Source organism: Musca vetustissima, unplaced genomic scaffold (genome assembly GCF_032173495.1).
Source record: "Musca vetustissima isolate MV318-11 ecotype Yass unplaced genomic scaffold, APGP_CSIRO_Mvet_v1 utg6369, whole genome shotgun sequence".
In the NCBI taxonomy this organism is placed as follows: domain Eukaryota; kingdom Metazoa; phylum Arthropoda; class Insecta; order Diptera; family Muscidae; genus Musca; species Musca vetustissima.
The window spans coordinates 176,927-298,822 of NW_026889093.1; the positions used below are offsets into that span (position 1 = coordinate 176,927).

The following is a 121,896-nucleotide window of genomic DNA, read 5'->3' on the forward strand; positions in this document are numbered from 1 at the left end:
TAAATCGCCTGAAATGAAGATAAAGACCACTCTCTATCTGCCAATTAAGGGGACCCCCCCATTCTCGGTGTCAAAAATTTTTTTGATTTAATTCGAATCTACTCTAATTCTAGAATGTTCCTACAAAATTTCAAGTGAAAATCTCAAGAACTCTTGAAGATATAGCCGATTTATTGTGCAGCATCAAGTGACGGCTAAAGGGCTTCTCAAACTTTAAACGCGTTTTTCTCAAAACGAATGGCGGGCACGATAACTCAAAAACTAATAACACAGTGACACATTTTTCAACTTTAAAATCTTGAACCAATCGAGACCCCCAAAATCTTGAAGCTTGTGATGGTGGAAGAATATCCCTAGCTGGGTTTTGCATTATTAGCTAAGGTTTTTTTTAAATTCATTTTTAAAATATTCGACTGGGGCGGATTTTAGCACAATTTTTGAATAATACGTACATATTATTGAGTCTATATCTCGTGAACTATTCGAAATATTGCTTTTCTCTCTTAAGCAATATTTTTCCTCTTAATTAGATCTAAAAATATTCTCTTGAGATAAAACCAATAAAACAACACCATCATACTGAAAATAGCACAACTGCAAAAAATTAAAATTTAGACATACTTTTTCCATGTTTTTCACACTTTTTTCAGAAACTGCTACTGACTCGGCCAAACAGTATATGACAAGAAGATAGTCAATAGCAAATCAAACAACTTTTCTTAAAACCCCGATTTCATTGGTTGACTCCTTCACATAGTTATAGCCTCACAAATTCATCAAGATGAACCAAAGAAATTCACTCCCAATTGTATGTTTATAGAAATAAAAATTGCTATGCTTTTTTCAATAAATAGGTACAAAATTGAAGTAAAAATTAAACATGGAAAAAGTATGTCGAAATTTTAATTTTTTTGCAGTTGTGCTATTTTCAGTATGATGGTGTTGTTTCATTGATTTTATATCAAGAGAACATTTTTAGATCTAATTAAGAGGAAAAATATTGCTTAAGAGAGAAAAGCAATATTTCAAATAGTTCACGAGATATAGACTCAATAATACGTACGTATTATTTGAAAATTGTGCTAATTTTAAAAATTAATTTAAAAAAAAAGCCTTAGCTAATAATGCTAAACCCAGCTAGGGATTTTCTTCCACCATCACAAGCTTCAAGATTTTGGGGGTCTCGATTGGTTCAAGATTTTAGTGCTGCACAGTGTAATCCAATCGGTTTCAAATTTTGGCACGTTTCTCTGGGAGTGTGTAGCTCTCGTATGAACTAGGATCAAGCCAATCGGTGAAGATCTTCCTTATTTTTTAACTTAGTTTGTGGTAAAAAATAGGCGATTTTCCATAAAAAAATTTTCAAAGTTCCGCCATTTTGTTAATTGTTGTGCGAAGTCAATCCTAGTTCATACGAGAGCCAGACATGTCATCTTTCTAACACAGTTGGAATTTTCGGATTCCGATGTTCCAGTGAGGAGTTATCATGCCCGCCATCGAAAATATGGACTTTTCTTTGAACCCCAAAAATATCTTCAAATATATATGTGCCAAGTTACAAACCTTAACAAGCATTGGTATTCATTTACCAGCCCATTTAAAATCTTAAAAATAAAAAATCGAGAATGGGGGGGTTCCCTTAAACAGCAATTTCTTACATTCTGATCTGATATGGTTGATATGTTTACCACCACCGGCCCCCTTTCCGATTTTATTGCAGTTTATCGTTTGCCGATAGACGAATGTTGTAAAATCATAATGAGTATTCTTAAAAATTAAACGGAAATAATAGTCGTGTTTTTTCTTTCTTTTAATTGAACAAAGTTTTATAAAGTTCTCTGTGTTTGAAGAACATATATCGCTCGGTATGGCCATTTTTTGTCGGTCTATTTGAGAGCCCATTTCTAAGGTCCTCTTTTCGTATGTCACCTACATAACAGCTTAATTCGATTGTATCTTTTCAACGGTATATCCGCATTACTCTTTCTCAGTAGGTTGACGCCCAGAGGCTTTTTAATCCTCTTTGCCGAAAATTTGAATCGTTGAAGGTATATAAGCAAGCCTTTCAGTTAAAAAATGCGGGTGCCACCTTCAGAATACCGAATAATGTGCGGCGATTTTCGCCATCCATGATCCCGGAATAGCAAAATACAGCCTCATTCATTGTAAATGCAAAATGCGACTGAAACCCGTTAAAGGTTTACCACAGTCTGGCGGATCATGAACCCCATTTTTTATACCCTCATTCTTATTTGTAATGAACCTCATCGAAATATTGGTTTTAGACCCCATTTTTCTCTGGACCAAATTCGTTTCCGACAATTTGGAATCGATAACTCTCGAAGGTAGTAACCGATTTCATCCATTCTTAACAAATCGTAATATTTCTTCCAAACTTGGTTCAAGTTCGAAGATGAGGAATATCGGTCCACTCCTTCTGGTACCTCCCCCACATAATGGTCAACATTGTGCAAAAACGGACTATCCTAACGGACTATCCGATTTGAACCAAACTTTCCACAGCCTATTATCTTCATGAAGACTGCATCAAGTCCGAAGATGGGACCCATTGGTCCACTCCTTCTGGTACATTCCCCACATATTTGAATCTAATAACCGATTTAACCAGCATTAAATCAGAAATCTCTTTAATAAAAACATATATCTTATATAAAGTGAATAATAAAACCTGTGTGTAATTCCTCCGTAAACCATGGGCTAAGGCTATACAATAGTGACCAAAACTAACGCAACTGAATAAATAACCTGTAACTTTTTCAAAATAAAGTTAAAGTGAACGTATTTTCATTTAAAAAAATATATATAAACGCCAAATATTCTTTTGAAATAAAAAATATTATATGCAAAACAAAATTGACCCAAAGTTTACATGGTCAAAATTAAAGCAACTTTTAGATATTTTCTTACGTAAGTTTTGCTAGTAATCAACAGCGTAGCCATTATTTTTCATTACGGAGGACACCTACCAGGCATTGACTCAATAAAATGCTCTATTTGATCATTGTGTATACTTTTCCTTGCATCCTGAACCTTTAGGAAAAGGTTATGTCTGTTTATTAGTGGAACTCTTTTTTTGATTTTGCTATCTGATGATTGTTTTGGACATTATATAAACCCTGATTTTTGACTACCGCAACAGATCTTTGCAATGTTTTTATGTATGTTTTGAAACAACCAAACAAACGGTATATTTTCTTCAGCGAAGAGAAACATAGCGTTTCCAACACATTTGTATAAACAATCCGATCCTTTACTTCATAAATATCGTAAATATATCAATCTCCATAAAAAACAGCCAATATCATTACCGACTCTCCTTAATACTTCCCAGTACCTTCAATGCTGTGGCATGATTCCTTCATTTTTGAACTTTCTCACGATTTTTTTCATACCTGAGACTTTAATATTTAACTTTAATTCTTCCGAGAGCATAATATTTTTCCACTGAGTCGAATTCCAATTGATATGAGCTTTTGCGAAAGGCAATCTGGCTTTCCGATTCTTTTCAGAAATAATAGAACTTTCTTGGTAGTTTCCGGGCATTTATACCTGCTATCATAGCTCGTCCACGCTCTATTCTGTCTGTCTGTCCATGATTAGAAGAAATTTGGCACAGCTCATTCATTTGGCCCAAGGACGAACCCTATTGAAATTGGGAAAAATCGGTTCAGATTTAGATATAACTCCCATATATATTTTAGTCCGATATAGGGTAAATGGTTCACCAAAGTCCCTATATATCTCTCGATTTGCACGAAATTTGACACAGCATATTCACTTGAGTCTAGAATGATGTGTGCTAAGTTTCGTAAAATTCGGTTCAGATTTAGATATAGCTCCCATATATATTTTCGTCCGATTTAGGGTAAATGGTGCACCGAAGACCCTATATATCTTTCGATCTGCACCAAATTTGCCATAGCGTACTGAATCAAATCTAGAATGATGTGTGCTAAATTTCGTGGAAATCGGTTCAGTCTTATGTATTGCTCACATATATATTTTTGTCCGATTTCACAAAAATTGAACACCAAACTCCTAATGTTTGTCCGATTAACACGAAATTTTGCACAACGTATCAAATTGAGACTTGAATGACGTTACTGGGTTTTGTTGAAATTGGTGCAGATGCAGCCATAGCTTCCATATGTATTTCGAACGTTTTCCATAAATTTGTCCAATGGTACGTAGACGACACTAAATCTTCCCGAATGAAATAAAATTTATCATAGTTTGCAGAAAGACATGAGTATGTTCCTTCGAGGGAACATTGACATACAATTGTAAGGATATATATGTACAATATACCCATAGTGGTGAAGGGTATCATATAGTTGGCCCAGTCCGACTTTACTACTTTCCTTACTGGTTCTATATATGAAAGAATATTAAAGCAGGCTTCACTTTGTGTTTAAATAAAGCGGGTCCCACGTTAGGCGCCAATAAAGCAACTCTTGAGCGGAGCTGGCATGCCCACTTTCAGCTTATGATCTGAGTCCATCAACTTGGGCAAGCGTGTGGTTAATGATCTTAACTTTCAGTGTTCGCTAAACCAATTAGAGTCGGATTCGGAGAGTGTCTTTATTGAAATTAGATTCAGCTTAGGTACTACTTACGAGAAGCGAGATTCTTATCTAGTATGAGTTGTGTAATAATGTAGTAATATCAGTGTAGTTTTTTGGTACTATTTACAAAATATTTACATAGTTAACCGTTAATTTCAAATATTGAAATATGTGTTGCATTTTAGTATTCAGATGATTAATAAAACTATATAAAAAATAAAATTTGAAAAAAATAGAGTTGATCCGTTTCAATACTTTTGTTTTGAAAATAAAAATGTTATTATTGCGTATAATATGTTTAAAATCACAAAATTTAGGTTAAACGCCATAAAAATAAAATTTAAATAGATACTAAGGTTTGTGTTGCATTTTTTCAACTTAATATCTCGCTTGGCACAAACAGTTGATTTGAAGTAAGGCCAAAGAAGATAGGGCTACCAAATGTTCCTCTTACATATAGGGGAGACTTTGGCACCTTCGGCAATCGCGTTTTCGATATGAAGCTCTCACCGTACATCACTAGTACGGTGAATATCGAATATCGAAATAAATAACCGACACAAAGTTTGAAATTTCTAGCTAATAAGCTTGTTTAGATACATGGGTTTTTTGTATTTTTATAGATGTTTCTGTAATATTTCAATTCTACTTCGTAAGAATATAATGTTTTTACAAAACTGATCGAAAAAAAAAACTATAAAAAGTACAATCGGGGTACATTCGGCATTTTAAAGTGGGCACATTCGGCCATATACAGATTGTGCAACATTATTTCTTTAAAATGTTTTTGAGTTTGTCTTTAAAACTAATCCTTTAACATGGTTCGAAATTGCATATATAAGATCAAACGTGCTTGTATTGACGAATATGCGATAGAAACCCCCTATTTCTGATGGTGTGTGCGACCTTGAGATGTAAACGTCCGCCGCTAGAAAATAAAGTCATATAATTCAAACATTGTGTGACGTATTAAAACCAAATAGAGCCTTTAGAGGATCGGAATTTCAACTAGAATAATAGCGATAACTATTACTTGGCTATGACTATGGTGCCGAATGTGCCCCATCAAATGCCGAACCTACCCCGGGTTGGGGCACATTCGGCGAATTTGACTTTTTTTAAAAAACTGTAAAATTTTTTAACTAATAATATTTTTTATATCTTTTTGGTACTATTTTTTATAATTAAGTGTCAGAGGACAATAATCAGCCATAAATTTGTTATATATGTTGAATAAGTACTGAGATATAGAGCTCTAAAAAAGTGCCGAAGGTGCCCCAGTCTCCCCTACTTTATGTTGCGAATAATAAAATATAAAAAAAATAATACTGAAATCAATCAACAAATTAATGATAGTACAAAGTGTTTCTTACATAAACTTTATGTTGCGAATAATAAAATATTTAAATATTAAAAAATAATACTGAAATTATCGTTAGAATTAACGAAATTACTAAAAAAAATGCCAGAAACAATGTTAAAAACAAATACAATTTATATTGTAGAATTTGTATTTGTAAGTCTCTTATGAGGCAAACGGAATATCCAATCGTTCCACATTGTAATATTTTTAAAATTGGGACTCATCAGGTATCTTCTGCTACCTTCCCCACAACGTGTCAAACTGTTGCATATTTTTAATTCGAGTATAAAGGGAATATAATGTCCAATTTGATCCAAACTCTGTACAGCGTAATAATTTTTACCAAACCTACTTTAAATCTCAAGGTGGAATCTTTACGACAATTTCTTTTACATATAGCATATCGTTAGCTAAAATGCAAAAAGGCGTAACTAACAAAAAAATGCACGTTTTTACTTAATTGTTATGACTGCCATAAAACTAAATAACTAAATTTGTTATTCGTCATATGCAATACACCCTGCCGGGCATACTTTTTCATTTCACTTGACTACACAATTATGATTTTGTTAGTTACGCCTTTTTGCATTTTAGCTAACGATATGCTGATACCTACTCACCCCTTTTTTACTTGTTTGTTAACATTTTTGGATGTTTACAACACATTGCATTTATTTGTGCATTTCATTTTGATGTATTCTCTTATATAATCTCCTAGTATTTGTTAAAAATTCAACGACTTCATATGTTTTTATAGGTCGTGCTATTTTAATGCCACCGCCAACAATTTTATTTGCAATAAATGTCTACCGGTGTTTACAGCCCGTTTTAACTTGGATTATATTTAAAATGTGTTAAACAAGTAGGAGGTCATAACTTTTGATTTAAATCAGAGTGACAACAAATGTAAGGTCAAATATATTTTGAGTATAATGGATATATTTAAAACGAATGTAAGGGATATTTTCGACATTCTCCAATACAACGTGATCTTTTTAAATATATATGTCAATAATTCATACTTTTGAAAATGAAGTTCTTACAATTTTGTTACCTGCATATATATTTAGTATCTACATGACATATGTACGCGTGGACAAATAATATACCAACAGAAAATTTCGACTGGACAATGCTGCATGTTCGGCGATGGTTTGTATGGAATGGATGATTTTAGGAAAATCAAATTTTGATTTGAAATATAAGACTATGTAACTAGAGACTATCCCAAAAATTACTTACAGCGTTCAGCTTTTGGTGCCTGGCGATCAAGCTGATCTTTGTGCTAGCATTTAATTTCACAGCTTTTAATGAATCAATCCATTCCTGTCTGATAGGCTTGTGGATCTATAGGTTCACCCTTGTGCCTTTGTACCTCTCTTCCCAGATCATGAAGATCTTTTCTGACTGACCATAAGGTTATTGATGGTGTGTTCCCGACAATATCATTTATCATACTGCATTATTGGGTTGCGTCGATGAATCGGTATTATTTTTTCCAACTCATAAATATGGTTCACTGTTGTCATGATGAGACAAACTTTTCAGTTCTTGGGGTAGGTCTGAATATTCTTCCACTGTGTATCACATATATTTGCGAACAAATCTGACGCAACAAAGCTATGACCAGTCTAATGCCTTTAAAAATATCAACAAGGTTAATTTGTCAGAGCCCCAAATGCATGCATCGAACTTTGCACCCCACATATTTTATGGTCGTAATCCATGTTCTCCATCGACCGTTATGTTTTCAGAGTTCTTTTTCTGTTTTTTAAAGGAAAGGTAAAAATGAGCCCCAGTTTTGACGATCACATTTTCATTCAATGGAAATGTCATCCTTTGCGATCTGAAAACAGGAACTAGTCGCTAAGGGCCAAATTTGGGTTATAAACGATGGGTGGGAAATTATATTAAAGCCCAATTCATGTTCTTGTGAAACACCTTGAAATTTTCGTCAAAGATCCTAACAAAATTAATATATATGTAGACCCAAATCTTATTTTGAAGGGCATTTGGCATTCCGGGATTTTTATATCCTCAGCCTTATGGCTCATGAGGGTATATACACTTTGCCACGTCAAAAATGTTCCTCATCGAAATGTTGGTTTTAGAATTAATGCTTCATTCTCTGGCCACAACCGTTTTAGAAAATTTGGAGTCGATTTACAAATTACCGTCTGTCTGGCTGGTCTGTTCTCGAAAGGTGCAACATGCTTTTCTTAATCCAAACTTTACACATACTAATATTTCTCTCAAAGTTAATATAACATCGAAGATGGGGAATATCGAACGTATACACACAAAATGATCAAAACATTGCTGAAATTTAGTTTTATAATATAAATCGATTTGAACTAAATTTTTATCTATCAATCGTCAATCAAATATCAATTTTTAAAATTGTCCCACACATTCTCATAACTCCTCCACAAAGTGTCATCAATTTCAAGATTTATAAATCCAATATTGTGCACATAGTAAACTTTGTATGAAACTTATATTATGGGGAAAATCGGGGAAAATAGTGTAGGCAGTTCCTATTCGAGTTTTTCCAGGTCCTATCTGAGTTTTCCCCATAGTCAGACAGAAAATCTTATTCTGCTACTAATTGATATAAAATATATATTTTTATTAATATTTGTTTTTTTCTAATTTGTTCAACTAATTTGTTTAAATACAATATATTTAATAAAAATCTTACAAACTACACAAATACGCTACATAAGTACAACAATCATTTTGTAAAAAAATAAATAACATAATTTCTTAGAAATAATCACATAGTACATATTTTTCTTGTTCATTATCACAATTTTCCTCCTTGCTATGCTATTTTCGTCCAACTTTCTGTTGATGTTCACCCTTTTCCATGATCGCTTCAACTTCGATTATTTTAGCTTCTTTGGTTGGCGCCTCTTCCACCTCTTCGATACTGGTACGGCAAAAGATTTTCCTTATCAAATAGATGAGGATCAGTGGTAAGGGTGTCATCATTGAATTGGCCACCGGCACTGCACTTGTCATATCCGCCTGGGGTTGTGGCAGAGTGAAATTCAACATGAAGATGGCAATACCGGTATTTTGTATACCCGTCTCAATGGCAATGGTCAAAGCATCACGTGGCGATTGACGGCAAACAATGGCCATTAAATAACCGATTAAATAGCCAATCCAGGGTAGGGCACTACTGGCCACAAGAATCTGAAATGAGAAACAAGAAGGGTGTATTAAATATGGAGAGTATTAAATAAGTGATTTGTTTTGTAGTAATAAAAACCCTTAATTAATTATTGAAATTTAATGGGCTTCATAAGAAATATTTTGGGAAATATATCAGAATCTTAAAATGATTCATATCTATGCTGTGGATTAGAGTGTATGTCCAGTCTAGAATACAAATACATATCATAAATAAAAAATATGATTGTGGTGGTAATGAAAGCACCTATTTATCATAAAATAATTGGAAATTGTCATTGGTAAAAACATTAAATTCGTGGCATTTTCTTTGAACACTTTTTATATAAAAACCAGTGAGCGGAGCACAACTTCCACGAAAGTCTTATTTTCTGTGGTTCTATGTTCTGAGCTTGGGCAATATTTCGCGATATTTGCACCCTCTTGACCGATTAGAGGTCAACAAATATTAATAATATTCAGTACAGCCCTTCTAATTGCTTGTCCAAATTCCCTTCACCGTGGGTTGTGTTGTTCGGCTTTCAATTGTGGCCTATAGATCAGCTCGAAAAAAACACAAAAAATACGTTTTCATTTCACTTCATCCCAATATTATAATCTGACCATCACCGAAAATTATAGGCGTTGTCCTTGACCATCACATCATGAAAAATTTTAAGTCGATCCGCGCTATATTTCCTCCCTCTGGTGTTGTAATGGGTTACTAAATAGTATATGAATACTTAAGCACCTGTAAATATTTACGTGTAACTCCCACATCCGCGAACATACGACGATATAATTAGTATTAATTTAAAGGCCAACCACTCCTCTTGGATATACTTTCAACTTCTCGGGTCTATGTCCTTCAGGAGTAAATATATTCCCTATAGAACATACATTTTGTCATTTTTCACACAAAAGTCAAGTTTCATTTGACCCGCTAAATATTGACCGATCTTTATCAAAACAGTCATGCTTATTCTTAGGCCCAATCCCCTTCTCCATGTAAAAATCCGCGATGATTGGATCATAATTGCGGCCTTTGAAGCGACCAGAAAAACCGACAACATTTAAGTATTTGGTCCATTTCATCCTCTAAATCTTAACCGATCTTTTCCAAAAACAATAGGAGTCTTCATTGGGCAGAACCCATCCTACATGCAAAATTGGTCCATAACTGTGGCCTGTTTCGTGTTTACAAATTATAATGGACAGACGGACGGACGGACACACATGTCTAGATCGATTCTGCTAGTCGAGATATGACGATCGGTATACTTAAAGGTGGGTCTAGGACCAATATTTCGCGGCGTTACAAACTCATGGGGCTGAACAAAGCTATAATACCCTGACAACCTAGTTGTGTAGGGTATAAAAATAAAAACATTTCTGTGTACCAGAGGGGTTTCCTCCTTTAATCTTAGTTCCGATAAATCCATGTACACTTTTTGTTGTATTATTACATTTTTTTTTATAGTTAGACATTAATCCGCAATGGGCGTTGACGATAATATGAACGTTTTATGGTACCACCTTTGAATTAAATCACTTAAATTTTGTTATTAGTTTTTTTAACAGATAGTTTTTTGATAAGCCTAAAATAAAATTAAATTATTTCGCCTTCAAAAGAGATTAGTTCGAGTGCCGAAATTACACTAGACTACATGGCAAAGAGAAAATTATTTACGTATGGAATAAACAAGTTTTGGGGGAGTATTTATGAAAAAAATCTATATAACAACATAAGTACCCATCGAAGCAATTATAGGAGATACTTCGATAAAATAATAAAAGTACGAAGCCTAATAAAAAATGATCGAGGTCCGAGCAATATTTGTCATTTGTTTCGTCTGATATCGGATTTATAAATATTGGAAATATTAACCCTTTATAGGGGAGGTACCAAAAGGAATAAACCAATTAGTTCAGACTTGATCTAGGCTTAGAAAAGACAATAGGTTGTACAAATTTTGGTTAAAATCGGACATTCCATTGGCATAATATTGAATTTATAAATATTGAACATGTTAACCATTTGTGTTGGAGGTACCAAAACGAGTGGACCAACGGGTCCCGTATTCGTGGATTGGTAAATATAATATGTTGTGCAAAGATTGATTATAATCGAATAATCTTTTCGCATAATATTATAAAATTAATTTTTAGCACTTTGTGGAGGAGATACCAGAAGGACTGCACTGATATTCCTCATCTTTGAACTTGAACTAAGTTTGGAAGTAATATTACGATGTGCAAAAGTTTGGATGAAATCGTTTACTCCCTTCGAGAGTTGTCGTATGCACCTGCTGGCCAGACCGCAGACACATTGGTAAATCGACTCCAGATTTTCGGAAACGGATTTGGTCTAAAGAAACATGGGGTTTAAAACCAATATTTCTGAGAGTATAATAACTGAGAGTATAATAACTACATGGTTATTAGGTTAAAAAGAGGGGGTGGATGATACCACCGCATGTCCAACATGAGAAGGACACACACATAAGCCATATGAGGCCTGTTGTGCGCTCCAGAATTGCGGAGAAAGTTCAAATAATAAGTACATTGTCCCCTTCAAAATAATACCCCTCAGATCCTCGAAAGATAGGAATTTTCCTATTGTGGAAAATTCCTACTGGGTATGAAAGAACTTGGGGTATATATAAAAGCCTCAAAAGGAAAAAAATCGCCACAGGTGAAAGTTCGGAGATATAGCGTCATTTTTTTATGCTGACCCTATTACCCATGTAGAGATGTTTTCTGTTTGTAACTCATCGAAATAACCATTTCCGACCCTATAAAGTATATATATTATTGATCAGCGTAAAATTCTATGACGATATAACCATGTCCGTCTGTCTGTTGTAGAACGCCAAAATTTTGCATGGAGTCGTCTTTTGTGTGCAGGCAGGTCAAGTTCGAATATGCTCTTATCGGTCCACGTTTAGGCATAGCTCCCATATAAGGGTTCCCCCTAAATGTCGGTATTTTGGGGTTCTTGAGCGGGTTTTTCAACCGAATTCGCTGAAATTTGGTATATTGGGTTCTTATTGGATAACAAATATCTCCACTAAAAATTATAAATATAAATCCATTTTTTCTGGTAGCGCCTATATAAGGGTAACCCCAAATTTTTCAACCGAATTCACTGAAATTTGGTATTTTGTAGTCGTATATGGTAACAAATCTACCTACCAAAAAATATTATTATGCACCCCCTTTTAGGGGTAGTCCCCATATAACCCCCTTTTTTATATTGAAATAGTTATCTGATTTGTTCCGCGATTTGGGTTTGGTTCTAAGACTCTGTTGTAATTATTTCTCCTGTAGAGGATATTGAGAACGTCGAGTACGTAGCGTAAAGAAATGTATTCTGATGCAAAAATTTTAGTTTCGAAATAGAGCTATATCTGTTAGGGCGAAATAAAACCTGTGTATATTGGTGATGGCCTTATATAACTGTGACCACTTAATGGCATTATTTTGGGGATGTTCCACCATACCGTGCGTCGTCAATTTCGGACCACTTTCTGGGGGTTTTAGGAAAAATATCCATTAAAAATTGCTGAAATGTGTATTTGGTATACATTGAATTTTCGGTGCTAGTATCTGTTAGTATACCTATGGTAGAGGGTATCCAAAGTTCGGTCCGGTCGAACTTAACGCTTTTTCACTTGTTGTTGATTGAAACGATCTCTAAATATCCCAAGATGCAATTTTTTAAAGTCACTACTTTCGGAAAATTGACATTTTCGGCTATGCCGCTTTATAGAGAGCCGTTCCTTACAAACTCCCATTCCTTACAAATCATTCACATGTTTCGTTTTCGAACACACTACTTATCTACAATATAATTTAATATAACCTCACATTTGCGACTACCTACCTTCCACGAGAACAGCTTGAACATAAAAGAATTTGTGGTAAATGCAAATCCCGTAATGACAATAATAAACATAATTGCAAAGGGTTTTGTTATTTTGGACATTTTCTTAGCCACCGTCGGTGCATATTTCTGCAATGCCAAACCAATAGCCAATGGTAGGACCAACGAAAATGACATTGCTGCAATCGTTTTATAGGGTACCGCCAAATGACCATCCTTAAATATCAAAGCACCCAATGTGAATATCCATATTGGCATCATACCAAATGCGGCCAAATTACTAATAGCTGTCATGGTTATGGACAAATTCAGATTTCCATTCAGTATCACAGTGAAAATATTCGATGCTCCGCCACCAGGTGTTGAACCGGTAAAAAACAGTCCCAATCGCAGTTCAATCATATCGTGAAACAAATAGTAGCCAATTAGGAAACTTAAAATTGGCATAACCATAAATTGGCCAACAAATCCGATGGCAGGTCCAATGGGTTTCACCAGGATACGCTTAAGGGCATCTAATTCCAGGACAGCGCCAAAATTCACATATAACACCATAACAAAACAGCCAACCAGCACTTGAAAGACAATGTCCATGGTACCAATGCTGCGTAAGACCATTACATCAAGTGATTCCAGGGAGGTTTCTATCTCATCCACGCTGCCTGATGGGCGATGTAATTCCACATAGATTTCACTACGACCCAGAAGTATGGCTTCCACAGTGAAATTCCCACGCCACGATGTTTGTCCTGCTGCAATCTTTATAATATTATTTGAAACCCTTAGCAGATGATGATCCATATTAACAACATGGAATTCGTAATCCTCTCCCCACAAAGGATCTATATTTGTAATTTCGTACTCCACGGTTCGTATATCACCCATTGACATATTTAATAATTTCTCTTCGAATTTCACCGTCCATAATGGCACCTTTGTAAAATTCATATTATCTTCAGTATCTTCACTGTAGTTTATTGTCGGATTTTCGGTTACAATTGCACTTAATCCCATTGCCAGAGATTGTAGGAGCACGATTCCAAAAACAAAATATTTCATTGACCACATTTTTTTCTCTTCTGTTTATTTACCGTCGAAGCATTTAATTTAACAGATATTTTTTTTTAAAATAAATTTTTGTAAAATATATTTTGGTTCCGTTTATCGATGTTGTCGCCTAGACATCCCACGCACTTTAAACGTTTTTCGATTGTGCAGTTTGTTTTATTTTTTCGAAGAGTATCCACTCGTGTCTATTCGTGTGTGTGTGTTTTTTTGTTTTTCCTGCCGCGATTATCAAACTTCTTCGGAATACTTAAAATTGTTATTATTTTCTTCACTGATAATGATAATACGCCGTCGCGCTCGCTCTCATAATAATAAGGTGGTGGTAGCACGTTTTTTATGGGCAATGTGTGGTTCGGTTGTTTCAACAGTTTATCGATATGTCCCGATATGATACGACCGATCGACCAAGTGTTGTAAAGTCTTATTGGTCTCAATAATCTCACCCTCCTACTTCACCAACACCATCACATTTCTCTCTATATTCGATTGATTATCAATAAACAAAATGCAGAATGAAATGAGAATGGTTTTTTTTTATTATTTTCAAATTTTATTTTTGCATTGTCATTATAGTCTGGCGTCGAATTATAAATCAAGGGTGAAAATATTTTTATTTAAAGGCTGTTTATTGCGAAAATTCCTGGAATTCACTAAAACCTTATTTTACTATGGAATGAGAAAATATCGTTGTTTATATACTACATAAATTATTCACAGACCCCATTTAATTAATCGAAGTCTTCGATTTACAAAAAGACCCATGCGAAAAGAATAAATAAATTGTCTCTAATTTCATTTCACAAAAGACAACAAATTTGCTGGCGGACAATTTATTTAATTCTATATTCGCCACTGATTTTAGATATTTTGAATGTCCTCCTCATGGTAGAAAGTATAAAAATTCAGACCGGACGAATTTAACGACGTTTTTACATATATGTTGTAGTCGCATATACCTACTTTATTTGGCATAAAGGTCAATATCATTTTGATGCGTGATGGGCGGTATGGAATTACCCTTTTTAATTATTTATTCAAAACTAGAATATGCTCGCTACTTCGTTAGTGAATGTGGGACATATTTAAACATGTCATAAGATATTATGTTGTTTTCTCAGAAGACTGGACATGCCGGAAGATTTAATCATAATACACACCAATATAGATTATAATTAAAACTTGAGTACCATTAAGTACCTTTGCGCTCTTTCTAAGATCTGTGGGTCTTCTTGTAAAGGCCACTTGTAAAGACCGGTTAATCTTCTTATATTAGCCCATTGGATATTCTTAGCATTCTGGAAGAAACAATGGTTCTCCGCATAGTAGTTTAATGTATTTTGAAGCTCTTCCTGTCCACTAGGCCTTGAAGTAAAAGACCAAGAAGTCTTTTTATATAAGGGCAAAAAGTCTTCTGATTAAAGACCTCAGAAGGTCTACTCATATATGGATCGAGATTTTTATATTAAAATGACTTAATTATTTAGAATAAGAATATTAACTTATAGAAGTCTTGGATGTTTTCTTATGGAATTGTCTTTTTATTGAAGCCCGGAAGCTCTTCATTGTTGAAGACAAAAAGTCTTGATATAAAACAACATTCGTTATAGAAGATCAGGTGGCATTCGTTATAGAAGACCAGGTAGTATTGATTTTAGAAAACCTGGAGGTCTTCATTATAGAAAGAAAGAAGATATTTTTATAGAAGAAAGACTTCTTGTAGAATACCCTTCTTATAGAAGACTAGTGGTTATTTTAATAGAGTCTTCCTATAGATGACCAGTGAGTGTTCCGGTAGAAGTATGAAATGCCATATTATGGAATATTAGAAGTTCTTCACATAAAATATCAGAAAGCATTTTCCTCGGATGGTCTACTTATAGCAGACCCGAATATTATCTTATAGAAGAACAGAATGTCTTCTTATAGAAGACCAAATGATCTTCGTTATAGACGACCAGAAGGTTCTCTTGTATAAGAGCAAATAATCTTCGTTATAGAAGACCAGAAAGTCTTCATTGTATAAAATGCCAGGAGATTCTATAGAAGAACAAAATTTCTTGTTATATATGTTCAGAAGGTCTTCTCATGGAAGTTCGAATGATATTCTCATATAAGAAAAGTGGGTGTTCTCAATTCTGACCGCAACATAGATCTAGCTCAATATTAAATTTGGTACCATTTATTACTTTTTGTACTCGTGTAGTAATTATTTCCAAATTTCGAAGGATTAAAGCTCGATTGGATCACATAAATCCAAATTATATACCACTTAGTAAACATAAGTACGAATTTCTATACATACATATATCATACTACTAATAAAAATATTATTTCCCTATTTCAGGATTCCAGCCCTATCGGTTCACCCAAATCCAAATAGTTTCAAATTTAGAACCATTTAGTACATTTCCAAAACTTCTAAACTATTACATCGATCCTAACTCCAAATATGAGAATTCTAACTATCGGTTTACCCAAAATTCAAATTGTACCAAATTTAGTATCATTTAGGACACATAAGTACGAATTAAAAAAAAAAACTACCTATATGATACTACCAACAGAAATCGTATTTCGAATAGAAATTTTATTTTAACTAATAAAAATCTTATTTCATGGTTCCAAACATTTCGATTCACCCAAATTAAATTTGTGACAAATTTAGCAAAATTTAGTACACACTTGTACGAATTTCGAATAGTTCGAAATTTCCAAAACTTTCTACATATTCCAATCCTACACAACAGCGATCCCAACTGCATATTTCAGGATTCTAGATTCACTCAAAGTTCAATTGTTGAATTGAATTTCCAATACTAGCTTCCTCAATTTTACAATGCAGTAGTAATCTTATTTCCAGATTTCAGCGTTCCAGCTATATCGGTTCACACAAAACTCAAATTTACCAAATGTTGTGCCATTAAGGGGACCCCCCGCCCCCATTCTCGGTGTCAAAACTTTTTTTGATTTAATTCGAATCTACTCTAATCTCAAGAACGCTTGAAGATATAGCGATATATAAAGATATTGTGTCAGCATCAAGTGACGGCAAGAGTGATTCTCAAACTTTAAACGTATTTTTTTTTTCAAGATTTTCAATGGGCTGGTAAATCAATACCAATGCTTGTTAAGGTTTGTAACTTTACACATATACAATTGAAGATTTAAAAGAGAAGAAAAATAATTTACAACAAAATTTTGTTATTGTTTTGTTGTTGTTTTTTGTAATTAAAGAAAAGTCCTTATTTTTGATGGCGGGCATGATAACTCCTCACTGGAACATCGGAATCCGAAAATTCCAACGGTGTTATAAAGAGTACATGTCTGGCTCTCGTATGAACTAGTATTATTGACTTCGCTCTAAAATTAACAAAATGGTGGACCTTTGAAAAAATATTTTTGGAAAATCACCGATTTTTGACCAAAAACCAAGTTAAAAAATAAGGAAGATCATCACCGATTGGCTTTATCCTAGTTCATGTTGAGAGCTATACACTTCCAGAGAAACGTTGCAAAATTTGGAACCGATTGGATTATTAGTTTTTGAGTTATCGTGCCCGCCATTCGCAAAAAAATGTTTAGAGAAAAACGCGTTTAAAGTTTGAGAAGCCCTTCAGCCGTCACTTGATGCGGACACAATAACCCGGATATATCTTCAAGAGTTCTTGAGATTTTCACTTGAAATTTTGTAGAGACATTCCTTAATCAGTGTAGATTCGAATTATGTCAACAAAAATTTTGACCCCGAGAAATGGGGGGGGTCCAAACTTTAAACGTATTTTTTCTCGAAGCAGTGTATTACGAATGGCGGGCACGGTAACTCAAAAACTAATAATCCAATCCGTTCCAAATTTTGACACGTTTCTCTGGGAGTGTATAGCTCTCGTATGAACTAGGATAAAGCCAATCGGTAAAGATCTTCCTTATTTTTTACTTAGTTTGCGGTTAAAAATAGGTTTTTTCCAATGTTCCAGTGAGGAGTTATCATGCCCTCCATCAAAAATAAGGATTTTTCTTTGATCACAAAAAACAACAACAAACATTTTTTTGTAAATTATTTTTCTTCTCTTTTAAATCTTCAAATATATATGAGCAAAGTTACAAATCTTAACAAGCATTGGTATTCATTTACGAGCTCATTCAAAATCTTAAAAATAAAAAATCGGGAATGGGGGTGGGGGTTCCCTTAGGTACTTTTTTCGTACTCGTAGGTACACATATGTTCAAATATCCAAAACTACCTACCAATCTGAATTCTACACTCCAACTATAATTTTAATTTGAAGTTTCGAGATTCCGGCTTCAAATTTAAATTGTACCAAATTTAGTACTGTTTAGTACTTTTCGTATACATGATTACCCACTTCCAAAGCCACCTCCTTATATCGACCCTATTTCTTAGCCTTATTTCGCATTCCAAATTTCAAGTTTTTAAATCTATCCACACACATGCCTCGAAATTGTACCAAATATAGCGCATTTTAAGTTCTTTTCGGACGTTTATAGTTTGAATTTCCAAAAAATCCCTTTGGTACATCTAGTCTAAAATAATACATTGTTTCCATTATTTATTGGGTAAACAATTTTCGAAATATTAGTACAAATTATGCAGTAACAATTCGAATATCCCCAGATATATTTTGTCTTATTCAAAATCATTTCAACCATGTGTACATATTCTAGTTTTGCCAAAAGTCACATAAAACCTTTTTTATGATCTCGTCCAGGTTCCTTATGTTTTTGGAAACAACGAAGCTCACAGGAACCACGTCAGGGAAATGTGCCATGTTCCATACCAGAAAAACAGATCTGGTCGTGACAGACTGAGTTGAACACCTCGTGGGCTTTGTCGACATAACAGTGTTTTTGATTGAAATTGACAATATTAACTCAAAATCAGAACCAAATCGAAATTCGAAATCAATGACCCGATACATTCAATATAAAACATGCCGTTTATGTTGTTTTATATTATTCAGTAAAATAAATCTGACACAAAGATTTTTGGTAATTTGAACTCACAGATGACTTTACTCGATTTATGAACTGATCATATCATGGGCTTGTTTGAGGTCAAATTTCACATTTAAACATTCCATAAATGTTGTTTGTTTGATAAATATTAGAAATATCCTTTTTGTCTACGATAAGCTAGAGCCATAAATATTGATGTATATCCTTGATAAGAGAGGGTTCAATGGACACCAAATAACGGTACTTAATAGTAATATGTGATCATGTTCATGTACTAATTCCCCAAACCCAAACAGAAGGGCAACCAGGGGATGACAACAAGTATATTTAAGGGGATCCCCCCCCCATTCTCGGGGTCAACATTTTTTTGATTTAATTCGAATCCACACTAATTCAAGAATGTTCCTACAAAATTTCAAGTGGAAATCTCAAGAACTCTTGAAGATATAGCCGATTTATTGTGTCAGCATCAAGTGACGGCTGAAGGGCTTCTCAAACTTAAAACGCGTTTTTCTTAAACATTTTTTTGTAAATGGCGGGCACGATAAATCAAAAACTAATAACCCAATCGATTTCAAATTTTTACACGTTTCTCTGTGAGTGTATAGCTATCGCATGAACTAGGATAAAGCCAATCGGTGAAGATCTTCCTTATTTTTAAACTAGGTTTTTGGTCAAAAATCGGCGATTTTCCAAAAATATTTTTTCAAATCCGCCATTTTGTTAATTTTAGAGCGAAGTCAATAATCCTAGTTCATACGAGAGCCAGACATGTACTCTTTCTAACAGCGTTAGAATTTTCGGATTCCGATGTTCCAGTGAGGAGTTGTCATGCCCGCCATCAAAAATAAGGACTTTTCTTTAATTACAAAAAACACAACAAAGCAATAACAAAAATTTTTTGTAAATTATTTTTCTTTTAAATCTTCAATTATATATGTGCAAAGCTACAAACCTTAACAAGCATTGGTATTGATTTACCAGCCCATTGAAAATCTTGAAAAATTAAAATCGTGAAGGGGGGGGGGGGGGGGGGGGGGGGGGTTCCCTTAAATGACTAAAATGTATATTCTTCTTCCCCCCTCTACAGCCACTTTTATCAATCACCTTAACTATTACAAAAAATTTAGATGTATATAAATTTTCGTGATAAGAAAATTAGTTGGTGGTCATTGTTTTCTCACTCTCTCTGTCTCTATTGTATATAACGCAGTTTTCATTCCATTATCAGGCCATTATCGGCAATTTATTGAAGCACATTTAATAAAAATTAAAACCTTTGCCAATACCCCGGTACGTTCTTGCGATTAAAGTTTTTTTTTCTTTTTGACAAGTCATGACTTCCTCATACCACCAAACAAAATTCACAACACCTTGAGAATAAAAAAAAAATAAAATTCGCATATCCTTATCAAATGTTTGTAATTAAAAACAAGAAAAATTCAATTGAATATAGAACTGTGATAATAACCGTTATCTGGTCTCTCATCGCAACTACGATCTAGAATCGTTCACGAATTTTGTCACTTCAAACACCCGTTCGCCTTCGCCTACAATTTTCACCGTTGATCATATCGACTTGTAAACGCTTTAAGAAATCTCGACAAACTAAATCGTGTTTTGTTGATGTTGATAATATGCAATAAATTATTTAACAAAAAAACACAAACATACCCACACAAATCAAAATCAACGAAATGGACAACGACGACAACGATTGTTAGAGTAATTGATAATTTTTTTTTAAATTGAAAATATGACTACGATTAATTGAGTTTTTTGTTTGAAAAACGTAAAGCGTTAAGCGTTCTGCTTTGTCCATTTAATGGTCATCATTTTTGTGTTGATTCGTATATACCCTACACATGCCAGTAGATCGAGTAACTAACTGGTTACGAACTAGAAATTTTACTAATTAACTGTAACTAACACTAATTACCACATCATGTCCTAGACTGGTGAATTTAACATGGGTACTCGTATGTCATTGGGGAAGTCAATTGTCCTCTGCCGGCGTTACCAATAACCAGTCATTTCAGTAATGATAAATCAAATGATTCTTTGAGTAGTTAATTCAGGTATTCTAATTCGGTAGATACCATTGTTTAGTACTATCCCCAGTTAAATATGTATAGCAAATTAGATATTACTACAACAGTTTGAAAAATTGAAAATATACAAGTTATTCGGAAAAAGTTAATTTTTTTCATAATTTTTGATGTACCATACATATTATCTGCTTTTTACATCGTCACATTGCTATTTGCGTTTCTTTTGCCTCTTGATCAGTCCTTTACGAAATATTGAAGCATCTGAAATAGAAAAAAACTTAAAAAAAAATCTAAAATTCAAAACTTTCAAACGAACTAATATAGAATTGTGCAAGTTTTGGAAAATCTTAATTACGTCTACGAAAAGTAATAAATGGTACTAAATAATTGGAACGGGTAGAACTGGAATCCTGAATGTTGCAACTAAGATTACTGTCGGAGTGTAGGATTGAGATAGTTTTGAAATATGGGTATGAAGAGTACAGAATGGTTCCAAATCTGGTACAATTTGAATTTTGGTAAACAGTACACCTGGAATTCTTAAATCTGGACTAGATTTAGAAATTCTTACTTATGAGTAAGAAAAGTACAAAGTGGCACTAAATTTGCTACAATATGCATTTGGGCGAATGGATAGAGGGGGAATCCTAAGTTTTGGAATTTTTATTACCGTTGATGTCAAGAATTGAGCTATGAAGAAAGCTTTGAAAATTCGAATTTATGTGTACGAATAAACTAAATGAACTAAATTTAGAACAATTTGGATTTGGATAACTGTGAGAACTGGAAACCTAAAATTTGTCACAAACGGAGAGTTAAAGAAATTTCAGCACTAAATTTAGTGAAATTAGAAGTACCATTGATGTATGGAAGTAGTCTTGAAAATGTGTACTTATGTGTTCGAAAATTGTTGAATGAAACTAAATGTGGAACCTGTAGGTATTTGCCTAAAATATATAATTGGAATTCTGACCACTTTTGAATCTACACAATGGAAATAAGAAAAAAATAAGTGCTCATGTGTATTAGGGGTACTAAATTGTAATAAAATTGATACTAGATATAGGAATAGAGATGCTGGAATTATAGTACAACATATTATACAGTATTTACGATTTCCATATAAAATGTTATACATTTGTTTTGTATTCCCTGTCCGCATAAGAACTATCAGGCACTTCGCTAGTCTGTAAAATAATTGTGTATATTTTAGGTTGGGGAAAAATAAATCCATTTATTTATTTATTTTTGCAGAATAGTCAGGCTGAATCCCAGTTTGTTGTTTTTATAAAAAAACAACTATTTATTAGTGAGGAATGTCTGGCATTGTCCGCCGAGGGATAAGGCATGGAAGACTATAGTTTCGGATCTCACCACTGATCCTCATCAGAATAGATTTTTGTAAATGGTTTAAAACAATTTTATGGTCAATTTTTAGCTTCTGAACGATGTTACGACTGCTAACATGCCGGTCAACTTCGATCATTTCTCGGATTTTATCTACATTTTTGACGACCGGCTTACCAGTTCGAGGTGCATCTTTAACATCAAAAATTCCTGAACGGAATCTACCAGACCAAAATTTCAATTTTTAACACCCTGTAACAGAATAAGTATGACCGTTTTAATGAAGATCGGCCAAATGGATTTGTATGTGAAAAATTTCGAACTTTGTACTATATGGTGTAAATGTATACTCCTGAAGCACATATAAAAGAGAAGTTGGCTGTATATACAAGAGGGGTGGTTGACCTTTAACTTGATATTGATGTAGGTATGTATTCGGATAGTGGAGTTATACGTAAATATTTAAAGTTCCGATTATGGTCAAGGAAGACGCCTATAATTTTAGATGATATTTTGGGGATGAAATGGACTGAAAACTTTATTTTTGTCGGGTTTTCTAGCCGCTCTAGACGCCAAACCATATTTTTATCAATTATTTGTAAAGAAAAAATAGTAGTGTGCCTCGCAATCTACTCGATTTCCAATGTGTCAAATAAAACGTAGCTTTGTGTGTGCTTTTTTATAGTTTAACAATTGTAAGCTCAATACGATTAAAGCTATGACTTTGCTTGTGCTGTTTATTTGTTGTTTCTGTGTTCGAAAAATTAAATAAATCGCGTATAAAAGAAAAAATGCACATTTATAAGCGTCCGTTCAAATGTTTTTCAAACACAACTCAAATGTGTACATTCCATGTAGCGTCAATTAATTCGAAGTTCAAGAACAGATTAGTCAACAAATTGAAAATGACAGTGAATTGTATGGCTAATACTGGACTTTGATTTTAGTTCTATATCGTTAGCTAAAATACAAAAAGGCGTAACTAACAAAAGCATAATTGTGTAGGAGAAGCAAAGAACTGTTTTGAATGAAAACTATAAGTATGTCATGTGAAAAAGTATGCCCGGCAGGGTGATATTGCATATGACAAATAATAGACTATAATTTGTTAACAAATTTAGTTATTTAGTTTAATGGCAGTCATAATAATTAAGTAAAAATTTGAATTTGTTGTTATTTACGCCTTTTTGCATTTATCAAATAAACCCACTTATAGTTACGTCTTTTTGTTTTTTGACCGCAGACGTGTAAAACTTTGTCAACACATGTAGTTTATTGACATTCACAATATTCATTCAAAAAGTCAATTTTCAATTTTTTGTTAGTTACGCCTTTTTGCATTTTAGCTAACGATATAAACTATTTAATATGACTTGATTTGGTTCAATATGAAAATTGGTTCCCACTTTTTTTTATCAAAACTGACCACTTGTAATAAAGTTTCTCCAGTAATTGCTTAGAAGTTATCGTCTAAGAATAGTAATTATAATTGATAACGTGTATACCTGACCCAGACAAAGGCAAAATAATAAATTTCATTAGATTTGCACGTCTTTATCTAAAATTTTATTATTTTTTAATCGTATGATTTGAAGGCTAAGAATTGTTTATTTATTATAGATATTTACAATTTGTGAAGGTGTAGGTACTTATCGGTCACATTTCGTTTCTAAACAAAAGCAACAATGGCCACTTAAGTGGAGTAGAGTTATACGACATAAATATATATGAAAACGTGTCAATAAAGATTATAGTTTAATGCTATGTAAGCTCTACAATACCCTATACACTTTAGACTTTTATAGACTTTATCATAATTATGGAAAATGCAGTTCCAATTCCACGTTTTAGCTGGTTGAGAAGGTGATTGTTTGATCCGATATGTGAGATCTCGCATTGTCGCATTATGACTCTGTCATTGTTCTTCGAATTTTTCAAAAGACTTCAGGACAACAAATTGTCAGAATTGGCCGTCCTACATTGCTTAAGCAGAAAAGTCGCCACAACTTTCCTAGAATTTAAAATGGATAACCAGTGATGATTTATTACGCACTGGATTAGAAATATTCAACGGATACCCCATTAATTATTTATGTTCTTGATCGTCTATTGTGCCCAAAAATTCGCTCGCGAACGATTTAAAATACAATCATTTCTTTAGTGCTCATTTTGCGATTGAATTTATCGCTATATATTTTTACTAATCGAGCATTCTCCAAACGAATGTTCGCAGGCACATTACAAACGAATGCGAGCACACAACAGCGATCGTTCCTAGCGTTGGTTAATCGCTCATTTCTGCTTTTCGCTCGCCAATGACAACGAACATTCGCGAATGCTCAAAATTAAGTAGTTGTTGGGCATGTGTTTTTTTATTCCACACATGCCCAACACTTTCTTTTGCGCACATATTCATTCGCTGTATATATTTACTTTTTTATGATATTTTTGTTTGTTTTTTGAGTTTTTCAAATGGACGCTCTTCAGCAATGAATGCTCGCGAAATATCGAACATTCGTGAGAGATTGCCAATGCTAGTTCACTCATTGTAACTTTATCACTCGCGATAAATTGAAAACATTCGAATTCTTGCCGTTAGTATTCGTGAGAAGGAGCGTATTTTAATCCTTCGCCGCATCCTGTGTTATAGCATCTTTCTATATATTTGGTTCCGGTTTTGACTTCTCTGTTCCCAATACTGAATAAGATTGAAATCATGGATCGGCTGCATTCAAATAGATTCCGGACACAGATGAGTGGGGTTTGCTGGGCAGTTGAAAAATACAGCGTATCGTGAGGTTGAAATCTAAACGCAGATCATGTTTCTGGTATCGTGCTGTCAATTCGAATTGAAGCGGCTGGGCCATTATTAACCCTATGACTGGGCCATCCTTAACCCTATGACTATAGAACTATTTTCTGTGCACAGATTTAATGTAATTCTCCTAAATAGGGTATGAACAAAATTTGACATTGCTACATCCTCTCATTCGGGAGATGCAGTACCTTCTTTCTGAAAAATAAAAGTCCAATGTCAAGAAAAGCAAATGCGATATCGACGAAAAAATCACTTTAAATTATTCTTTTGGTTCTTTTTTACAAGACTCAACAATAATTTGGAGGTAGCAATTCGTTAATTTCGAATACGAAGCGATTTAAATAATTTGTACTGTATACGCTAATTGGTACTGTACACGATTTTGCACTTATCCATATATTGAAAAGCGTATAACTTGACCAAAAATTTAATTTTTTTAGATTTTTCTTTTGATATGTGTCGTCCATAAACAAGGCTTGACATATGTAAGCCAAAGAATATAAATTTTCCAGCTGCGTATTAAATATAAGCTCTGAAATATCGTGTTGTCTCTGGGCAACATTGGGCCACAAAGGGTTAAACTAATTGAAACAAAACCACTCTCGTTTGCCAAGCCAGTCGCTATTGGCGGTGTGTGGACTCCCATAACTGAAATCACGTGGTATAGGTCCATAGCCTGGATCAATACTAGTGATTCTCTTTGGTACCGCTGAACCTATTTCCCTATATCGTGTAATTATCTCTTTACGTACCTGGGTGTGGGAATCCTATCCAATTTATAGCATGGATGATTCCGGCGATAGCACCAAAACAGGTAATACACCGAGAACATTCTGCTGTGTCCATGTACGGATAAGTCCTTTGCCTCCTTATGTAAATGATCCACCAGTGTTAAAAGAAGGCACTATGTCACAGTTCTCAGCGTGGCATTCTGACAGGTTTGAATTACATTCCGGAATATTATCGACTGACCTATTGTTTTGTTGGAAGTCAAATCTCAAGAGCTGGCGGCAAGCGACTTGATGACTATCGCGTTCGACTTAAATAACCCCTCCTTGGGGAACTCTCTGTTTCACTCACTTTAGACTTCTTGTATCTGAAATCCACATATGAATAAGGTTAAGATCCATTTTAGGTTCTGATACAAATCAGGGCTTTCTAGAACATTGTGGATGGCTAATAACTGGTTCAGCACAGCTGTTAAATACTCTACTCCAAGTTTATCCAGTTATTTAACCATTACCGGAAACAATGCTTTGGATAACTTAGCGTTCGAATTACATCTGCAACATTATCCTTCAAAGATTCTGGTGGTGCCACCTCGAGGGATCTTATACGACGAAGCACACTCCTTTGTGCATTGTCACTCTCAGGGATCTCTATGAATTTCCGGTTAAAAAACTCGCACAGCTCTTCGGATTTTACACCATAATGTCGCTTAAACTGATTGCCGTTCTATCATCCTTCCTTCCACAATTCGAGAGCGAATTACTTGTCACGATTGCAATGTTGCAAAGCTTCAGGTGGTCTAGCCACATTTTCCGCTAATGGTGTTATTCGTTCAGCAAATATATGGCGTTTGATGTAGAGGTTGCTGTGGGGGGTGTCTCATATTCCAAAGACGACATTGACCCGGAGATGGGAGGGCACGCTCTCTTGCAGTAACATAACCCCCGTCACAGTAGTCATATAGTCGGCTGGGCAGCCGAACGGACTTATTTCACAAACTAATATTTGAAGCATTACACTTATTCGATTACATCCATTATAGTAAGGTCAAGTCGACTACAACCCGATCTCCCAAATTCCCAAGAGTCTTTGTTTAATAGGATGTCGATTACTCACTTGCGTTGATATCGCCGCATTATGATTGTCAATTACTACCGGAGAAATGCCATCGATACCAGTATGATCAAATTAATGTATTATTTTCATCGAGAGAATTCCAATTGTTTTTTTTTTCAAATCTCAATTGAACATCGTTATCGTCTTCTTACAGACTAGCCTAAAACTATTCTTAATCCTACGCAAATCACAGATTCACGCCTTCTCACTTCTCCACCAAGAATGCCTTTTCATCGAAACAATCTTGATCCACGGGGCGATTCCAACCGAATATTCGTCGCACAATATAAAATATTAAAACCAAACACAAAGAAACTAAAGCTGAGGTGATGGGTACAACAATCAGCATATCGGCCATGGGTTGACTCATGGTATACTCCAGCAATACAATGGGTAGAGTCATATTCAGCACACTCGTTTCTATGGCTATGGTCATAGAATCGGTTGCTGTGCGGCATAACAATTTCGATAGTGTAAAGGATAAAAGATAACCGAGTAGTGGTAGACACAACGACAGCAGGAAGATCTGTAAATGGAAAAGAGAGAGATTAACATATAATATTTCCAATATTTGTGTATCCAGACTTACCAATAATGTTATTTCCCCGAATATGTAATAATTCAAAACCACGGTCAATATTACCAAACATAAACTCAGCACTACGGAGAAGGGTTTGAGAAAGCGGAAAATAAAACGTGTCGTTTTGGGTATGCAACGGCGTAACATCACCCCCACAATTAGGGCCACGCACAGACCAACACAACCCACAGCCAAATCGATAAAGGGTAAATTAAATTTTTGGTCCGGATAGAGTAGCGGTCCGATAAGATATACCCACAGTGGTAACATACCCAAGGCCAAAATACTATTTACTGTGGTTGTGGCCAAGGACAGATTTACATTGCCCCTCAGGAAGATGTTACAAATATTGGCAATACCACCGCTCGGTGTGATGGCAGTAAAAAATGCCGCCAACTGCAGACGCTTATCATCTTTGAACATGAGAGCACCCAAACCCAAGGCCAGTCCAGGCATTATAATATAGCGACAGCAAAAACCCACCAATGGTCCAATTGGCCGACTAAAAATACTTGCAACACGTTTCAAATCCAACACGGTACCCAAATTAATAAACATAAGTAATGCTATTGCTGCTGCGGTATAGGTGAGGGTATTATCCGCTACTCGTTTCGTGCGTCTCACAATCACCTCTAAAGTTTGTATACTTCGTTCCGTGCGACTGGTTACAGGATCAACCAGTTTCACATATAATTTCGTATAACCAAAATGTAAACCATCAACGGTAATTTCTCCTTGCCATTTATTAGAATCGGGAAAATCTTTCAAATTGATTTGTTTTTCTTCCACTTTGGCCAATTTCTCATGTTCTATATGGACTTCAAAAAAGGCGTCCTGATTTTCAGTTCCCCGTTCAACATCGTAGATCACCAAAGTCAAACTATTGCTATTCGATGTCCACAAATCGAGTGCTTCCATATTAGATTCACCATTTGGTCCACCATATTGTACCTTCCATTGACCCGCAATGTTACCATACTCCCCCTCCGATTTTACACCGCAACATTGATGCAAAATTAAAATGGCTACCATCCATTGGAGAATTGCGAGATTCCTATAGCTGATTTTTTTACTTCTTATGGCCTCCATGTCGCTGCAACTACTAACAACCCATCAAAATTACTTTCCACCCATCTTAAATTCTGCCATGGCTATTATTAACAAATTGCAAACAAAAGAAACTGTTCTCTGTTCCCATTTAATATTCCTAATGCCAACAACAATCGCCTACTGACCCTCTGATAACTGCAATTGATTTATAATTTGAACGGTTGTTTGTTTCTATTTTCTCTACGTTTTTTTTTTTATTGAGTCCGAAAATCCCATTATCGGTCGTCTCCATTTTCTACCATTGTTTATAAACAGTAGCTGAAAATATTATTTTTTTATTTATTAATTAGACGACGGAGCGACAGAGCCAATGAAATTGATAATAAAGTATTTCCATTACAATTATATTATTTTATCCTACTTCGATCGCGACCGGATTACAGTCTCATGATTCTCCCAGAAAGCATTACTTCATTTATTACATTGCATACAACTTTTACAGCCTTTTGACAGTAAAAAGTCATCACATGGACTATCCGTTGTGGTTTTAGGAGAGATATGAATTTTCTGGAGATTTCAAATCATTCCAATATATATGTCTAACCTAGTAGAATTTACAGCGATAGATTTGGTTTGTCGATTAAATCATATTAAGTGGTGTGCCCTATTCATTACATTTGTACAAGATGGTTGGCAATTCTATTATAATGAATGTGGCAAAATTGTATTCGGAGTCCTGACAGGGAGTCGCCCCAAGGTACCCTAATGAAAAGAAAAGGTCGTTCCTTTTTGCTCTTTAACTACAAAACCCGAGGTTCCCAAACATATGCTATTTTTAAAGATTTGAATTTGATTAAGGTTTATTTTTTAAGATACAAGTTCGGCGATTGTCATTATAATGTACATAAAATACAAAAATACAATCAACAAATTAATCAGCATGTGCACCACTCGATCCTGTGGTGCTCAGGTATTCTCTGTAGATCTAACGGAAGGACAGATGGTACAAAACAACCTTAAAAAAAGAAAAAACAAGGGAACTATTGAACATATTATAAAATTGTTATATTTTTTGATTGTGGTTATGGTTACGCCACTGATAGGGGTTGCGCGTAGGCCTGGCACCGGTAGGCAGGTTCCTCATCGTTAAAAGTCCTTTAAAGTAAGGGAAATTGCTAAACAATTAAATAAGAATATAAACTTTTATATTCTTACAACGGACGGACATGTCTCTGCACAAAATCACCTGAAGAAGAATGAACCTGGAAAGTGATAAAATTTTGTAATGATCAATAAATATTACACATGGAGGAGTAATAGGATAAAAGTTAAGGAAACGTAGATTTAAAGCAGGTGGTGGAAGTGAAACGTTAGAGAGAGGGGTTAGGCTAGGCATACCATGGAGGGTGGGCTATTCTCCCACAGAGTCAGTTTTATTTGTGCTCTGCTGTGTTGTGAAAGGAATCATCTCGAGTTTATATGTATTATGATCCGCTGGAATAGAATAGAATTTTGTTCTTTTTTTTTTTTTATGTCCACCCTAACAGGTCTAACTCATAGACAAGAACTGCGGCCCCACAGACTGAGCTTACGCGGGGCAAAATCTAGCCAGCACCGTCAGTGAGTTGGTTCCACTTTCAAAGTGCTAGGGGTCCCTATAACAGGACAGAGGAAGCCTGTACAATAGGCTATGACAGGGATGTTCCCAACCACAGGCGTCATGAGTTGACAATCTGCTGCAATGCTGAGGGCGGCATTTTTGCAAATCTGAATGTCTTCAGCGACTTATCGCAGACGACTTAAGACGCCATCGATCATTACACCCTATATATTGGGGTATTTATAGGTCGGAATCTATTCTCATTCGAGAATTACATGCAGCGGGAACTTCATTCCAGTCGTCCAGGCGGTAAATATAATGGATTTGGTGCCGCATATTTCCATATTTCACATATGGAGGAAACTCAAAGGATCAGATGGTTATCCTTCGACATATGGCATCAATAATGGGAATCAAAGCCATGATCATACCCTCATCCGCATGCATTACGATATATATGCCGTGCGGTGTGGTTGTGAAATATAAGAAAGATAAAGGTTAAGCAGTTATGGAGAAATCACACCACCCTTGGGGGGAACTGTCTGTTTCACTCTACGGGTATTCGACATTGCTATTCTGAATTCCACATATGATTGGCTTCTACAATCATAATTGATTACACTGGGAGGCAAAATCCAAGTCATGATCTGGGAAGTGGAAAATTCATATTGGGGATGAAAGTCTTATTGAGTGTGATATTGATCTGACGAGAAGTGACATTGTTTTTGAATTTCTTAATTAGTCTTCTCGCTATTTACTGCCAGACCCACTCTGGCGGATTCCTCATTTCGTTCTAAGGTGGTTGTTTCCGCTCGTAATATTAGACCCATTATGTCGATGTCGTCGGCATAGGCGAGTAACATATGCCGTTTGGTGTAGAGTGCAATTTCTGTTCACATTTGCATCTCGTGTGACCTTTTCCAACAGGGTGTTAGTTAAAAAGGTCAAACTGTCACCTTGTCTAAATCCTTGTTCGTTATTGAAGTGCTCCGAGAAGTCCTTTCGGACTTTAACTGCTGACATTGTGCTGGTTCGAAATGAAAAAGGTAATTTATTTTCATTCATTTCATAAATATAACCTGCCCCTGGGTACGTCCCTGTGACCATTGGTATCAGTCGTTCACACATCACGCTGGATAGATTTTTATATGCGATGGGAAGGTGATTAATTATTCTATAGTTGGCACATATAGTCTTGTTTCCATTTTGTGCACGGGACACAGGATACCGAGGTTCCAATTATTAGACATGCAATCCTATAACAAAATTGTACTAATCAGTTGGTGCATGCTCCTGATCATCGTCTGACCACCGGTCATGAATAGTTCGGCTGATAATCCATCGGCACCCGCTGCATTATTATTCTTCAGCCAATTAATTGCTATTCTTACCTCATCTTGGCTAGGTGATATACACTCTATACAGTCATCTCTTATTGGTTCTGGGGTATCTTCTTCACCACCACTATTTGATACCAGAGGCTTCAAAATGTTCCTTCCAGATCCTCAAGGATGTATGTATGTGTCACCAGGTTTCCTTCTTCATCTCTCCAGGAGCATGTGCCGGTTCAAACCAGGTCCATCGATTTGGAGTTTTACTCGTTGGTAAAATTTCATGACTTCATTCTGACTCCTGTACATCTAGATTTGCTCATGCTCGCGTTTTTCTTCATTTTTCTTTTGAAGATACGTTTCTCCACTCTCCTTTTCTCCAAAAAATTCTCTCTAGCATTGCGAGTTGCTAGTGTCTGCAGGGTTGCCCTATACACAGCATTTTTCAACTCGACACACCAGGCTTGTTACAGAACGGTTGTTCCATAAGTTGAGCTTAAAAGGATTTCCAAGGATCAGTAGGCTCGTTTTGTATGCCTTTTGAGCTGGGGCAATTTCATTCATTCTCATTCATAGCCACCGTAGTCGCTGCAGCTCAATACGACTGATTATGTCCATGTCCGTATATAAATTGTAAAGCTCGTGGTTCATTCGACGCCGATATTCACCGTCGACGCAGATCGGCCCGTAGATCTTTCGGAGAATTTTTCTTTCAAACACCCCAAGAACTGCCTCATCTGTTTGCGCAAGTACCCATGCTTGTTTTATTATTCATCAGCCATCAATTTGGTCTTCTCACCGTTTACTGCCATACCCACTTTGGCAGACTCCTTCTCAATTTGTTTACCTGAATATCCGGTTCAAAATTTAGAAACCCGGTGGTTCTGTCTTCCTCAAACACTTGAAGTGAAATTATGGAGGTTTTCAGATACAACAATGTCAATCGGACAAATTGATCGTTTAGGAATAAAAGTTATAACGGAGCAAAATTGCATCGACCCATAGTAGACCCTGTTTCCTTATATAGAGCTATATCAAAAAGTGGACCAATCTAAAAGGATCGAACCGCTTCAAGAACGCCCTATTAAACTCAATGGCCTTGGGGTCAAACTGAATTTGTAGTATTCACTAAGAAATGTAAAATCCCAACATTACCTCTACCTATCTTGAATGGGATGGCTTTGGAACTATCATTAGAAGCCAAATAACTCGGAACATTCCTCAGCCATAAATTAACGCGGCAATGTAGAATGTTACCTAAGAGAGGAGAGCACTTTACACATGCAATAACTTCATAGGAACGAGCGGGGAATTAAAACCAGAAATCAAAGTCACCCGACCTCAACAGATTAACAATCTATACACGACCACCTATTGGTTATTACATTAGATGGTTTGAGGAACCTGGGTGCAGAACCTCAAAATCCATCTGGCCGGGATTCATGAAAATTTCGTAAAAATATTTCAATAGGGTTTTCACATTTTCAAATGATTCTATAAAATAAAGGTTATCCGCTTAATACCTATTTTATCCTGAATTTTTCCTATTTTAAATAAATCCACTAATTGTTCTTACGTATCTGTTAGGATTTCATGATAATTTAGTATACAATTAAAAAAACTTTTATTTTCATTTTTCTTTACAGCCCCTTGCCAACTGCGATGATCCTAATGTAGGCGCTGGTCGTATATTTTCGACTAAAATCAATTTGGAAAATGCCATTAAGGCTGTACAAAAACACATCGGTCTTGATGTTCATGTTGCAATGGGTGTTGAACACTCACCCGCAACGAACATTGAACGGGTAGCTGTTTGTGCAGGTTCTGGAGCATCTCTATTGCGCGGTGTTGAAGCTGACCTCTATATAACCGGTGAAATGTCACATCATGATGTCTTGGATGCAAATCATCAAAACATTTCGGTAATTTTATGTAATCACAGTAATTCGGAGAGAGGTTTCCTGAAGACATTCAAACCAAAGTTGGTCGATATGTTAAATGGACAATGTGAGGTTATTGTTTCGGAGTCAGATGAAGATCCCATTAAGACCCATGTGAATAACGAAAAATGTTGAAAATATTACCTCTTGACCAAAGGAACAAAAGAAATGCATTTCATTTATTTGGATTTATTTTTGTTTTAGTTTTTTTCTTTTGTGTCAAATATCTTTTATTTTTTTTTTTTTTTTTTTATTTTAATTTTTCATATTATAAAATATGGTTTGGCTAACTATAGAGTATATATGTATATAAAAAATGTGTCGATTTATATATGGAAAAAATTAAATAAAAAACATTGTCCAACTAAAACCAAAAAAATCAAATCGTGCATGAAATTGCTGACTAACAAGTGTTTTTTTTTCTCAATTGAGGGGATGAAAATGAATTGCGCGGTGTATGGTTGGGGTTGGTGGTAAGAAATAAAAACTGATATGGAATGATTTCTGGAAAAAATACCAAAATATTTTTTGTATTTTATTTAAAAAAATTTTAATTTTTACTTACAACTGAATGTTATTTATTTTGTTAGATTAGTTTTTTAATGGGTTTTGTTTTTAATAAAAATACTAGAAAATACTTGCAAATAAAAAATTAAATAAACATGTCGTTAAAAATCTATGTATCGTACACTTGTAAAAATTATAAAACAAAAACAGCATAGGTAATAAGAGTTAAGGAAATATTTGGAGGAGGGGAAGATACTAGATAGCATAGGGTATAGGGGGATATTGACATAAATGCATTTTTGTTTTTTTTTTTTCTTAGAAACTGAAGACAAACAATTTAAACTCTAGAAAATACATTTTTTTGTATAACAATATTGTGGTGTTAAATGAAGAGTTAGAGACGGAACTCTTCTTCGTTTTTTATGTTTTAAAGTATACAAGAAAAATAACAAAGACTTAAGTCAAAAATATAATTTAGATAAAGAACAGCATTTTTAAGATACTTTTTTGTTGTTGTTTAGAATTACAAAGCTGTTTTGGTATGGAAGATTTTTGGAAAGTTATGTGTTGTGTGTGTTTTTTTTATTTTTTTGTTTCTTTAGCAACTTAGCATAATTTTGTTGTTGGTTTAATGACTCTCTTTAGTAGTATAGTGTTGTTGTTGATGTCGAGCTGGGTGCCTTTAAAAGAAACACCTCCTTGTGTTACACGCTCATAAACTCCTCTTGCCATCATCTTCATCAATAATTATTTATTATGTGGTTTTTGTGTGGAATTTTACGTTCTTTCATGTAATGTCTGTTTGTGTGTTCTTCAAATTAAACACGAATTACATTCGTTTTCAGGCTGTTACTTTTTGTAATTTCTGTAATACTTTAATACCCTGTTCTTCGTATTCTTGCTTCGACATCCAGAAGGCATCACGATCTTTGGTTACTTCAGCCAAAACAGCACCACCAATGAATACCATATCTTTTCTTCTGGGAGGATCTTCAATGCGAATTTTGAATTTCTGTAAAAAAAAATGAGAAGTGAAAAGAAAATTGAAATTGATAGATAAAAATCGATGTACATAATAAAAAAAATATGTTATGTCTCAACAGCTCAATAGGTAGTGGTTTTGGGGTGGACAATTAAAAAGGTGAACCGTATCATTTGGATCATTACAACGAATGCAGATGTTATGCGTCATGCCCAAAGTGAATTAAGTTACACCATTTACGTGGTGGGTGTTATCCAAAGATGCGGTGGTGGGTGTTCTCCAAAGGTGTATTAACCACGTATTCTTCTTCAACTGCATCCAATTGATTACAATGCGATATGCTTAATAGGTCTGCTTGATATAAAGGCTCTCTTTTATATAATTGGATAAAGCTCCCTTTTATATCATTGAACCTCTCTGTTCATCTTGACTCTCTGTGGAGACTTTGGTGGCGGATTTTTTAACACCTAAACAAATATTATATCGATATTATTTTTTCGGCATTTTGGACAATTTCGACCCATTTTCATGCTAAAAATTCAGGATACTACCATTTGAGTTCTAAATTTTGAGAAAATTTTTCGGAGGGGTGTGTGGTAGTTAGGTTTTGAGGTCGACCATGACACAGCCCATACCATGGTAAATACAGTATTGTTCGAAACCTAAGCAACTTTTTCTTAGTTCGTAGCCATGGACTTATATGATATCGTTAAATTGATTTATAAAAAATATATATTTTATTTACTATTATACTATGTGTCTATAATCTGAAAATAACAAAAAATTTAAATTATATTTCTTTGAAAAAAAAAATAAAGAAATGAAAACAATATTAACTCACAAAGCAGCTGTTCGAAACTTAAACAGCTTTCAATATTTCGTATGATACCCTTTATTTTTTATCACTGCCGCACATCTTTTTGGCATTGATTCTATAAGATTTGTTAGAATTGTTGTTGGTATAGCTTCCCACTCTGATTTTAAGCAGTTCATTAGTTCCTGTCTGTTTTTAAAGCGACGTGTACCAATCTTTCGTTTTAAAATACTGAAAAGGTTCTCAATGGGATTGAGGTCTGGTGTCAAGTTTTGCAAGGAAGTTTATACTCATTTACAACCTCATATTGGTTATTACAGCTTAGCCAGCTGTTAAAAAGACTTAAAATCGTCCGATATTTTAGGTTCTTAAAATCAAACGTTGTATTTAAGATAGGTCTTACGATTGTAACAGGCAGACGATGGATTTCCTTACAAGTTCATAAGTTTTACTGGTCATAATAAAATTCCCATAAGCAGTGAACATGTTAACCAGTTTTAATTTCTATCGTCTATTTTCTTAAAAAAATCGAAACATACATATTCGCTATGATATAGAGATTATTGAAATTCGTAAAAGTAAAAAATGTTTCGCTTATGATGAGTTCGGATAACTGAAATTATTTTCAGTTCAAAAATCCAATTTTTTTCCGTTTCAATAAAGCGGAGTCGACTGTATAGTGTCGACTGTATAATGTAATAGTTAATAAAATAAGTACTTTTCATAATTCAATTTAACAAGATAATAAAAGACCATGATTACTTACTAAGAAAAAGTTGCTTAGGTTTCAAACAATACTGTACATTGCAACCAAGCCTTAAAAACTCTTTGAGGCACCCAGGTATCAACAGGGCTCCTTTCGAATACAGTAAATCAGGGTATTTACAAACCGTGATACACTAATGAGAACAAGGTCCTCTAACACCCCAGCGTCAGGGAGATACTTTAGGAAGGAGGTGACCCAAGACCTAGGGATTGGTTATTAAGGGCTCCCATTTTCTCATCGTCGATCTTGGGTTCATAGGGACGGGGACTTCTACTTTGAGACTCTCCCCCAAAAACCGCTGAATGTCCTTGAAATGCTCATTGAATTCACAGCTCCCAAATAAACACATCCGATAGCATTTAGCTTGGCTCTTCGAATGAGCAAAGCTTGAATTGACGATTAACTGTTTTCGCGTAGCCTCAAAGGAAGAAGTCACATGGTGTTAAATCCTAAGGTCTAATTTGCCAATTGTGAACTCCTCTTCGAGAAATAATATGATCCGGAAAGTGATCCAATCAGTATTGCCAAGACGATGGTGTTGAGTTAAAGGCTATCGAATTTGACCAATGGGACATTGGAAAAAGTGGTAGAAATTATTATTTTTTTAGCAGGTTCTTCTTCAGATGTTCCCCCTCATTTTGGAAAAAGTAACGTCTGGCGATGGACAATAAATTAAGCAGTCGCAGGGATTTTGTTTCTTGACATGCACACCTAGATGGAAATAGTCGGTCCTCATCACTCAAGATTATTTTTGAATTTTTATTATTCCTGGTAATGTTACGCATTAAAGGGTCCAATTAGCAAAAATACAACGATAAAGATGTAATTTATAAGAATTAAGACCCAACTCTTTAACACATAAATTTGTCCACCAAAAAATTTCTACACAAAATAATCGCTATGGTGACTTTAAGCTTATTTCGTTGTCAAAATTGTTGTAAATTTTATGAAGCCCTTTGACAAATATTCATTTCGCACATAATTCTTCCTTCAATACTTACCGCCAATTTATCAATGTCATTTTTCAGTACTCTCTCCAAATACAATTGTTTAATTTCACGTTCCAAACGACTAGGTAAACCAGGATACATTGTTGAACCGCCCGACAAAACAATATGTTTATATAGCTCAGGGCGCATATCAATATCAGCCGCTTGTATTGTATTGAATACCAATTCAGCAATACCCTGACCTTCAACATTAATCAAATGGGGTTGGAAGAGGGCTTCGGGTGCCTCAAAACGTTCACCGCCAACTTTTATCACACGACCATCGGGTAGGGTGTATGATTCCACCAATACTGTCGTTTCCAATGCCAGTCTTTGTTCCATTTCAATGTTATAGCCAATATAGCAGAGTTTTTCTTTCATCATGCGTACCGTTTCGAAATCAGCGGAATGATTAAATGCATAGCCACGTAACAAGAGTAGCTGTAATTATAAAATCAATAAACATTACATAATATTTGGTTGCTTCAAATAAATAAATGTATATTTACTTTAATCAAATATCGTGTAATATCACGACCGGCAATATCCAAACGCCTTGTTAAATGTGGCAGTGCAAATTCTTCATATACCGGACATATATGGGTAACACCATCACCCGAATCTATGACAACGCCGGATATCAAACCTTGAGCATAAAGCGTAAGAACAGCTTGTATAGCAATATAGGTTGAATCGAAGCCATATTTTTCAAACATGACCTGTTAAATAGGAATAATATTTAATACATATTTTTTCATATTTTCCCATTTATTTTTTATTTTACCTCAATCATTTTCTCACGATTTTTCAAGGGATTCATTGGCGGTTCTGTGAGCAATATTTTTGTATTTGTTGGATCGATGTTCATTTTCTTTGGCCCGAATGTATAATCCCATACATGACACATATCTTCCCAATTTCGTACCACGCCATTTTCCATTGGATATGATACCTCTAATAAAGAACGTAATTGTGATGCTTCATCACCAACCATTAAATCCTAAAAGTATGTCATATTATATATATCAAAATTTAAATATGTGTGATTAGTGATAATATTTATTTTCTAAATAACAACAAAATAACATATCAAAATATTAAAAAAATATGTATAAAAGAAAAGGAATTAATAACAAAGGGTTTGAAATAAAAGCAAACACTAACAACAATTTTTTTTTTATTTTTTATCTAAGCTGAGGCAGCTAAGCTATGTCTTAATTTTATTAAGTAATTTCTAAATATATTTCTATTCGGTGCTGAGATATAAATAGCAAAGTGCAGTAAATCTTTTTCTTTTAATTCAAATTATAGAGGCTATTCCTAACGCTAGTCTATCGTAAAATTTAAAAAAAAATACAAAAAACTGAAAGTAAAAACAGATACAGAAAGTTATAGGAATGGGAAAATATGAATAAATCTTGGGAGTTATTAAGGTGTTTTCTTTCTACTGAAAACCGAATTACTATCCCCCGAAACATTAGTATATCTTTTATTTGTCATTTTGTTAGAAACAAGATATTTGACCGGGCAAAACATTTTATGGCAATTTAGTCATGTCCATTTGTCTGTTTAAATCATAATAGAAATCACAATATTTTAAATAGAGTTTTGAAATTTTCTATATAGGTCAATGTTCTGACTTAGTCCGCATTTTGACATTGAAGTGGCTGTCAATTTGGCAATACTGGTTCTTTGCAGAAATTTTTTGATACAGGTCCAAGTTTTCACATATAACTCATATAAAAGTTCCAGCTGCGTTTTCGGTATTTTCGAGGTTTTAACTGCATTTTTCCACCGAAGAGGCTGTTAGCAGTTTGACATTCTGATAAATTTTCAACATAACTCCCTGTTTTTTACATAGTCTCAATTTTCCTTTTAATTTTATCTATGTTCAAGTTCTCGGACCAGTTTTTTTTACTGATTTTCCAACTGTGTGTAATTTGCCATTCCGTGTTCTTGGAAGTAAAAAATATATATATCAGCAGAAAATGTTGTATATAGGTAAATATTTTGACATAACCCCCACATATACAAGTCTTGTCCCATTTTCGGTATTTAAAAAAGCTTTAGTAGGCTTTTCCCACTGAAGAGGCTGTGACAGTCTCCTCCAGCCCAGTGTTTCAATTAAAAATTTCGAAAAAGGTAAATTTTTTGATATAACCCCCACATATACAGGTGTTGTCCCATTTTCGGTATTTAAAAATCTTCAGTCGGCTTTTTCCACCGAAGCTGTGACAGCTCCTCCAGCCCAGTTTTTCAATTAATTTGGGTCAATGTTTTTCAGTTAACGAACAGAAACCTCCGAACTAATCGAAATTGTTTCCGATTTTCTCTTTATAAAAATGTCTATTTCAGAACCTGCATATGCGGATATTATTTGTCATTAAATACGACTTCTTACAGTTGTTATACCTAATGCATATTTCAAGTTATAGCACAGCTTTTATTGCAAAATGTATTTAAATCGAAATCACATATGAAATCAACATGCATTCAAGAGAATTTTTGTGTTAGTATATATCAAATAGAAAATATAAAGTAATTAAAGAGAATAAATAAAAAAATAAATTTTGGAACAACAAACATTCGTGAAAATTAAAAAAATACACACTTTATATAATAAGCATTCAAAGAAGGAATCAAATATTAATGCAGAAAATCGTTTTTTTTTTCGAAACAACAACAAAAAAGGAATTACATTAGAAATACCGATTAAATAAATAAACTATAACACAACGTCTATTTAGCTAACTTGTTTTCTTTAGTAGTGGCAAAAGGTTGTTAGTACAAAGAAACGGACAACTATTTCATCAAATCGTTCAAACAAAGGCAACAAAATTAAAAAGAAACAAATTTGATAATTGGCTTATAATTGAAATTAGGAGACTATAGACTTACATCAACGTGTAAATCCTGTAAAAATATTCAAAAAACAGATTTATCCAAAACAAGTTGTATTTTTAATATTTATTTTTTTTACATATAAATAAAGAAGAACGAAAAAAAAGAGATTTGTATAATGTATTTTGTTTGTTTTTTTGATATATATGTATAAGATAATAATTGACAAAACTAAACTAATGAAAATAGCAATATGAAATGCTATAGAGTAGTGAGAAAAAGTTTTTTTATATGAGACTTGAATTAGTTGAAGAAAACTTACCTTAACTTCAATGTCGCCGATTTTGTTTACAGCACGAATGATTGGCCTGCCAACCATAGAGGGAAATATGTGGGCGGGAAAATTACTACCGGCATAACCGCATTTAACAAACTGAAATAAAAAAAAGCATTAAATATTATTTTCAAAAAAAAAAAAAAAATATATATATATATATTAAAAAAATACACGTCCATTTTAGAAACCCAAAGAAATATTTAAAAAAAATCCAGGCCCACTGTAGAATCCCAAAAAAGTATTTTTAAATAATCCACGCCCATTGCAGAACCCCAAAAAACATTTTCAAAAAATACACACCTATTGTAATTACATAAAAAATATTTTTAAAACATCCGCACCTTTTGTAGGGCCTCAAAAAAATTTTAAACATCCACGACCATTGTAATTACTTGACAAATATTTTTAAAAAATCCACGCCTATTGTAATTAATTAGATCTTGTAATTAGAAGATGCGAGTATATATGGACCGAAGGACTACTATATCCGGTGGTGCCATTATCTTGGAATTGCACCTTAGCGCTGATCTCCATTTACATTTTACAACAAAGGTGTAGAATACCAATTTCTGATAGATTTCATAATCTAAATCGGGTATTAAAATAGTATTAACATCAAGACTGCTTCGGAAACCCTTTCCAAAAGACTATATTGTGAGTAAATAACGTCTTCCGATCGATCTGACTTATGGAGAGGGGATTTAATCGATATAAAAATCTGATTTGAATAGAAATTGAATTAATGTTCAAAGTTTAACATGCTCTTAAGACAATCAAGGTATGATGTGGGCTCAAGGTCTGCAGAAATGCTTGATAATTTTACCAAAAGTAGCCCCATCAGTAGATAGATGGAAAACTGGACTACGCAAACAGAATTTCTTTTCATTTAAATTAATTTCTAAATATCAGGACATGGGAAACTGGGTTTTTGCCAACTAAATAACCAAACTTTGGTTGGACCAACAACTAAGTATAACAATTTGTACATTGGAATTCCATAACTGCCATATTTTATGGCACTATAAACTACAAACTTGAAACATGTACTTGTGAATACAATACTCGGGGAACACCCGCCCACGATAGCTGCATAAGAGCAGCAGCAACCTCGACAAACCAGAGTGGTCTTGCCGCAATTAAGATCAGGATTGTGTGGCCGCCTCAATTCATATTGGGCACCAATTGATGGCGAGGACGGTAATATCTGCCCAGCATATGGTAATGTTCCCCATGGCACGCTACATCTATTCAACTGTCCAGATAAACCCACTCACCTAACCCTATCTTCATTTTGGACACAACAGATATAGGTCGCAGCCTTCCAGAGTTTGGAGTTAGAAGCAGACATAGGTTGAGGAGATTATGAAGAAATATCTGCTACCACAACAAACTTGGGTATATAACATGGAATTCTGTCTCCCGAACTTGTTTTTGTTTGTTTTCCCTTAGGAATACTTCTTAGTTATTATTTCTAATCTTCCGGAATATCTAGTCCCTTTTCTCTTTTCTATTATTATTATTATTATTATTATTATTATTATTTTTTTTTAATTCCAAAAAATCAATAATAGTTATTATTGTTGTTGCACGATAAGGCTTCATCTAACACTAACAACAATAAAGCAATTCAAAGAAAGATAACAAAACAAAAACACATTCATGGTATGAGTAATCATCATAAAGGCTGAGTAGTATTGGGTGGTGGTCTTTGCACAAAAATTAAAAAAAATCATTGCAACGACTTCAGGAAATTTATTCCCAAACACATTACAAACGAAGAATATGTTTCTTCTGCATATGCCCGGCAACATGTTAAAATGTTATTCGATATCCAGAAAACAATTGAAAAAGTGTGTCACTGGTATTTTGTCTGCCTATTTCCTCTTCTTGTTGTTTGCTAATCCTCTTCTGTGTGCTGTGACACACACACTCAACAGATACTATACCTGCGAAGAACATTATTTCTTTTCCATTTTTTACATGTTTGTTGTCTACTTACGCCGGTACCATTGTCGCAAACTATAACATTGCGTCCTTTGCTATCCATTTTAAAGAAAACACTTGATATTCCTACTGCTGCTACTGCTTCTGCTTGCTTATTTGCGTTGCACCCACTCTGCCGCTGGCGACCGACTTCTGCTTCTATATTTTTCGGTTTGCCAAACTTTTTTAAGGTGTGTTCTTGCACTTGTAGTTTCTTCTCGTATCAAGAAACCACTGGAGCTCAGTCACATAAATTTATTTCAACTATTCTTTAGTATTTTATTATTTATTGTCTAGGCAAATGCTTTTATTTTTATTTAATTTGCACGATAAAACAAAACTTTAGTATTTCTCAGGCTGAGATGACGAATAATGTCAAAACTCTTGCGGGTGACATTTCATACGGCTGTCAAATGGTGAACAATATCCAGGGTTGCCTAGTTCATGAAAATTGTAAAAGTGAATACCGATTACTCACGATACTCATGATTTATAGTAGTGTATATACCATTGTACAAAATGTTCAGTTTTTACGGTTGATTGATTTATTGAGACTTGATATTTTTTCAATACATAATCTTTTGTTTGTGTTTGCTCCCGACACTTGAAATTATATGTACATCTACTGTTTATTTATTTATTTTTGTTTTCAAAATTTTAAAACCATTTTTCTTATTTAAATTTTAATAATATATTGAATACAACGTCTAAATAAAAATATTATTATATGTATTCGAATATTATTATATGTATATTCTGGAACATTTATTTCTCTTATAAATTGTTAACAGAAGGTATATAACATATAACCGATGTTTCCACTAAATATATATTTATAATCAAATATATAAATATATATACAAATATATACTTTTGACTATGATATCGAAAAAAATACAGTCGAGTACGCTTATAGCGAACACCGGTTATAGCGAACACATTTCCTGGGCCCGTAGTTTAAAGACAGCTTTTTCATACAAATCTTAACTCTCATAGCGAACTACGGATATATCGAACTTTCTTTATAAAGAACTATGTATTCAGTCCCAGCTTTCGGTCAAAGACACAAAAGTATAAAGATAGGACAATTGAATTTTCAAGTTGGCCGTTAGATGGCTTTTGCACTGTTGTTACGATCATGGCCTATAAATAAGGTCGCCTAGGGAGACCAGCTGATAATTGATACCTCTTAAGTTTGCTGTCAAAGTGCATTATTGTAAATTGACTTCCATTATGAAAACGTAAACAAAGTCGACATTTTTGACATTAGACTTGAGAAAAAACAGCTGTTTTCCGATTTCGATTGCTATCTTGGTGACCTTTTTAATAGATCTTGGTTACGATATCGTAACAACATTTTCTGTCAATTACAAAGAGAACAAAATTTTTTACTCTCTGAAATGCAATGGAATAATGTCAGAAAAAACCTAGAGAGTTTAAAAACAATTTATATGGCTGGCAACATTTGGGAAATATATATGATGTGTTCCACAATGTGCAAGGCGAATTTTTGTGCACTATATAATAAGATTATGTGTTGTAATACGGATCTCAAATGGTTCAAATATACGCATATTGCATTATACTATGTTCTGACGTTGTTCCTCTCTAATTAGACCCTTCACCACACTGTGGTACAGGGTATTATGACTTTGTGTATATGTTTGTGACAGGCGAAAGGAAACGAGATATACATATGGTTCCTTTTGAGAATATGCAAAAAACACTTTCTGAGTCGATTTATGCATGTCCGTCCGTCTGTAGATGTTAAATTGTAAACAAAGTACAGGTCGCATTTATGATCCGATGAAATTTGGCACAGCGCACTTATTTGGCCCAATGACGAACCCTATTGAAATTGAAGAAAATCGGTTCAGATTTATGGTGTACCAAAGTCCCTATATAACTTTCGATTTTTTTTTATTTTTCGACGTTTACACGCCTCTCATTCCCACCCCTGCCGACCGAGGGGGCGACCTCCCCTTACGTAGGGATCGCGTACACACCATGATCCGAATCATGATGGGATTTGAGAGTGGAATAGAAAAACCAGCTACAGAATCTACTTCAACAGCCAGTTTGTTATTAAGTTTTACTACTCATTTAAAAATACAATAATATTAGATTTTTTTGTTCTACGCTCAAGCAAAAATCTACATTAGAGTATACAGAGTTAAAGTCAATGTACCAACTTTCACAATACCATTTTCGACCGTTACACCCATGACAAAGGGGGTCACGACTGTAAAAGATAAACGGTGGCAGGGGAACACGGCAATTGATTTAAATAATTCAAATAAAGCACGCAAAAAAATAATAATTTAATTTCATACAATCTCAAACTTTACTTTGGTTACCATATTTTTCAAAATAATTATTGCTGTTAAGTATTTTTTTGGTGAGAGCACTTCAAATAGTGCATTTTCCATTCAAATGTGTAGCCCTCTATAGCACAAATTTGACACTAATATTGGAAAATGCGTCTTGTCAAGACTTTACGATTGCATGTCTTTGAGAAAATATGCAAATTTGACTAACGCCGACAATAGCTTTATAACGACTTCGTACTCGCAAATCGGACAGAAAAATACCGATGATTAAAGTTAATAATAGTTAAAAAACCAAAATTATCAGCTTGTTGTATGACAATTTAGGGACAAAACGCGTACGCAATGATAAACATAAGTTGAAGTGAAACACAACAAACGAAACAAATAAAAATTTAAATTTTTTTGCAAACCTGCTGTCTGCAAAAAAATTTGTGCGAGAGAGAGAAAGTGACGAGGAGAAGAAATATCATCATTTTTGCTGGATATTCGCAAAAAAATAAATAATACAGAAAAACGCAGAGGAGGTGGTTTCAAAACTATTTGCAGCTGAGCTATTAGAAAGTTAACAAGTACAGAAACCGATTAGACTCCGAAAGGCGGGTAATAAAACAAATTATTTGGAAGAAACATTAATTGTTCAGTGAATACATAGCTGCTGCTGTGCTTCCACTCCAAAAAAGGTGGTGAGAGTGAGTGCGTGAAGGAGAAGTAGGAGAAAAAACGAAGATTTTCTTGTGAGTTGAGGTGGAGGTGGAGTAGTCGAAAAAGTACGAAAATTTGGTTTGAGGTGTTGTTTTGTTGGTGTAACACATAGTAGCTAATTCATACAGCAGTGTACGTCGTTGTTCGATTTAATTGTTTGCGGAAGGAATTATGTCTTCGAATAATCAAACATCTGCCTCGCAAGGCAACCAAAGTGCAGCTGGTCAAGGATCCACAAGTGCCGATCAGCAAACACCTACAGGCCAGTCAAATCCAGACAGTCCAACACGCAGTAATTTAAGACCCACGACCAACACGACAGACCGTGTTGTCGACAATGTGCCATTTCCACCTAGTCATAAACTGACCATGTCAGAGGTGTTTCCGGATGCACGCACAGGTAAACCTAATCATGAGTTGTTGAAACAGCATTTCATTCTAGAGGGACGCATCGAAGAGGCACCAGCACTACGAATTATACAGGAGGGGGCGGCTTTGCTGCGCCAGGAGAAGACAATGATCGATATAGAGGCCCCTGTTACAGTGTGTGGTGACATTCACGGCCAGTTCTACGACCTCATGAAGTTGTTCGAGGTAGGAGGCTCGCCCGCTACCACAAAATACCTTTTCTTGGGAGATTACGTTGACCGAGGTTACTTCAGCATTGAGTGTGTTCTCTATTTGTGGTCTCTAAAGATTACCTATCCCAATACGCTTTTCTTATTGCGCGGCAATCATGAATGCCGTCATCTAACCGAGTACTTCACGTTTAAGCAGGAATGCAAAATAAAATACTCTGAACGTGTATATGACACCTGTATGGAGGCCTTTGACTGCCTGCCCTTGGCCGCATTAATGAATCAGCAATTCTTGTGCGTGCACGGCGGCCTGTCGCCTGAAATACACGAACTGGATGACATAAGAAGATTGGATCGTTTTAAGGAACCTCCTGCCTTTGGACCCATGTGTGATTTGTTGTGGTCCGATCCGCTGGAAGATTTCGGCAATGAAAAGAATGCCGACTTTTATACGCACAATTCGGTACGAGGTTGTTCGTACTTCTATAGCTATGCAGCCTGTTGTGACTTTCTGCAGAATAACAACTTACTTTCAATAATTAGGGCGCATGAGGCGCAAGATGCTGGTTATCGCATGTACAGGAAGAGCCAGACGACTGGATTCCCCTCACTCATTACGATCTTCTCGGCACCAAATTACTTGGATGTGTACAATAACAAAGCGGCTGTTTTAAAATACGAGAACAATGTCATGAATATACGCCAATTCAATTGCTCGCCCCATCCCTATTGGCTTCCCAATTTTATGGATGTATTCACTTGGTCGCTGCCTTTTGTGGGCGAGAAGGTAACCGAGATGTTAGTGAATGTTTTGAACATTTGCTCCGATGATGAACTGATGACAGAGGAAAGTGAAGAACCCCTATCGGATGATGAGGCCGCCCTGCGGAAAGAAGTCATACGCAATAAAATACGTGCCATTGGCAAGATGGCACGTGTCTTTTCGGTATTGCGTGAAGAATCTGAGTCGGTGTTGCAATTGAAGGGTCTTACGCCAACCGGAGCATTGCCATTGGGTGCATTGTCGGGTGGCAAACAGTCGTTGAAAAATGCCATGCAGGGTTTCTCGCCCAATCACAAAATCACCTCGTTTGCCGAAGCCAAAGGCTTAGATGCGGTTAATGAACGTATGCCTCCGCGACGCGACCAACCACCTACACCCACAATTGAGGAACAACAACATCAAACGGGCAATGCTAGCACAGCATCAGGTAGTACTAACAATAATAATGTCTCTCATAGTGGGTAATCATTAGGTCATTAAGCAATAATTAGATACCAAGATAAAAAACAAACACACACACACAGTAAACATAACAAAAACAAATAAACACACACGGATATAAACATTACAAAATAATTCACAATACAAAAGGATATCAGAGGAAAATATTCGAAAATTGTGTAAAAAAATTGAACAAATGATGTATTTCTTAATAACATAAAAAATATCAATTAAAGTTTTCCTGTCTCCCAATTAATTTATACATTTTCTGATCTGAATGTAATCAAAAACCAACTTCCACATATGTTTTTGTTTTTATAGTACATGGTTTAAATATTTCATATTCCCAATAATTGCTATTCAAATTCAAAAGATGATTATGGATAGTATAACAATGAAGACAACATGTCCAATTTCAATCTCCGTCTCGATGTAACTACTTGTTTCACACCTATATTGACGAGTGCTAGTCTCTCTGGAAGAGTAATACTTAGGCGAATAGTATTTAAATATGGTTAAACACACACACTATTTCGTAGATATTTTTAATCCATATCTGAGGATATTAAAATGACGTAAATTTCCATTATATCTATATCACTGTCTCAATTTACAATTGCACATGGTTGATAATAATTTTTTTTATCTTTTAAATCTTTATCTTATTAATTGCTTTATCTATGAAAACTCTCAAAATTGAAATTTATTTATACATAATTGACTGTGTCTGCCGCCACCATATGATTGTGATATATTATGATTTAGCCAATGACGTAGACAAACATACAGACGTCATGACTCGAAGCCTAATTTTCTAATATCTTAAGTAGATAATGTCAGAATGTATGTGTGTACGTACACACATATATGAATATAATACATATCGCTTTAATTATATGTTTATACACTATTTATTAGCAGTCAGTTGCCATATTTCAAAATTGTATTTTTGTAGATGGTTTTTAATTTAATTTACATTTATTTGGCAATTAGTTGAGATAACGCCAGTAATTTTTATTCAAAATCTAATATTTAATTTTAAAACTTTAATATTTTATTATTCAGATTTTTCTAATATGCGAATATGCATACCGATTAGCATGAAACTACAAATGTTACAAAATAAAGTAATGTACAGAAATTCAATGTTTTCTAACAGTGATGCTGAAGTTTTTTGAAATGAAATCTTATGGAAACTTTCTCCATGAATTCAATGTGAGTGTTGTTTTACATTCATATCTCTCCACAACATCACAAACATGATAGCCCAAGAGAATTAACAACAACGACATTATGGAGCTACGGAATTTAACGAACCATGATCCTATACTAAGACAGTGAAATGTATGCAATTGAGATGTATTGACCATACGTTGATAATCAAAAATGCCCATAGCATATAACCAGTAAGGTACTCCCCATCAGAAAATCGATCTAAGATATGAAACTGTAAATATTTAATTGGCAAAGTTAATTTGAAAAAATAGTTTTATAATTTGTCTGTTCTCGTAGAATCCACCATTTTTTTTCCTATTGTTTCCTATATCATCAATTAAAATTATGTAATATCGTAGTAAAAAATTTAGCATTTTGCTGATTCTGGAACAGACCAAATGCTTGTTGAAAAACTATTCACGGATAATACTTATTTTGTAGAAATCAAAGGATTACTAATTCCAGCTACTTTTTTTAATTTTATTTTACAATGGTCTGTCTGTAACATTTCGAACGAAGATGAATTGTGCGTTACATGTAGGTTTTGCTTAAATCAGTGGCATGTTAAGTGTGCTCGTATCAACGCGAAAGTAGTTGATACTATTAGAGACAATGTTGGCGTTCGTTGGTGCTGTGTTCACTGTAGAAAACTTTCTACTGATTTTTATAATTTTGTAAAGGACTTGCAATCGGAGCTTGCAATTGTCGCTTTGGAAATTTTTCCAATCTGTTTAATTCGTAAAGCCTATGGAATACTGCGTCACGAACAGTGTCAGATAACATAGGTAAAATTTATGCTGTTAATGATCATACCTATGGCCGTGTCGCGTCTCATGCAACCACGGAACCGAGCAAGAATATAATGGAAGTAACAATACCTCATAACGCTATGAGTATTGATAGCGGTAGTCTTGAGAAGACCGCCAAATCTACTCATAGTACACAGGAGTTGTCAGTTCCTTTATCTAGCGGGTCATAGTACACAGGTGTTGTCAGTTCCTTTATCTGGTGCGTCTTCCGGGATTGTTGCTGGCAATTCTCCACTACCTACCCAAAGACCATTATCAATGGCCCCTGTCATGAGAATGGTCTTTGTGTCTAGGTTTCCGCCTGATACCTCGGCTGATGATATAAATTACTATATCAAATCAAAAATAAATGGAAATTATTTTCTAAGATGCTACAAGCTTCGATCGGCATACTCTGAAAGTAGATAACCATTTAAAATATTAATTCATGACGATATATTTTCAAGTTTGATATCGAAAGAGCGTTTGTTAAACAATTTCTAGAAAGATCAGATAATTTAGCTCATTTACCTCAGAGATCTGAACCAGTATCAAAAAACTAAATAATCTATTTACCATTTGCTCTCAGAATGTATGGCTGCAATTGGCTAACCCTGAAAATTGTATTTTTGGCCCTCTGGATAAATCGTAGAGTTTCTTGAAAGAACACAAAATTTCAGCAGCAAGACAATATTCTCATGAAATTAGAATTTGTGTCATGAAAATAGTATTTGTGTCTAGGTTTGAACCAGATACTACGACTGATGATATAAATTATTATAATAAATCGGAAATGTTAGGAAATGTACATTCTAAGATGCTCGATCAGCATATACAGAAAGTAGGATTTCATTAAAAATATTAATGCATGAAGATGTTTTTTCCATAGTAACCTATTAACGATTAAATTAAACAATTTAAATCTGATCACTTTCAAGAGTAGAGGGTTAAAATATAATATTTCTGTCTTAATTTTGTTATGAAAAGAAAACAATTGACATTATTTCTTTGCTAATACCCCTTTTGCCAAATATCCATGAACTTTGAAATCAAATGATGTATTTAACAGACTTTTGTTGTTGCTAACTTTTTGTATGTTTTTATCGCTTTTTATATTGCCTAAGGCCTTCTTTCATATTGCCCATATCAACAAACGAATGCAGTTTTGTTTGCATTCTACGGCAACAACAACAGCATATCTATGCCTAATTGGTCTGCAACAAATAGTAGTAGTAGTCCAACATGGGTTGGTGTTTATGTGTGTGTGTATGTTGAGTCACAAAGGATGGTTCGTTGCTTGGTTGGGTTGTGGTACTTCAACTCATTTTTATTTACCTTCACCTTCTTTGAGGTAAATAAATAAAAAAAGAAAATAATGCAATACAAAACGTATTAAAAAATCAAAAGGCTCTTCTTTCAGATGTCAGAATAGAAATATTCTTTGATTTATTAAATTAAAAACCATTCAAAATAGTTGAACATTTAAACGCAATTTTTGGTTTACCATAAAAAATTGAAAATGGAATTGAAAATTGTTTCACCTTATTAAAACCATTTATAGGTTAACATGAGGGGATATGTTTTATATTTTGGTGGACCGACCAACGTCTCGTAGGACTTTTCATAGTTCTTTCTACATCAATTCGTGTAACTATTCGTATACATGTATGTGATCATACGATCAAGCACCCCAAACGATTTGGGTATTATCCACATCCATCTACTCCGAACCGGTACCTAAAAAGCACAGTATTTTTTTGACACCTTTCCAAAATATCCATTAAAGATTTACATGGTGGACCTCAGTTACGTTCAATTAAATGTCGTTTTGATTGTTATGGAAATATGAAACATTTAAACTCTGCAACCAAATATACTTAATCCTTAAATTGGCATTCCAATATTTATTAAACAAAATTCCAATGATCGTATTTTTCAAAAATTCCAAATGTGTATTTATTTCCAAAAAATGTTTACATACTTTTTCTACAAACATTAGCGAATGTGCAATATATTGATTTTAATTTTACAGACATTTCACTCAATTAATACACAAAATATTATACAACATCAAAAAAAGAAAGCTTTGAAATTGATTACACTAATAATAATATTACAATGTTATGAAAAAAAGGAAAACAAACTTAAAACACACACTTATCCCAAATATATATATATGAAACCTCTTTTAAACAAAAGAAAGAAAAAACAACAACAAACATTCATCCATAACAATAGATAACAATATTACTCACTATATAATATATATTTTTTAATTTAATTATTTTTCTAAAATTTATTAATGAAATTATTTTTCGTTCTAAACGAATCTATCATGCATTTGCTTTACTCTCAAATTGTTAAACAATTCTTTATACTATTATAACAAAAAAAAAACAAAACAAAAAACAACAACTGTATTATCATTACAATTATTGTTATGTGTATGAATTAATTAATTACTACATTATAATTATTAATATTAAACAAAATAAATAAAATGATATATAAAATACATATATATCCAATTTATAAATATAGATATATAAAATAATTAAATAAAATATTAATAATATATATGTGTATTTTTGGTAGTTTATTGTGTTCCTTATTAACAAAATGTAACAGCAAAACATACAAAGAATGAAACATTAAGGAAAAAAGAATACAAAAACAACAACTTAAAGCAAAACAAAATCTATAATTTTTCTACTCTCCTGTATAGTGTTGTATTATATATTAAGTTTAATAATTATATATATATATATATTTGTACCTAAAGACTTTTTAAGTTCAATTTACAAACAAAACCGAAAAATCTGTCATCATTGTGTTTTGTTTCTTTAACAGAGAAGCGCATATATCGTTGTTATAATGTATTAAAAAAACAAATGATTCAATTTCAATTGATTAGAATGTGATTAGAAAATTGTATTGCATTGAAAAGATTTTTTTATTTATATTATTCCTGAAAATGTTAATCAAATTATTTATTGGATGTTGGTCTTTCAGTCATTTGTAACTCCTTTGCCCAGATTTAACAAGCTCTTCTTTATGTTTTGCTGATCCTTAAATGCTATTTTTAAGGGACGGATCGCAGAAAAAATCAAGTCTGATTCATGTCAAACATGTTATGAAACTGTTTGAGGGGTAAATAGCCATTTTTATTTGCCTACATAGAGTATTGAATTTATTTTTCTAAACCCTGTTCCACCATCTAGATTAGCTTCGATATGTTCTCCCACATGTTTCTGATTAATTCCATCAAAACTAAACATTTCGATTATATAAGGTGACCATACGTCCTCTTTTTTAGAGGACAATCATCTATTTTAGCTGGCCGTTTGTCCTCCATCTGTCATCTATTTCTATAATCTGTCATTTTTAAAACTTTGATCAATATTTATGGTCTGTTCCAGTACTTTTTTAATAGTAAAGCTAGTAAAAGGGGAACATTTCAAAATAGCTCTCAGTGCAAAATAATTTGAAAAGTTCGGGAACGCAAATCTAGTAAATATGCCAAAATTAGATGACAATACTTCAAAAACAACATAACAGCCAAACAGAAGTAGGCATTAGAACTGTAGTGTATTGAATCTATTTTTTCTTTAAACGCATCTGAATGTAAACCAGGTCCCAACGGCATGAAATCTTCCCAAACATCTGCATCAAACTAAGAAGGGATACTTATTACTGATTCGATATGTTGAGTTGATGTCATAGAACATATGAGAAGCTTTGTTTAATTCCATACAAAAAATAAACATTTACCTCATATCAACATATCGAAGTTAAGGAGGGTGCAGGGATTCTTGACAATTTAAAAAAATGTTTATCTTTCTATGTTATGAGGATCATTTGCCATGGGTATTGTCATTTTGTATTTGGAATAATAGCGTAGTTAAATATTACAAAATGAAATAACCAACAAATCCCCATTTTATATGAGAAGGCGAAGATCACATATTCCAATCTGGTTGCGATACTTTAGAAGAAAAAATCAACAGTAATTCATTATAGCTGTTGCAGGCTCCATGTTTTTTATTCCATGAATTTTTTATTCCTTCTAAAGCTGGATAAATCTTGAAGACAATTTAGTCATATCTGTATGTTATAATCCCACCAGCTGCCTAAAGGAATATTTTAGTAGGAAGCTATATGTTTGTACATTATTGACAGGCATGCAGGTGAAGTCAGCATTTTCGTATATTCTCATTTGAATATACCACTATATTTTTTGTAATTTTAAGGTCTTTGCGGAATTGGATGTAATATGTAATTTCAGGTATCTCAGGGGAAAATGAAATAAAGCATGGCATAGTCCCACATATCCAATCGAATCGATTATAAATTGGTATATCTATCTGATTGTCATGGGTGTGAAAAACCACATGGTCTTATAGCGCCTGACGTTTTTAGTTGTGTTAGTCAAGTCTGAAACGAATTGAAAATACTCACACAGGTGTTTGTGATCAATTCAAAAATCAACCTGATTTTAACTTTCCACATACCGTCGGAAATAAAAATATGTCTATATGAGGGCCTTTCGTGGCGCTCGATCTTTCGAATCAAGCACATTACTTGATCGACTCAACTAGTAGACCTATAAACAACAAAGATGTTTGGCAATTATTTTGAAATTAAAATAAGTTAATAAAACAACACATAACTGAAAATATTGAAAATGGGATAGAATAGAAAGACGACGATGCTAGGAGAATGACAAAAAAGAAACAAACACATATAATGGCATAAAAATCAAAATGTTTATAACAAAAAAATGCGAAGAAAAAATAGTTAAATGGATGATATGTACCAAGAACAAAATTAAAAAATAACAAACATACAAAACTATTAAAAAAAAAAATCTACAAAAACCGTACATTTTAAAGCAATTTCTTCTAAATACAAAACGAAAAATAAAAACTTATATAAAACGAAAACGATATACATACATATATTTAAAGATTTTACTTAATCTTCATTGAATTCAAATAAAAATATAACAAAAATACCATCACACAAAATAAAGAAGAATGGAAAATAATTAAAATAACAATTCTATTAATTACCACAAAACACTGAAAAGGGAAAAATATACATATATAAGAACAAAAAAACAAACAAATATTTGAAATTGTGGTTATGTTATCATTGCACGCTGTTTTTTAGATATGACATGAAACCAAAACAAACAAATATGCCTTATAACAAAAGAAAAAAAGAAAGAAATTATTAAAAAAAACAATTTCAATTTTTACAATATGTGTATGTAATATGGTGTGTTGTTGAGAAATTATTTTATTAAAATAAAATTGTGTTTTTATATATATTTTTTACAATGTTACGCAAAAAACATCTTAGAGAATTTATGTTAATTACTTTTTCTATAAAGATTTTATGGAGGGGTTCCTAAAAAGGCATTAGTCATCGTAACTGGTTAAATACTAGTTTGCAGTGAAAATAAAAAATGGTCCACACAACTTTTTAAGAAAAAAAAGTTCAGTAATTCTTATAATTCTTTGTAAATGTATAATAAAAATTTGATGAAAATATCCATAAAGGAAAACAAAAACTTTTAAAATTGAACTAAAATTGAGCCCCTTCTTATTATTATTACCATTATTAAAAAAAAACGTTTATATTTCTTATAAGGGTTTAATGTTGTGTCATATAGTATATTAGTTTAGTTATAATTTTATTCTAAGTCAATATTCTTCAATAGGCTAATAATAATAAAAAATAGACAAAACTATTCTAACTCAATAAGTCTTACATTAATAAATAAAAATCAACAAAAAACAAATAAAATAAAAACAAGAGAGGAAGAAAGTTAAGTTAAAAAAATAATTTAAAGAAAACACGCTCTAGTTTTTAAAGCACGTACTTATAATATCCATATATACATACATATATATTTCCAAAAAAGAAAAAAAATTATAAACAATAAATGAACATATTTAAATAACATCTTTAAAAAATCTCTAAGAAAGTTGAACAAGTTCTAACAAAAAAGCAAACAAATCAACAAAAACAAAATTGTAGTTGAAAAATAACAACTCGAAATTTCATTATTCAAATCATAACAAAAACACAAAAACATACGCAACAAATAATAACGACAACTTTTTCCAATCAAATTAGTACGCTAAGAACATAACTTTAAAAACAATTTTATGATTATAATTAAAAATAAAAAACCAAAAAAAAAAGAAGAAGAAGGATTTGCAGCAACAAAGAACATTATTTCAAGTTTAAATAACGCAAAATGCTTTAAATCAAATTATTGAATGAATGAAAATAAGTAACAAAAAATATAAAAACTCAAACACACAACCAACCATCCCTCTTTATATAATTATAAATGTTTAAATAACATAAAAAAAAAGAAAAGAAACGAGCGAAAATAAAATTATATTTAATGATGATTAATCTTCATTAACGATATAAGAAAAAAAACTATAAAATAAAACAATTTCTTTTTCTTATTCATGGAAAACAAATATTTTTATTTCGCAAAACATAATTAGTTTGTATGCAACACTGTTTAATTTTAAGAATCGTATAAAAATTCGTATGTGTCGGCATTTGAGGATGACAACTATTCTCAGCGTCTTATTTCAAGCCTGTGTTTTTGAAAAAAATCATTTGAATCAAAATTTTTTATTTGATAAAAATAATTCGTAATTTTATTGCAAGCTTCATTAACTATGAACATTGGATCAATGACAGTTTGCTGAGAGTTAAGCGTCTAACAATTGATGAATTAAATTTTGTTTGCAGGTATATGTATAATAGCTGCAGCTAAATAATTTGTTAATGTCTTGCCACAATGGCTGCATGCTCGTATTTAGTACATTTAGAGTCAATTCGATGGGAACATGGTACAATTTAATTTCATAGCCTGGCGAAAAATCGTTAAAATTCAATATGAATTGCCTTTTTATTTTCACAGTATATGTAGGTGCGGCGACGCACTCTATCTAGAAATATACAAACGGGGAAGAGTGCAGTTTCAATCCTGAAATTATGATCATTCGTCGTAGACCCCATGTAAAATATACGGGCATGTTCTGGCATTCACTTCAACGGCAGAAGGGTATCGAACACACGCCGAGGTGTTCTGTAACACACTTTACACCCATTTACATTTTCATAGTGATAGTCGGGTGTCATGAACACACCCTATATAAAAGAAACCCTTTTTTGAAATAAAAAAGACACTTGATGATAGATTAATGTGTTATTATTGCGTATAATTTGTTTAAAATCACAAAATTAAGATGAAACGTCATAAAAAAACCAATATTAAATAGATGCTTAGGTTTGTGTTGCATTTATTCCGAATGAATCTCTCGCTTGACACACACAGCTGATTTGCAACAATATCGTACACGATAGGGTTACCAAATCTTCCCCTTAAATCAATCAACAAATTAATGATATTTAAGAATCTTTCATACATATATTTTATGTCGCTAATAATAAAATATTAAAAAAGAATAATAAAATGATCGTTAGAATTTACGAAATTACTAAAAAATAACAGAAACCATGTTAAACGAATGCAGAACAGGAGGTAAATTCTGAGGTGATGTGTATGTATGAAGTGAAACGAACACGTCGTGAGTTCGTCCCGATATACTTGATCAGAGTAAAATTCTACGTCGATTTAACCATGTCCGTCTGTCTGTTAGATATAGAGCTTAAACCCTTTGAACCCCGATTTTTTCCGTGACCATAGAACGATTTTCTGTGGACAGATTAAATGCAACCTATCATAAGTAAGATATGAACAAAATTTGACCTCATCCTAACGTTCCGGAGATTCAGTGCATTATTTCTGACAAATAAAAGTCCAATATCAAAGAAAGCAAATGGATTATCGGCGAAAAAATCACTGAAATTACTCTTTAGATTGATTTTCACAAGAATGAAACAAACAATGTTGAAGGTACAATTCAAATACGAAGCGATTTAAAAAATTTGGGCTGTATACACAAATTGTTACTGTATAAATGTTTGCCCTATTCTTTATATTGAAAAGAGCATAACTTGACCAACATTTTTTAATTTTTAGATTTTTCTGTATACACAAATTGCTACTGTAAACATTTTTGCCATCTTCTACATATTGAAAAACGCAAAACTTGCCAATTTTTTTATTTATATATATTTTTTTAATTTTTCTTTTGATGTATGTCAGGTCCATTTTGGATACTAGAAAAGGTGACAAAAGTACCGATCGATTTTATCTATTTTGAATATCCATCTCATGGAGGCGTGTATAAAAAGTTCGGCCCGACAGAAACTAAAGACGTATTAACATGTTTCAATTATTATTTATTCATATGAAGATACACACAATCCGCAAAAAGCTATACACAATGGATATTTCATTATTGAGACTGTTACTATATACTCTTCTAGAAAAAATGCTTTTGTGACCAGCTGAATATTAAGAATTCAATGAAATTTTTATCAATATTTGAACTTGTTCCAAAGAATGAATAATAAGTTTATATTTGGTATGTTCCCCAGATTTAAATATTTTCATCGATATCATAATGGAAAATACGTTATCGTAATATAGAGTAGTAGATTCTTGCAGTACGGTAACAGACCAATTGTTTGAATTTTTCCTTATCGATTCTATGTTTAATAAATCATTTTCCAGGGATTGAGCATCGTTTGAAAAATCTACATCTTGAAATGTGTGTAGATTTATTCTGGGCTCTAATACATTTTCTTTTGTAAAACGTTGCAGACGTTTGTATGTTCTATATAAAAATCCCTTTGGTAATGAATGCAGAAAATATCTGAAAACGTGTCTGTATTGTTTGTTCAGTACTTCTTCCAACCAATTCAACACGATTCTGAACAATTTAATTGTTGACCTCAACCACACGACACTCGGCCATATTCGGATTAAACTACTCATTAGGACATCGGAAAATTTGATATTTCAGTTGCATACAAATATTACTTACATATGCATCATTTTCGAAAGTTTCCTCTAACAAAAATAAATGCGTTTTCTAATACTAATGAATATGGCAAACGGTAATAAGATAAAATTTATTAATGAACAAAACAACACAACTTTAAAACAAATTCAATCTAACTAAGCTACATTTCTACTTTAACAAATAAAAAAACATGCATAAAAAACAACAAAAATACTAAAACAACAACAACTATACTAAATGAAAATCTAAAAAAAATAATAATATCGCTATTGTGGAACACATTTTTTTACTTATACATTTATATTTTTTAAATAAAAACCAAAACTTAATATTATTCAATTTTATGAATTTAATTATACATACAATATTTAAAGAAATAAATAAAAAATTATATATTGAATAAAGTAATAAGAACAGCAACAAACAACAAATCCAACTTATTAATTAATAATATAAATTTAAATATAAAAAATAAATTAAATAAAAAAGAAGATATATAAGTTTATGGAGAATACATTACAAATAACAACAAAGCAAAACAAAGCCAAGTGAATAAGAAAAAAACGGATACAACAACAAGTCTAACATTACAAAAAAATTCAATAAAACATTTAAAATACAAAACACCAATATTTGTATTTTTTATTTATTTATTCCACAAATCCATTTTTTTGTTTCAAACTCTATAAGAATCTACTACTTTTTTTAAGTTTTTTTTATATATGTATATACATATATATTTAACATAGAAAGTAGAAATTCCGCTATTGTAAAAGGATCGTTAAAAATTATGACAGTCACGATTTATTATTTTCTTGTATCGGGAAAAGAGAAGAGATGTTTTGGATAACAGAATTGGTTTACATTTTCCGAAGTGAATAATCTTGGGATCTTTATGTAAGGAACATAGCTGAGAAGTAGACCAATGTCGACTATGCTTTCTAAGGATATTTTGCAACCCATAGGCTACAAGAAAGCCACAAGAAATAGTAAATTGCAGCCAGTTTTGGAGGCGAAATTTCGTAAAATTACAAAAAAATTAAAAAGTGGGTTTCTTTATATTGGGAACACCTAGAAACAGAACCCAAAATATCAAATTACAGCCAATTCGGTTTCAAAACGTGTCCAGAAACCCTGAAAATATCAAAATAAAAAATTTTAATATTTTTTAGGGAAATTTGTTACCCAATTTGAACTCAAAATATAAATAAACAGATAATTCGTTTGGAAAATGTGTCTAAAATCCGGAAAATACCGGAAATTTGGGCAGTTATATGGTTTTTCCTGCTACAATTCGAATTTTTTCACTGAAATTCCATAAAATGTATTTATTAATTTCTTTTAATTTACAAAAAAAGATGACAATGGTGACATACTATAGAAATAAATGACTGATAGAGGACATAAATTTTATAGATGACAGCCAGTTTATGATTGTCCTCTAAAAAGGAGGACATATTGGCTCGCGTTGTGTGGTATATGACACCGTCTTGTTTGAAACCACATATTCTCCAAGCTGTTTTCTTCAATAGCAAACCATAATCTCCTCTTAAAACACTATCAGTCTTATTCTGAATATTCGCTAGGGAGATTTCTCTCATGTAAACAATGTTTCGCATTCACATTCTCGCCTTATTCTGAATGAATAGGGAAAAGCAAAGAATGCGAGATGCGGATTCGAATTTTCGAAAATTGTGGTTAAAAAAAGATTCGTGTTGCCATAAAAGAACAACTTTCAACGATGTCAAAGACACAACGAAGTATTGGGAAGAAATCTGCTTTTAAATTTTCCTTACATAATTGTGTGCCGTTTTATTTAATTTCGATATTAAAATATTCCCTATTACCTTCATACATTCCGTGGTTGAGCTTGCATCGTTATCAATAGAATTCCCAATGACATTTAATTTGTTGTTTTCCAGTTAAAAATTTGCATACAATCATTTATAATATTCTAAATCGTCATATTGTGTAGATATTTTTCAAAAAAATAATTATTACTTATGTTTTTGTAGTCAGCTCCTTTAAATTTATTAGCGAAAAATTTCGCACAAAATGTCATCACGTTCTCCTACTCCCTGTAATCCAGAATAACTAATTTTCCCCCAAAGTGGATTTTTTCGCTTTCGAACTCTATTCAGAATAAGACGAAAGCGAAAATGCGAAAAATTCACTGTGAAATGTTCACGTGGAATTGACATCCGGAATGAGGCTGTATATGTGGCTGTGGCATAATCACCACTTTTGTAGTAGATTTTGAAAATTTGTGTGATAGTTAAGCGCTTAATTTACGTCAATAACAGTTTGACATACGTGGAATTGCAGTCACATTTTAAAACCACGAAACGGATAACCCTTCATAAGATGTTCACGTAACAGAGTATTTAATTCTAACGGCAAAAATCGCCGATCTGAAGTTCAATTGAACGATTCACCTGAAAGAGCAACAGAACTAAGTTTGAGGCTTTTATGCACTGCAAAATGATTATTCGAGCGCTATTCACCTTTAAATGATTACCCGCGCTCCTTTCCGAACGTCAGAACTCTTTTATTTTCTTGAATTTGTAAACAGTCGCACGTGTATTTTATTCTGTTATTTTTCTTGAGCAACATTTGTTGAATTAAATATACTTTCAGTGTAAAGTATATTTGGAAATATGAGTGTCAATATGGAAATAATTGTTGGCACCTACGAGGAGTTCTTGTTGGGCTACAAAATTGATGTTAAGGTAGGTTTTTTATACATACACATTTTATTGTATCGCAGATAGTGTGTAACTTGTCGCTTGTTTATTTTTACTTTTAGGACGACAAGCCGGCTATTATCCAAACATTTGCTGATAAATCCCATTCAGGATCTATAAGATGTGTAGCGGTTAAAGATCAATGGGTGGCCAGCGGTGCTACAGATGATCGTATATTTATTTATGATATGAGTACAAGAAAACAGGCACAGGTAAGTCCCAAAGAAACTAAAGAATGATCATTTACGGGCATATAAAGTTATGAGACTATACATTTCGGAACTTCAGAGGCAACCTTCCGGGAAGTATAGATTTGCCCATAAAAGTCATATCTATATTCGTGAACCCTGAAGTCAACATGTTCTAAAGGAGGCTTCAAGTAATTGAAAGTCATCAAAACCTGGAAACTTTATTGGAATTGTATCGCATATTCACTTTTTTTTCTGTATTAATAATTATTTTCTCTTCCAGATTTTACTTTCCCATGATGGCACAGTTAACTCCTTGGCATTCACACCAGATGGTACTCACCTCTTATCAGCTGCCGACGACGGACGCATGGTCGCCACTCGCTTAAAAACATGGTTTAATGATGCTACATGGAAGAAAGCCCACAGTGGTTCAGCTGTCACACATGTCAGTTGTCATCCAAGTGGTAAACTGGCCTTATCCCTAGGCTCAGATTTAGTATTGCGAACATGGAATTTGGTTAAGGGACGAGTGGCTTATAAAACGAATCTTAAAAGTCGTAATACTTTGGGCTTTCAACCAGATTGTTTAACATGGTCACCGACTGGAGATTATTTTACTTTATCTGGACAAAGAATTGTTGAATTCTGGTCCATCAAGACAGCAGATGTTGTACGTTCACAAAAGACAAAATCGAAGCCAATATGTTTGGCATGGATTGCAGATGATGTATGTCTAGTCGGTCTGGAAGATGGTAAAATTTTGTGGCTAAACGTTGATAATGAAGAAGAAAAGGTAATATAAATTGCATTTTAAAATGCAATTACATTATATAAATATAAACTTTTTAAATATGTAATCTAAATTTTTGTTTCCAGGAAATTGTTGCTCACAATAGCCGTGTAAAAGCTATGACTGTATTCAAAGAGAATCTTGTTACAGCTTCAAGGTAAGCACGTCATAACTAATATGTCAGAAGATTATTCTCGTTTCAACTATTTTTGATCCTTTTTTAGTTCGGGTGAAATCAAAGTATGGCAAATTGTACAAAATAAACAAAAGATAAAGGAAATCGCCTCTACTAACATTGGATGTCGTCCAACATGTCTGAGTGTATTGGATTTAGAACAATTTGGAAGCAGTTATGTGATCAGTAGCACAATTGAAGAAGTCAAAGATATCAAGCCAATAAAACCAAAAGTTAAGCCTGTCCCAAGGGGAGTTGTTACAATTGAATATGACGAAGAGGACGATTCAAAAGCCGACAATAATGAAGATGAGGAAGAGGAAGAAAGTGAAGATGATGACAATGATGATTCTGAAAATGATGCTGACAGTGTTGCTGAAGAAGATAATGACAATGCAGAAGAGGAAGAAAATGACGACGACGAAGATGAAGAAGTTGAAGAGAATGATTCAAGTGACCAAGAAGATAGTGACGACAGTGATGAAGAGGAAGAAAATCCTGAACCAGTAGTACGTCTTCCTAAGTCACGTAAACATAAATTGCAAATATTGAAAAATCAGCAAAAAGGAAATAAAAAACCTAAAGTAGATAACTCGTTGAAACAACAGCAGAAACCAAATTTTTCAAAACAAAAAAAGAATAATAAAAAATTTAAAAAGTAAGATGGGAATAGTTTTTTTATTTTGTAGTATTCATGTTATAATTATTACAAGGTGTAGGGCATAGCTACCAACTGGTAAATATTTTTTCAATAAAAACCAATATATTGTGATAAAATGTTTTGGTTTGGTATAGTTTTTAGCCGACATCTTGAAGGCCAACAGATCTTTCTCAGTTGTTTTTTTTTTTCAAGAAATAGGAACTGAATATACCCGCAAACGTATTCCATAATATATAATTCCTTTGACACACTGCAAATTTAAATTGAAATACAGTCGAATTCGGTTAAGCGAAAACGCTGTATTTCAGATTTTTTTCTCTTAAGCAGGATTTTCAATTAAAAGAACTTCGGATAAGCGAAACTCATTGCACTTAAACGAAGTTTTCAATCAATATCTGAAAAATCATGAAATTTATAAAAAATATAAAAATGAATTGAGTAATAACTTATTTTTTTGTAGACATTTGCTTGAATGGTTGGAAAATGTGCAACATAATTTTAGGGTTGTACATAAAAATTTTAATGAATTTCGTCGCCCTTTCAAAAATTACATTTGTTCTCTTAAACGGTGCTCGTTTCATATATATTTGTGTTTTTACAACAAAAAAGTCTTTCTCTTATACAGATTTTCAATTAACCGGTCATTCTTTTAAGCGAAGTAAAAAGTTTGAAAATCCATCGGAAATATTAGTTTAAAATTAGTTTAAAATAAACCGGCGTTCGCTTATCCGAATTCGACTGTATATTCAAAATTAAAAAAAAAAAAAAAACACTTCAAGTATTCCCTACTGCATTTTGGGAAGAAACCATAACCTTTCATTCTTTTTTTTTTGCATTTTTAGTTTTGTGTTGAAAAAATGTCAAAAACATCCACTTGTTGCGAATATTTTTTATATAATATTTGACGGACGAAGTCACTACCTCAAGTTGACCTACGTTACTTTATTGTACCATGGTAGTTAGAAATTGGAATTTAAAATTAATTTTTTTCTTGATTGGAGACCTGACGGGGAAGTTACATACCTACCATTGTTTAGCTTTTTCCATAAATAAAAATATTTAATAAAGAAATATAAAACGAGTGTTTCTAATTAGCGGAATTTTTCTTTTCCATAGAAGATACAGTTCAGTTCACAGATAACCGAATTAGTTTATTAAAACAATTTGACATCCCTACACCATGCATTCAGTCTTTTAATGAATTTCTAATATCAAAACTGCAAAAATTATTGATTAGGATCTTATTGACAATAATCAAAAATAATTTTGAATGTAGAATCAATAAAATACGAAAACAAAACGTTGCGAAAAAGTTATACATTTTTTCAAGTTCTGGAACAGACATAAAAAGTGTCTGGTTACTTTTCCAGTAACATTTATTCAGTAAGTTCTAGTTCAGAGAGTAAGCCGTTTTTACTCTCTTTTCCGATAGTACTGAGAAAAGTAAACAGACAAAATTTAGTAAGATTTAGCAAATAAACAGCTGATTCAAGAAAACATTTGATTTGCGCCAAAATAAACAAACAAACAAAGGACAAACACAATTATTTGTATTAGGTTCGTTCGTTTACTTTCCCAGTAATATTTACTCAGTAAGAATTTGCAGAGAGTAAATACGAATTTTTCCTTTTCAAGAGAGAAAACTGCAAAAAGTAAACGAACAACATCCAGTAAAAAGATTGTTTCGACACAGCTGATTAAAACAACAAACAAATTGGCGCAAACTAAAAAACAGCATTTTTATTAGAAAAATGGATAACAAGCGGAAAATTGATGTTGTTTGTTCCCCACAAACATTTAAAAGGGTTGTGACCTGTTATTCCTGTATCTGCAATTGATATGGGGGTGGACATAACCGATGGTGTTCCAGACATGTTAGGGATGCACTTTTTTGTTTGGATTTGGAACCTAAAAAATCGTTCGCCAATTACTCTTGTATTACCTTATTTTTAAATACTTGCGTTTTCTTCATCCAATTTTGTATTTAATGATACAAAATCAAAATAAAATTCACAAAACAATCAATTTTCTTGAGAACAATTTTTTGTTTGTTTACAAAACATAACAAAACAGCTGATTAAATATCAGCTGATGGTACAAGAAAATTCTTACTGAGTAAATTTTCCTTGTAAGAATTTGCAAATACTCAGTAACACAACTGTCAAATCTGCTCTCTCAATTCGCTCTCTTTTACTGGACTTTTGGGTAAACGAACAACATTTTGTAATAATTTGTACAAATTCGTACAAATTATTGAGTAAACGAACGAACCTATTGTATTTAATATTAAAAATAAAATGAACAATAAAAGAAAAATTGATTTGGTATGTTTCCCGGAAACATTTAAGCATCCTGCATCAATACATTGCCCTCTATCTGGAACTTGCCTAAAAATATATAACGAATTAGTTTCTAATTTAATGAAACTTTGCATTACTTAGGAATTTTCTTCCATTTTCAGTTATTTTTATATAACTTAACTTCAAATTGAACTTTGTAAATTAAAAAAATGTTTTGAATAGTTTTTGTGTTTTTGGTCATAAAACAGCTGATCCAAAAATGCTGAGTTTGCAAAATCTTACTGCATAAAATTAATTCAGTAAACTCCAGTAAGTTTGTTGTTGTTCAACTGTCAAACTTGCTCTCTCACTTGACTCTCTTTTACTGGATTTTTGTGTAAACAGACAACATTTAGTAACAATTGTTACCAAATATCGAGTAAACAGACAGAGCTATAAACAGCCTTATGCTTGATATTCGCTAGGGAGATTTCTCGCATGTAAAAAATGTTTCGCTTTCACATTCTCGCCTTATTCTAAATGAATGGGGAGAAGCAAAGAATGCGAGATGCGGATCTAAATTTTCGAAAATAGTGGTTTAAAAAAAAAAGAATTTTTGAAAATGGAGATTGAAAAAAAGATTCGTGTTGCCATATTGCAATTTAAGTTGTAATGTTTGTTGCCATATTGTAATTAAATTTTGTAATAACACTTTTTACTAACACCTTAAAAGTACACTTTTTATGATGGCAAAAACCACATTACACGATGTCAAAGACACAATGAATAATGGGAAGAAATTAAATTAAAATTTCTATATTTTATTTCTCCTTTATTTTGTCCTTCAAATCATATTCAGTGGCATCAGGCAAATTTGCCTTTGTGATATTTCCATCATTTTTAATATATTTTGTTGAAGGGACAAATCCTCACCCAAAATGTTTTCATTTTGCCTCCAAAATGCCTCAAACACAGCTTAAATATTTCTTATTACCTTTATAGGAGGTGATTACACTGACGAGTATATTACGAATCTATACCTAAATTATTCCGAACACTAATTTTAATAGAGATCATAATAGGTGTGTCTGGTTACTTTTCCAGCCGTTTTTACTCTCTTTTGCGATAATACTGATTTCTTTGTTTTGAATAATAAAACAGCTGATCCAAAAACGTTGAGTTTGCAAAATCTTACTGAATAAAATTCTTTCAGTAAACTCCAGTAAGTTTTTTGTTGTTTAACTGTTAAACTTGCTTTCTCACTTGACTCTCTTTTACTGGATTTTTGTGTAAACAAAAAACTGGTATGTTCCCGTACTGCAAGAATCTACAATTTTTTACTCCGATAACACTTTTTTCCTTTATGATATCGAAGAAAATAGTAAAATTGAGTAGATTCTTGCAGTACGGGAACAGACCAAACATTTAGTAACATTTGGTAACAATTGTTACCAAATATCGAGTAAACAGACAGAGCTAATTTCTCTCTGTGTACTAGTATACTATAAATTATCGTACATCGATATATCGGGAAAACAACAGTTATATTTCAAACATTTCAAACTGACATATGAGTTCCACACAAAAAAACTTAACCATTTCGAAATAAATGGACGATCATATTTTTAATAGAATTCTATAATGACCAATTTGAATTTATTGATCTTTTTACTGCCTTTTTTAATAAAAATAACTACAGGCGAAGATGTTTTGGATCAAATTCCAACGGTTGCAAAAGCTCCCGACAAATTCAAAGGTAAATAATTCTAGCTAAAATATATGTATGTATGTGTGTTTGTAATGGGTTAATAATATTGTTTTTGTTTTATTTTATTTCTTTTTGTAGTACATTTTTTGGAAGCCAACTCTACGTACGATTTTAAGCCAACAAAACGTGGTTTCTTTGAAAAACATTTAAACACCTACTGCTATGCTGGAGAATCGAAAACATTGGGACGTCTCTTAGAGTCAATTGAACTGGTTTTGGAAATCGAAGGAGATGATTATACTCAATATGAAGGCACAACGCCACAAGAAGTTGAGGAACACTACAATGATCATCGTTCGCTTTTCAGTTTTAATTTATTCTCCCAGAAACGTTCCCGCCTCTCCCTTTCACCCTTCATGCAACAGTGTATTGGCATTGAAACGGTACAACCGTATAAAGTCCATCTATTCCACGAAAAAGTGGATTATGTACGACTAATGTTGTTGCTCAGTGGTATCGCGATATTCCTCTTCTCCGGTATTCTAAGTACAAATGCAATTTTTTACTATATGACAGGAATTATTATTGGCATTTGTTCGTCATTTCTGTTACTAATATGGCTGTCGGGGAAGTTGATGCCAAGGTATGGAGTATGCAGGAATGTAGGAGGCATTTCAGAGATCCGGTAAAATGTTTTATATTTCTTTCCAGACGTGCCATGATGTATGGCGTATTAATTGGTGGATGGACCGTGGGTATTTATGTCATTCGCATGCTTTGGGATAATATACAAATGATCATGATGACCTATCATAATTATGTATGCTGGTACATCATAATCACTGGTCTCATATCGTTCTTCTTGTGCTATCGTTGGGGTCCACCGAAAAATCGTCGCTCGAAGAATATTATCAAATGGCTGCTTCAACTAATGTCTTTGGCTTTGATATATTTCTCAAGTAATTTCAAGGAAGCCATTATAGCTGTTATACTCATGACCATTATTTTATATTACTTTCCACGTGTCCTGCGTAATATAATGTGTTTCAGAGGCAAAAAATCATCGTCATCAGGGATGATGGACAAAAAGGATATACGACATCATGGTAGTGGCAGTTATGTTAAGTCCAAAGAATTGAGAGATGATTGCAAAGAGTGGCGTATAAATAGTCCACAAACTAAAGAGTGGAAGGTAAGTTGGAGAGTGATTTTCGATATACAAAGCTTTATTTGTGATTGTGATGCTGTATGTGGTGATGGATAGTGACCAGAAAGTACTGTGTCTCAGTAGCCACCTGTTTTCAAAGGTTATTTGGAGCTATCCTCAATAATCTTTTTTATAGGGCAGCAATTGAGGTTTGCTACCCTCAAATAATGATAATTTCAAATTGATTCCCCTTTGCTTTTGTCGCTCGTTTTAGATATCTGGCCCTGGGACGGCTGGAAATCACCATATCCATGATATCTACAAACATAATCGGCATTTTTTTTTTTTTTTTTTTTTTTTTGCAAAATGTTACAACTAATTCCGCAATCTGAGATATTGATTGCAATCATTTGAACCCTGACCTTTCATTGTGGGGGTAATTTCTTTAAAATCAAGTTTCCCTAGGATTCTTACAACGAACATAAGTAAAATGTTATCATCCCTAATATTTGGATTAATTTTTTGAGATATTTCGTTCATATATTAATTTTCTCTCTATATATGTATGTGTATATTTTATATATTTTCCAGATTAAATCCAAATCCCGACCATCAATGAATAGTTCACACGCTTCGCGCTCTACTTTCCAATTGGGTGGTGATGACCACGCTTTGGACAATTCCAACTCAAATGCTGATGAAAATCAATCTGAATCCGATATCAGTTTCAATGAAAATAATATATCCAAACAAAAGTTGTATCCCCTGCCAGATGGTTCTTTCATATTGAGTGATAAACGACCAATTATTATAACACCGCGTCAAGCAACACCATCATATCATCGTTCGTCGCCAATGGTCGCATCAGATGCTGGAGAACACGATGATGATGGTGGTGAAAGGGATTTAACGCCAAAACTGCACCAGCATATGCCATTGCCGGCACATACACGTCGTCTAACGGCCGCTTTATCGTGCCAGGAATTGTTTGTGAAAAATCGTCGCAATACACCATCGCCATCTCAATTCCAACGTTCCAGTAGCGCTCAACGTAGTGTTCAATCTCGATCATCTCGTATGGTATCATCGGCTAAAAAGTTACACGGCAGTAATCCAAAAATAAAAGTTTCCAAAGCTGAGACTGATGAAAGTGAGGGTTAAATTAATGTGAAATTTTTTTAAGAATATTATAATTGGAAGGAATTTTAATAAAACTAATATCGAAATGTTTCTTTTAAGGTCTTGATGTTATATTTTTTTTTGCTTAATAAATTGATTTTAAACCACAATAAATGCAAAATTTAATAGATACCTATTTTGATAGACCCTTTAACCAGCAGTGGCCGTTAGTTCGGATAAGCGGGCCGGGCGTATAAGCGAGAGTCATTGGTTGCTACTCAACGGTCATTTAAATAACCTATTTTATCATCGACGGCTACAGTTGGGTAGGATTACCTACCAGCTGGAGAAGAAATTATGAGGAGTAGCAAAGTTTCTCTAGTGGCAAATTCACTTCTACATTCCATCTGAGATAAAGCAACTCTAATGGGGACAAGGTTACAAGTTAGTTGCCAAGGACGTTATTTTCCTCTTTAACTATAACAATCAGCCTTATTCTGGATATTCGCTAGGAAGAGATCTCGCATGTGAACAAATTTTCGCTTTCACATTCTCGCCTTATTCTGATTGAATAGGAAGAAGCAAAAAATGCCAGATGCGGATTTGAATTTTCGAAAATGGTGATTTAACAAAAAACATTCATATTGCCATATTGTAATTTTGTAATATTTTCAATATTTAATTTTTTGATTTTTCTTTTTTTTAATTGTTACTTTCTATTGTTGTTTAAGGGAACCCCCCCCCCATTCTCGATTTGAATTTTTTAAGATTTTCAATGGGCTGGTAAATCAATACCAATGCTTGTTAAGGTTTGTAACTTTGCACATATATAATTGAAGATTTAAAAAAGAAGAAAAATAATTTACAAAAAATTTTTGTTATTGTTTTGTTGTTGTTTTTTGTAATTAAAGAAAAGTCCTTATTTTTGATGGCGGGCATGATAACTCCTCACTGGAACATCGGAATCCGAAAATTCCAACGGTGTTAGAAAGAGTACATGTCTGGCTCTCGTATGAACTAGGATTATTGACTTCGCTCTAAAATTAACAAAATGGTGGACATTTGAAAAAATATTTTTGGAAAATCGCCGATTTTTGACCAAAAACCAAATTAAAAAATAAGGAAGATCTTCACCGATTGGCTTTATCCTAGTTCATACGAGAGCTATACACTCCCAGAGAAACGATGCAAAATTTGGAACCGATTGGATTATTAGTTTTTAAGTTATCGTGCCCGCCATTCGCAAAAAAATGTTTAGAGAAAAACGCGTTTAAAGTTTGAGAAACCCTTTAGCCGTCACTTGATGCTGACACACTAAATCGGATATATCTTCAACAGTTCTTGAGATTTTCACTTGAAATTTTGTAGAGACATTCTTTAATCAGTGTAGATTCGAATTATATCAACAAAAATTTTGACCCCGAGAATGGTGGGGGGGGGTCCCCTTAAACTTTATAACAGTATGAATGTGAACTTCGCTGGAAAACTCCCTTGTAATTAAAAGAAAATGCATTAAAGTTTTAAAATGTGGCAACATACAACGGGATGTGAAAAAGCTGTTTATTGTTTTGATGCAATTTGGTGCAACAACTACAACAGATTACAAATAAAAAAAAAATTTTATGATGGCAAAAACAACATTGAACAATGTCAAAGACACAACGAATAATTGGAAGAAAATTCACAGTTTATTATTGAACTACATAATTGTGTGCCTTTTTATTTAATTTCGATATTTTATCTCCTCAAATTCTTAAAGTGGCCAGTTATTTTATGATATGCTCCTCCTCTTCATGCACGCGATAAATTTGAAAAAAAATATTTTTTTTGTAGCTTTATTATTGTTTTTTCATAATGTTTATTTGAGTTTCTCACGGTTAAGCGACTCATCAGGCAAATTTGGCTCTGAGGGTTTTCCATAATTTTTAATATTTGTTTCCTAGAGAGACAGATCCTCACACAAAATGTCTTTATTTTGCCTTCAAATTGCAACATACTCGGCTTTAATATTCCTTATTGCCTTTATACATTCGTGGCAATACAGTATATATCGGATATAAGCACATCTCATATAAAAAAATCGCATATAAGAAAGATTATCAAAAATACCGAACCTTTTTACATCTCATCAGTTAAAAATTGTTTCAAATAAGAAAAACACTGATATAAGAAATGTTTGTCAAATAAAGGTATTTGAAAACATTTCATATAAGAAAATTTGTAAGATTGTTGGTCAATTTATTAACAATGAAAATGTTTGAAAACATAAAATAAAATACTTTTTTATTGTATTTGAAAGAATATTATTTTTATGAATAGAAACATATTGTAGTCAGTCAGTCCCCAAAACAATTTTTTTCGCTTTCGAACTTGAAAAAATCGCTGTGAGTTCTGGGGGGCTACTCTGTATTGCGATGCGTGAGAAAAATTGTAACGCATCGCGTAATTGGTACTCTCTAATTCGTTTTCGTATCTCCTTTCGCATCTACTTTACGCAAATGTGGCATCACCGCACTCTGTAATACGAAAACGCATGTCAAACTCGTTCGTTAAGCGCAAATATCTTGCGTTAACAAAATAGCAAACGCAAAGGAAGCGAAACATATAAGTAAGCTCCATTAAAGGTTTTATTTATATATAAATTGTAAATTATTTTAAGTAAAAGGCAAAAAAGTCACAGTTACAGACTCAGCAACGTCAGTTCCTAACTTCAGTAGATTTTATGGGGCAACACAGTGATTTGGCAAAGGGACAGTTGCAGAGTTCAAATGCGAAACAACGCGCCAACAATTTGTGGACAAAACTGTCTGATGACCTCAATTCAAATTGACCTCCTGTAAAAGATGTCGGTGGTTGGAAAAAGTAAAATATTATTTTTTTATATAAAATGTGAAACTATGTGTGCATATTTATAGGTTGGTGTTGATAACCACCTTGTCCAAGCAATTTCAAAGCAGCGGCCTCTTTTATTGGAGTTGGAATTGTTGTGGATCTATTTGAAACGACGAGCGTTTGAAAAATACATAAACGAATCTTCTTTATTGAGACATTATATATAAATCTATAAAAATTAAATATTTGAAAACATTTGTCACATAATTCGTACTTATATTTTCATACCCGTGGTCACTTAGGGAGAGTATATTTGATAGATCTCATAAAATTCTTTTTTTTTAATTCGTTCATCATTTTTGTTTAAAAAAAACACTCGTACCACACAAAAATATGTTTTCATTTACAATTTTTTGACGTTTCCTTTTGTCATTCTTCGTTATTGTTTACTTTGTGGCGACAGTGTTGCCCCATTTTCAATTCAGTTTGCGAATGCGTTTGCGTGAACGTTACAGAGTACCAAATTGTACTCTTAACGCATTTAGCTTTCGCATCGCACTTGCTTTCGCAACGCAATACAGAGTAACCCCCCTGGTTTAGAATAACTTTAAAGGGAAGAGCGAACAAATTCTCTGTGAATTGATGTCCACAATAAAGTTGAATATGTACACAACAACCGGGACCCAGGACGATAAAAATGATTTGTTGTATCCAAGAAAGTTGTTACAATGTCGAATGTTTCACCTCTATTATATTTTCAATTCTCAGGATGAATATAATTGGGAATCAGAAACATTCAATCAAACATAGTATCCCTAATAAATATTTTCCAAATCTCGTTGTTTTTAGCTCAAAGCAGATTGATTGTAACAAATTATTCCAAAAACAAACACTCACTTTTTTCTTAAAAATAAATACAACTTTATTTAAATTAAAATTTATCATTTAGACTGTCGACAGTAAAATGAAAAGTTAAAATTATTTCTAATAATTAAAATATTTTGTTGTATATTTTATGAGTTGCTAGATAGTATAAAGTCTCTAATATATATGTATATTTATTTAAAATACATATAAAAACAATTATTTGTATTATTAACAATATTTAATAACAATGTGGACTTGATTGTTTTTGTGTTTTTAACATACAGTAAAAATAACAGTTTCGTGCTCAATTTACAATAACAATAATGTACATATGTAATTATTAAGGTATTATTGAAACCATATACGATGATTACAAATTCATATTTCAATAACATAGAGACAGAAAATGAAAAAAAAATATTATCAATTAAATTCATAACGTATTTAATAGATTTCAATTGTTTAATAAATATTTTTGGGCAGCTTTACTTTCAAAATTTTATTTGATTTATGAATAAGGTCAATTCCAAGGCAAACCCTTTTATAAAATATATATTTACTTAATAACAAAAAATTGTATTGACTTCATTTGTATTAAAAAAACTTTACAAAAGATAAACAAATAGAAATGGAAATCAAATGATTTCACAGCCTTAATTTGTTCAAGACTTTTTTCGATTGCTTAGAAATTGCTTTACTTTCAGTTTTTTATTAATTTCATTACTAACAGTATTGCACATTTGTTGATGAATTGAGGGGAAGTGTGATTAATTAAAAAATAAAATAAGGTATCCATCACTTAAACAAAATAGAGATCTTCATACGATTATTTCTTTTCGAAGAATTCGGGGAATTACAAATGGAGAATTAGAAGACTTAGAATATCCTTTTAATATATATCTGTCACATTAATTTAAATATTTTATATACGACACTCTTGAAATTTTGGATTCTTAATTTAATATCGAACTACCCTAAAAAGGTATAATTAGATGTGAAAAATAAAATACCTGATTTAACAAAAACAATAATAGATTTTTCTTTTAATTTTTATGTGCCGTTTTGCAATCAAGTATAGAAATTTGGAAGGGTTTTTCGAATAAAATTTGATTGTATCAAACTTCTTCGATTTTTTCAATAAACATTTCTTGCACAGGAAAATCTGAAAAAAGTTTTTTTGTGATGGAAGTCTCTAGACGTAGTGGTAGTAGTAGGGGTGGGAAGAAGAAAGGAGATTGATAATTAAACTTATACACTAAACTTTCTAAATCTATAGATAAATATCATTTGATTTTCTAAAACATTTTTGTTATTGTTGTTTTCATTTTTTCAACGTTTGCTGTTAATTAAAAACTAATCCTCTTTTTCAGTGCGATTGGCAGCGACTTCGGCCAGTATGAGTAAATCTGAGGTAGATGATATATTGTCATTTAAGGTATTGGTATTATTGGTCAACGACTCTTTGGACATTTCCGTTTCACCACCTGGTGTGGATAATGCCCGTTGTGATGTTGGTGTCACAGCAGTGACAGCAGCAGTTGTCATTATAGTTGCCGTTGTTGATATCAATGGAATGATTGGTGATGTCGGTTTGCTACTATTAGGGCTTGATGGACTATTCATGTCTTTTGTATTACTCTTATATGATGAGGTAATTGCGGATAATGGCAAAGTGGTAGCTTCTTGATAATAACAACTACCATTAATGGTTACAGGCAGCAGGGAGGCTACTTCTTCTTCAATTGCTGAGACATCGCGGCGTGTAATGCTTTCTTTGCGTGCCTTACGTTTTTGACTACCCACAGCCTGTTGTTGTTGTTTCCGTTGTTGAATTATTCTGGCCTCAAGGGTTCCATAATGAGGCTGTTGATTTTTATTGCCATTTGTCCCCTGACCACCACTAGCCGTGTTGTTGCCACATTTGCTACGTTTCTTGCCACTGGTGGTAAATTTCTTTTTCTTTTTTGTATTACGTTTACGTTGTAAATATTCATCTAAACTTAAGGCTGGAAGTTCTTTGATTTTCTCCTCCAAATCAAAGCTGACCATATCGGGAGAACTTGTATTGGTTGCTTCCGAGTTCAGATCAAAATTATTTCTCCTATCCATTTGCATACTGGCATTATTGTTGTTGTTATTCGCATTTACAATTGATTGATTGTTGACTTCATTGGCATATCTATGACCACCCATCATGATTGGGGTATCCGAAGAACAACACATATTAGATTGTTGGCTAGACAGCTCTGTGGTAAAACGTTGCATTGACTTTGATTTTTTAATAGCCGGTGCTGCTATCTGACCAGAATTTATTAACTCTTGATAGATTTTGCCCTTACATGACCGGGAGATTTTTTTCTTTGGTATTAAAGTGTCATCTTCACTGCTGTTACTGGAAAAGCTATTCTCATTGTAGAGCGGACGTTTCAGCGACTTCGTTTCTACCAATTCCGTATCGTCAACGTTGCCCGTAATATGAGACCTTATAAATTGTGATGTTTCTCCAAGGGCCTGTTGTAAGGCACATTGTTGTGGTCCAGATTTATTTTGCATTAATTGACTTAAATCGCCCATTTGTGCCTCATCAGCTAATTTGAAATAATTTCTATTGCTGTGTGATGCAGTGGTGATGTGGTGGTGATGATAATTGCCACAGCCATCACCATTCTCCATTATATCTCCGTTGCCACCACCTTCGGCAATTTGATTTGGACGTATATTTAGAGTACGTAGGGGTGGTGCTGGCAGTTTGTACCATTTAAAATTGGGATTCGCTGAGAAGAAGGCATCTTTGTTCTATAAGGGAAAGAATGAGAAGTGGGAGAATAAATATACATATTTATATTTTTATCTTGGCAAAATTAAAACAATGCTAGAAAACATATTTAAAACTTTACATTCCACTTGACATCGCAGTAACCTGACAAATAGATGCCTACTTGGTTTGTGTGCTTAAAATGGTTCATGGTTAAAAAATATTTTTAAAAAAAACACGCCCAAATCTGCTGATTAAAACTTATTTTTAAGAAATCCAACCCTATGGGTGGTTAAACAATAATTAAGAAATAATAATCCACTTTAAGGCTGTTACTTTAAAAAAAAATTAAAGAATCAATGCTTAAGGCTGATATTTATAAAAATATTCTTAAAAAATGCACGCATAGACTGTATCTTGTTCCTTATTTGTACAATACTGGTGGCCAGAACTAAAGCAACTGAAATTGCAAACTGAATAAATGACCTTTAACTTTTTTGAAAATAAAGTTATAGTGAAAGTTTTTTTCAGATATAAACTAAAGCAACTTTTGGATATTTTCTTACAAATATAATCAATAAAATGCTCAATTTGATCCTTGGGTATGCCTTCCATTCTGAAGAGGTTATGTCTGCTTGTTTGTGAAACTCTAACGATTTTTCTATAGGCTAAAGATCGGATGGTTGTGTTGCCCATTATAAAACCCTGATCCCTGGCATGTTTTGATGTATGTTTGGTGGTAATTGCCAAGCGGAAACACCTAAACAAGCGGTATATTTTCTTCAGCGAACGTTTTCCAACACAATATACATATGATTAATATAAACACTTACCTGTTGAGCCAAATTCGTAAAACATTCTTTATCACTGGCATCTAGTGATGCCCACCAATCACCCAAGATTTTTGTTATAGCCCTGTAAAAATATGAAAAAAAAAGAATTAGCATAATAAAATCAAGCAAGAAGTATCATTTAAATCATATAATTTCAGCCACAATTCTACAATTTAAAAAATTCATTTTTTTCAATTACTTTTTTTAATATTATCCTTTTTTAATAAATCCTTTCCACGAATTATTAAAAACGTACCTATTTTCCAAATTCTTATAACGTTCCTTGACAATAGCACGATGACGTTTACAAAATATTAAAAAGGCATTCATTGGACGACGAGCATGATGATCGGGCTTATTCACAACAGAATCACCACCCCTAGATATTCCACAATTGGTTATTGTTGCTGTAGCTATGGTGGGATTTAGTAAATTAGGATTATCTATTGTTTCCACATCTACATCAACATGAATATCACCATCTTCATCGCTATGTTCCTTTCTGGTTATTGTGTGATGTTTTGTTTGTGGGATCGTCAAATTTGGGCACCGTTTATTAATATTATTATAAGTTGTACTAGTAGTCGTCGTAGCATTGGGTTTTGTTTGTTTTTCCACCATTCTACTAAATGCACCACCCACATCCATTGATGTTTGTTTCTGTAATTTGGGATATTTTCTACGTTTAATTATGTCTTCGTAGACACCATCCAAATCGATCATTTCATCTTCTTCGGCATCATAATCAGCATCATTCATGTCATCATCTTCACCATAGTCGTCTTCTTCGTTATCATCGTCGCCGTCATCTTCCTCATCATCTAAGTAGCTACTGTTACGGCTACCATTTGGCGATTGACTATCTGAGGTGTCATCTTCATAGGATTTCAATTTCGCATAATTATGAACAATTTCAATACGACGATGGGCATGTTCTTGATCTTCAGTACGTCGTGGCAATAAAACCATCATTGTTTTTTGTTGTTGTTGCTGGTGGGGCAGCTGCTGCTGCTGTGGTTGTTTATTTATAAAGCCATTCTGTTTGTAAAATAATTCGTTATTATTTGTCTCCATTGGGGGTGATGATTTACTATTGTAACTGCTACTGTTGTTGTTATTATTGTTATTGCTATATATTTTACGTATATTTAAGTCTAAATTAAAGGCACTTTTAGTTGTTTCTAATTCAGCATCAGTTTTTCCACTTTCGTTATGCATTTCTTCCATTGGTTGTTCTTGGTGATTTTGAGTGTCACCATCCGTATCCGTATCCACATCCACAATTTTATTTTTGGCCGTATTCAATAGATTACAAATATTATTCCAACAATCATTATTTTGCAACTTTTTATGATTCTCCAATAGTTGTACCTTAACACGTTCCTGCTGTTTTGGTTGCTCCTCGGCGACCTGATGGTGATGCTGGTGGTGATCAACACCGCCGTTAACAATATTATAAAAAGTACGACTTGCTGCAGTGCTGGCAAACAGTTGATGATGTGTTCTTGTGGTTGAGTTGGTAGTGTTCAGCTTTTCCATACTCAACAATTTTGGTTTTAGAAATTCCAGTGTATTTACGCTATTGATCATTCTTCTTGGGTCTATGAAATCATTTGATATTATTTCGAGATGAGTTGTAATTTTTTTGTGGGCGCAATGGTATTCTTTTCAAAAATTGATCATTGAAAATAAATGATAATGCTGTAAATAAAAAATAAAAGATTTATAATTTTATTATTAAATATATTAAAGTTGAAATTCAAACAATTTTTAAATTAAAAAACTAAGATTTTTAATATTTATTATAACAAAATTCAAATAATTGACAGAATATTTGATATTAGGTACGTTCGTTTACTCAATAATTTGTACAAATTCTTACAAAATGTGGTTCGTTTACTCAAAAGTCCAGTAACAGATAGTGAATTGATAGAGCAGATTTGACAGTTTGTGTTACTGAGTATTTGCAAATTCTTACAAGGAAATATTTACCCATTAAGAAAATGCAAGTATTTATAATCAATTTTCCGTTCGTTTTCCATTTTTCTAATAAAAATGCTGCTTTTTTGTATGCCAAATTTGTTATTGTATTAATTAGCTTTGTCTATACAAACATTTTACAGGATGTCGTTCGTTTACTTATTGCATAAAAACATAAATTCGTATTTTACCCTCTGCATATTCTTACTGAGTAAATGTTACTGGGAAAGTAAACGAATGGACCTAATAATTATTATAGTAATAACGAAAATTCAATAGGGCACAATTATATAACAACATTCCCCTTTTATTGCAAGATAATAAAAGTGCAGTAACAGAGAGGGAGCAGATTGATTTTTAATCACCTGATTTTTCTTTAGTTGATTAATCAGCTGTTATCTGGATGATGTGATTAATTTTCAAAATTTTGAGCAAAAATTAAATTTTATATTTTTTTTCAGAATTATCGATGAAATCGGAAAACCGAAAAACTAAAATGTATTTACTAATATTGCATTTTTAATTCCAGTTTTAAATATAAGTTTAAAAATATTTTTTCTTTGTGTTTCTACCGGATTTTTATGGACGTTTACTTTTGGCAATTGTATTCCTTGAGAAATCAAACTCTTGTTGAGTATTCAAAAATTTTACCATAAAAACTTGTAAATTGTCATAGGCTACGTTTAGATTACTAAATCCACTCGATCTCAAATGTCAATTCCATTGCGTATACGTTACGTTAATCCTGTTCACAAATTCATGTGTAATTACACATATCGTGTATAATTTGTCATTGCATGTGTAGCCCATGTGTAATTTATTTTTTTTTGGCGTTTTATAACACTATAAATAGCTCAAACTTCTGGAATATACTTAAAAACTTTAAGTATATTCCAGAAGTGGCAAAATGTTTTTAATTTAGTGGCAAAAAGTTTTTAATTTAAAAAAATCGCTAGGAAACGAATTATTTTCAATATTAAAAAGAGTTATTAACATTCTTTTAATTCTTGCATTCTCAAACGCTTCTGCAGAAAGGACATTTAGCTCTTTAAAAATTTGCAAATCAGATTAAAGAAACAAAATGTTTTCAGAAACTGTTGCTGCAATTTTATTTACAAAAGAAGGCATACGAAGGAATGGAGGCCCAAACATTGAACCCACACAAGATATGTACAATAGCAATTGGAAGAACTAATCATATATTTTTGAATAAATTGTATTTTTTGGAATTAAATTTTTTAGTTATATATTATTATATACTTTTTGTATGGAATTCATTTAAGTTTCTTTTTGTCCTACATAGTATTTATAAACAAAATAAAAAAATGTTGATACATGTGTAAATTTTCCCCAAATGTGTAATTTTTGTATTCTCCATGTGTAATTTGTAGCTTCGTTGGTGGCAACACTGAATGGAATTGCCATTTGAGATCGAGTGGATTTCGTAAATCTAAACGAGATTATACGAGGGCAATTCGGATAGTTCTTAGCCTATCACAAAAAACGTGGTATATTCAATAACATGTTAAGTGTTTTGAAACTTCCATCTCTATTATGAACATACTTGTCGAAAACAAAAACATTTACTTGACAAACTGAATTCTATTTAATATACAATATTTTGTGTACAATATGGCAACATTTCCTTTTATACCTGCTGATCGATAAACAAGCTAATCCATGCAAAAGCTCAATAACTTCAAAACACACACAAAGTGTATGAAAGAGAACGAGAGACACAGAAAAAAAACAAAAGGGAGACAATCACTTGCAAAAATTTGTTTACAAAACAAAATTTTTGTGTTTTCTTTTTTGACAACAACAACAAAAACTCTCTTCACACTCACACACACCAATAAAACCTCACTCAATTACTCATGAATCTGTGGCCAAAGCAGAGAAAACAAGTCAAATTTGCAGGTGAAGTGGAGAACGAACAACAAACAAAAAGAAAATACGATTAAAAAAATAACACATCAAAATGCATAAAAAATTGACGACGACGAAACAATCAAAAATGAAAAATGGATCACTCTCTCTTTCATAAATGGTATTCAGTTTTGTATTTTTTTTTCATTGAATTTAAGTTATACACTTTTTTTAATTGATTGAAATTATAACTGTTTTATTTTTATAAATTTTTAACTGTAATTTTGTTGATTTTTCATTGATGATTTTTTTTTTTTAACAAAAAGAGAAATTAAAATTATTCGATTTTTTTCGTAGTGATCTTGAAGAATTATACTGTAGAAATAATATTATATTATTAAAAATTGCAATAATTTTTGTTGTCTTTTTTCACATTTTTAATATAAAACAAAAAATTTCAAACTTACGTTTTTTATAAAATTTAAATAGTTATTTTTTTATAAAATACTATAAACAGTTTATGAATATTGTTTGAAAATTATTTTTTTCTTTTAATAATTATTTTTTAATTCACGAATTGCACTCGGATGGTCGGTTGGTTCCTTGTGTGGTCTTTTGGATATTGTTGCTGTTTAATGAATGCGCTACGCTGCGGGGCTACGTGTACACAGATACGAAACTCAATTACCCAAAGTCAGTGTACTTCGTTTCGTTCGTTGTTGGAGAGCTTAAACAACAATTACAACTACAAACGCACACACACATAAGCAGCAAGAAAAAGCCAACCCACCAATATTTTTGAAAATATTGGCGACGCCAACAACAACAAGAGTGGATGAGAATTTGTTTGTTGATATTTGCTTTTGCCCCGTTATATTGTTGTTGGTATTTGATTGCCTCTCTCTCTCGCGTTCACTTGAACTTGATTGTTTTTGTTGTTTTTATAAAGAAAACATACAGGGCAGTATGTGTGTGTGTTCGCCTGCATATAATATTTTTTTGTATCTGAATTGTTGATAAATATGCACACACAGATACTAACCTAACCCACACCCATACATATTGTAATGCAAATGATAAATGCAGACGTATGTATGTGTGAGGGGATATAAACAAAGGATGATTTTTGTTTTTTTTTAGCATAAATGAAATCTATAATAGAATACAATTGGAAATTAAAAATCTAAATAAAATCATAGTTATTTTTTAAAATTCTAATTGTTTTATGTGAAGAATATTAAATAACATAATTGAAATTAAAAAAAAATCACTATTCTCCTATTTGTTAATAACGAAATAAAAGTTGTTCACTCACACAATTGCAGCTCTTGTCATTTGACAACTTTGTGGTCGCTCTTTTAAACATTTCTCTCTTCTACACCAACACAGCAATGTTGTTGCTTTTTGTTTTCGTTTTAACACAATAACAAAACACACACAAAAATTTGCAATCAGCTGATGACGTTTATTTTTCAAAACAAAATGTACGAAAACAAATGGATTTGTTTGTAAATAACTTTTGCTTTGTGTTTGTTTGGAATTACTTATTATTTTTTGAGGTTATGTTTAAAATTTTGTCATAATTTGTATTTTGTTAAGAAATTAATCAACAATATGAAATACAATTTAATGATGATGTCAATTATAATTCTCAATTTGTCTCTGACAAGAAGTGTAATAGCAAAATAATTGAGTTTTTTTAAGAAATTTATAAAATGTACTTATTGTTGCTGGTTGGCGTTTGTATTCTCATTTTTCTCATTTGCTCTTATTCTTATATGAATGTTAAGAGTTGCCATTAGTCTGTGCAAATGATTGAAATTAAAAAAATACCTCAAGGGAATGAAATTCCAAGTAGGAGCAAGGTATAATTTATAATATTCTTGGATCCATTATTAAAATATATTTGTTTCGAGCCCAACGCTTTCAAAGCGTCGATCGATTGGAATTTCTATGTTATAGTCCATTTACATTGTACTTGTTTCGATTATAATCGTTAGCCCCACACATAGTTCCTGAAGCATAGAAAGTAGGCAGGGTTGTCCCGCTACTGAAGTCTAACAAGGATGCCAACAGAGGTGGAGAGGGGACAATGACACTTGAAGCCCTACTTTTGCCATCGATGAAAAGAAATTTTCCAGTAGCTCAACATAGATTCCGTAAAACGCCGAACAGGTATGAATGCGCCATGACCTAGGATAATGTGGATGCCAGAATGAAACAGGGAGTATTTTCCATCTGAGGAATATATAAAAATCAATCACCACATTCACAACCACACTGTTTACCAATTTGACTGAAATAAATCTCCCGCTGAATATAATAATCAATGGAGATCCGATTTCGGCCACCATTTACCCCAAGATACTGGATTCGACATACGTTTAAAGTCTGTGCAAATCACAAAGATTAGAAGTAGGTTCAATGTCCTCAAGTCGCTGGCCGGCAGCACTTAGGTATACATTGTTGGCCTTTTATAAATCAATATACCTGCCAATGGCTAGCTATACGGCGCTATTGCTTGCGAATAAGTTCAGACGTTAAGAACTGCCAGAACTCCGCCCTAAGAACTGCAATAGGATCATATCATATCCGTAGCTGTTTGGGTTTTATCGTTGGCAATACCCCTGCCAAAGCTTATGGACAGATTTGATGATCTAGAGACCTATCAGACTGGTAGTATTTATATAAGTACAGGCAGTGTTACCGCTGGCAATTTTGAAAAAGTTGCACAAAAAGTAGTTCCCTTGAAAAAAGTTGGTAACATTTCAAAAACATTTCGTTCATAAATAGGAGTCGAAGCAGAGGTGAGAATATCCCATTCTGTAGTGCGCCTTTGTCGATAGTTTTCCCCGCGAAGCACTCTAGAGCCGAAAAGTAGAATCATGAACACATGCAGATGATTTCACTTTTCGGGTAAAAACTTAAATACTCGGCATAATCCCCCATTTGAAGATCCCGATACATTTTAGGTACATACAAAAAAACTTCTTCATTTTGTTTTGACGCAGTTCCACATAAAGTTCAGTCCCTTTTTAAACGTCAATTACATTAGAAATTTTTGCCGGGTGAACCTCCTCTATGAGGATTTCTTTAACATATACGTAAAGGAATTGACAATTTAGATCTACTGCATATAATACGGTATAATGTAAACGTACTATTACATATCTATCAAGCACATTTTCTAATAAGTAGTGTATCTTGCCAAGTCGGGTTCTTAGTCTTGATTTAGATTAGGCGAGTTTACTTGCGCAAGTCTTTGTTTGTAGGAGAGAGGGGAATAGAAATGAAAAAAAATTGCTCGTACCGACAATTTTCTGGCAATTCGTTTTGTGTGTTTCGTATTTGTTGACATTTTATATAGATTTAAATGTGAAAAAACAACAAATAGAAAAATATTTTGGAAACCGAATTGCCTTGTATAAACGCATGAAGCAAGTTCAAAAGAGAACGACAAAAATTGCCGCAAGTAAACTCGTCTAATCTAAATCAAGACTTAGTTAATAAACTTCTTTGCAAAAAATGTCAATATCGGCTCATGTTTTGACAAAGTGGTCCCAGCCCATTTTCTGTATTCTGAAAGTTTTTGCCGAATTTTTCAAACTATGTATCTGTTATTTGCTATTTTTACGCATCTCTTGTCTATAAAAAGTTCGGCCAACCTGAACTTAGTCTGCTTTTCCACAGGCAAATTTTAATTTGGCAAATACTGAGTTTGTAGGCGAGAGGGGTGCGAGGAAGAAAAACAAAAATTTGCCTGTTCAGAATTTGCCGTACACGCAAATTCTGGTTTGCTCTGTTCGTTGAAAACAATTTTGCTGACATTTCCTTTTGAACCTATTCGCTTTACTGACACACAACCGGTTTTTGTTTACAAACCTGTTGCTTTAATTTGTGCAAGTGAAATTTAATTTTTAATTTTTGCAATTTATATAATAAAATATATAAAAAATAAATAAAATATTAAAAAAAATTTAAAATGCAAACACTTTTGACTTTTATTTTCTTTCTTTTGTATTTTGATTCGCAAATTTGGCAAAGAAAAATTTGCTAATGGAAAAGCAAGCGAAAATTTCAAAAGAGAAAACAAAAAATTTGCCAAATAAAAATCTGCCTGTGGAAAAGCAGACTTATCGACGTTTTATGTTTTGTTACTTCCCACTTTAATCGAAACTATGAAACCTGGCAACCCTAGATTATCTCTGAGAGCTTTGACAAGTTAAAAACAAAACAAATTATAACAATCCGAATTGAAAAAACGTCCGCGAGATACCCAAGACCAACCATATAGTGATATGCAAATTGTTCAATATTTTAACTTTTTTAATTTTCTTGTTTTTCCTCCCCTAGCAATTGTTGTCAATATTTTTTGTTCTGCATTTGTGTGGTTGTTTTTATACATTGTTGCATAGTAGTTTTTGTGTTGTCTCGTCTTGTTAGCTGTTACGTTATGAGAGAGCTTTTGGAAGAGAAGAGCGGACTGGAAGGGGAAGGAGACAATATGAAAAGTAGAGGTAGGGACTTTACTTAAAAAACAAAAATGTTAGTAGGTGTGTGGGTTCGTTGTTCGCTGATTATGAAGTGCACTATAAGTGTCTGCCCCTACCTACCCCCTATTTATCCCTACCCTACCTACCTAATTCAGATGTGCACTGCACACAGATACAAAAAACACATACACTCACACACAGTGGCATTGACACGAACGAACATCGCTGTGTTTGTTTTGGTTTAACACAACAAAAAATACACTTTTTTCAAGGTCACAAGGCACGTCAAGAACAAAACAATTACTAACACAAACATAGACCAAATGTCTGTCAAAGAAATGAAAATGAAAACAAGAAAGTCCACAGACACATGCACCCACATATATACATTCGGCCAAACATTTATAAATATGGGATAAATCGACCAAAAAGAAAAACACGGATTGTGATGGGAGACCCTTAACTGTTTTTTTTTTCTTCACCGACCAGCTTCGACGTTGACGACGACATGTGCCGGACGGACACTCTGCTTGTGTGCCAGAGTAGTTGTAATGTTTGTAATAATTCTAGGTCGGACATTTGTTGTCTGACTGGCGAGAGAAAAAGCTTTTTGGAGAAATGGGGGCAAGGTGGGAAGGACATTGCCACAGTCAAGGACAGGTGTATGGTAAAAAAGTTCATCGTCAGGGTCATGGATATTCGATTTTTGTTTTGTTTGTATGTTTATTTATTTGTTTTATTAATCAGTATTGATTGACCGTTATAGAGAACGTTGTTATATACATATGTATGTAAGTATGTGTGCATATATGTAACTATATTTTCCTGTCATTCCGACAATTTGTCTCGCCTTTTCATTTGAACTACAATATGTTTTTATCATTTACGACAAGTGTTCCCTATCCCCCCGCGCTCTATTGTTTAGCTGTGATGTTGGTGGTGGACGACAAAAGACCTGTCTGTCATTCCTATAGTGTTTTATTTGCAAATGGTGTAAAAAAAGACGGAAATAAAAGCTTGCGGTCAAAGACTTTCAACAATTTAATTTTAAACAAAACAAAATGAGACATTCATGCATTCATTCTCATTCGCATATGTCGTTCGTTGTCTGTTTTATGCATTCCGAGTTACGTTTTATTTCATTATTGTTTTTTTGTCTTTAATTTTCAAATCGATTTTTCTTTTTGAGATTTTTGTTAAATCTTAGCAGTACACACATGCATATTATCTAAAGTACATACATACATTTGTGATAGTTATATGTATGGGTATATGCAGTTTTATAAATAATATATAAATATTTTTGCTTTTTAGCTATCTAATAAATATTGTTGTTGTTTTTTTATTGATTAGAGTACAACAACCTTTGCAGAGAAACGCGCCCACCAATACACATGCACGTAACAAGTTCACCAATACGATTGTGTAGATAAAATAATACTTCAGAACGCAACCTGTAGTCACGCTACGCGCGTTTTACGTGAATGTAGTAGCAGTGCAAAAAATAATAATTAAAATTCAAGAAAATCCAGAATCGAACGCCTGAACAACAATACGAAGTCTTTTGGCGACATTTCTATGGGAAACGTATTCAGTCCGATTTGCCGTATTAGTCAAAATATTCTAATTAACTATGTGTTAATATTTCACAAATTCGACGTGGAGTGCATCGCGAAAAGAGTATATCGTTTTACTTGAATATTTGTATAAGAATGAATTTGTATCATATAGTACCATAAAGAGCTGGGTTAAATAATTCAATCGTCGTATATATCCGCACAAAAACTAAAAACTAATGTTATGCTACGCAATGATATAGCCAGAGCCCCCGAAATTACATTTTGTCACAGTAAATTTATGTTTGCAACAGTGATTATTTTCATTTTGTACTAACGGGACCCCCGAAATGAAATCCTGTATTCGTTGCTGATGCTACGGAACATTAATGCCTCAATGAGACATACAGTGATATAGAGGAATCCTTGGTCACCTAGCGCTAACGTACAGTTTGACATTTGCTCATAAATTGATACAATATTGGACAAATCATTTGCAACTGAAATTTATTTGAAGTTGTAAAATATGTGACAACTTGGTATTTTTTCAACGTTGTAGGTTTAACTAAAACTAATTGTATTTTCCCAGAAATTTTTGGTATTTTGCTGTAAAATTTATTGATAAAATAGATTACTCGATATTAGCTGGATCAAAACATATGCAACTCTGACGAATTTAAAAAATACCGTTATTATATGTACCATAGTTTATATTTTTTGTAAAGTTTAAGTATTTTTGAGTGTTAAGAAGTAGTTTTAATAAACATTTTTTTGGATGAACACAACGGACCTAACCGGTCTCAGAGTGCACATCCCAAAACCTAACCTAATAAACATTTAATAAAAAATTGTAATATACAGTCACAAACAACCATATAGAAGTGAAAAGCGATAAATTCGAGTTGGGGTTAATAAAACGCATATTGTGGAGTAAAAAACTCATTGTTGGCGATTATACGATTGGAATGTGACTAAGAGAGATGTCTGAAGAATATTATGTCTCCAGAAGTTCAATATCGCATGTAGTTTAGAAGTATAATGCCACAAATCCAGTTTCTTTCACCCATATAGAAGGAAGTCCATGTAGGCGGTCAAAACAATAATTTGTTACAAGTTCCCAACTAGCAAAAGTCGTTCTGCAAATGCGCTTATTTCATCTTGTCTTCAAATGAAGCGGTGTAGAGGTTAGGGTTGACAACTCAGTCATGACATGTTTTTGGCAACCCTGCAAATGATGTTGTTGCCTATATCGTCTACCTATCAAACATTTGATTCCTTCTGTCTCGACGCAAGGGTCATCGACCCAGTTTCAACCTCATTTGCATTCTACTTTATTAAATACACATATTAATGCTGTAAATGCTAAGAGAATTTCTGTAATTTCCGGACTCATTAACTGCCGAACCACTTGACATAGGCGGCCAAAATTTTGCATCCATGTTTTTAATGTCAAAGCAAATATAGAAATCCAAAATCCAATCCAATATAGAAATCCCTGGGTCCAAGTTTCGATATAGCCCCATATAACCGTATCTACCGATTTAAGGTATTTTTTGTCTATTAGACTCCATTTACAACCCGGAAAATATCATCTCTAGTTCAAATCCATGTTTCGGAGGTGCCCTATTCGAAGTGGAAAAGGTGATTCTAGAATTAGTTTGAGCGCGCATGAAAAAAGTGTATAAAACGGCATTTACATTAGAACTCCTTACCGAGTTAACATATTTTATGAGGATTTATTTGGCATATATACAATGGAATTGACAATTTATACCCACAGGGTTAACGAAATCCGGTATAATGTAATCGTACTATAAGACCTGTTGTAGAATACTTTGAAAAATAATAAAACCATTTGTGATCTTAAATTTTCGCATTTTCATTATTAGGACAGAAATATATAGTAGCTCTCCCTAGCCTTTGTTCTCAGATATCAGGAACATAAGGTCCTCTTTTTTAGAGGACAATCATCTTATTTAACTGACTGTCGAATGTCCTCCACCTGTCATCTATTTCTATAATCGGTTATCTTTGCAATCTACATTCAAACAAATTAATAAATTTTATGAAATTTCAGTGAAATATTTAGTAAATGTATTTTCAGGATTTTTAGACCCACATTCCAACCGAATTATCTGTTATTTTATATTTTGAGTTCATATTGGGTAACAAATTTCAATAAAAATTAAATTTTGGTAATTTTTGGGTTTCTGGACACATTTTGGCTGTTTCTGGACGAATTGGCTGTAATTTGATATTTTGAGTTCTATGTTTTTAGGTGTCTCCAAGAAACACACCTTTTAATTTTTTTTATTTTACAAAAATATGCCTTCAAAAGTGAATGTAAAAAGTCCCAAACGACTCGCAATGTTTTGAATGCCCAAAGTTTGGCCGACATTTTTACTTGTTTAATATTACTTAAGCCTATGGAGAAATATACCTTAAAATTATTAACTAATTTATGTCCCATAAGAAGCACCACATGACAACATGTCACAGAACACAAATACAATCATTGTGTTTTCCGATCGTCTAAAACCACATAAATGTGAAATGTATGTAGGGTATTTTAGAAAAACAAACAAAAATTTCATAATAATAAAAAATGAATGCAGTAAAAAAAATAGCAAAAAAAAGGCGCTGATAAAATGGCGCAGTAAATTTTGTTGTTATGCCTTATTTGTTTGGTTTTTAAAACAACAACAACAATATAACTGTTTATATATTTTGGTCAAGATTTCATTGGATACTTCTAAAATGTATGATGATGATACATACATACATGTGTGACAAAACAATTTTGTACTGTTTGAGAAGCTATGTTGTGAGTATCTTTTTGTTTTCTTTTTTGCAAAATCTAATTTCTCACTTTATTTTGATCGAGAGATGCATGACAAAATACGAAAAAAAAACTAAATGTTTGCGCTCTCTTACTTGACCGTGTTTTTGGAGGTGTTTACCGTTTTTGGATACACATAAACATACTGGGCAGGTAGCAGCAGGGGCATACATTATACAGGTGCACTTTTTGACTTGTTTTCTGATTTAGACGACTCTGACAAAACCAGTTGTTTTTTGCTTGCCTGTGCTTGTGCTTGTTACTGTTTTTGCTTTTCTATATTTTGTTTTGCCTTGTTTACTATCAATTAAGTACAACTTTAAAAGGCCAAATTATGCAGAAACCTAGTAAACGCACACGATCGTTTAAACCACAAATCGCCAACACCAATGTGTTGTGACCGAGATACATACTTCTTATACTGTGATATAAACAAACATATATGCATATACATATATTATCCATGTATAGCTAAAAATAAAGAACAGTTTAAACTGATAAGCCAACCACCAATTCAATTGTAACAAAAAGTCCCCTCCATCCAACCGATGTTATCTATGTGTTATGGTATTTTTAATGTTTTTGCACAGTAGTTAAAAGAAAATGTGAAAAATATGTTACACTAAGACATCAACATCAGCACATAAAAATAATATATACGAAAAAATGTTATACCATCTGAACCCGAAATGAATGATTTGGAATTTAATCACACTGAACAATATATGTAACATTCAATTCAAAATTCAATAGAATATTCGGCTTATCCATTATTCATAAACGGAGTGGGATGTTGCTTGAAAAACCTACCCTGGATGAGATAAAAAACGGTATAGAAATAGGTGAACAATGTCAGCGATAATTCCTTCCATATATCTTATAATTTCCCCACATGCAAACATGACATAAGTTATGTCTCCTTTTAATAAGAATTTCCCAAAGTACATACAGCAATGTTTTGATTATATTTTATATTCGGCCTAGTCTTTGTAAGACTGAGTATACGGTTTTAATCGAAACCATACCGGCAATGTCAATTCAAATAATTTTGAAGTAAGAAACTTGATCTTGGAGTGATGAGGTTCTTTTCTATTTTGTTTGTAGAGGAACATAGAATGTGATGAGTTTTTTACCTACCTCAACATGTGTAATCTCTAAGAATAGATTCAAAACATTGATTTCTATGGGTAGGAAAGAGTTAAAGGTGACTGTAGGGATCATCACAGATCATTACATAATCAGGTCTCTCTTTTCAAAGTCGAAAATGTTTATGTCAAAGCTTCAAATGTATGGTAGATAGGAAATAGACACTCTAACGTTCCTCTACCACAACCTTGTCATGACTTGGCGACCACCCCTGACCACTACCTATTTCGTTCTTGCTATCCACCTACACGGTTTCAGGGAATCATATAGCACAACAACGGCTTTGCAAGAAATTACTTCCAAGATTGCGAATGACCTAAATCAGCGACGACCGCCTGAACGGACCATTGTGGCAGTGATATCAAGCGTTGACTTCCCAACTAACTTAGTGAGCGGCAGGTCTTCGCCAAAATCAAAATATCGCAAGATCAAAGTGGGAGTACGGTTTCCCATTTTGTTAAACATGTATATTGCGAAACTCCCCATTCCTCCACCTGATGTTTCAGTAGTGTAGCACGCCGATGAGTGTACGATTGTTTCGATCAGCGTTAACATTGACGATTTAGCTTCAAAAATGTCAAACTATTTAGCCACCATCAACAAGCGTTATCTAAAATTACCCACTGCAAAGTGCTGCCCCGTCTGAACATCTTTCCTTAGCGACACACATTGGAGATCCTTGTAAACAACTCAAAATAATGCACTTCGAATTGCAACCGGCTGTGTCCAGATGACGAGCGTCGATCACCTCGATGAGGATACCAGGATGCTGTCAGTCGAGCACGTAATGTTTTGTTGACTAGACAGTTCCTGCTGGTATGCTATCTGCCGGGTCATCCCAACCATCACACAGTGAAGGCAGATCGACCTCCGCGACACATCCGTCAAGACTTCAGGCGCTATAGTGATGGCATTCAAGACGTCATTTCATTGGGCATCAACAGATTGTCAATAGCGAACGCGATGAAATCCGTGCATCAACTTGAAGAAGTTTCTCCATCGTCTGCTCGTGTTAACGAAACTAAACTAAATTTTCGGTGCAAAATGTTGAACGCTTCCTAATTATTGTTTGCCCGTAACATTTCCAAGGCTATGGTTAGATTCAACATGCATTGTGGTATTCCAGGTGAAAACTTGCCCTTCAGCTTGAAGAACCGTTACAAGCTTACAGCCATTTTCACCACATTCACCGTTTTGGGTTTCGGCTCACCCTTCTTTATTGTCAGACATCAATTGTTGAAGGCCTAAACAACAAGGAGCATAAATTTTAGTTTATTTGTTTGGTGTTAAGGCAAAAGTGATGTCAAATCATTAACCAAAAATTGGAAATGATTTATAAAACGTAAAGTTAATTCAAATAACACGAAATATAAGTCACAGATAAACCAAAAAAGGAAAAAACAACTGACAGTCTTCGAAGCCACAAATGTCTACAGATGCAATAAAGTTCTACTCCAACATCCTCCTGCAATTTCAGTGAAAGGCTTCTTCCTAGGCAAATTCGTTCGATTTTGGCACAACTAAGGTCCGCATACAGCATTGTTCTCAACTCGTATCGCATTGTCCCCGGAACCATAAACAGGCGTCCCTCCTGCCAGCAAATCCCTCACGACACACACCACCTATTCAATTGTCCATCCGAGCCTACAAGTCTATTGCCTATTGACTTATGGCTAAAGCCAATAGAGGTGACACAGTTTCTTCAAATCCGAATTTCTAATTAATATAGTTTTCTTGTTCCGTTTTCTATCAATATTTTCAGGAAAGAGCTTTCAGCCAACCAATTTCAACAACAGCTACCTATTCCTTCACTCTTCCTCTATTTTTTCTTTAGTTATTTGATAGTTTAATTTACGAAAAATTGTCTTAAAGGGACCTCACCCATTCTCGACTTCAAATTTCGACGAGTTTCTACCGGCTGGCAAATAAGCTTACATTATAGTACGTTTACATTGTACCGGATTTAGTTAACCCAATGGTTTTAATTGTTAATTCCATTAACGTAACGGTCAAATAAATCCTCATAAATTAAGTTAAACCTGCAAAAAATCCAATGTAAATGCCGTTTTAGTTTCGTTCGTTCACTCAATAATTTGTACAAATTATTACAAAATGCTTATCGTTTACTCAAAAGTCCCGTAAAAGAAAGTGAATTGAAAGAACAGATTTGACTGTTGTTTTACTGAGTATTCGCAAATTCTTACATGAAAAATTTACTCAGTAAGAATTTTCTTGAACCATCAGATGATATTTAATCAGCTGTTTTGTTAAGTTTTCTGAAAAAAAACTGTTCTCAAGCAAATTGATTGTTTTGTGAATTTTATTTTAATTTTGTATCATAAAACATTAAAATGGTTGAAGAAAATGCAAGTATTAAAAAATCCTATTCAAGAATTTAAAGACTATATTAACACGGAAGATATATATATATATATATAAACATGCATAATATAAATATTGTTATTGAACATTTATTCGAGGTCTTTTATTGAAAACTTTTCATTTTTTAGCGACTTTTTGTCAAAACGTATGGATGTGTGCATGTACGTAGTCATCATTTGTTGTTTTTCACTGCATGCGTGTATATGTTTGTAAGTCCGTACGTACATGTCATCACATATTTAATGTACAAAATGAGATAACAATTTACCTATTCCTTAAAAACAAAAGAATTTAAAAATAAACAAAAATATAACCAAAAATACTTTCATTAATCAAGGCTAACAATTTATGTTTTAATTTCTTCAATTCAATTTTTTTGCAATAGAGATCTTAATATAATTAAAAATATTTTAAAGGAATTCCGTAAGAGGGCGGCCGAAGAAGTGAAGATCACTACCAACACAAACAAAAGCAAATCAAAATAAATAAACAGAATAATAAAAATGTTTGCATATCATCCCACAAAAAGGGGATGGGGTGTTAAATAAATAAAAAATAAATAATAATAAATTGTCCACATTTTGACTTGATTGACTTGACTTTTTTTCAAATCTCATTCATAAAAAAACTATTGCGTTTTTTTAAGTTTGTTTTCTTTTATCTTTTGACACATATTCCAAGTTTAATTTGTATACTTGTTGTTGTTAGTTTATTTTATTTTTATACACACTTACTATTTTTATGCACTTAATTTTCTTGATATTTGTTTATTAATTGGAAATTATTAATTTGCTTCTGTTATCGTAGCAGAAAAAAAAACAAATAGCCAACCCGAGCCTGTGTGACAAGCAGAAATAAACGAATCCAAATAACAAAATAACGACAATCATCTGTAAAAAGTCAACGTCAACAAAATCAGTCAGAGATGGGATTGTGAAATCGACAAGAAATAACTTGAATAAGAAAAAAAGTGAAAGAAATAAAAAAATACAAAAATATAAATTAAAAATATAATTATAAATGAAAATCTACGGATTTTGAAGATCCTGTTCGACAATACATACAGTGGTTGTCACGTAATTAAAACATTAACTGTGGTAAAAATTTGTTGATCAGCCCTCGTTCCGTTGGAAGTATTTTTAATTCAGAACACTTAGATATACTGCACTTAAGATATTTAGTGGGAAAATAGTAAATTATTGCATGTATTTTTTTCATAAATAACGCTTTTTATGAAAAAACATCGATTTGAAGTGGACACATAAATAAATCATTGTTTGATTTTTTTACTTTACTGCATTTTTTGAAAATATTTAAAAGAATTCTTAAATTTTTTAATTTAAATAAACTATGAACCGATGATATAATTTACAGATAATAAATTTAAAAAAAAATCTGTAAAATCTATCAAAACTAGCAAAAAAATTGTACAGTACATCTAACATTCGCAAAATCACCCTTAACCTTTTGTGGCCCAATGTTGCCTACAGGCAACATAATGTTTAAGAGGTTATATTTAATAGGTGGATACTAAATGTATATTTTTGGACCACATATGTCAAGAGCTGATTATGGACGACACATATCAAAAAATCTAAAAAATTTCAATTTTTGGTCAAGTTATACTCTTTTCAATACATATATGAGTGCAAAAATATGTACAGTACGAATTTGTGTGTACAGTCTGTTTTAAACATTTGAAATTAACGGTTAACTATGTAAATAGTACCAAAAACTACTACTACATCACTGATATTAATACCTTATCATACAACCAATACTTGACGATGATCTTGCTTCTCATAAGTAGTACCTAATGGTGTTTCTACACGATATGTATTTTACATATGTGCTGTCACTTTTTTACATATGGAAATCGAACTCGTCATGTGAAACATACGGAAATTTCAATGTGTCAAAACGATATGCAATTACATATGTATTTTTTTCCGAATAGGACGCGCTCTATTTTCGTATGTGAAACATAAGGAAATCAGCTGTTTGAATGAAACACATTGTTGGAAGAAAATATTTCAATTGTAATTCAGAAAAAAAGGATGAAAAGGCAACAATTACAAATTATTATTTTGTTTGTAGGTGTTTAATAAAAAAATGATGTTGATTTAAGAAAAAATAAAAGTGATTTTTTGTTTATAGGTTATGTCATATGTAAAATACATATGCCGATTTGAACAAAAAAATAAATGTTTTGTGTATGCCGCTAATTTTGACACACATAAGGAATTACATATGGATGAAATAAGTGACAGCACATATGTAAAATACATATCGTGTAAAAACACCATAAGCTCAATTTAATTTCAATAAAATCAGCTACACTTCGAGTCCTGGACCACCCGGCTCTAATTCGTTTAGCGAACACTGAAGGCTTATGATCATTACCCACGCTTGCCCAAGTTGATGGACTAGATCATAAGCTAGAAGTAGTTCCTAAAAAAGAAGTAGCCAACATTATTGTAAATCTTGTTGTTTCGAGTTTCTTCACTGGCTTCCAACGTGGGGCAAGTATCATTGAAACCCAGGGAGCTTTCTTCAAAGTGAGTTTTTCGTCGATATTGGATTTGCTTTTGTTGATATTGGATTGTATTATTAAGGAACATATTTAATATATAATATTATTAAGGAACATATTTAATAAGGAATTTAATAAGGAACATATTGCAAATATGATAATAATATCCTAGACAATTTGTACCGCTTCGGATGGTGACAAGTTGAAATAAGCGAATTTTTCAGTACGGTTTTATTGTAATCACATCTGTATATGGAGTATACGCAATTTTGCTCATTGGAAATATGCAATAAATTATTGTTTTTGACCATTTGTATGGACAAATTATCAGTACCTTGGCTTTTGTTTCGACCATAAAAATGTTTTAAACCATTTTCACAAAGCTATATTCAAAAAGAAGCTCGATGTTTGGTTGCCACACCAGTTAACAGAAAAAATAGAATGGATCGAATTTCCATCTGCCTTGGCCAAACGGATTAAGATAGACCAATTTCTTAAACGGATGGTAACTGAAGATGAGAAATGGATCACATACGATAACCCTGTGCGAAAACGATGTTGGTCAAAGAACGGTGAAGCACTTTAACCGGTGGCCAAACCAGGACTAAGGTCCCAGAAAGTTCTGCTATGTATTTGGTAGGACTTGAAGGGGATTATTTATTAGGAGTTGCTTCCATATGGCCAAACGATAAATTCTTATATCTACTGTCAACAACTGGACCGTTTGAAGATAGCAATTGACCAGAATCGGCCAACAGGAGGTGTCGTGTTCTACCAGGACAACGCTAGGACACACACATCTACAGTGACTCGCCAGAAACTTCGGGACACGAAGAGATTATCATCTTTTTCTTGCTTTGCAAAATTTCTTTAATGATACAAAATTTGTGTTAAAACCGACTACTAGATTTTTTTTTTGCAAATAGAGAGCAAGACATCTATGAGAGAGACAATATGAAGTTACCTTTAAAATGGCAACAAATCATACAACAAAATGGTGGATATTTGCCCCAAATCATTCCGAACCATGTTAAATAATGCACATAAAAATAATATAGTACATATAAAAATAATGGATTTCTTTTTCCCCAACCTAATATATTGTGATACCAAATCGTATTGTGTGTCAAACTAAATCAGCTGATTCCCCACAAATTGTTTTACTAAGAGTCGTCGATTATCTCAGTAGAATTAATTTCTAATGTTTTTGTCTGGTCAACAATAAACAAAAATAGCAATATATTTGTGCAAACGCATAAAACTTAGCGAAGCTTAAATCCAAATACTCAACAACATCCATCTCTGGCAGAAAAATAAATCAACAGGGAAACAGAGAAATCAAATAAATGAAGCTAAACCAGCTGTTCAGTGTGTTTGTGTTGGTAATGATATGCAATAACAAAAATTGTATAATATTTAGAGAGAGAGAGAGAGAGAAAAGAGAGAGTCACATACAAAACATAAACAAACTTTATCGCTTTCATATATGGGAAGAGTACAACGAATGGAGGGGAATTCAAATCCAAACATTAAAAATAAAACAAATAAATATACATATGTATATAATCAAGTCTATCAAACAAATCAGATGATGTAGCTTTAAATGTTAATACGTTCTATGAATAAACATAGCTTGTGCAAATATAAATCTATGAATTTAGTTATTTTCAAATTGTTTACTGTGGTAAGTGCAGAAAAACAAAACTTTTAGGAAAAAAAAGAGGAATGCAAACAAGAAAAAGAAAACAAACAAATACACTAGTTTACAAAAATATCGAATTATTTAATATACTTAGTATCTAATGAAATTATTGTAAACAAAAAATATATGAATATCATATTACAAGAGGAAGGATTTCAACCCTTCAGTTTTTTAATTTGCACTTCCTGTTTATTCTTTTTTGTATTTTAATTCGAATTCAACAGGCTATCTTGTAACTTGTTCTGCTGGTATTTATTTACAGAGAGCATATATTTTTGTTTATTATCTAAATATGTCATTAATTTTCGTTTATATTTGCGGTCTCCACTGCCATTAAAATGTTGTGATAACTATTATTGAGTTCTTAATAATATTTAGTATTCTATGTTAAACAGGTTGTTTATTTTAAATAAAATTAAAGTAAATTCTTATCATCAGTCTCCTCAGGGAACGTCCATGATATTGAAAACCATGATAATGCAATTAGAATGCTTTGAGGTTTGTTAATGATTGTGTTTTGAGGTTCCAGCAAACATGTCCAAATTTTTGCTGTATAGAGAAAGAATTTTAAACAATTCCGCTAGGACCATAAACATACCTTAAATGGGTCGTGGAAAATTTGTTTTGCACACCAAGAACCAGGAGTGTCAATTTACAACCACCCCGCTATATGGGCTATAATAAAAGATGGACCATAAGCGACTATATATCACCAGCCCTGAGATTTAACGATGTAGATGTCATTATCCCCAGTAGAGACGACTGGAACCGTAGTAACCCTTTTCTGGAGGGTCTGGCTTTTTATACAGACGGATCCAATATGGAAAAATTTACAACGGCTGACGTCTACTGTGAAAGGTTAGGCCTTGAAACCTTCGCTATTTGGAAGGCAGCTGAATTGACAAAAAGTCTGGATGCAGAAATCTTTGAACCGGTGACTATCTTTGTGGATAATCAGGCGGCTCTCAAATCTATAAAATCCTGTAATATCAAGTCAGAGGTCATCCTCGAGTGTAGAGCAGTTTTAGAAATACTCACTAACAGCTTTCGGCTGTGCTGGTTACCAGGACATTGTGAAATCTTGGTAATGGCAGACGAACTAGCTGGACGAGGATCTAAATCTACAGATCTAGCAATCGATGACTCAATCAAACTACCCATTTGTCACCGTTTCCGGAATTTTTAGGCTTTCGTTGGCGAACGACGGACTAAATTTGGGCGACTCTGCCAGCTAAAAGAACAAATTCACTGTTGAACCTGAGCAAGGCTGAAATTAGAGTAATGAAAGGAGTTATTACTGGCCATTGCATTATCAGGGTCTTTACCAGTAAGTGGGACCATGATGTTAGTGATTATTGCAGGCTCTGTGACAACGAGGAGGAGACGGAGATAATTGAACATCTCCTGTGTCGCTGTCCAGTTCAGGCATAAAGACGGCACAGATTAGTGGATGTTCACTTTCCACCGTGTGTAAGCTTCTTGTCAACTATGGAACCTGCTTTAATCTACAACGTCATCAGAAACCTGAAGAGGTTGGGACAGTGCAACCCGAGCACGTAATATGTTTTTATCAAAATTTCTACAACCATCGACACTATTTATTGCCTATTTATTTTTTAGCTTCTTGTCTTCTCTATCCCCTTTCTTCCCTACAGATCTCTCCATGTCTCTTCTTGGATGATCACAATGGACCGGACGGTCCCCGAGTGTTGCAGTCATAGTTAGTGATTGCACATCCCCAAACCTAACCTAAACTTAGACCATATATCCAATTGCTAGCAGAAGTAAAAACCTTTTCCTTGAAACATTGGATAATTCATTAGTTCAATCAACCACTAATTTCTCAAGTCATTAGCCGGCAGTATTTGGAAGAACTTATACTATGCGGCTCCAGTGTGGATGGATAAGAAATGTTGACGTAAAAAAAGTAATAAATACTTTTTTCTCTCCAACAGGAAGAACTATAGTTTCGAAACGTATCCTCACCAATTCCCTTCTTCTTCCCACAATTTATTTTTAAATTATTTTGGATATAGACAAAATTTATTGAGGATATTATCATATAAAAAAAAACAAAACTGCTTAACTCTGGGATTTCTGAGGTTAACATTTTGTTTTTGTCGTGCTTGTTTCACATGCAACAATAATTGTTTTTTTTTTTAGTTCTATTTTTATATTCCTCACAACAATGCCAGGGTGTTTTACAGGTGTTTTTAAAGCTTTTTGTCTTTATCGAATTCCAAAACATTTATTTTTTAATTAACAAAATAAATAAAAAAATATAAAAAAACAAACAAAACTCACTGTTTTCTTATAACTAGGTTGATGTTCCACCATTATAGTTCCCCGCCTTGCACAAGGAAGTTCAACGTTTCAAGACATTGATAAACGTTTCATGGGGCACATTAATATTTGCAATTTGACGCATTTTCTTTTTACCCTCAGCCTGTTGGCGTAGAAGTTTCATGCGCCGTGTCACATCACCACCATACTAAAGAAGGAAATAAAATACAGTTATTCACTTGTTTTTGTAATATAAAAAATCAAAATCTAACTTACCAATTTGGCTGTGACATCCTTGCGATAAGCCTTAATGGTTTCTCGGGCCAAAACTTTACTACCCACACACGCCTGTATGGCAATTTGTACCATTTGTTTTGGTATTGTTTCTTTCAATTTCGTGGCCATATCACGGCCAATATCCTTGGCTTTACTCACATGTACAATGCGACAAAGTTCCTCTACCGGCCGTCCATTTAAATGTATATCAAGGCGTACTAAATTTGTTAAATGATAACCATAATCTTCATAATTAAAACTAGCATAACCGGAACTAATCGACTTCAGGCGATCATTAAAATCCAATATTATTTCACTTAATGGCAGCACATAATTCATCAATATCCGATCATTATCAATGTTAATCGAGCTCTCCTGGACACCACGACGTTCAACACATAAACTAATAATTTGTCCCACAAATTCGGTGGGTGTTATAATTGTACCCTTGACCAAAGGTTCATAGTATTCCTTGATATTAATTGGTTCGGGGAATAAAGCAGCATTTGATATTTCCATAGTATCAGTGCCCATTTGTTTAATCATTTTGGGATTTTTCAATACAATGCGATATGTCACGGAGGGGGCAGTTATAATTGGTTCAGCACCAAATTCTTGTTCCAGTCGTTGGCAAAAAACTTCCATGTGTAAGAGACCTAAAAATCCTAAGCGCCAACCTTGTCCCAACGCAGGACTGGAATCGACTTTCATTGTTACAGCTGAATCGTTTAATATCAACTTATCGATGGCACTACGCAAGGCGACATGTTTCGATTGATCCGATGGAAATACGCCAGCATAAACCATGGGTTGTTGTGGCTTGAAACTACCCACCGGTTCACAGGTTTCATTTTTCAAATGGAATGTATCACCGATTACGGATTCTTTACTGTTACGCATATTCACAGCAATTAAACCGACTTGACCAGCAGATCTACAAATAGGAAGCAAAAAATATCGTTATTTTTGAACAATAATTTGTACAATAGTAATTAAATGGGATCGGGCTTCAAACACATATTTTGGACGCAATAAAATTCTCAACTGATATTAAATTGCGATATTCTTCAATAGTTCCACGAATGAGGTAAAATACAGAGACTGCTCCTTTTCGGGCTATAGAAAGATATTCTTCCGTTCATAGCGAATTCGGCGATAGGTGAATCGGCATAGCTGGGCAGATGAAGAGGTGCAACGTATCGTGAGGTCCTAGTCCACATGCAAGACATGTGTTAGGTATCAATTCTTGCCCAATAGGAATTGAGGCGGATGCACCATCCTGATCTTAGTTGAGCAAAGACTACTCGTGTTTGTCCGCGCAGCTGCTTCTCCTCTGTTGCGATGGATGGAGGGTGGTCTCCGATTATAGTATTCACACGATATTGCTCTACTGCCTGAGCGATTGCGTCCGTGTGAATAGCCTTCAGCCCTGCTTGATAGGCTTCTTGATCTAGAGGTTCACGTTTATATCTTTGGACCTCTCTCACCCTAGATCATGAAGATCTTTCCTGACGTACCTGCTCGGGGGAGTCCTATCCAAAAGACTATGACAGGGATGTTGCCGACGATAGCACCCAAGCAAGTACTGTCTCGACAACATATAATTGTGACGAAGGACGGGTAAGATCTTCGTCGCCCCATGAAAATGGTCCACTGGAGCCATGAGGAGACACCCCGTTGCAGTTCTCAGGGAACTATTCTGCCATCACGTACATTCGCAAACCACACTGGTGCCGCATAGCTTACCACTGACCGGCCTATTGCTTTATAAGATCAACAAGGTATCTTTGACAGCGCCCCAAGTGCTGCCGGCTAGCGACTTGAGGATCTTGTTCCTACTTCCCAGCTTATCGCATTATCCAGTATCTTGAGGAAAGTTACTGGTCGGAATCAGTTCTCCACCGACCATTATGTTCAGTAGTAGCTTCATTTCAGCCGTCAGATGGAAGAAATTTACAAGATCAGCTATGTAGAAGATAAACCTCTCAGATATGTCATCAATAATGGTACCCGACGCCATGATCGTGCAATCATCTGAATACATTACGAAGCCCTGCTGCAGTCACCATAGGTGGTATGTTTCCCGATCTATAATGGGTAGATCCCTGTAGATAACAGAAAATGCTTTCTCCAAATATATCTATGGACATTATTAAATATGCTTAGAGGTGAGCAATTTGGAACATATTTAAAATCTCAGGAAAAGACTAGGAATGCTTTAAAATACATAAGAGTTCTCCTAGTGGTCCCCTGTTACATTGTGCTTGACATACATATAAATTTTCTCATTAAGATGTTTTTGTATTAAAAATAAATACTTACATACACTTGACTTCCGTTTCGGCAGGTCTCAATATGGAAATGCTCTTTACAGGATACACTTTTTTAGTTGAATACAATTGAACATCTTGACCGACTTCCAATTTGCCATTTAATAAATAAATTAAATTTAAGGCTCCACGATAGCGATCGAACCAACTATCAAACAGTAAAGCACGGAAAGGAGAATTACGATCAACTTTTGGTGGAGGTACAACTTCAATTACTCTATTCAATACTTCCGGGACGCCAGTACCCAATTTGGCTGAAATCTAAATAAATATAAATTACAATTATTTTCTAATGAAGTCCAATTACTTACCTTCAACACCTTCTCCTGATCTATGTCAAACAGATTCTTTAAATCTTTGCACACCTTTTCGGGTGCTGCATGTTTTATATCGATTTTATTGAGTACGGGTACAACAGCCAAGTTTCGAGTCCTTGCCAATTGATAATTGGCTACCGTCTGAGCCTGTACACCATGACAGGCGTCTACCAGCAATATGACACCATCACATGCCGCCAAAGAACGTGAAACTTCATTGGAGAAATCCACATGACCCGGTGTATCAATTAAATTCAATAAATATGTTTCATTCTTATAGCTATGAAATATGGAAACAGTTTGAGCTTTAACTGTTATACCACGTTCTCTTTCCACTTGTAAGCTGTCGAGAACTTGGCTACCAGAATTGGCCTTTATTGCACCGGTTAGCTCAAGCAAACGATCAGCTAGGGTACTCTTGCCATGATCAACATGGGCAATTATACTAAAATTACGAATACGCTCGACGGGTATATTGGCAAAATCATTGACGAGATCATTCTTGTTGTTATTTGTATCCTCAGCAGCAGCGGTAGACGAGGATAATAAACGGCGGGCTGTTAGATGTAAACTAAATAAATGAAATAAAATGCATTTAATTTTTGGAATTAGAAGCAAATTGAAAATTGACTTACTTCAATAGGCAGTGGTTATTTTTCAATTTCCATAAGGAAATACTAAACGTTTTTAACATTTTCACAATCTATTTGAGCTGTTACATCAATAATCAAAACACCGGCTGCCCTTTGACAGCTGTTAAGCACGTTCATAATCAGCTGTTTGGCAAAACACAACGCCAACATACATGCAAACACAATGAAAGCAGATTTTACTGTCCCAAATACAAAAAAATTTCGCCAGGCAAGCGAAGATAGTTCCGAACCAAACATAGAATTCAACTTATTTTTTTTATTATTTTTATTAAAGTTATTTAATTTTTTAAATAAATAAACAATGTACACATAACCTACTCTGTCATATTATACGGTGTTGCCATTCATTCTAAATACACACGTCGCCGCCAAAGATGCACCCTGAATTGTAAAAACAGCTGATTAATTTATCTACGGGCTCTTGTTCATGCAATTTTCACACAATTTGTTTACATAAAACTTGGAATTTTCAATAAAAATCTATAAAAAATGCGTTTAACATTGATCCAACTATTCAAAGATACCGTTCCCGGTCATATTTTCCGTGGTAAACGTCGTTTGGTTAAGCCGGTTAGTAAACGTGCCATGGAAACATTACGTCGTGAATATGAACGTCAAGAACAAATTATGCTATATTTGAGGCATCCTTATTTATCGGTGGTATGTATAAATGGAAGTTCCCATAAAGTATATTGTATTAATACAAATGTTTATTTACAGGAGGAATCTGCCGGACACGTCAAGGATTTGAAGAAATCAGAAGCAAAGATAGCCATGTGGAATGATGCTCAAACGGCAAAGAAATTTAAACCACATGTGACCATAGAGGAACGTTTGAGCCATCTCAAAATCAAGGAAGCTTGGGATTAGGTTATGTAAATATGTAATAGTATATATACTTATGATTTTTTGTTAATGTTAATAAATTGCAATAAATGTTAATGAAATGTAAAAAATTATTAGTTTTAGAAATTGTTCCTTTCCAATTTATCCCCATCCTTCCGTCTGTTGAACTCTCATACCTTGATGATGGTTTATGAAATGAGGGAGATGTTTTGATAAAGCCCCCACATAAAGTAATTGGCATTTCGAATTCTTGTAGGCAAACAAATTCTTCCCAGTAAATTGTTAGCCGAATTTTCCAACTCATTTTGATTGTACTAATAATTTAGCATTTCGGGTTCTTAAACAAATTCTCCACAGAAGACGTTTAATATAGGTCATTGTCTTCAGATATCCCCTATATAAGGTATTACCGATTTTCAGTATGTTAAAGGACAAACTTTTCAAGACAAACTTTCAAACTCTTTGTAATAATCTTAGAAAAAATTTCCAATCATATCGGATGTAATTTGGCATTCTTCCGGGGAAGATTTTTTTCAGAAATATTTTAATATAGGAACATGTTTTGACATTGTCCCAACATAAGAATACTATCAGTTTTTCGTATGTTGACATCACTAGACTAATTGTCCAAACCAAGTGACGGTAATTTGGTTGTCTCAGAACATAACAATAATTTTCGATGAGGTACTCTGAATTCCCACCTTATAATAAGATAAGTATAAATCCAATAGGGAATATAGTATTGCAAAAACTGACAAAAAGATCTACTTTTTTGTTATAGACTCACTTAAAGTTATTATTATATCTATATTTTCACTCCACGTAGATGAAAATCCATCATTCAGTATACTGTTATATCCATCCAAAAACCAATAAAAATACATAGATAAATTCTGTTTATTTTTATACATATTAAAAACATAGTTTATTTAACAACATCTACAAAAAAACAAAGGCAAAATTGCCTCTTAAAATGCTTATTGTTTCTTACTCTCTTACATCTAGTGGGCTAATACTTTATTGCCATTAGCACCCGCCGCCTCATCTTCCTTAACATAATAACGATCTAAATAATGGATAATTTCGAAACCAACTTCAATCATAATCAATATGATTATCATCCATTCCAAACGTGTATTGTGTGCCTCGTTCAAATTGTGCGATATCAGTTCGGCCAACTCAACACAATGATTGATTTTCTCGTTCATAACTTTCGTTCTGCGTGATATTGAGAAATAATTGCATATCTGCAAATACAGCGTTTCCAACTCTTCACGATCCCAATAGAAATCGGGTGTGTCCAGTAGATCCGATGATAAATTAATGACATGACGTAATGCCAACAGTTCGCCGGTTTTTCTCAAAACTTCTGCTCTTGAAATTCGAATGCGCCTTCCCTTTTTCATGTCGTTTGTTAGAAATTCCATAGAATCGATATATCTGTCCAACGTCGCCTCCCATATACCCAGTTTTACAGACGTGGCCAAGGCATTTGAGAATGTGTATTTCGAGAAAAAGTTATCCTCCCCCGATGTAAGGAAAAATTTGCCACCTTGAAAGAATGCCTTGGCCGGTTCTACATCACTGGACGACACAATATCACCCTCCACATCAATGGCGGATGGAGGTATATAGGTATAGGGCATAACTTCACTTTCACTGCGTACCAATGGCCGTAGGTAAGCCTCCTTTTCGAATGGTCTCAAGAATGACAAAACATTATTTGTCTCAATGTCATTGAAATTCCACATTACCACAGATCCTTCACGAAAGAAGAAAATATCCCGATCCTCCTCACCGACTTGGTATTTGGCCGTGACATAAAGTACATCCTGTTCCAAACCCAAATTATCTGTTGAAAAGAATTTCTTAGCATCGTACAGTTCTTGTTGTCTCAAGGCTTCCAGAAGATTTTCCAAATCATATTCCTCGGCTGTAGAAAATGCGGCCACATTAAAATAACCCAATGCGGCTAAGTCAGCTTTGCCGGCACGTTTTTTACGTTTATTCACCTGACTCAGAGGAACATTTTTCGACAATGTCTGGGCAGTATTTGTAGCTGTTGCCGCCGCCACTTTATGTGCTCCACGTTGAGGTGTTGATATAGCCCTCGCTTCTAAATCCTGTAATTTAAGTTCCAAATTTGTCGGCACTGCTGGCAATTTATGATACAATGATGAAAGTTTTGGTGTGATTTTGGTGGAAAAGTGTTTTGGTGTCTGGAATACCGTGAGGACAGCACAATGCTGTTTAATAATTAGTCTGGCAAAATTCATAATTATTTTAATTTATAAACACATTGCAACTGGCAGTAAAAATAATGAAATTCGCGTGCTAAATGCGTAAACTTGTAAATTGTAAATGTTACGTAGTCGCCGCTGTCGCTGTCGGTGCCGCTAACGAATAACAAAAAACAGCTGTTGGGGCCATATCTGAAGCAGTTAACTAATAGGTTGCGTATCGCACGTGTTGAACGCAAAGAGGCCCCAAGTAAGACAATTGGTCTGTTCCAGAACCTGCAAGAATGTACAATTTTTACTACGATAATAATTTTTCTTTTATAATTTTGACAAAAATATTAAAAATTAGTAAATTCTTTGCTGAAATCACGATAGCCCTCGAAATATTTAAAATAGAGCTATTTTGCACATATATTGCTACTGTTCTAGAATGTTTTGGGTATATGCCCCCATGTAGCGATATTGCCCTATTTTCGATTCTAGTTGCAATTTTTAACCGAAATGACTGTAATCTCGCATTTCGAGTTCTTAGTTAAAAAAAATCGAAAAAGTGTCGACATAGCCCCATGTAGACAGGCCAAAATTTTTAGCATTTTGTTGATTCTAGAGACATTTTTCAAGCGATGTGGTTTTAAATTTCAATAATGGTCCACACATTGACATAACACTTATATATAGTTCCATATTTTGACATGGCCCAATATTTCAAAACTTGTATTTAATAAAAATTTAATAGACCTCTTAACCATTGTGATTTCAACAGACAGGCGGAAATTAACATAGAAATTTAGAGTGATACATAAAAGAATTTCGGAGCTTAACTATAATCCTTGTCATGTCCTCCTCTTTAGTTGGTTCCACGCCCCAGAACTCATAAAACTTGTCAATTTTAAAAATAGAAAAAATGTATTATTATTCGGTTCTTGAAGTTTCTGATAGCCAGATGTTCTAGCGTCCAAGACTATATAAAAGTCTTGGACGCTAGAACATCTGGCGAGAGTAATTTTTGGATTAATAGGCAGTTTTATATATTGAAACTACTGCCGAATGACCGATTAGAAATATACCAGAAAGTCCTTCTGATTAATTTCGGAGGCGTATGTTCATATTGAATTTTCAAATGTCGTAGGAAATCGTACTGCTATCGATCCTTGACATATACTGACCTACCAACCATAGGCACAATAATGTACATCTTCGCTAGCCCGCACACGCGTCTTTTTACTTCAAAGTCCAATAAAAGAGAGCGAAAAGAGAGAAATTTTGTTGACAGTTCTGCGCTGAGAACTTACTGAATGCTACTGGGTAATATTTATCCAGTACAATTTAATGAATTTCAATCAGCCGTTAATTGTAAGATTTGACCGAAGGAAAAAAACTTTTTTTATTAAACTACGTTGAGACAATGACAATTGCATAACACATTGCCCTAATTTCAAGTAAATGTCTTGTGTGAACATGACGTTAGTTAACGTTGCCAGAGGCTACTTTGGCCGTCGCCGTCGATGAAAAAAGTCTTCGTCTCGATACTCTGTTTGTCCTTTCATCGGGTGCTTCGTTTTCGCAATTTATACATAGTTTAAAATAATTTTTGTTTAAAAATAATAAAAAACAACTTCGTCCAACATTTAAAGGTATATTGGGTGAAAAATATATGGTATAGGCCAATGGTAAAGTGTATTTTTATTTGCGGATACATTTGTAGAAAATGTGTGGCATTTTTCTCTTGGCTGGCATCTTATTATCATTGTTTACAAGATTCTCTGGGTTTTTATCAACTTTTCCTTTTGACGCATATTCATAACAAAAGATGTTTGCATTTAATTGGTTGGTAAACAAACATGTTTGCCACCAGATTAGCATAGCGTGACAAACACAATTGGTGGTGACAGGAATCCGGTGCGAATGCAAGGGGTGTTGCGGGTGGGACTAACTCACTTCCGTATTAAATATATTTTATAGACTATAAGGAATAATTTACAAATATGCAAATTGATTTGGAACTTTATTAATCGGCTATAAATTTTTAATTCCAGATTTAAAGGTCATGAACATAAGCTAAGGGTAAATCTGCAAAAATGGAAACCGTACTGCTTACAAATATTAAAAAATTATATGAAAATGAATTGTATGCGAGTGTTATAACTGCTGTAAGTATTTGAGAACTACACTAGGCTTTGTTTTAAAATAACAACACTTTTAATTCCAGTCAAGTTTGCTAAATACGCTCCTGCAAAATGAACGCACATTGGCTACTCCGGAAATTGAATACAATGTATTATTGTTTCATGCCAATGCCTGCTATCAGGAGAAACAATATCGCATGGCTATTAAACAATTTAATGCTGCACTGCTGATGCGTAAATTTATGTCACGCTACAAGAATGCCCACCTTACAACAATCGAAAGTACATATGAACATTTTGGTGAAACTGAGACACGTTATCGTTTGGCCATGTGTCACAAACATTTGGGTGAAAATACACAGGCTATTAGTGCTTTGCAGGCATTGCCTGCAAAGGCGAGAACACCAAAAGTCCATTTATTGTTGGCTAAATTAATACACCATGGTGGTTCGAACTCGAGTGAAGCCATATTAAATTATAAAGAAGTATTGCGTGAATGTCCAATGGCATTGGAGGCTATAGATGCTTTATTAGAATTGGGTGTCGATGGAATTGAAGTGAATTCTTTAGTTATGAATGGTAAGTTAAATTAAAATATAAAAACATATGGGTACTTTATGTTTGTTTAGAGTACATAAAAAGTATTCTTGAAAATATACGAAAAATTTTAAACTACTGCGGAATCCAAGAAAGGAGATACTAGAACGATTCTTATCAAGCTAAATTCAGATCGGTTTTTTTATAAACAGTAACATGGATTTATTCTATTTGTCCCTATCTCATTTTTTTAATGTTTTACTAAATTTTGTAAACAATCACATTTTTCTTTTTCATTCAGATTAATTGAAGTTATTTTTTCTCCTTTAAAGCAAGTACAGTACCAAAAAATATCGAATGGCTAAGTACCTGGATAAAGGGGCATGCCCAGCTGTATAGTCGCAAACATATGGAAGCCTCTAAGACGTTCCAAAGTATTAACAATAAAACGAAATTTCATCAAAATGAAAATCTCATTACGTTGATTGGCAAATGTTTCTATTATTATGGCAATTCTACACAGGCACAACATTATCTAGAGACTGCTGTAATGTTGAATCCATACAATTGGGAAGCAATAATGCCACTAGCTGTGGTCTTCGAATACAATCAAAAGCTTCAAGAGTTGGAAAAACTCACAGCTCAATTGACAAATATTCATGAATTTACATCGGGACATTGGTTTGTGCTGGCACAAAGTTTTTATGCCAATGGTAAATTGGATAAGGCAGCGTCATTTGCCAATAAGGCTCTATCGGTGAATCCGCGTAATGTTGAAGCTCAGCTATTGCGGGGTAAAATATGTCTGCAAATAAGACGTCACAAGGATGCGGTTTATTTCTTCCGTTCTGCCCAGTGTATTGCCAATTATCGTTTTGAGGTTTACAAAGGTCTGTTCCATTGCTATGTTGGTATGAAGAGGGCCAAGGAGGCACAGACAATGTGTGCACTAACGGTGCGTTATTTTAGAGAATCTCCAAGGAGTTTGGTGGTGAGTATTAAGCTTTCCTTTCATTGTATAGTAAAAAATTCTAAAGTATTTTCCTTTCCAGATGTTCGCCCGCACCTTGGTCAATTCCACACATCCCAATGCAAAAAAGAGTGCCAAGAAAGTTGTTGCTAAAGCTTTGGAAATCGATGAACACTATGCTCCAGCCGTTGCATTAATGGCCGAACTCTGCCATTCAGAGGGTGAAACCCAAGAGGCCATTGCCTTGTTAAAGAAACAAGTTATTATTTATCCCCATTATAAACTATTTACCATGTTGGGTGATATTTTGGCCCAAGAAAAAGATCTCAATGCTGCTTTGGAATATTATACAACGGCATTGAGTAATGAACCAACATATCAAAGGGCTTTGGATGGTGTTAATGCCTTGGGCAAGGCTCAATGGTCATCGAATACGAAAAATGAACAAGACACCTCGATGACATCGTCGGCAAATCAAGACGATGAATGGCCCATTGAATGTGATGAACCATCGGTTGAAGCTGTGGAATTGTCATCGCCGGCAGTACAAAATGATGATGATGAATCCGATACATTTTCAGATCCATTCTGGCAAGATGTTAATGCCGAATTAACCAATTAATTTTAAGTAAAGAGTTTAGAGTCATGTTAAGAATATTTCATTCCACTTTTTGTCCATTTCATACATATATTTTTTGTTTTTTTTTTCATTTCTAGATCATGTTCACAATTCATATCCTTTATATACTCAATATTATTTATAATAAAAAGAAAATCTACTGAAGAATTTTAATTATTTGTTATAAAATATGACTTTATTTAATTTAAGATGTGCAAGTACAAGGTCGAAAAGATTTCCTATAAGGCGTTTGCATTTAGAATACCCAGGAGACTATTGACAGACGATTTATAAAGTCTTCCACTAAGAAGACAAGCCCCGTGTCCATATAAACAGTCAATAAGATGTTTTATGTACATAGGTCTTCCATACTATAACCAAAAGAATTTATTTTTACTCAGAGCACTGAATGTATTCTAAATGTAGGTCTTTACATAGAAGTCCAATAAGACCATCTATTCATAGAAGTCAAATGTCCTACATACTTTGAAGACAAATGACTTCCTTATTTTGAAAGGTTACCCACCAGATAGACACGAAGGGTTTTACACACAGAAGAATTGTTTTCTACCCAAAAACAAGGGTTTTTATGCATAAAAGACATAGAAGTACTTCTATTAATGGGCGATTCTTATCCATATATATATAGGAGATCAACGTTTTCTATATTTTGAATGTTGAGATGTTCTTCTGTATTGTATATGGAAGACGGGGATAAACAAAAGAACCGACTATGTTTATATTAGTAACAATAGTCAACGGCTATACCCAGAGAATATATACAATTCGTAATGATTTTCATAATTAATCTCTTTATTACAAAAATGGTTCTTATGTTTATGTATACAACAACACCGATTGATTAACCGGCATCCTTTACTCTCCTATACACTTTCAACGCTTACTTAAATATATAAAAAAACGAATTAACATTTTTTAGGCTGCATTCTCGGTTTCTTTTTCACCATTTTCCGTGGCACTGGTATCCTTTTTGGCTTTATCCTTTTTATCTTTCACAACCTTTCGATACGCTTCCAAATCTTTCTCCAGTGGATCAATAAAACTTTCAAATTCCAGCTGCTTTAGTGCATCCAAAATGTTTGTCGCTGTTATGGTTTTATGATTCTGTTTACGTGCCAAAGATGTTGAGGTGGAGGTCAGGAAGATTACAAATACCGATGCAGCTCGAGCAATGGCAGATCTCGCCTCCTTGGAAACATTGGCACCATCAGGCAGGGCATCTTTCAGTAGACGTGTGATCACTGCATTGGGTAAATTTAAATCTTCAATACGTTCGACCATTGTTCTTCCGGATATATCTAACACGCTTTTTCACAACAAGCTAACTTTCAAGCGGCGTTGAGTTGTTTACAAACTGCAAAAAATACGAAAAATTGGCGAAAGTAGATTTAAGTTAAACATTAAAAGTACGGAATACAAAAAAATCAAAATATAGGAAAAGACACTTACCTACCAAATGATTTAAAATAAATTTGGTTCCTGTGTATAAGTGAATTAAATTAAAATTAATTTGAATTTTGTTAATTTTGATTGGATTGATGCGAAGATGCCGAGAGAATGCTTTTCTTGCGCCTTTTTCATCGACTGAAGAAAAATTGAAAAACGTTCCACCTAACTAACGAATAGAAAGAGAAAACAAAATGGACGATAAAGAAGAACTCAAAAGTATAACCGAAAATTTACGAATGAGGTGCGATAGAGACTAATTGAGAACCGATTTGTTTACGAATGAGGTTTAGGCAATCTGTGATTAGGGATAATTAAATCGACTTTCGACTAATCGGAAGCGTTACATGGTTAGTCGCCGCGGCGACATTTTTGCCGTCTCAATTTCGGAAAGTCGGAAAATATGGTGTTTACATGGGCGCGTTAGACTACGTTTTGAGAACGAGTGGATTAAATATTCTAAACGTCGATTTAATTGTTAAATCGAGTTTAATTTACCACGATTTGCCATACAAAATTAATCAACCCAGTGTCTCGATTTGCTCGAAATCCTATACTACATCGAGATAATTTCGAATATAATCCTGCGTTTACATATAACGTATGAAACCATAAAAATAATTAATTTTCCTTAATGTATGCTACAAAATTCAATTCAATTATATATAATACAATTCAAAATAGTTGCGTTCCAAAAATATGGCAGCTGATGAAAAATTATTTTTTTTTTAATTTATAATTAATATTAGTGTAATTTTAAATTATACTCTTAAAATTGTGAAAATTGCCACATAAATTATGAAACCAGTGAATTATGTACGTATGTAACAGCTGACACCCATTCCCTATAAAATTTCAAGTGAAAATCTCAACAACTCTTGATGATATAGCCGATTTTTTGTCTTAGCATCAAGTGACGTTAAGAGGGTTTCTCAAATTTTAAACGCATTTTTCTCCAAACAGTATTGCCGTTTTGGCATTATGAACCAAATAAATTTTCTAATTTGTTCCGAAGGTTGACTATATCTGCCCCTTTTGCTAAATTTTAATATTCCGATTTTGGTATCTTTTTAGCGAACATTGATATTAATTGAGATCTTCATTTTGTTTTATGTATATCCTCAAAATTACTATGTGTCTATCTTATTTAATTTTAAATTGTACAAACTAATCCATTAAAACATAATATCCAGTAAAAACGTTTTGTATAGTTAATAAAAAGCCGCTCAGCTGTTTCAATGTTTGGACTTTTCATTCGATTACAGTGTTGTAAGCCGTTGTTCCAAAAAGGGCGTTGTTACATTACTTGATCATATGTTACACACAAATATATGTAATTTAATCTATATAGGGGAGGGGGGGTCACCTTTGAACAGCGCTCATAAAATCTTGGTTTAAATTTTTTCCGACCCGCTACCACATTTTTGTATATGCCAATCTTGTTCTTTATCTGCGTAAACCATTTTGGCTAGCTTTTTCAGTTGTCGACAAATTGTGTGTTCAAAGGTGCCCCCTCTTCCCTATATAAAAGAGTTGCGTTATAAGTTTTTTATGCTTTATCCGATTGGACTCAAATTTTGTATTTAGGCGTTTCATGCTTTAATTGATCGATATTTGGGGTCATGTCAAAAATATGCAAAATATGCAAAATATGCAAAAAATATGCAAAATATGCAAAAAATATGCAATATATGTAAAAAATATGCACGGTATGCTAGGTCGATATGCGATAAATATATGCAAAAAATATACAAAATATGCATTGTCGATATGCAAAATATGCAAAAATATGCAAAATATGCAAAATATGAAAAATATATGCAAAATATGCAAACATATGCAAAATATGCAAAAATATGCAAAATATACAAAATATGCAAACATACGCAAAATATGCAAAAATATGCAAAATATATGCAAAATATGCAAAAATATGCAAAATATGCAAAAATATGCAAAATATGTGCAAAATATACAAAATATGCAAAAATATGCAAATTATGCAAAAAATATGCACGGTATGCTAGGTCGCAATATTAAAGATAGAACTTTGAAATTTTGCACATATATTATTATTACTCCTAGGATGTTTGGTATTGGAAATGGGATATATCGGTCCACGTTTTAGTATATGGCCATATAACGGTTATATATGTTTGCATGTTTTATACATATATTTAGCAAATTTTTCATAATGCCCCAAAAATCTAACAGTTGAACCATGAAACGCATACATACACAATTAGATTTCTATAGGTTAAAAATAAAGAAAGCAGACAAATTCGAAAACTACCACGAATTTTTTTTTGTTGATTAAAATGATTGCATATGTGAAATATATTTTGCTCATATTTGCACATATTTTGCATATGTTTGCATATATTTTGCATTTTTTGCATATGTTTGCATATTTTGCATATATTTTGCATATTTTTTGCATATTTTGCATATATTTGCATATTTTGCATATGTTTGCATATATTTTGCATATGTTTGCATATTTTGCATATATTTTGCATATTTTTGCATATATTTGCATATTTTGCATTTTTTGCATATATTTTGCATATGTGTGCATATTTTGCATATTTATTGCATATTTTTTGCATATTTTAACATATATTTTGCATATATTTTGCATATTTATTGCATATCGACCTAGCATATTTTGCATATTTTTTGCATATTTTGCATATATTTTCCATATTTTGCATATGTTTGCATATTTTGCATATATTTTGCATATTTTGCATTTTTTGCATATATTTTGCATATTTTGCATATTTTTGCATATTTTGCATATTTATTATATTTTGCATATTTATCGCATATCGACCTAGCATAACGTGCATATTTTTTGCATATTTTTGCATATTTTAGCATATATTTTGCATATTTTATGCATATATTTTGCATATTTATTGCATATCGACCTAGCATATTTTGCATATTTTTTGCATATCTCGTGCATATGCAAAAAATTAAAAAAATATGAACCCTTCAAATAATTCTAAATCCTTTGAAACGAATTTGTGTCCAATCAGAATTTCGATATCTTCATTATTAAAAAATATGGAAATATGCAAAATCCGAGGTCTAGTTATAAGTGACTGACTGATGATCAACGCCCAAAGCTAGAAACTTAAATTTGGGCATGTTGTTGTTGTAGCAGCTAGTACTGCTGTGTATTTCCAATTTGTCTTAATCTGGTTCTGCCTCTAACTCCAAATTCAGAAAGGCTGCGACCTGTAAAGGTTGAGTCCAGAGAGAAGATGGGGTTAGGAGAGTGGGCTTGGCTGGGCAATTGAACAGATGTAGCGTATCATGTGGTCCGTTACCACATGCCGGGCAGACATTGTCGACCTCTCCATCAATCCGTGCCCAATACGAATTGAGGCGGCTACACCATCCAGATCTCAGCTGTGCCAAGACCACTCTAGCTTGTCGAGGTAGCTGCTGCTCTTCTGCGACTATCTCAGGCGGATGGTCATCGAGGATGGTATTCACACGATATTCTTGAACTGCTTCCTCAAATGCGTCCGTGTGAATACTGTTCAATCCTGCTTGATAGGCCTGTTGATCTAGAGGCTCCCTTTTGTATCTCTGGACCTCTCTCTCCAGATCATGGAGATCCTTCCTGACATGCCTGGGTGGTGGGTGCCTATCCATTAGGTAGCGGTTCGGATGGCTGCTCCTATAACACCCAAGCAAGTATTGCATCGACAACATCTTGTTGTGTTGACGCACAGGAAGGATCTTCGTCTCCTCATGCAAGTGGTCTATTGGAGTCATGAGGAGACACCCTGTTGCAGTCCTCAGGGCGGCATTTTGGCAGGATTGAAGATTTTTCCACTGCGTTGCACTAACGTTAGCGGACCACACTGGCGCCGCATAGTTTACCACAGACCGGCCTATTGCCTTATAAGTCATTAACAAGGTTTCCTTGTCAGCTCCCCAAGTGCTGCCGGCTAGCGACTTGAGAACCTTGTTTCTGCTCCTGACTTTGTCGCAAATAGCTGTGGCATGCGCGGACGACTTGTATAGGCTATCGAATGTGACCCCTAGAACATTGGGGTAATTAGTGGTCGGAATTGTGGACCCCTCGACCTGCACATTCAAAGATAGCCTCATTTCCGCTGTCCATGTGGAAAACAGTGTGGCCGTTGATTTAGTGGATATTTTCATATTCCTCGACCATCGATTTCCTGTCTCTGAATTCCACGTACGACTGGCGTCCACACATATAGTTCACGATCCAACGTTTCAAACTTGGCCGGAGGGTTGTTCTCTCGATGTCCTCAAACAGCTTGGCGTGACTGACGGTATCAAATGCCTTTGACAGGTCTAGCGCCACCATGACTGTCCTGTTACACGGCCTGTTCTGGTTGAGTCCTTCTGCTATGTGTGCGGAAATGGCGTGCAAAGCTGTTGTTGTGCTATGCTGTTTCCGGAATTCATGCTGATGATCAGCAACCGAGTAGCATTCACGAATGCTGGGGAGTAGTAAAGCCTCAAGTATCTTGGCTACTGGCGACAAAAGTGAGATCGGCCTGTATGACTCACCTTTGCTGGCATCCTTGCCCGGCTTTAGTAGCGGGACCACCCTGCCCATTTTCCAGGCGTCGGGAACTACTAGGGTGGATAACGACAAGTTGAGGGCTTTGGTGAGATAATCTACTCCTGGCTCATCAAGCTGCTTCAACATCACCATTGAGATTCCATCTGGACCAAGCGCTTTGGATGATTTCGCGTTCCTGATGACATTTGCAACATCCTCCAACGTAAATTGTGGTGGTTCCTCCTCCACCTGAAGAGAGCGTATACGGCGCAACACTCTTCTCTTCGCCCGGTCACTCTCGGGGTGCTCTATAAACTGCCGGTTGAAATAACACGCGCACCTCTTCGGATCTGTCACCTCAACGCCGTTAAATGAGACAGAAGTCCGATCCTCCTTCGTTCCAGGGTTCGAGAGCGACTTAACCGTTGCCCACAATTTACTCACTCCGGTACTGATGTTGGGTGGCGTAGGGGATGATAGATACCAAGCAACGGCTCTGATTAGCTTTAACATGGCGAAGCCCAGGCTTATCTTGGTCCCTCTTTCATCTCAATTGTGGACACTGACCTCCCCGCGGTGCCACCTGGGGAGCTATTCTCATCACCCGATGAAATAGTGAGCTAATATGTGCCGCGAGTTCACCCATAAGAACTATAAAAAAATGGGTTGAGGCGTCGGGTTAGTTGCCCACTCTCGGAAAACCCAACCTACTATGAAAAAGCAAAGAAAAAGAAAACCAAACCCCCCTAATGTTGACGACCCCCGCAAACGTATAAAGGACCACGATCTGCGCTTGGAATGTGCGCACGATATACAGAACAGGGGCAGTGTTCGCTTTGGCGGATATACTCAAGAAGTACAAAGCCGATATTATTGCCTTACAGGAAATGCGATGGAAAGGGACAGGCGTAAGTAAATCAGACGATTACGCCCTGTATTATAGCTGCCATGAAACGAGACATGAATTTGGCTGCGGATTTATGGTTAACAGGAGAATAAAATACCTTGTCTCCAGATTCACTCCAGTAGATGAGCGAATTGCTATAATCCGTATAAAAGCGAAGTTCTTTTACATCAGTCTAATTTGCGCCCATGCTCCGACCGAAGATAAAGATGAACAGACCAAAGATATATTTTATGAGCGCCTAGAAACAGCATATGACCGTTGCCCTGGCCATGACATTAAAATTCTGCTAGGAGATTTTAATGCAAAAATCGGAAGGGAAAATATCTTTGGCCCCACCGTCGGAAAATTCAGCCTTAATGAAGAAACATCCGATAACGGCATGAGGTTGATTGACTTCGCGGCAGCAAAAAACATGGTAGTTAGCAGCACCAGATTCAAGCATCTCGATATACACAAGGCCACCTGGATTTTTCCTGATCAAGTAACGAGAAATCAAATTGATCATGTTGTGATAGACGGAAGGCATGCATCCAGTGTTTTAGACGTCCGATCGATCCGAGGAGCGAATATCGATTCGGACCATTACCTTGTGGCAGCCAAGGTACGCACCCGTCTAAATGTTGCAGCAAAGGTGCGATCTAATACAACACGGAAACTCGACGTCGAAAAGCTGCAAACACAACAGGTAGCCGAGGCCTACTCTGCTCAACTTACCCATCTGCTTGAAGAAAGCACTTCTTGTCCCGATAATAGTATAGAAGCACAATGGCAAAGAATTGCCCACTCCCTACAAACTGCAGCAAAAAGAACAATTGGGTACCAAAAACCACCACCAAGAAACCCATGGTACGATCAGGAGTGTCGTATTGCTACTGATGTGAAAAACGCAGCGTATAGGGCAACCCTGCAGACAGTAGCAACACGTAACGTGATGGAGAATTATCGGGAGAAAAGGAGAGAGGAGAAACGTGTTTTCAGAAAAAAGAAGAAAGAACAAGAAAAACGTGAGCGTGAGCAAATCGAGATGTACAGGAGTCAGAATGAAGTCCGGAAATTTTACCAACGAGTAAAACACCAAACCGAAGGCTTTGGTGCAGGCACATCCTCCTGTAGAGATGAAGAAGGAAACCTGGTGACAGATACAGACAGCGTGTTGAGGATCTGGAAGGAGCATTTCGAAAAGCTGCTAGTATCAAATAGTGGCGATGAAGAAGATACCCCAGAACCAATAGGAGATGATGGTATAGAGTGTATACCACCTAGCCAAGATGAGGTCATAAAAGCAATTAATCGGCTCAAGAACAACAAAGCAGCAGGAGCCGATGGGTTACCAGCCGAACTATTCAAGACTGGTGGCCAGATGCTGGTCAGGAGCATGCACCAGCTGATTAACACAATTTGGCTAGATGAATGCATGCCCAAAGATTGGAACCTCAGCATCCTGTGTCCCGTGCACAAAAAAGGAGACAAGACAATATGTGCCAACTATAGAGGAATAAGTCTCCTTCCCATCGCATATAAAGTGCTATCCAGTGTGCTGTGTGAACGATTGAAGCCAATGGTCAATGACATCATCGGACCATACCAATGCGGCTTCAGACCTGGCAAATCGACCATAGACCAGATTTTCACTCTGCGCCAAATCCTGGAAAAGACCCACGAAAAACACATCGACACATATCACCTATTTGTCGACTATAAAGCCGCATTCGACAGCCCTATCCGTTCAGAGGTGTTTAAAGCCATGTCTGCGTTCGGCATTCCTGCAAAATTAATACGGCTATGCAGGATAACTTTAAGTGGCACAAGGTCAGCCGTTAAAGTAGGAAAGGACCTATCGGAGCCCTTCACTACCGAACGAGGATTCAGACAAGGTGACAGTTTGTCGTGTGATCTTTTTAACATCCTACTGGAAAAGGTCATACGAAACGCAAAGGTGAACAGAAATGGCACTCTGTACACCAAACAACACCAGTTACTCGCCTACGCCGATGACATCGATATAATGGGTCGAACATTGCGAGCGGTAACAGCCACCTTTGAACAAATTGAAAAGGAGTCTGCCAAAGTGGGTCTGGCAGTAAACGGCGAGAAGACCAAGCTGATGGTATCAACGCGCAAGACGTCCAGTAGACTCGGACCAACTGTGGAACTTGAGAACTACAGCTTCGAGGTAGTTAAAGACTTTATATACCTTGGTACCGCCATAAATAAAACGAATGATATCAGTTTTGAAATTCGGAGAAGGATTGTGATGGCCAACAGATGCTACTATGGTCTAAGTAAGCAGTTTAGAAACAAGGCCACCTCTCGGCAGACCAAACTCACACTTTACAAGACGCTGATACTACCCGTGCTATTATATGGATCAGAAGCATGGGTACTTGCGCAAGCAGACGAGGCAGCGCTTGGGGTGTTTGAGAGAAAAATTCTCCGAAAGATCTACGGGCCGATCTGCGTCGACGGTGAATATCGGCGTCGAATGAACCACGAGCTCTACAATTTATACGCGGACATGGACATAGTCAGTCGTATTGAGCTGCAGCGACTACGGTGGCTAGGCCATGTTGTGCGGATGAATGAAGAAGCCCCAGCTCAAAAGGCATACAAAAATGAGCCTACGGATGGTTCCCGTAGAAGGGGAAGGCCACGAATTAGATGGAAAGACCAAGTAGAAAACAACATCTTGGAACGTGGTCTTCCAAATTGGTGGACTTGCGCACAAGACCGGCGCGCTTGGAAATCTTTTTTAAGCTCGGCTTATGGAACAACCGTTCTGTAACAAGCCAGCTAAGTAAGTAAGTAAGTACTGATGTTGCAACACTTCAGATGCTCTAGCCACTTTTTCCGCTTATGCTCGCCGACTAACCTGTTCACTTCCAACGTCAGTTCTCTGACTCTGGGGTTAGTAGGGTTAGAACGGCGAAGCTCATCACGCTCATTCGCTAGTCCCGCTGCCTCTGATGGGAAGTTCGGTCTTAGTTCGGGTATATGACCCGCAGGTATATAGCGAGCGGCTGCAGCAGTGATGATGTCCCGGAAATTCCTTTCTGCTACCCGAGCGTCAGAAGGGATGGGCAATTCTCTGAAGCGACGATTGGTGAAATTTCTGAACTCTTGCCAATTGGCTTTCCCATGATTAAGGAAAGTACGGCGTTCAATCCCACGACGGCCGGTTCTATGCACCGGATTGACTCGGAGGAATCAACTTCCGACCAAGGGCTGTCAACCCAGCAAATACTACATGTATTGGGCATGTAGGTGGGGTTTGGTGGAATTTAGTACTAGAAGGTAATAAAAGGTACTAAATGTTATATTTCAATGGAACCGGTGGAGATAGATATCTGAAACATGGTATGTAGCTTAAGCTATTACAAATAGAATGATGTGCAAAAATATTTTTTGGAAATTAGTACTAAAAGGTACTAAAAAGTACTAAAACTATACTACGTCGGAACGGTTGGAAGTAGATTTCTGAAATTTTGTATGCAGCTTTGACAATGATAAGTAAATCAGAATGTGTGAACAAATTTTGGAAATTAGTACTAAAGATACTAAAAAGAACTAAATATTAGACTACGATGGAACAGGTCGGGATAGATATCTGAAATTTGGTACGTACCTTAAGCTATTATAAATAGAATGATGTGCAAATATTATTTGGAAATAAGTACTAAATAGTACTAAAAACTGTATTACGCCGTAACTGTTGGAACTACAACTCTGAAATTTTGTATTCAGCTTTGTAAATTATAAAAAAATCAGAATGTGGAACAATTTTGGAAATTAGTACTAAAGGTACTAAATATTATACTACGATGAAACAGGTAGGAATATATATCTAAAATTTGGTATGTAACATAAGCTATTACAAATGGAATGATGGGCACATATAAAATGTATAAATTACAAATAGAGCGATATGCATACATATTTTTGGAAAATTGTACTGAATATTATATCACAGTGAATGGTAAAAAATATAAATATAAATTTAGAGTACAAAAATGTCCCACTGTTAGTGCAAATAAGGAAATTCGTACTAAATGACACCAGAACTACAAATATTGCACTGTGTAGGAAAATGTATAATTCCGAGATCCGGTATGTAGTTTTGTATATTATAACAAATAGAATACGAATGGAATACATGTACTAAATATTGTGTACGGTAAAACGGATAAAGATAGGAACCTGTTATTAAATACTTATCTGAAACTATGACAATAAACATTCTAAATGTAAGTTCTAAAATGTACTAAAAGTACAAGACGTTGTGTACGGCGTTACGGGTGGATATAGAATTTGGGAACAATGTATTTTATACGCCAGAACGAGTAGAGGTAGAGTCCTGAAATTTTGTTTGTATATTTAGCTATAACAAATTAAAAAAAGTATTTTTTTTAATTTGTAGTTGTGTACTAAATAGGAAAGTTTAGAGACAGATATCCGAATTTTAGTAGTTATCTTCGACTATGACAAATAAAATGTTTTATAGAAATATTTTTCGAAAAATTTTAAAAA

The 121,896-nt window shown here is 34.0% G+C and overlaps 14 protein-coding genes across 15 annotated transcripts; 7 read left to right on the forward strand and 7 right to left on the reverse strand.

Moving 5' to 3' along the window:
- Nucleotides 1-8,778: 8,778 nt before the first annotated feature.
- LOC133336804 (hepatic sodium/bile acid cotransporter-like) lies at nucleotides 8,779-14,026 on the reverse strand. Its single transcript, XM_061545082.1, has 2 exons — nucleotides 13,013-14,026; nucleotides 8,779-9,150 (listed from the first exon to the last, which is right to left on the reverse strand). Exons 1-2 carry the CDS (start codon nucleotides 14,024-14,026, stop codon nucleotides 8,779-8,781), a joined length of 1,386 nt encoding a protein of 461 aa, XP_061401066.1.
- Nucleotides 14,027-27,320: 13,294 nt separating this feature from the next.
- On the reverse strand, nucleotides 27,321-28,613 carry LOC133336805 (hepatic sodium/bile acid cotransporter). The gene is made up of 2 exons (XM_061545083.1): nucleotides 27,705-28,613; nucleotides 27,321-27,641 (listed from the first exon to the last, which is right to left on the reverse strand). The coding sequence occupies exons 1-2, from the start codon at nucleotides 28,611-28,613 to the stop codon at nucleotides 27,321-27,323; spliced, it is 1,230 nt and encodes a 409-aa protein (XP_061401067.1).
- A 2,769-nt stretch (nucleotides 28,614-31,382) lies between these two features.
- On the forward strand, nucleotides 31,383-33,751 carry LOC133336806 (NIF3-like protein 1). The gene is made up of 2 exons (XM_061545084.1): nucleotides 31,383-31,391; nucleotides 33,323-33,751. The coding sequence occupies exons 1-2, from the start codon at nucleotides 31,383-31,385 to the stop codon at nucleotides 33,749-33,751; spliced, it is 438 nt and encodes a 145-aa protein (XP_061401068.1).
- A 1,188-nt stretch (nucleotides 33,752-34,939) lies between these two features.
- LOC133336826 (actin-related protein 2) lies at nucleotides 34,940-42,903 on the reverse strand. 2 transcript variants are annotated; one of them, XM_061545103.1, is made up of 7 exons: nucleotides 42,852-42,903; nucleotides 40,838-40,948; nucleotides 40,573-40,587; nucleotides 38,459-38,674; nucleotides 38,184-38,393; nucleotides 37,687-38,115; nucleotides 34,940-35,135 (listed from the first exon to the last, which is right to left on the reverse strand). In XM_061545103.1, the coding sequence occupies exons 1-7, from the start codon at nucleotides 42,897-42,899 to the stop codon at nucleotides 34,965-34,967; spliced, it is 1,200 nt and encodes a 399-aa protein (XP_061401087.1). In that variant the 5' UTR covers nucleotides 42,900-42,903; the 3' UTR covers nucleotides 34,940-34,964. The 2 variants fall into 2 exon arrangements, with proteins under 2 accessions (XP_061401087.1, XP_061401088.1); XM_061545104.1 differs by lacking the exon at nucleotides 40,573-40,587.
- Nucleotides 42,904-46,010: 3,107 nt separating this feature from the next.
- Nucleotides 46,011-47,725, forward strand: LOC133336839 (serine/threonine-protein phosphatase 2B catalytic subunit 2-like). Its single transcript, XM_061545116.1, has one exon. The coding sequence runs from the start codon at nucleotides 46,039-46,041 to the stop codon at nucleotides 47,692-47,694; it is 1,656 nt and encodes a 551-aa protein (XP_061401100.1). The 5' UTR covers nucleotides 46,011-46,038; the 3' UTR covers nucleotides 47,695-47,725.
- Nucleotides 47,726-61,299: 13,574 nt separating this feature from the next.
- On the forward strand, nucleotides 61,300-66,526 carry LOC133336807 (p21-activated protein kinase-interacting protein 1-like). The gene is made up of 6 exons (XM_061545086.1): nucleotides 61,300-61,371; nucleotides 61,449-61,598; nucleotides 61,858-62,370; nucleotides 62,454-62,524; nucleotides 62,592-63,126; nucleotides 66,485-66,526. Exons 1-6 carry the CDS (start codon nucleotides 61,300-61,302, stop codon nucleotides 66,524-66,526), a joined length of 1,383 nt encoding a protein of 460 aa, XP_061401070.1.
- Nucleotides 66,527-67,123: 597 nt separating this feature from the next.
- Nucleotides 67,124-69,498, forward strand: LOC133336808 (nuclear envelope integral membrane protein-like). The gene is made up of 4 exons (XM_061545087.1): nucleotides 67,124-67,238; nucleotides 67,329-67,833; nucleotides 67,902-68,382; nucleotides 68,929-69,498. The coding sequence occupies exons 1-4, from the start codon at nucleotides 67,124-67,126 to the stop codon at nucleotides 69,496-69,498; spliced, it is 1,671 nt and encodes a 556-aa protein (XP_061401071.1).
- Nucleotides 69,499-74,508: 5,010 nt separating this feature from the next.
- On the reverse strand, nucleotides 74,509-77,736 carry LOC133336809 (putative uncharacterized protein DDB_G0282499). The gene is made up of 3 exons (XM_061545088.1): nucleotides 77,000-77,736; nucleotides 76,744-76,825; nucleotides 74,509-75,951 (listed from the first exon to the last, which is right to left on the reverse strand). The coding sequence occupies exons 1-3, from the start codon at nucleotides 77,713-77,715 to the stop codon at nucleotides 74,509-74,511; spliced, it is 2,241 nt and encodes a 746-aa protein (XP_061401072.1). The 5' UTR covers nucleotides 77,716-77,736.
- A 13,934-nt stretch (nucleotides 77,737-91,670) lies between these two features.
- LOC133336832 (cytochrome c oxidase subunit 7C, mitochondrial-like) lies at nucleotides 91,671-91,948 on the forward strand. The gene is given in 1 exon segment (XM_061545111.1): nucleotides 91,671-91,948. A coding segment is annotated over 1 exon segment (204 nt). The 3' UTR covers nucleotides 91,875-91,948.
- A 7,660-nt stretch (nucleotides 91,949-99,608) lies between these two features.
- LOC133336810 (translation factor waclaw, mitochondrial) lies at nucleotides 99,609-103,143 on the reverse strand. Its single transcript, XM_061545089.1, has 5 exons — nucleotides 103,085-103,143; nucleotides 102,444-103,020; nucleotides 102,125-102,393; nucleotides 99,803-100,736; nucleotides 99,609-99,734 (listed from the first exon to the last, which is right to left on the reverse strand). Exons 1-5 carry the CDS (start codon nucleotides 103,141-103,143, stop codon nucleotides 99,609-99,611), a joined length of 1,965 nt encoding a protein of 654 aa, XP_061401073.1.
- Nucleotides 103,144-103,572: 429 nt separating this feature from the next.
- On the forward strand, nucleotides 103,573-103,974 carry LOC133336838 (uncharacterized). Its single transcript, XM_061545115.1, has 2 exons — nucleotides 103,573-103,762; nucleotides 103,823-103,974. Exons 1-2 carry the CDS (start codon nucleotides 103,592-103,594, stop codon nucleotides 103,970-103,972), a joined length of 321 nt encoding a protein of 106 aa, XP_061401099.1. The 5' UTR covers nucleotides 103,573-103,591; the 3' UTR covers nucleotides 103,973-103,974.
- Nucleotides 103,975-104,949: 975 nt separating this feature from the next.
- Nucleotides 104,950-106,224, reverse strand: LOC133336811 (required for meiotic nuclear division protein 1 homolog). Its single transcript, XM_061545090.1, has one exon. It carries the CDS (start codon nucleotides 106,222-106,224, stop codon nucleotides 104,950-104,952), a length of 1,275 nt encoding a protein of 424 aa, XP_061401074.1.
- A 2,179-nt stretch (nucleotides 106,225-108,403) lies between these two features.
- LOC133336827 (anaphase-promoting complex subunit 7) lies at nucleotides 108,404-110,457 on the forward strand. Its single transcript, XM_061545105.1, has 3 exons — nucleotides 108,404-108,893; nucleotides 109,184-109,842; nucleotides 109,904-110,457. The coding sequence occupies exons 1-3, from the start codon at nucleotides 108,512-108,514 to the stop codon at nucleotides 110,441-110,443; spliced, it is 1,581 nt and encodes a 526-aa protein (XP_061401089.1). The 5' UTR covers nucleotides 108,404-108,511; the 3' UTR covers nucleotides 110,444-110,457.
- A 919-nt stretch (nucleotides 110,458-111,376) lies between these two features.
- On the reverse strand, nucleotides 111,377-111,742 carry LOC133336812 (DNA polymerase epsilon subunit 3-like). The gene has a single exon (XM_061545091.1). It carries the CDS (start codon nucleotides 111,740-111,742, stop codon nucleotides 111,377-111,379), a length of 366 nt encoding a protein of 121 aa, XP_061401075.1.
- Between the last annotated feature and the right edge of the window lie 10,154 nt (nucleotides 111,743-121,896).

Excerpts from the sequence above, each read along its gene's own strand:
- LOC133336804 (XM_061545082.1), bottom strand. The coding sequence starts at position 14,026 with ATGGGATTAAGTGCAATTGTAACCGAAAATCCGACAATAAACTACAGT. Across the intron at positions 9,151-13,012 it reads TCAAGCTGTTCTCGTGGAAG|ATTCTTGTGGCCAGTAGTGC; the intron begins GTAGGTAGTCGC and ends TTCTCATTTCAG.
- LOC133336805 (XM_061545083.1), bottom strand. The coding sequence starts at position 28,613 with ATGGAAGCACTCGATTTGTGGACATCGAATAGCAATAGTTTGACTTTG. Across the intron at positions 27,642-27,704 it reads TCGGGGAAATAACATTATTG|ATCTTCCTGCTGTCGTTGTG; the intron begins GTAAGTCTGGAT and ends TTCCATTTACAG.
- LOC133336826 (XM_061545103.1), bottom strand. The coding sequence starts at position 42,899 with ATGGATAGCAAAGGACGCAATGTTATAGTTTGCGACAATGGTACCGGC. Across the intron at positions 40,949-42,851 it reads TTTGCGACAATGGTACCGGC|TTTGTTAAATGCGGTTATGC; the intron begins GTAAGTAGACAA and ends TTTTTATTTCAG. Across the intron at positions 38,116-38,183 it reads TTACACGATATTTGATTAAA|CTACTCTTGTTACGTGGCTA; the intron begins GTAAATATACAT and ends TTATAATTACAG.
- LOC133336839 (XM_061545116.1), top strand. The coding sequence starts at position 46,039 with ATGTCTTCGAATAATCAAACATCTGCCTCGCAAGGCAACCAAAGTGCA.
- LOC133336807 (XM_061545086.1), top strand. The coding sequence starts at position 61,300 with ATGAGTGTCAATATGGAAATAATTGTTGGCACCTACGAGGAGTTCTTG. Across the intron at positions 61,372-61,448 it reads GCTACAAAATTGATGTTAAG|GACGACAAGCCGGCTATTAT; the intron begins GTAGGTTTTTTA and ends TTTTACTTTTAG. Across the intron at positions 63,127-66,484 it reads AAGGAAATAAAAAACCTAAA|GAGGTGATTACACTGACGAG; the intron begins GTAGATAACTCG and ends TTACCTTTATAG.
- LOC133336808 (XM_061545087.1), top strand. The coding sequence starts at position 67,124 with ATGACCAATTTGAATTTATTGATCTTTTTACTGCCTTTTTTAATAAAA. Across the intron at positions 67,834-67,901 it reads TCGGGGAAGTTGATGCCAAG|ACGTGCCATGATGTATGGCG; the intron begins GTATGGAGTATG and ends ATTTCTTTCCAG. Across the intron at positions 68,383-68,928 it reads CACAAACTAAAGAGTGGAAG|ATTAAATCCAAATCCCGACC; the intron begins GTAAGTTGGAGA and ends TATATTTTCCAG.
- LOC133336809 (XM_061545088.1), bottom strand. The coding sequence starts at position 77,715 with ATGATGGTTTTATTGCCACGACGTACTGAAGATCAAGAACATGCCCAT. Across the intron at positions 76,826-76,999 it reads TATAAGAATTTGGAAAATAG|GGCTATAACAAAAATCTTGG; the intron begins GTACGTTTTTAA and ends ATATTTTTACAG. Across the intron at positions 75,952-76,743 it reads TTACGAATTTGGCTCAACAG|AACAAAGATGCCTTCTTCTC; the intron begins GTAAGTGTTTAT and ends TTTCCCTTATAG.
- LOC133336810 (XM_061545089.1), bottom strand. The coding sequence starts at position 103,143 with ATGTTAAAAACGTTTAGTATTTCCTTATGGAAATTGAAAAATAACCAC. Across the intron at positions 102,394-102,443 it reads ATCAGGAGAAGGTGTTGAAG|ATTTCAGCCAAATTGGGTAC; the intron begins GTAAGTAATTGG and ends ATATTTATTTAG. Across the intron at positions 100,737-102,124 it reads GAAACGGAAGTCAAGTGTAT|ATCTGCTGGTCAAGTCGGTT; the intron begins GTAAGTATTTAT and ends TCCTATTTGTAG.
- LOC133336838 (XM_061545115.1), top strand. The coding sequence starts at position 103,592 with ATGCGTTTAACATTGATCCAACTATTCAAAGATACCGTTCCCGGTCAT. Across the intron at positions 103,763-103,822 it reads GGCATCCTTATTTATCGGTG|GAGGAATCTGCCGGACACGT; the intron begins GTATGTATAAAT and ends GTTTATTTACAG.
- LOC133336811 (XM_061545090.1), bottom strand. The coding sequence starts at position 106,224 with ATGAATTTTGCCAGACTAATTATTAAACAGCATTGTGCTGTCCTCACG.
- LOC133336827 (XM_061545105.1), top strand. The coding sequence starts at position 108,512 with ATGGCTATTAAACAATTTAATGCTGCACTGCTGATGCGTAAATTTATG. Across the intron at positions 108,894-109,183 it reads GAATTCTTTAGTTATGAATG|CAAGTACAGTACCAAAAAAT; the intron begins GTAAGTTAAATT and ends TCTCCTTTAAAG. Across the intron at positions 109,843-109,903 it reads AATCTCCAAGGAGTTTGGTG|ATGTTCGCCCGCACCTTGGT; the intron begins GTGAGTATTAAG and ends TTTCCTTTCCAG.
- LOC133336812 (XM_061545091.1), bottom strand. The coding sequence starts at position 111,742 with ATGGTCGAACGTATTGAAGATTTAAATTTACCCAATGCAGTGATCACA.